Source organism: Schistocerca americana, chromosome 1 (genome assembly GCF_021461395.2).
Source record: "Schistocerca americana isolate TAMUIC-IGC-003095 chromosome 1, iqSchAmer2.1, whole genome shotgun sequence".
NCBI lineage: Eukaryota > Metazoa > Arthropoda > Insecta > Orthoptera > Acrididae > Schistocerca > Schistocerca americana.
This window is the reverse complement of record NC_060119.1, coordinates 450,132,752-450,271,033: the sequence shown is the minus strand read 5'-3', so window position 1 is coordinate 450,271,033 and position 138,282 is coordinate 450,132,752. Positions and strand designations below refer to the sequence as shown.

The 138,282-nt window shown below is 40.5% G+C and overlaps 1 protein-coding gene across 3 annotated transcripts; it reads left to right on the top strand.

The window, feature by feature from the left end:
- The first annotated feature begins 24,935 nt into the window (after positions 1 to 24,935).
- LOC124623633 lies at positions 24,936 to 85,536 on the top strand. 3 transcript variants are annotated; one of them, XM_047149050.1, is made up of 8 exons: positions 25,004 to 25,346; positions 35,221 to 35,272; positions 39,821 to 39,847; positions 60,087 to 60,118; positions 61,031 to 61,064; positions 63,768 to 63,865; positions 63,950 to 64,092; positions 85,044 to 85,536. In XM_047149050.1, exons 1-8 carry the CDS (start codon positions 25,300 to 25,302, stop codon positions 85,313 to 85,315), a joined length of 705 nt encoding a protein of 234 aa, XP_047005006.1. In that variant the 5' UTR covers positions 25,004 to 25,299; the 3' UTR covers positions 85,316 to 85,536. The 3 variants fall into 3 exon arrangements, 1 of the variants encoding a protein (XP_047005006.1); XR_006980699.1 differs by lacking the exons at positions 25,004 to 25,346; positions 39,821 to 39,847; positions 61,031 to 61,064; positions 85,044 to 85,536 and adding an exon at positions 24,936 to 24,987 and having other exon boundaries at positions 63,950 to 63,988; XR_006980701.1 differs by lacking the exons at positions 39,821 to 39,847; positions 61,031 to 61,064; positions 85,044 to 85,536 and having other exon boundaries at positions 25,291 to 25,346; positions 63,950 to 63,988.
- Positions 85,537 to 138,282: the final 52,746 nt, after the last annotated feature.

The window sequence follows — 138,282 nt, the reverse complement described above, 5'->3', positions numbered from 1 at the left end:
CTGTGTGTTGTGTTCATGCCCGTGCATGTCTCTATGCAGTTTTGGATGTTCTGTTGCCTCGCAGATTAATTCATATGGCAAGTTCTCATTTCCTATTGCAAGATTCTTTTCTCCAGCGCGCAGTCGAGCCACCATTGGCTTGTATAATACCATGTGCTGACAGTGTTTTTTAGAGGCACTGTAATGCTTGTGTAGATACTAGAGCTTCCAAATAGTATTTTAGGATTTCTGATGGTCAAAGCTGAGACCTACCAGGTGATGCATGTTGTGTAACCCCTTCAAACAGCACCAGGTGGAGTGGCATCTCCTAAAATGATTGTGAAGTCACCTGGAATCTGAGACCCAGACAATTTGGTAGTTGATCAGCTCCCTGGTTTAGATCCTGCAACTAGTGAGGTAAACAATATGAAGGTTATTCAGTCATGTATGATCTTTCCTTGATTTCAGAAGAGAAATCAAAACACCCTTATTTCCTGAGTCAAAAAACTTTCCTGTTCTACGGGTGTCATTCAGTAATTAAAGAGACGATTTGGTCTGGGGAAAAAGCTGTTAGCAGGGCAAGTTTGGCAATTTTATTGCTTTAAGTTGGCATCACTGGGATGAGCCCTGATCAGCTGATGTATCAACATTGTTCCGTTTATAACCTGAAAAATACATTTCAAGATGGTGAGTCCGCTTGAAACATCCATGTTAGTTGAACAATGTACTGTTATTTGTGTTTTACTTGCTGAAGGCGAGAAACCAGTGAATATTACTGTAGAAATGGTGAAGGTTGTAGAAATCGTGCAAATTTTTACAAGTGGGTAGAGCAGTTCAAAAATGGTCATGACTCAGTGAATGACAAACACTGTTCTGGCCAACCAGTTGCAGTTTCAACGCCCTTACTTGGAAGTCAAATTGATGACATTATTCATGCTGACTGCCATGTGACTGTGGAAATGATAGTTGATAAGGTTCATGTTAGTACTGGTACAGTTCATAACATTATCTGTAACAAGCTAAAGTACCGCAAAACATGTGCAAGATGGGTCCCAAGGGAGTTGATGCAGCTACACAAGGAAACAAGGTTGAGAGTGTGCACAGAGCTAAAGGAATGTTACAAAAGAGAAGGTGAAAACTTCCTCAACAAAATTTTAACTTGTGATGACACTTGGGTTCACTATTATGAGCCATAATCAAAAAGACAAAGCATGGAGTGGAAGCAAACCAACTCACCTGTCAAGAAAAAGTTCAAAACCCAAGTATCAGCAAGAAAAGTCTTGTTGATAGTGTCTTGGGATGCTGAAGGTCCAGTTTTTTTGTGATTATATCGAAGAGCGGGATACAATGAACAGCCAACACTACTCGGACTTGATTTTACACAAGGTGAAGACACCCATGAGAGAGAGATGTCGTGGACCTTGATTAGAGGTGTGATTCTCCAAGCAAGACAACACATGTCCTTATATTCCTCAACTAATCCATGAAACCATTGACAAAAGGGTTGGGAAGTACTGCCTCATCCTCCTTACAGTCTTGATTTAGTACCTAGTGATTTCCATTTGTTTGGTGCGCTGAAGGAGGCATTAGCTGGGGAGAGGTTCCAGGACAACGAGGATGTGAAAAAGTTTGTGTTAAATTGGTTCTAACATCAAGATAAAGAGTTCTTTGCAGCCGGCATAAAAAAGTTTGTAGCCTGTTGGAACAAGTGCCTAAATCTACAAGCAGATTATGTTAAAAAGTAGAAAAAGTATTATTTTGTAAAAAAAAAAAATGCTTTTTTCTCCATACCAATTTGTCTCTTTAATTATTGAATGACCCTCGTATATATGAAATAAAAAATTCAGGGAAGATTTTTTCAGCATTTCCAGTGGTATGTCACAGTATGCCATAGTGGTCTTATTGTGAGCTGGTGATGTGTCATGTGCCACAGACATTGACATGTCTAGCTCCAACATTGATAATGAACAACTGTATGTAACTCTTCAGGCTATCCCGGCAAGATCTTGACATGTGGACTAATCGGGTCTACTGCCGGATGTTTGTGTCTCTCTGGCACAATATTTCGGCCACGTAACTCGTTGCCTTCTTCTACCTGAGACTGCTGTGTTGGAGGATCTTGCCCAATATTTATGCCCAGAGGGCGCTGGGTGCTCTCTTTTCCGTCCACGCCCGCCTGGTGCTGCTTGTAATGTGTTGTCTCTTCCCCAGTGCTCCCTCAGACGTCCGCACCCGAGTTCTGCGCCATCTGTGGCAGCTCTCTGAGGCCTGTCCTGTGTCGGGCGTTCCATTAACGGTCCGCGCCCGCCAGGTGCTGCTCCTGAGGTTTTGGCCCCTCCCTGGTGCTCCCACAGACATCCGCACCCCGCTCGTCCACCATCTGTGGTCGTGGCAGCTGTCTGGGTCCGGACTCGCGTTTGGAGTTCCGTTCGTGGTCCGCGCCCACTTGGCGTTGCTCCTGAGGTGTTGGCATTTCCCTGGTGCTCCGACGGTCGTCCGTGCTCGGCTCGTCCATCATCTGTGGTCGTGGCAGCTGTCAGAGGCCCGTCCTGCATCAGGAGTTGCGTTTGCGGTCTGCACCCGCCTGGCGCTGCTCCTGCGGTGTTAATACTTCTTGAGGAGTTTCTTGGTTCATTTTGTTGGCCCCGATAAGCTCCAGAGCCGGAATCCGCTGTCTCGGTTTATTAGGTTGTCTGTGACCCTAAATCTTGATGGCCTCCTTTAAGACACTGTCCCAAAATCTTGGTGTCTGTGTCACAATTTTGGTGTTGTTTTAGTCCATTGAGTGGCCGAGCTCCAGACAGTGCTCTGCTATGACAGATTTTGTTGTCTGTCCAAGTCTGGTGTGCATCTGGTGTCCTTCGAACCTAGCGTCTACTGTCCTGGTTGTCTGGCCAATGTATGACTTTCCACATTGGCGCGGGATGTTGTAAATGCCTGGTTTACGTAGCTGAAGGTCGCCCTTCACACTCCCTAGCATTGTCCCAATTTTGGAGGGTGGACAGAAGATACTATTTATATCATATTTTGAAAGAATTCTGCTGATCTTTGCAGATATAGGTCCAGCATATGACAGGTATGCCACCTTCTTCGCCTCCTCTGGCTCCTCTTGTGTACCCTGTGGTTGGCTCTTAGTACGAAGTGCCCTTTGGATGTCTGTGGAGGAGCATCCATTTCTGCTAAACACCAGCTGTAGATGTTCTATCTCTGTGGCCAGACTTTCCGTATCCGACAGAGCTCAAGCCCTGTGAACTGATGTTTTCAAGACTCCATTCTTCTGTGCCGGGTGGTGGCAGCTACTGGCTTGAAGGTATAAGTCAGTGTGGGTGGGCTTTCGATACACACTGTGCCCCAGAGTGCCATCTGCCTTCCTCTTGACCAGGACATCCAAGAATGGGAGCTGTCCATCCTTCTCTAGCTCCATAGTAAATTTTATACTTGGGTGGCGTGAATTTAGATGTTCCAAAAAGTCATCTAGCTTCTCCCTACCATGGGGCCAAATGACAAAAGTGTCATCAACATACGTAAGAAAACACTTGGGTTGGTAAGTGGCTGACGCAAGTGCCTCCTCTTCGTACCTTTCCATGAAAAGGTTGGCTACCAGTGGTGATAAAGGGCTGCCCATTGCCACTCCTTCCATTTGCTCATAAAATTGACCTCCATAAAGAAAATACGTTGAGGTCAGTACATGCTTGAACAGGTCGAGCAGGGCACCATTGAACTTCTCTCCAATGATATTGAGTGAATCGGTGAGTGGCAGTTGTGTGTAGAGCAACATCACATCGAAACTGACCATGACGTCAGAGTCCACGATGTGTAGCTGCCTTAGCCGTTGTAGGAAGTCCTCCGAGTTCCGAATGTGGTGTGCACATTTGCCCACATATGGTGCCAATATCTTCTTCAGGTATTGTGGAGTGAGGTATGTTGCTGCACCGATGTTACTGACAATAGGTCGAAGAGGGACCCCCTCCTTTTGGACCTTGGGGAGTCCATAGAGTCTGGGTGGTACAGGTGCTTTTGGATAAAGCTTCTTGATGACCTGTTCAGGTAGACCTGCCTCTTTCAGCAACTTCCGGGTCTTCTTGTCCACCTTGTCAGTGGGATCACCATCTAGTGGTTTGTAAGCAGTGTCTTCCAGAAGTTGTTGCACCTTCCTATCATACTCCAACTTGTTTAAGATGACCGTGGAGTTACCCTTATCAGCTGGCAGAACTACAATGCTGCCATCCTCCCATAGCTGCCTGAGTGCCACCCTCTCCTCACTCGAGATGTTGGATTTGGGGGGCTTCATCCTGGTGAGTGCCTTGTAGGTCTCCCTGCGGATCTCTTCAGACACGTTGGAAGGTAGTGTGTTGACGACTTGCTCAACCGAACTGATGAAGGCTGTAACAGGTACGCTTCTGGGAGTCACTGCAAAGTTGAGGCCCTTGCTGAGTGCTTTTGAGGTGGCCTCATTGAGCTGCTTGTCGCTCAGGTTGACCACTGTCCGTGTGTCCCCATCCTGTTGTACATTCTTGTTAAGGTGCTCAAACTTGGCCTGTTGACATGCTGTTGATTTCCTCATGGTGCATTCAGCCAAGGACCAGGAGGCACCATCAGCCTGGTCCCAGTCTTCACGGGTCAGGGTGGCTGCTACGGAAAGGTGGAGATACAGCAAATCCCTGGACGTGACATCTAGGTGGTGGCGCATGTCATGCACTCTTTCTCTTACCAGCGCGAGGCTGGCTCGGTGTTTGATTCTGTTTGCCATTCTGGTGTTAACATGATGCTTGAACCTGGCAAAGACAGGAACTATGTCCCCCTCTCAGAATCTCAGAAGGAAACTGAGAGAACTCAGCATCCTCCTTTAACATTTTTTACATGATAAGGATAATAAGTTGCCGTCTCTTCATCAAAGAATAGATGATGAATGAAGCTAGCCGCTAACTTTGTGTAATGTGTTGTCTGTATAGACGTGTATCTGTTGCCTTTAAGTTCAAAAAAGGGTTCAAATGGCTCTGAGCACTATGGGACTCAACTACTAAGGTCATTAGTCCCCTAGAACTTAGAACTAGTTAAACCTAACTAACCTAAGGACATCACAAACATCCATGCCCGAGGCAAGATTCGAACCTGCGACCGTAGCGGTCTTGCGGTTCCAGACTGCAGCGCCTTTAACCGCACGGCCACTTCGGCCGGCGCCTTTAAGACCCCTTCACCTTTACACATAAATCTATAGTAAAGTAAGGACCTCCCATTTGTTGGCTGACTTGCTGTAAGAGATATTTACATTTATTATTACTGTTAAACACTGTATTCAGTCGGGAGAATCAATCGTGTGGACAATTTGTTCCTTTTACGAAAGATTGCGAATTCCAGATGTGTACGAAGCCTTTTTGGACGATTTAACACAGACTCAGTGATTGCAGGCTCTTTTCGACACAGCTGAAACTTCCCCACTAATTACAGGGCCAACGTGATCATCAAATGATTCAGTAAAAACTCATTCGTTCATTCACTCCAGGACAAAAAAGTCACAAACCTTATTTATGAAGGAAATTGTGTATTCAATCCATGTCCATTACATGTCCAGATCTCCGGTGATTCCACGTCTTAATTATTTTCCGTTTACAGTCTCTTTCTCTTCAAGCAAACCGCTAGCGGCACAAATGTTAATTGGCTCGCTTTAGCGAGAATAAAAGCAGAATATGTATCTCTCAGAAACACGTCAATCCCTCTACAGATACTCCAGAAGCTCACCTCGTTACCACTCTGACAACCATGGAGAAAGCATATATGCATCTCTGTTATTTCAAAGAATAAACGTACTAGAAAATACTTTGGTGTCGACGAGCTGTCGCCGCATATATTACGAGAAAATCAAATCAGATACTTTTCCAAAGTGAATGAATGTGGATGGTTTGATTGACAACGATTAATTGGTGCGTGGTAGAGGGTATTTTCTGTGGGGACATTACGCTCCACTTTCTCTGTTGAAGCTTATCCAGCTTCTTGATATTAAGGTACATCCCCTCCCCGTAGAGTCTTCTGATGTAACTCTTCCGGCTTTCCCGGCGATATCATGACATGTGGAATAATTGGGTCTACTGCCGGATGTTTGTGTTGCTCTGGCACAATATTTCGGCCACGTAACTCGTTGACTTCTGCAGGTGCTACCTGAGACTGCAGTGTTGGAGGATCTTGTCCAGTATTTATGCCCAGAGAGCGCTGGGTGCTCTCTTTGCCGTCTGCGCCCGCCTGGCGCTGCTTGTAATGTGTTGTCTCTTCCCCGGTGCTCATTCAGACGTCCGCGCCAGACTTCTGCGCCATCTCTCTGAGGCCCGTCCTGTGTCGAGCGTTCCGTTCGCGGTCCACGCTCACCAGGTGCTGCTGCTCAGGTTTTGGCCCCTCCCTGGTGCTCCCACAGACGTCCGCGCCCGGCACGCCCACCATCTCTGGTCGTGGCAGCTGTCTGGTTCCAGACCCGCGTTTGGCGTTCTGTTCGTGGTCCGCGACCGCCAGATGCTGCTCCTGAGGGTTTGGCCCCTCCCTGGTGCTCCCACGGACGTCCGCGCCCGGCTCGACCACCATCTGTGGTCGTGGCAGCTGTCTGGGGCCGGACCCGCATTTGGCGTTCCGTTCATGGTCTGCGCCCGTTTGACGCTGTTCCTGAGGCGTTGGCACTTCCCTGGTGCTCTGACGGTCGTCCGTGCTCGGCTCGTCCATCATCTGCGGTCATGGCGGCTGCGACGGGAGTTGCATTCGCAGTCTGCGCCCGCCTGGCGCTGTTCCTGTGGTGTTACTACTTCTTGAGGAGTTTCTTGGTTCATTTCGTTGGAGGTCACTTTTATGAGCAAACGGAAGGAGTGGCAATGGGCAGCCCTTTATCACCACTGGTAGCCAACCTTTTCATGGAAAGGTACGAAGAGGAGGCACTTGCATCAGCCACTTACCAACCCAAGTGTTTTCTTAGGTATGTTGATGACACTTTTGTCATTTTGCCCCGTGGTAGGGAGAAGCTAGATGACTTTTTGGAACATCTAAATTCACGCCACCCAAGTATAAAATTTACTATGGAGCTAGAGAAGGATGGACAGCTCCCATTCTTGGATGTCCTGGTCAAGAGGAAGGCAGATGGCACTCTGGGGCACAGTGTGTATCGAAAGCCCACCCACACTGACTTATACCTTCAAGCCAGTAGCTGCCACCACCCGGCACAGAAGAATGGAGTCTTGAAAACATCAGTTCACAGGACTTGAGCTCTGTCGGATACGGAAAGTCTGGCCACAGAGATAGAACTTCTACAGCTGGTGTTCAGCAGAAATGGAGACTCCTCCACAGACATCCAAAGGGCACTTCGTACTAAGAGCCAACCACAGGGTACACAAGAGGAGCCAGAGGAGGCGAAGAAGGTGGCATACCTGTCATATGCTGGACCTATATCTGCAAAGATCAGCAGAATTCTTTCAAAATATGATATAAATAGTATCTTCTGTCCACCCTCCAAAATTGGGACAATGCTAGGGAGTGTGAAGGGCGACCTTCAGCTACGTAAACCAGGCATTTACAACATCCCGCGCCAATGTGGAAAGTCATACATTGGCCAGACAACCAGGACAGTAGACGCTAGGTTCGAAGGACACCAGATGCACACCAGACTTGGACAGACAACAAAATCTGTCATAGCAGAGCACTGTCTGGAGCTCGGCCACTCAATGGACTAAAACAACACCAAAATTGTGACACAGACACCAAGATTTTGGGACAGTGTCTTAAAGGAGGCCATCAAGATTTAGGGTCACAGACAACCTAATAAACCGAGACAGCGGATTCCGGCTCTGGAGCTTATCGGGGCCAACAAAATGAACCAAGAAACTCCTCAAGAAGTATTAACACCGCAGGAGCAGCGCCAGGCGGGTGCAGACCGCAAACGCAACTCCTGATGCAGGACGGGCCTCTGACAGCTGCCACGACCACAGATGATGGACGAGCCGAGCACGGACGACCGTCGGAGCACCAGGGAAATGCCAACACCTCAGGAGCAACGCCAAGTGGGCGCGGACCACGAACGGAACTCCAAACGCGAGTCCGGACCCAGACAGCTGCCACGACCACAGATGGTGGACGAGCTGGGCGCGGACGTCTGTGGGAGCACCAGGGAGGGGCCAAAACCAGAGGAGCAGCACCTGGCGGGCACGGACTGCGAACGGAACGCCCAACACAGGACAGGCCTCAGAGAGCTGCCACAGATGGTGCAGAAGTCGGGCGCGGACGTCTGAGGGAGCACCGGGGAAGAGACAACACATTACAAGCAGCGCCAGGCGGGTGCGGAAGGCTAAGAGAGCACCCAGCGCCCTCTGGGCATAAATACTGGACACGATCCTCCAACAGGGCAGTCTCAGGTAGCACCTGAAGAAGGCAACGAGTTACATGGCCGAAATATTGTGCCAGAGCGACACAAACATCCGGCAGTAGATCAGATTATTCCACATGTCAACAACTGTGTGTTTTGTCACTGGTAGTAACAAAATACCAACTAATTCTCCCAGTAATTGCTCTCTGGCAGTGGAATGTTGTGAATAGCAATGGTTTGAGTAAGGTGACCTGACATGGTCTGAAGAATGTATCTTTTTTTCTGTTGTGCAGAATTCCACTCCTCACCTCACTATTAATACATCATCTTTTGGCCTTCCTTTAAATCCTGCTGATTGCCTTCTGATATATTGTAGTGGTGTCAGATGCCAGGAGGTGCCCGACACCAAATGTATCAGGATGACCAAATGTAGCGGGAAGAGGTAGAAGGCACCGTACTAAGTCTCGTCTGAGCTTTCCAAATGATTTATTTGTTTCCACTACAGTTCCCTGTTGACCTTGGTCCACGTCACAGGGTCTTGCAATGCTGAGGCCACCACCCCAGCCACCCAGTGCAATGCGCTGCTGTGTGTCAGCCTTGTAGGACCGCGCCATCAGAGCTTTACCAGCAGCCGGCTCAGTGGTCTCCTTCCCCATTGACTCAGCACTGCGCCGCTGGGAACTGCTGAGCGGCCCACTGCTTCCTTCCTTGCTGATGTAGCAGAGATCACGGCAACCTCAAGCGCCCACGATCCAGCATCCAAATCCGCGGCCCTCGCCTTGGGATGCCTCCGGCATGTGTTGGAAGCCAGGACGACTGCCCGCAGTAGCGAGCCGTGGAGTGGCCGGCTGCTTACTGGCTGGCTACGGACACTGCGTCGGCCTCAGAGGGTCGAACTAGCGATCCACCGTGGACTGAATGCTGGCGCCCCATCTGCTACTGCGTGTAGCTGGTGGTGTAACACGCCCCACCATCCAGGAGAGCTGCCACACTTGAATGACTCTCGTTAGAAAACGGCACCTATTTATACTCGGCTGTGCACCCCTGTTTTGCTAACTCATGGCTCCGAGTCACATACTCGGTTACGCCAGTGGGCCCCTTCTGCCTGTAGCCTGCGCCATGCAAACTGCTGCATTTATGCTTTTCAGTATTTTGACGGCCCTATGGCCTCCATTCTACTTCGCAACCGCTGGTATGCGTAACTCACTGCAATCCAGCCTGCACCTGGCTGTAACTTGTGCTCAGAATATTGCACAAAAACTAACTTTTCCTTTCCTATATGGTGGTGCTGCTACATTATTCCCCTCTTCGGGAAGACCTGGTTCCCGGGTCGACCCTAAACTAGCTCTTAACTTGTTTGGGTCAGCACCTATGGCATATTTCCTTACTATTAGAAAACTTAAATGTGCTCTAGTGCCCCTTAAAACCATTACCTGAAACAAAACTTAAAAATTCCTTACTGGACGACCACCGCTTGATCAACCCCTTACCTACTTATCTCATGTCCTCGGTATCCAATCCAATGGGACTTGACTATCCTTGGTTCCCTCTTGGAATTAGCTCTCTGCCTGATCAGAAAGAAAACAACACATAGACCGAGCGAGGTGGCGCAGTGGTTAGACACTGGACTCGCATTCGGGAGGACGACGGTTCAATCCCGCGTCCGGCCATCCTGATTTAGGTTTTCCACGATTTCCCTAAATCGCTCCAGGCAAATGCCAGGATGGTTCCTTTCAAAGGGCATGGCTGACTTCCTTCCCCGTCCTTCCCTAATCCGATGAGACAGATGACCTCGCTGTCTGGTCTCCTTCCCCAAAAACCAACCAACCAACCAAAACAACACATAACAAAGTTAAGGCTGTGATGACACTTGGCAGAGAGGTGCTCAAAATTATCATTATTTGCCGTTGCCTTTCCCAATCCTGAGGGACATTTTGCATGAGCTGTTCAGCTGATATGTGCCCCTCTTGCACTATAATGAACTGGTTTAAGGATCTCTACAGACCTGACTCCAGAGTTTTATTTAACAGGGATAGATTCTGTCTTGGCAAAAACTCTAAAGTGGCTTCTGGCCTCTACAGCTGTGGCTGTGTAACATTCAGTTGCTTGACTTCTGAAATTGATGCTGGCAGATCGAAGGTTGGTCCTATTATGTTATACTTAGTTCCAGTGATTAAAATTCCGCTCCCCTCGAGCTCTATACGTTTCGCTTCTGCAAATACTCCCCGCTCAAATCAACTTGCTACTACAACCAAATTCTCATAGGTGGAGAAAATCCAATGCATCCCAACCAATTGCAAGCTCAATTTTGGCTCCATGATGTCCCTTGGACAGTCTATTCCTTCACCCAAGCTAAAAATAACTGCACCGTGCATGTGTCCCATATGTGTAGCTTCACAGATTTTTCTCCAACATTTACTATTTTTGATCCAAACTCAACATTGATTGTATGACTACTTTCATCCTTAATTTTACATTATATGAAATGGTGCAATAAACACGACTTACCCGAGCCAGCGCAGTCGATAACTAAACATTTAAACAGGAAATCCTATGACTCTGACATCGTTCAACACAATTTATTACGGCTTTGCCGCAAAATTTACTCCAAAGCATTTATTTCTCCAGAAATGCATTTGATTTCTCCTCCAACAACACTCCACATACCCTTCTTCAGAAGGACTGCTGCCCCAGCAGGTTCACAATACTCGAAAACACATATAAAATACAATGCCTAATTAATCTATGCAAACCCAATGACACATCACCAGAAAAACTACAAATACTCTATTACTTTCTGGATCACAAAGCTTAAGGTACTTCATGCTGTATTCTATCTTCCTGGTTTTCTCTGCACTGAACACCTCTCTTCACTCTCTCTTTCTTCCTCTTTCCTTCCTGTGACACGCCTGGAATCACATCTGGGCAACCCTTAAATGGCCATAACTGCCCAATGTGTACTATCGTCATTCTAGTTGGCAGCTGAAGCTTAACATTAACGAGAAATGTGGTTTCAACAACTTGGTATGGCCCTTGATACCTCGTGAGGAACTTCTTCGTTTTCCCTTTTTGCGTGCAGGGGCTGGACAGCATTACCCATTGCCTCACTCTATACCGCAGTAAACTTCCTTTCCACTTCCCTGCATCTTCCTGCCTTTCCAAAGCCTTCATATTTGCCTTTTATACCCGTATCCAAACATCTCAAATTGTCCTTGCAAATTGACATACAGATTCACCAGTCCTTCCTTTCTGCAGTTTCACTAAATCAAACGGTGCTGGCATTTTTCACCTGTACACTATCTCATATGGAGACAAACTGGTATTTGTATAGACTTTTGCATTGTCTGCACATACAATATGCTTCAAATACTCGTTCTATTGATGGTGATGAGAATCCACTTAAAAACTCAGCATCTTCCCGATTGTTCTGTGTACTCGTTCTGTCCTTCCGTATGCCTGTGGATGCAACGCGCTCGTCCTCAACTTCTTTACATTCAACAATTTACACAGTTTCTTCATTAAATCCGACATGAAGTTGGTTCCTTGGTCAGTAATTATTGTCTCTGGTACACTAAACGTCAAAACCCAGTTGTTTACTAACGCTTGCACAACAATTGCTGCTTGTTGATTAGCATAGCCACCATCTCCACATACCTCGAAAAATGGTCTATTATTGTGAGAATGAATCTGTTCCCCAATGGTGTTCGCCTAAAAGGTCCTAAGACATTGATCCCCAGCAAAGAGAATGGACTTGTTGCTTCCTGTAATCATTGTAGCTGTATATGTTTCCGACTTGAATCTGCTCTCTGCGAACATGGTATACAATTCTTGACATACTGATCCACATCTACTTTCCTACTTCTCCACCAATACTTCTCCACCACTCTCCTATTTGTCGCTCTACACCCTTCATGACCAGATAACAGGTGATCATGTGCTTCCTTTAAAACCTCATCCCTCAACTTCTCTGGCACTACTACCCAGGACCCTAACTTCATTTCCCTGCACAGAAGACCATCGTACATATTAAATTGTGGCTGTGTCTGATACAATTTACAATAATTGTCTGCGGCCTGTAATTCTTGCCATACTGCTAGATCATAAACTACGCCTTCTACTTTTGCCACCTTCCTACTTAGTGCATCCACATTACTGTGCTTCTTCCCAGTCTTGTGCACCACATCGTAGTCGAATTCGCTAAGCCCAATAGCCCATCGAGCGAGTCTAGTGGATGGATCCTTCAAACCCAACAACCACTTCAATGCAGCATGATCTGTCACTACCCAAAATCTTCTCCCATATAAATAACATTTAAAATATGTGATTCCATAGATTATGCTAAGCGTCTCCCTGTCTGTTGTTGAGTCATTCCTCTCTGCTGCATTCAACTGCCTAGATGCATAGGCTACAGGATGTTCTTTCCCATCAAATTCCTGACTAAGAACACACCCCAATGCTTGATTTGATGCATCACATGCTAGTATAAACTCCTTTTCAAAATCCAGAAACACAAGAACTGAAATTGATGTTAACACTTCTTTCAGTTTGTCAAATGCTTTCTGACACTCTTCTGTCCACTCAAATTTCACACCCTTCCGTAACAATTGCGTCAATGGCTGTGCTAAATCTGCAATACCCTTCACGAACTTTCGATAGAAATTACAAATTCCAATGAACAACTGCACTTCCTTAACTGTTTTTGGTTCCCAAAAAACCCTTACAGCCTGTACCAACCTCAGATCTGTTCGCACTCCGACCTTACTGACAATATGACCCACATATTTTACTTCTTCTAATGCAAAATGACATGAGCTGCTCTTAACATTGTAAAGACCTCCCTTAACTGCTGTCTATGTTGCTCCATGCTACTCAAAAACACTATAATGTCATCCAAATAGACCAGACACTGCTGTGGTTTCAAACCCCTCAAGACACTGTCTAACAACCTCTGAAGTGTTGCCGGAGCGTTTTTCAAACTGAATGGCATTCTAATGTACTGGTAATGGCCTGCAGGAGTAGAGAAAGCAGTTTTTGGATGATCCTCTGGAGCCACCTCTAACTGATGATAACCACTTGCCAAATCCATCATAGAAAAGTACTGGCACTGTCCTAAGTGATCCAAAGTCTCCGATACATTTGGAATGGGGTGTGTGTCCATTACTGTCTTATATTGAGGTATCGGTAGTCACAATAGAACCCGTATTTCTTAGTTCCATTCATAGATTTTTTAGGCACAACGACAATGCCCGCTCCCCAGCAACTATTACTATGCTCTACAATACCGTCTGCAAGCTGTTGATCAATGAAATCCTCCGCAATCGGCTGCAAATACCTCGGTATTCTGTATGGTTTATGGTAAACAGGTGCTACATTTCCTGTTGGTATCCTATGTTGAACTAATTGAGTTGCTGGTAACAGCCCTTGTGGAAAAAACAAATCCTTAAATTCCCAAAATAATTTTTCCATATGCTCTCTTTCTCCTCCTTTCAAATGCTTAAATTTTATCACACAATGTAGTTTTATTGGCAGTTAGTGGTTGATCGCTTCACCTACCTTTCGAACGCCAGTCTTTATCATCTGGCACATCCAAATTTGCTACTAAAACTCCTTTCCGCAAATTCACATCTACAGCACTAAAATTATCCATGTTCACAGGAACTACTCGCCTGTCGTTCCCCTCCTGTACGCATACAACAGTATGTTTCACAAAACAATCCAGTGAATCCAAAGCTTCATTAGCCTCCAATGGTTCAATAACACATACTGTACCACATACAGGTAGATTCGATTCCACACTTACCCAAAGCGACTTCCTGGTGCCACTAGACACACACTCATTTGAATTAAGCATTAATGCTAATGCATGTGGTTCAATTGGTTTGTTCATTACGTTGAATGCCCCTCACAACAGCTCTGCATTGACAGAAGTTTGCCCTAGAGGAAATAACATTCCATCAAGTTCCACAGTTCGTTGTCCAAGGTCAATTTTGGCATGATGTTGATGCAAGAAATCTACTCCTAGGATCATGTCATTGCTCTCGCTTACCCATGGTACTATCTCCATGCATGCATGCATTACATCGGACTTTCTGTATTTGAAAGTCAACTGTCACACGACCCCAAAGGCATGACCTCCTTATCCCCCACTCCACACAACCTATAACGTGGTGGGTCTAACTTCCTTCGTCCCATTATATCCCTAGTAGCCACTGACACTTGCACCCCTGTGTCCAATTAAATCTTAAATGTTTTAGTTCTTATGGATCCTACCACTGAACATTCCACCTCTGCATACATATTTGTAGCACTGAAATTAAACGGGAGCTCTCTTAGGTGGGTCTTGGACCCCCACTGCAGTTTAATGCTTGTCCACCTCCCCTATCTCCACTTCTCCGTCCTCCCCACTGCTGATTTCCACCCATTCCTCTATTCTTTGGTGACTGGGTACGTAGCCTCTGCACACATCCCGTACAACCACACTTAAAACATTTCACACCCACTGAAACACTGTTTGCCTCTTGTATATCCCTGTTGCCACGTCTATCTCCTCACATTGAATTGCCAGCTGAATGGCCAAATACAAATCTTTCAGAGTCCCTTCATGCACTTTCCGTGACATATGCACCGGTAACCCTCTCAAAAATACATAAAGTGCCCTTTGCTCAGCCTCCTGCAACAGAACACTATTAGCTTCATTGCTCTGACCCAGCTCGTAAGTATACTCATTAAATTACCTTATCCTGCCCGCAAATTTCTCCATCATCTCCCCCTGTCTCTATGTCATTGTACTTAACCTCTCTCCAAAGTACCGAGCACTATTTTGTTTCTTGTACCTTTGTAAAAGCCCCTCCTTCAACTGCTTAAACAGTCCTGCCTTCCTTAAGGCCTCAGAACACCTTGAATATGTCCCCGCCTCACCCCTTAATATAATCTTGGCTACATGTAACAACTGTTCATCAGACCAACCATTCATCACCACTGAAGTCTCCAAGTCCTCCACAAATGAACACAAATCCTCAGATGCCTTGACAGAAAATGGAATAATCAAACTCGCGGCAGCTAGATCAGTCTCCTGCTGCAGCATCCCAGGCAACGATGACTGATCCGATGCAGTTTCCCACTCACTTCTAGATGTTAATTCACTTCTTAACTGCATATTGTCTGCTATCTTTTTCAGCAAAATCCGCACCGCTTCTGGTTCTGACACACCTTGCATCCCTGATCCTGCCTTTGTGTTGCTTTCATTCCCAGTTGGTCCCAAAAGAAAACATTTAAGTACAAGGATAACCCGACTCCCTACACCTCAGTATCATCCCAATCGGTAACATCATATACAAACCAATACAAAAGTAATTAAATGCCACAAAAAAAATAATAAACCTTACTGCCCCAAATACACTAACACTTATACAGGAAAAAAAAAAATTTATGCCTACGCAAAAAAAAACAAAAAAAAGGCAAGAAAACGTCCAATACTCATAAGAAAATGGTCAAAACTCACCACATCTAGTGGATGTAATGCAGGCAGTGGGCTTAAACGTCGTACTGGACAGACAACGTCTGCTATTCTGACACCAAATGTAGTGGAATGACGTAGAAGGCACCGTATTAAGACTCATCCGAGTTTTCCAAATGATTAATTTGTTTCCACTACAGTGCCCCTTTCACCTCGGTCCACATCACAGGGTCCTGCAATGCTGAGGCAACCCCCCAGCGACCCATTGCAACGCGCTGCTGTGTGTTGGCCTTGTAGGACTTCGGCATCAGGGCTGCGCCAGCAGCCAGCTCAGCGGTCTTTTTCCCTGTTGACTCAGCGCTGCTCCGCTGGGAGCCACCGAGCGGCCCGCTGCTTCCTTCCTCACTGGCGAAGCTGAGATTGCAGCGACCTCAAGCACATGCGATCTGGTGTCCAAATCTGCGGCCCTCGCCTCGGGATGCCTCCAGCGTGTGTTGGAAGCCAGGACATCTGTCCACAATAGTGAGCCATAGAGTGGCCCACCGCTGGCTGGCTGGCTATGGACCCTGCATCAGCCTCAGAAGGTCCAACCAGCGACCCGCCGTGGCCTGGAACGCTGGTGCCCCATCTGCTGCTTTGTGTAGCTGTGACATGCCCCACCATCCAGGAGAGCTGCCACACTTGAATGACTCTCGTTAGAAAACGGCACCTATTTATACTCGTCTGTGCGCCTCTGTTTTGCTAATGCGCCACTCCGAGTCATGTATTCAGTTGCGCCAGTGGGCCCCTCCTGCCTGTAGCTTGCACCATGCAAACTGCTGCATTTATGTTTTTCAGTGGTTCAATGGCCCTGTGGCCTCCATTCTACTTCACAACTGTTTGTATGCGTAACTCACTGCAATCCGGCCTGCACCTGGCTGTTACTTGTGCTTAGAATATTGCACAAAACTAACCTTCCCTATCCTAAATGGCGGTGCCACTACAATATAAATTGGTTTGATGGAACTACTAATTAAGTTTAGAAGCTGTTACCACCCAAAAGGACTACAAAGTACTAAAAAAATGCTGCTAGTATTTTCCTTGATCTAAGCAAAGCATTTGACATCTTGGACCTCAAAATCCTATTGGAAAGCTCCAAAAGTACAGCAGTAGAGGCACTGCATTAAAATGGTTCTCTTCATACTTAATAAATCAGAAACAGAAAGTAATAACAATACATGAACTGAATGATAGCACTAGAACATATTTTTCAGATCCAGGAAGAATAAGAAGTAGAGCTCTCAAGGATCAATTCTTGGGCCTATCCTTTTCCTTCTGTACATAAATGATCTAGATCTATGCACATAATATCAAATAAATACCTTGTTTGCAGATGACACTAGCATCCTTACAGGGAAAACACCAAGACCACTCCAAGAAAACATAAATAAAGCTACAGACCAGCTAAATGACTGGTTTGAAGGAAATGAACTAATAATAAATACATTAAAAACAACTTTTCTAAACTTCTGTTGAAAAGAGGAGGCCTCCAAACAACTCTGTGTCAATAAGCTCCAGTGGAATTATACCAACTCTGGAAACAAAATTTTTAAGCATATGCCTTCAACATTAATTTAAATGGTGCATGCATGCGACGCGCGCACGCGCCCACACACGCACACGCACACACACACACACACACACACACACACACACACACAACAAAAACGGAGCATTCTACAGTATGGGATTGTATTCTGGGGTAGCCCAAACTGCAGTGTGAGTCATTTTCTTAACTAAAAAAAAAAGGGCTATAAGAGCATTGCACCATACATGACAAAGAGGTACCTGTGGGGCCCCTCTTTCAAAGGATTTCAGTTCTCTTGTTTCCCTGCATTTTTATTCTAGAAACACACAAATGTGTGAGAGAGAATTTAAGAGAGATAAATAAAAACTAATGTACATGAACATGATAGCAGGCAAGAATGCAAACTCCATGTCCAGGCAGCAAGGATACCAGCCTTTAAAACTACTACTACAATAATGCTACACAAATGTAAAATGGTCTACCACATAAAATAAAAGTTGTTTCCTCATTTTCATTGTTTTATAAATCTGGGCTTTCTTATTAGATCACTCACTGCTTCTGCTCTGTGGCAGAATTTTTAGACATTGTGAAAATCAACAGACTTGAAGCAGGACTATGTAAAAACTGCTATTCCTCTTAAAGCAGGGCTAACAGTGTTAATTTATTGCACTATTGCAATATACTTTGATGTTACATGTAACTTGTGTGTGTGTGTGTGTGTGTGTGTGTGTGTGTGTGTGTGTAGCCGTGCATGTGTGTGGGTGCAAGCGTGTGTGTACACTCATGTGCAAATGGCTTCCTACAATCTGTAGAGATTTACTGGGTGAACAAAGAATATGAACACACATTATGCATTTAGGCCTCCTTCTCACTGGAGTGCAAATTATGTACCCTTCCACACTTCCCCCAGAGTTGATCATGGCCCTTTAGTTCTGTGTCGAGTGGAAGGGCTGAACCAGAGACTTTAAAGGTTCTGTGACTAGCTAGGCTGAGACTTCCTGAACATGTGCCATAGGGTTGAGATCCCTTAATGGGTCAGGTGTGTACTACACATCAGAGGCTGTTACTCAAGTAGCTGCTGACTGTGTGTGGCGTGCAAACAACTGTTTTTTAGATTAGGCAACTCTCCACCCAATCCAGATAATGATAGCTGTCAGAAACCCAGAAGTAACAGTGCAAGATCGAAACAAATGCCTCCCACAGGTGATAGTATTCAAATCCTAATGATAAACTGCTGAAGCATTCACAATAAAGTGCCAGAGTTTGAAGTGCTCATCAAGAGCAATGAAGCTCATATAATATTAGATAGAGAAAACTGGCTGCTGAAATTGATAGCAGTGAGGTTTTTGGGGAAAATTTAAGAGCATATTGAAAAGATAGGCAATTGGGAAATGGGAGGTGGTGTATTTGTTACAGCAGACAAGAGCTCAGATCCACTGAGATAGAAACTGAAGCTGCATGTGAGATTGTTTGGTTAGACTTGGTATCAGGGGTGGGCATAAAATAACTGGATTATTCAATTGCCCACGAGACTCATCTTTTGATGTAAGCAAAAACTTTAGAGAAAACCTCAGTTCCTTATTGCTAAGTTCCTCAATCATACTGTAATCATTGGTGAAGACTTAAATCATACAACAATTAATTGAGAAAATTGCTGTTTTGTTAGTGGCAGGCATGTAAGTCATTCTGAGAAGCTTTACTAAATGCCTTATATCAAAACTACCTATAAAAAATAGTTAGGAACACCACTCGTGATGGAAATATATTGAATCTAATGGCAACAAATAGACCTGACCTCTCTAAAGATGTCGACATCGAAACTGGTGTTGGTGACCATGACACAGCTGTGGCAACAGTGATTACCAAACTACAAAGGACAACTGAAATAAGCAGAAATACATTTGTATATGTTCAATAAACTAGATAAAAAAACCATTATTGTCATATCTCAGTGAGGAAGTTGAAACTTTCAGCACAGGGCAGGAGCATGTACAGGAACTATGCCTCAAGTTTAAAAGAATAGTTGCCCATGCAATGAATAGATATGTGCTCAGTAGAACAGTTAATAATAAGAAGGGACCTCTTTGGTATACAATCACTGTAAAGAAACTTTTAAAGAAATGGACACTATTACATATTAGGTATAAAATAAAGCATAGGACTGTAGACAGGGAGATGCTGAATGTAACAAATTTGGCTATCAAGAGAGCAATGCATGATGCCTTCAATGACTACCATAGCAGAATATTGTTGCGTGAACTTTCAGAGAAGCCAAAGAAATTCTGGTTGTATGTAAAGGCTGTTATTGGCACCAAAGTTAGTATCCAGTCCCTGGTGATTGAGAGAGGAATTGAAATTGAGGGTAGCAAAGCAAAAGCTGAAGTGCATACTCCATTTTTAAATATTCCTTTTCAAAAAGAAACTCCAGAGAATTGCCTCAATTTAATCCCTGTACCACTGACAAGATGAATGAAGTGAGTATTAGTATCAGTGGTGTTGAGGAAGAGCTGAAATTGTTAGAACTGAATGAAGCTCCAGGTAAGCTGATGGAATCCCTATACTGAATCTGCAACTGAGTTAGATCCTCTCTTAACTAGATTCTATTGTAGAGTGCTTGAAAAACTTTTCTAACTGTAATCGATCATAGACCCTTCGATCCAAAAATTGTGCCCAGTTCTTGGAAACAGGCTTAAGTCACATCATCTATCTACAAGAAGGGTAGTAGAACTGATCCACAAAACTTCGGTCCCATATCTCTGACATTGATTTGTTGTATGATCTAAAAACATATTCCGAGATCAAATATAATGAGGTATCTCAAACATAATGACCACCTCAATGCCAACCAGTGTGGATTTTGAAAACTCTCACTTTTCTCACATGACATACTGAAAGGTTTGGATCGAGGCAAACAGGAAATGCCATATTTCTTGATTTCTGAAAAGGATTTGTCTCAATACCACACCTATGCTTATTGTAAAAAGTAGTATCATATAGGGTGTCAAGTGAAATTTGTGATTGGACTGGGGACTTTTGGTAGGGAGGACACAGCATGTTATCTTGGGTGGAGAGTCATTGTCAGATGTAGAAGTAACTTCGACTGTGGCCAAGGAAGCGTATTGGGTCCGTTGCTTTTCATGTTGTGTATTAATGACCTTGCATACAGTATTAACAGAAAAATGCAGATTGTGCTTTTATCTATAATGAGGTACTGTCTGGCAGAAGCTCCATACATGTTCCTCAGAACTTGACAAGATTTCAATGTGGTACAGAGATTGAAAACTTGCTCTAAATGTTCAGAAATGTAAAATTTTGCACTTCACAAAACAAAAAAGGGTAGTGTCCTATGACTACAATATCAGTGAGTCACTGTTGAAATCATCCAAATGATAGAAATACGTGGGTGTAACACTTTTTAGGGATATGAAATGGAATGATCACATAGGTTCAGTCTTGGGTAAAGTAGGTGGTAAACTTGAAGTTATTGGCAGAACACTGGGGAAGTGCAACCAGTCTACAAAGGAAATTGCTAACAAAACACTCGTGACATCACTTCTAGAATACTGCTCAAGTGTGTGGGACCCGTACCAGATAGCATTAACAGAGAGTATTGAACATATACAGAAACAGGTAGCACATATGCTCACAGGCTTGTTTAATCTGTAGGAGATCGTCACAGAGATACTGAGGGAACAGAAATGGAAGACTCTTGAAGATAGATGTAAACTACTCTGAGACAGTTTATTAACAAAGTGTCAAGAGCCGGCTTTAAATGATTACTCTAGGAATATACTTCAGTCCCCTATGTATTGCTCACACAGGGATCATGAGGATAAGATTAGAAAAATTACTGCATGCACAGAGGCATTCAAACACTCTTTCTACCCGTGATCCATAGGTGAATGGAACAGGAAGAAACCCTCTGCCATGCACCTCACGATGGTTTGCAGAGTACAGATGTACATGTAGAGGAGAGAGTACTAGAGTAGGAGAACATAAAAAAATATTCATGCCATAAAACAATACCACAGCATACTTAAAAAGGATGCTCTACTTTATGTTTAGAAGACTTAAACCTGTCAACAATTTTATTATTATCCACTTGTTCTTTGATGGATTAGAGATTAGATTAGATTAGATTAATACTAGTTCCATGGATCATGAATACGATATTTCGTAATGATGTGGAAAGAGTCAAATTTTCCAATACATGACATAATTAAGTTAATTTAACAACATACTTAAGTTAATATAACAACTTTTTATTTTTTGTTTTTGTTTTATTTTATTTAAAAAAAAATTTTATCTTAATTTATATCTAAAGATTCCTCTATGGAGTAGAAGGAGTTGTCATTCAGAAATTCTTTTAATTTCTTCTTAAATACTTGTTGGTTATCTGCCAGACTTTTGATACTATTTGGTAAGTGACCAAAGACTTTAGTAGCAGTATATTTCACCCCTTTCTGTGCCAAAGTTAGATTTAATCTTGAATAGTGAAGATCATCCTTTCTCCTGGTATTGTAGTTATGAACACTGCTATTACTTTTGAATTGGGTTTGGTTGTTAATAACTAATTTCATAAGAGAGTATACATACTGAGAAGCTACTGTAAATATCCCTAGATCCTTAAATAAATGTCTGCAGGATGATCTTGGGTGGACTCCAGCTATTATTCTGATTACACGCTTTTGTGCAATAAACACTTTATTCCTCAGTGATGAATTACCCCAAAATCTGATACCATATGAAAGCAATGAATGGAAATAGGCGTAGTAAGCTAATTTACTAAGATGTTTATCACCAAAATTTGCAATGACCCTTATTGCATAAGTAGCTGAACTCAAACGTATCAGCAGATCATCTTCAATGTGTTTCTTCCAATTTAATCTCTCATCAATGGACACACCTAAGAATTTGGAATATTCTACCTTAGCCATATGCTTCTGATTAAGGTCTATATTTATTAATGGTGTCATACCATTTACTGTACGGAACTGTATGTACTGTGTCTTATCAAAATTCAGTGAGAGTCCGTTTACAAGGAACCACTTAGTAATTTTCTGAAAGACATTATTGACAATTTCATCAGTTAATTCTTGTTTGTCAGGTGTGATTACTATACTTGTATCATCAGCAAAGAGAACTAACTTTGCCTCTTCATGAATATAGAATGGCAAGTCATTAATATATATTAAGAACAACAAAGGACCCAAGACTGACTCTTGTGGAACCCCATTCTTGATAGTTCCCCAGTTTGTGGAATGTGCTGATCTTTGCATATTATGAGAACTGCTTATTTCAACTTTCTGCACTCGTCCAGTTAGGTACGAATTGAACCATCTGTGCACTGTCCCACTCATGCCACAATATTTGAGCTTGTCTAGCAGAATTTCATGATTTACACAATCAAAAGCCTTTGAGAGATCACAAAAAATCCCAATGGGTGGTGTTTGGTTATTCAGATCATTCAAAATTTGATTGGTGAAAGCATATATGGCATTTTATGTTGAAAAACATTTCTGGAAACCAAACCGACATTTTGTTAGTACTTCATTTTTACAGATATGTGAAGCTACTCTTGAATACATTACTTTCTCAAAAATTTTGGATAAAGCTGTTAGAAGGGAGATTGGACGGTAATTGTTGACATCAGATATATCCCCCTTTTTATGCAAAGGTATCACAATAGCATATTTCAGTCTATCAGGGAAAATGCCCTGTTCCAGAGAGCTGTTACACAGGTGGCTGAGAATCTTACTTATCTGTTGAGAACAAGCTTTTAGTATTTTGCTGGAAATGCCATCAATTCCATGTAAGTTTTTGCTTTTAAGCAAGTTTATTATTTTGCTAATTTCAGAGGGAGAAGTGGGTGAGATTTCAATTGTATCAAATTGCATAGGTATGGCCTCTTCCATCAACAGCCTAGCATCTTCTAATGAACACCTGGATCCTACTATATCCACAACATTTAGAAAATGATTATTAAAAATATTTTCAACTTCTGACTTTTTGTTCGTAAAGTTTTCATTCAATTTGATGGTAATACTGTCTTCCTGTGTTCTTGGTTGACCTGTTTCTCTTTTAATAATATTCCAAATTGTTTTAATTTTATTATCAGAGTTGCTGATTTCAGACGTGATACACATACTTCTGGATTTTTTAATAACTTTTCTTAATATAACACAGTAGTTTTTATAATGTTTGATAGTTTCTGGGTCACTACTCTTTCTTGCTGTCAGATACATTTCCCTTTTCCGGTTACAAGATATTTTTATACCCTTAGTAAGCCACGGTTTGTTACAAGGTTTCTTACGAGTATATTTAACTATTTTCTTGGGGAAGCAGTTTTCAAATGCATTTACAAAAATGTCATGAAATAAATTATATTTTAATTTGGCAGCAGGTTCACGGTACACCTCATCCCAGTCTAACTGCAGTAGGCTTTCCCTGAAAATTGCAATTGTTAAATCGTTGACTGAACGTACTACTTTGGAGGACTGTTTAGTATTGCTGAATGGAGCTATGTCATATATTGTAACTAGCTGTGCACCATGATCAGAAAGACCATTCTCAACAGGCTGAGCATTTATCTGGTTAAACTTATCTTGGTCTACAAAGAAGTTATCTATCAGTGAGCTGCTATCCTTTACCACCCAAGTAGGAAAATCAATAATGGGTGTCAAATTGAAAGAACCGAGTAATACTTCAAGGACATTTTTCCTATTACCCTCTTTCAGAGAATATACATTGAAGTCCCCACAAATAATAATTTGCTTCCCCCTGTCTGACAGATAGCACAACAAGGAGTCCAAATTTTTCAGAAATAGATGAAAATTTCCTAATGGGGACCTATATACAGTTACAATTATAAATGTGCCTTTATTTAATTTAAGCTCACAGGCACATGCTTCTATATGTTTCTCTACACAAAACTTTTTTGTTTATATACTTTTTGCACAATGATAACTTTTGACATGTATGGCAACTCCTCCTTTCTCCAATGGTTATAATGGGTTTTCCGAGTCATTCTCTGTGGGCCTAATTGAATGAACTTGTGATTTGAGGTGTGTGTACATTTGCCAGCAAATTACTTCTGTGCCGTTAGTGTTTGTCTGTGCCAGAGAGCAAGGTGCAATGTCTTTTGGACTCCACGTTAAACTGTACCCAGTAACCTGCTGGACGATTCTCTGGTCTGAAGAAGGCAATTAATACCATGTTTAGAGTAGCTCTACAGTTTTCTGTTGGATGACTTACTGTGTTTTTTTTGTGGTTTTTCCACAATATAATTGAGCACTATTCGTGAAGTATAAATGATATGTTCTGAGTCTTATTAAAAAGACTATATCAAGTAGGAGAAATTCCTTAAGCAGCAGTTGTTGAAACAAAAGTCCGCTTGTTTAATGTACCGGAACGCACTTTAAATTACACGATAAATTTGCACTAAAAGAGTTGTCACAGCTCTAGCGGCATGTAAAAATACTCTATCTTCGTATACGACACATGATTTTCTCATAACAATAAATTTAAAGACTCTGATACTATCCATGTAATTTTTTTTATAACGCTTTCTCGATGTATCAGCTGCTTTTGTCATCTGCGCGGTTACGTATGTCGGCTACGGAGAGAGGCAAGAAAATTTTCGCAGAATCAAAGGTAAAGTCTAGTTAAAACATAGAAGATGCGGAAGGCAAACAAATACAAAGGGTACAGCATGTAACAACAGGGTGGGAGATCCGCAAAGCGCAAACGTGAAGAAACGGGGAGAGTGGGAAGATAGAGTCGCTGGAACGGCTGGCCAAAACATTGGTTATGCTACGGGTAGCGATTGTCAACATGTCCAACATGTGTGCCTGGTTTCAGGTTATGTTTTGAGGAATAAAAGTTAATAAAAGGTTCCATGATTTCTTTTTCCATGTTGTTAAAAAGAACGGTTACGTCCAGCTGCATAAGTCAGCCTGGCGTATCATGGGAACTTGCTTCGGAAAATGCCCGATTACGGAAAGTTCGAAAAGGTATACAAACCTTCTTGAGTTTTTACCTTAGTATTATTATTAAATGTTGACGAGAAGTCATCAGTTGATTCTGTTGGTTTATTTTGGAGTATCAGTCGAACATTATATTTATCTTTAAGATTGTAAATGCCACTCTATTAACGGCATTATTGGGCAGTTATTACCCGCAAAGCGCAAACATTGAATAAGCATATTATAGATGTGTGGTTGTATTATGTCGAATTTTGGAAGAACTGTAGATAAAAATGGTGTATTGTCAGTGAAAGTGTGTTGTTGAACATTTGATACAGCCTTCAAACACATTTCGTTTTAGTAAGAATAGCTGTAACATCACAAGCCCAAACTGATGTGGATAGTCACTGAAGCATTTTGGATTAAGACAAAACATTCACCACCAACTAAAGAGAAAACAAATAACATAGAAGTGCAATAAATATACTGTCAAAATTACCATAGATAGACAGTTTCAACATTATACAGAGTTCACACTGCAAAAGACTGAGTATCATTAAATGTAGTCTGTCAAGCAGACTACAGTGTTTTCTTTTTCTCTACCAGTTGTCAAAACAATCTGCTTACAGTATACAGTCGTAGTACAACAATGAAGAAGTAAATATGATTTTGTTTGTTTTTGTGTTATTCGCAGGTATACTTAATACTTTGTTATTAAATGGTTTAAAGTGCTCAAGGACGTTTATCAAAACATGAATTTTACAGGTTGTGAATCAATTTTGTGAACTTTTGCTCGTTATCTCAAATATATGTATAGGACTACCCAGAATAACTCATGACACAAAGATTATCAAAATGTGACATATTTTAGATGTTCAATGGGTCATTGCTTTTGTGTGTTCGTTGTATCATTTAGAGCAAAAAGCTGTGTTCATTGAATCTTTTAGTAAATGCTATCAGCATGAAAAATGTGGCTGTGGACATAGCATTATTAAATGGAGATGTCATGGAAATTGAAGCAATAAAGAGGCCTTAGATAAGCAAGAATATGACAGATGTTCTGAAGGGACTGAGAAATACTGCGAGGCATCTCGGCTCATGTCAGAAATCAGTGAAAAGGCTGAAATAAAAGATAAAATTGTTGTGTATTTATTACAAGTTGTTCTTCACGCATATTCACATCCGCCATGCACACATGAATGGTAGGCATGATGGAGTCACTGTGAAAGGTGAAGTCTCCAATTAAGTTGTATTGATCTGGCTGCAAGTAACTTTTTATAAACTGCAACAAATTTATTTTATGGGTACTACCCTTAGCTGATTAGATATCTAGATGTGTCTTCATTCAAGAGCCACTGGCAGAACTGCATGTGTGCGATTTGATCTCGAACCTTTAGCTTGTGCACAACAAAAAATTTGTAGTGATGAAGATCTTTGGCCAATTTAGCAGTGTTGTTACATGACTATCTTTTCATTCCCACATGCACAACTAACCAGTGTTATTATTTTATCAAACTTTTCTGCAGGCTGTCTTTCACTTGAATAGTGGTTTCTGGTCTTTGAACTCTTTTTCAGATCGTTTACTAATGATCTCTCTAATGTTGAGGTTACATTGCCTTGAAATACCAAAAACAGGTAGTTCTTTATTTGTGCTTAAACCATTTACAAAATTATATCAGCTATGTCATCTTAACTGAAAAAGGAAACTTTTTAAAATTAACTAATTCTTGCATACAATAATATTATTTTGTGTAGATCTATGTGAACATGATACTTTTTTTTCTGACTAGTTTAGATATGTCAACCCAATATAATCGAGATGCTTTGGGATAAAATTCTAATTCCAGTTGAAGACTTGGGCAGAAGAAACTACTATGTGGGTTTGTGTGTACTGAGCAGAATTTTATATGTGTACTTCTGCCTTTGTGAAACACAAATCTGTGCAATTTTTTTTTTAGGGTGCCCAGAACTTGATTTAACATAGTTGTTTCATTCTCTTTGGGTGTTTTCTGTGTATTATTCTAATGGTTCTTGTGGTGGTGTGCATGTTAAAAAACAGGTATGGTTGAAGTCTAAATAATTTTATTTGTGTCCTTATGTTTCTTTAGAGCATGCAATTCTCTGATTGCACTTCCTTGCCTTTTCTCCGACCAATTTTAAGTAATAGGAGTCAGCTGTTACTGTTCGGCCAAGAATTACAACTGCAGTTGATGTATGTCACACACGATCAGTTTGTGAATAATTATGTGCTCCCTCCTCCCGCATTTGCTTTTAGCTGGGTGTTGAAGCATAAAGCTTAAGGTACTTCTATGTGAATATAATTACAATTTTGTAAATGTTGTTATGGTAGAAAACTCTGATTTTTCAGTATTGTGACCTTAAGTTTGATTATTGTGCTGTTGATTGTCAATAATTATCTTAGGTATTAAGAATATTGCAATTGTTCTTTGTTTACTGCTGTCTATCATATGCAATAGCTGCATTTATTGTAAACAATAACGTAGTTTAAAGACAATGAAAATGACTATGAGAAAAGAGCGAACACCCAAATAAGATTTTTTCCAAGTCTCGGTGAATCTTTGTCAGACATTGCTCCAGCCACACAATCACCTTTTTTCTTTGCTTCTTTTTTTTCTGGAAGGGATAACTACATTAGAAACAGTCTTTTTCTTTCAAACATCTTGAGTGCATTACACTAAACAAAGCTATAATATTGAAAACTATTTAATAAAATTGAGAAAACTTTACATTTGTTCAGCCAGATGAACAAACTCAAATGTATGGCAAATGGTGGTACCCCTTAGGGAAATAGCAGCAAGGGCCAGGAAAGGACACTAGATGCACTCTGTGTGTACGCCTGGAGGCCTCATTCAACGTGTTGAAGAGGCTATTGTAGTGGGTATTGATGGAGCAGGGTGCAGCCAGCTGTAGATTGTGGCACATTTTGGAACAAATGATGCCTCTCGTCTGGGCTCAGAGGTTATCCCAGTGGCTGGAAGAGAAGGTTGACAAGGCCAATCTTATAGACTGAGTTTCAACGAAGTGCACAATTTGCAGACTTGTTCCCAGAACTGATCGTTTACCTTTGGTTCTCAGTGGAGTGGAAAGATTGAACCAGAGACTGTGAAGGTAGTGTGACAAGCTAGGCTGAGATTTCCTGGACTTGGCCATTATGCTAGAAATCTTAATCGAGCACTATAATACGAATAACTCAATAGGAGATTTCCAACATGGCTTTAGAAGTGGTCGGAGCACCATATCTGCAGCAGTACAGTTTGTACACAGTCTGATGTAGAAAATAAATGAGGGTCACAAAACGGCAGGAATGTTTTTAGATCTTTCCAAAGAGTTTGACAGAGTCCCTCATGGCGCTCTTTTAAGTAAACTTGCTTGTAATGGTGTCGGTGGGAAACTATTGCTTTTAATAGAATCTTACTTTAAAGATAGACAACAATGCACAGAAGTTGTGTATGATAATGGAGAGGTAATCGAAAAAAGATGATCAAAGATAAGAAATATAAATTTTAGTGTGCCACAAGGCTCTATCTTGGGCCCCTTCTTGTTTATTTGCTACGTGAATGATTTCCCAAAAGTATTAGACACCAGTCATTGTATTACTATGTATGCTGATGACACCTCTGGGGTTTGCTGGGCACGTAGTAATGATGGCCTAAATTCAGTATGCAGAATGTTGTTGAAAAAGCCCAAACAAATTTTGAAAAAGAAAACCTGAGGGTCAATATTAACAAAACTAATTTAATTTATTTTAAGACAAGAGGCTCAAATAAAAATTCTGTTGTAAATGAGGACATTCAGGAAAATACCTGTTCCCCATCTATCTTATGGAATTGTATTGTAGGGTGGGTGTAGCCAATACAATGTAAGAAGGGTATTTGTATTGTAGAAAAGAGTAATAAGAACTATGGCAAAAGTAAGACCTAGAACTTCATGCAAAAACCTGTTTATCAATTTTAATATTATGACTATCGATGCAGTATATATGTTTAATCAATATTATTAAAGAAAAAGACAAAAAAGTGACAAACAGGAATATGTAAATCCATGATTACGATACAAGACACAAATCAGACTTTCATATCGTGAGCAGAAGATTGAATCTCACAACAAATACCCCATTCATTAAGGGAGCAATATTTTATAATTCTTTGCCAAACAACCTGAAACAGCTTTCTGGTAGAATTTAAAAATGAGTTAAAAAATGGCTTATATTGAAGTGCCCATACAGTATGGTGCTGACATGATTTGACCTCAGGAATGCTATGTTAAATATACTTAAATGATCTTTTACTTAAGAGCATGTAATCTATTGTGTATCAATAATCTAAATGAAGTTTCTGTAACATTGCCCATGCATGTTAAATACATGTTTTGAGCTGTAAGATAAATAAATAAATAAACAAAGGACATGTAAAACGAGCAGAAAGGTATATATGTTCAGTTAACTAGATGAAAAATTACTAGTGTCTTATTTCAGTGAGGGAGTTGAAACTTTCAGCACAGGGCAGGAGCTTGTAGAGGAACTCTGGCTCAAGTTTAAAAGAATAGTTGGCCATGCATTAGATATACAGGGTGTACATTTTAAGTTAACAAACCAGAATCACTCGAAAAATAAACTTTACACGAAAAAATGTGTAGAATCCAAAGTTGATTATTTTCGGGGGGGGGGGGGGGGGGGGGACGACGACACATCTGCTGGTGCTATAATTAGCCCGCCACCCCAACCCCCTGGGGGTGGGGTGGGAGGCAACTTTAAAATTTCAAATGGGAACCCCCATTTTTTATTGCAGAATCAGATTCTACATAAAAAACTACTTACGTTTTGTCTTAAACATTTGTTTTGATTCTTGGTAGTTGGCACTGTAATTCAAGAACATCCATGTTCTCATTTTTGCGTGGAAAATGGTTACGGATGAATAAAAAATACTTATTTACTTCGTAAATTTTGATTCACTAAAACTAAAACTCTCCGTCTCTCCCCATAGGGTGGGGTTTGACAGAGAGGAATTAGAGTTTTACAAATGTTGAGCCAAATATTAATTTTTTCCGCAGATTCGGATTGGGTCAACATTTGTAAAACTCTAATTCCTCTCTCTCAAACCCCACACTATGGGAGAGAGAGGGAGAGTTTTAGTTTTAGCGAATCAAAATTTACAAAGTAAATAACTATTTTTTGTTCATCCATAACCATTTTCCATGCAAAATTGAGAACATGGATTTTCTTAAATTACAGCGCCAACTACCAAGAATCAAAACAAATGTTTAAGACAAAATGTACATAGTTTTTTATGTAGAATCTGATTCTGCAATAAAAAATGGGGGTTCCCATTTTAAATTTTTAAGTTGCTTCCTGCCCCATCCCCCAAGGGGCTGGGGTGGCCGTCTAATTTTAGCACCAGCAGATGTCCCACTCGAAAATAATCAACTTTGGATTCTACACATTTTTTCGTGTGAAGCTTATTTTTCGAGTTATTCTGGTTTGTCAACTTAAAATTTACACCCTGTATATGTACCCAGTAGGAAAGTTCATAACGGTAGGGACCTCCATGGTATACAGTCACCGTAAAGAAACGGACACTACTGCATAATAGGTATAAAACAAATCATGAGAAAATATATATATATATATATATATATATATATATATATATATATATATATATATATATAGAGAGAGAGAGAGAGAGAGAGAGAGAGAGAGAGAGAGAGAGAGAGAGAGAGATACTGAATGAAATGAATTTGGCTGTCAAGAGAGTGATGCATCATGCCTTCAATGATTACCGTGGCAGAATTTTGTCACATGATATTTCACAAAATCCAAAGAAATTTTGGTCATTTTAAAAGGCTATTAGTGGAACCAGAGTTAATATCCAAAACCTGGTTAATGAGAGAGGAACTGAAATTGAGGGCAAAGCAAATGCTGAAATGCTTAACTTCATTTTCAAATGTTCCTTTACAAAGGAAAACCCAGGAGAATTGCCCCAATTTAATCCTTGTACCATTAACAAGATGAATGAAGTAAGTATTAGTATCAGTGGCATTGAGAAACAGCTGAAATTGTTAAAATTGAACAAAGCTCCAGGGTGTGATGGAATCCGTCAGATTCTTTACTGGATTTACAGCTGAATTAGTCCCTCTTTTAACTATAATCTATCGTTGATCCCCCAAAGAAAAAACTATGGCCAGTTCTTCGAAAAAAAGCACAGGTCACACCTGTCTTCAAGAAGGGTAGTAAAAGTGATCCTCAAAACTACCATCCAGTATCCTTGACATCAGTTTGTTGTCAAATTTTCGCCAGCCGGAGTGGCCGAGCGGTTCTAGGCGCTACAGTCTGGAACCGCGCGACCACTACAGTCATAGATTCGAAGGTTTGAATCCTGCCTCGGGAATGGATGTGTGTGATGTCCTTAGGTTAGTTAGTTTTAAGTAGTTCTAAGTTCTAGGGGACTCGTGACCTCAGAAGTTAAGTCCTATAGTGCTCGGAGCCATTTGAACCATTTTTTTTTTGTTGTCAAATTTTGTAACATATTCTGAGCTCAAACATAATGAGTTACCTTGAACAGAATGACTTTCTCATGTCAACCAGCATAGACTCTGAAACATCGATCATGTGAAACCCAACGTGCACTTTTCTCACATGACATACTGAAAGGTTTGGATCAAGGCAGTCAGGTACAGGCAGTAGTTCTTGATTTCCGAACAGCATTTGATACAATACCACACCTAGGCTTATTATCAAAATGAGGATTATATTAAGTAAAAGTGAAATTTGTGACTGGATTGAGAACATTTTGATAGGGAGCATACAGCCTGTTATTTTGGATGGAGGGATGTGTGTTGGGACCCTTGCTGTGCATGTTGTGTATTAATGACATTGCAGACAATATGCATAGTAACCCCAGACTTTTTGTAAATGATACAGTTGTGTATAATGAAGTACCAACTCAGAAATATTGTCGGATCTTGATAAGATTTCAAAGTGGTGCAAAGATTGAGGACTTGCTTTAAATGTTCTGAAATGTACAATTGTGCACTTCACAAAACGAAAAATCATAGTATCCTAAGACTACACTATCAATGAGTCACTGTTGGAATCGGCCACCTCAAACAAATATCTGGATTTAACACTTTGTAGGGATAAGAAATGGAGTTATCACATAGGCTCAGGCATGGGTAAAGCAGGTGGTAGACTATGGTTTATTGGTATAATACTGTGGAAGTGCAATCAGTCTACAGAGGAGATTGCTTACAGGTAACTTGTGTGACCAGTTCGAGAATATTGCTCAGGTGTGTGGGACCTGTAACAAATAGGAGCAACGGGGAATAGTGAACTTATACAGAGAAGGGCAGCACAAATGGTCACAGGTTTGCTTGATCCGTGAGAGGGTGACTCGTGAAGACAGATGTAAACTATCCCGAGAAAGTGTGTGAACAAAGTTTCAAGAACAGGCTTTAAATGATGACACTAGGATATATTACAATCCCCTACATGTCACTCAAATAAGGATTGTGAGGGTAAGATTAGAGTAATTACTGCACACACAAAGGCATTCAAACAATCATTCGTCCCTCGCTATATATATGAATGGAACAGGAATAAACCCAAAAAATTGATACAGTGGGATGTACCCTCTGCCATGCAGCTCATGGTGGTTTGTGGATTAAAGATGTAGATGTTAATGTTGACCACCAAATGGCTCCAAAGTGTTAACTTTATTGTGTATATAATGTACCAGTTTTCACTTATGATACAAGCAGCAATAACCTTGTAGGAGAAGACAGAAGAAAAATCAAGACAGGAGAGAAATAAATTCAACAACGCACTAAAATGAGAGGCAGAATAAAATTGCATTGTAGCTTCCCTAATCAGAGAAATTGTACATAATAGTCAAAGAACCATTTCATTCACTCTGCAGTGGAGTGTGCGCTAATATGAAACTTCCTGGCAGATTAAAACTGTGTGCCAGACTCGAACTCGGGACCTTTGCCTTTCATGGGCAAGTTCTCCATCATCGGAGCTCCCAAAGCACGACTCACGACCCATCCTCACACCTTTAATTCTGCCAGTACCTTGTCCCCTACCTTGCAAACTTTGCAGAAGCTCTCCTGCAAAAGTTGCAGAAGTAGCACTCGTGGAAGGAAGGATATTGCGGAAACATGGCTTTGCCACAGCCTGAGGGATGTTTCCAGAATGAAATTTTCACTCTGGACCGGAGTGTGTGCTGATATGAAACTTCCTGGAAGAGTCTTGATCCAGCACCCAGTTTTAATCTGCCGGGAACTTTTAGTCTACAATTTATTGCTTTTGTTTTTATACACTCCTGGAAATTGAAATAAGAACACCGTGAATTCATTGTCCCAGGAAGGGGAAACTTTATTGACACAGTCCTGTGGTCAGATACATCACATGATCACACTGACAGAACCACAGGCACATAGACACAGGCAACAGAGCATGCACAATGTCGGCACTAGTACAGTGTATATCCACCTTTCGCAGCAATGCAGGCTGCTATTCTCCCATGGAGACGATCGTAGAGATGCTGGATGTAGTCCTGTGGAACGGCTTGCCATGCCATTTCCACCTGGCGCCTCAGTTGGACCAGCGTTCGTGCTGGACGTGCAGACCGCGTGAGACGACGCTTCATCCAGTCCCAAACATGCTCAGTGGGGGACAGATCCGGAGATCTTGCTGGCCAGGGTAGTTGACTTACACCTTCTAGAGCACGTTGGGTGGCACGGGATACATGCGGACGTGCATTGTCCTGTTGGAACAGCAAGTTCCCTTGCCGGTCTAGGAATGGTAGAACGATGGGTTCGATGACGGTTTGGATGTACCGTGCACTATTCAGTGTCCCCTCGACGATCACCAGTGGTGTACGGCCAGTGTAGGAGATCGCTCCCCACACCATGATGCCGGGTGTTGGCCCTGTGTGCCTCGGTCGTATGCAGTCCTGATTGTGGCGCTCACCTGCACGGCGCCAAACACGCATACGACCATCATTGGCACCAAGGCAGAAGCGACTCTCATCGCTGAAGACGACACGTCTCCATTCGTCCCTCCATTCACGCCTGTCGCGACACCACTGGAGGCGGGCTGCACGATGTTGGGGCGTGAGCGAAAGACGGCCTAACGGTGTGCGGGACCGTAGCCCAGCTTCATGGAGATGGTTGCGAATGGTCCTCGCCGATACCCCCGGGGCAACAGTGTCCCTAATTTGCTGGGAAGTGGCGGTGCGGTCCCCTACGGCACTGCGTAGGATCCTACGGTCTTGGCGTGCATCCGTGCGTCGCTGCGGTCCGGTCCCAGGTCGACGGGCACGTGCACCTTCCGCCGACCACTGGCGACAACATCGATGTACTGTGGAGACCTCACGCCCCACGTGTTGAGCAATTCGGCGGTACGTCCACCCGGCCTCCCGCATGCCCACTATACGCCCTCGCTCAAAGTCCGTCAACTGCACATACGGTTCACGTCGCGGCATGCTACCAGTGTTAAAGACTGCGATGGAGCTCCGTATGCCACGGCAAACTGGCTGACACTGACGGCGGCGGTGCACAAATGCTGCGCAGCTAGCGCCATTCGACGGCCAACACCGCGGTTCCTGGTGTGTCCGCTGTGCCGTGCGTGTGATCATTGCTTGTACAGCCCTCTCGCAGTGTCCGGAGCAAGTATGGTGGGTCTGACACACCGGTGTCAATGTGTTCTTTTTTCCATTTCCAGGAGTGTATATACCCTAAAAAGTCTAATTTATTAAATAAAATATTGTGCTTCATTCTTCTACCTTAGATATTAGTGAAACTGAAAATGTTGCACATACATTTCTTTGCAGATTTAAGATGATAAACCACACATTTTTGTTTTTATGTAATATCAGATGTTTAATGTGATATTTTTTTCCAGAGCATATCAGATTGAAAGGTCAAAATACAGCAAGGCAGAAGGGAATGTTGAGGTGAGTATATACTTCAAGCTAACGTAACAGTTGTCACAGTGTATTTGTTTTGCCATACAGGCACTCCTCTGTTTTATATTATCCTCTTTCATAGAAGCAGTTGTGTTACGGTCATGTGATTACCTACACTACAGATAACTTTTTGTGGAAAGCGATAAGTTGCAAACATTTGAAATTTATCATTTGTTGATTTCTATTTAACTGGAAAATATTGCACCTGGAATTTGTGGTAGTTGTTCGTTGGACTTCAGTGTGGAGACGGATTTGATGTTCCTCTCCACATTAACACATCCTACGTAACCCTCTTCATCTCTGCATTACTACCATGACGTGCACCCATTTGAACCTGTTTATTGTAATCAAGCCTTGGCCCCCTCTACAATTTTACACCACACACTTTCCTCCAATACCAAACTGATGATTCTTTGACGTGTCCTTCAACTGAGCCCTTCTTTTTGTGAAATTGTGCCATAAATTTATTTTATCTTCAGTTCGGCTCTGTAGGTTACCACCTCTTTAGTTATCCTATCTACCCATCTTCAGCATGCACCAGTAGAGCCACATTTCAAAAGCTTCTACTCTCCTTGTGTAGACTGTTTGTTGTCCACCCAAATACATTCACAATAGACTTCCTAATGTTTAAATTTATTTTTGCAATTTTATCTTTCTCATGAATGCTTGTCTTACTACTTACAGTCTGCCTTTTTATCCTCTCTACTTCACTTATTGTCTCTTATTTTGCTACCTAGATAGCAAAACTCATCTACTACTTTTACTGTCTCATTTCCTGATCTAATTATGTCAGCTTTTCCTGATTTAATTTGGGTACAGTCCATTATGCCTGTTTAACTTTTGATGTTAATCTTATAACCTCTTTTAGGACACTATCCATCCATTCCATTGCTCCTCGAAATCCTTTGCTATGTTTAACAGAATGACAGTATAATTGGCAGACCCATTATATATATATTTTCTCTCTGTACTTTAATTCCATTTCCAAATTTGTCATTGATTTCCTTCACTGCTTGCTCAGTGTACAGATTGAATTACATCAGTGATATGCTACAAATTCTTTCCCAAGTACTGCTTCCCTCTTTCATGTCCTTTGGCTCTTCACATTGCATCTGGCTTCTGTAAAAGTTGTAGAAAACCTTTCACTCCCACATATTTTATCCCTACTCTCTTCAGAGAGAGTATTCCAGTCAGCATTGTCAAAAACTTTCTCTGAATTTACGAATACCATAAACTTGGATTTGTAATGTAATTGGACAGATAAAAAAATCTACGTACCAAGTGGCAGCAGGCGAACACACATATACAATATTATGTGTGCAAGCTTTCAGAGCATGTGGCTTCTTCTTCTGACAGAATGGTTGAAGATGAAGGAGGAGTTGTAAAGGGAAAGGATTGGTGAGCTTCAGGAAAATGGGTTGAGTTCGGAAATGTCACCCAGAACCCAAGGTCAGGGGACACTTAATGCCCAGGAAGAGAAGGAAAGACTGATTGTTGGGGACTGCACCAGACAAGATGTGAAAACCTGAGAGCTTAAAGGTGGAAGATTGGGTAATATGCAAGAGTGAGATTACTGCTAAAACATTGTGCATGAGTTAGTAAGAGTGAAAAGCTAAGTGCGTTGTATGTGATAGAGTTGGGAGAGGGACAGTGAAAAATAGACAGTACTAGTCATCAAGATGTTGAATATTGTTTTCCATATTGACTTTTTCTTGCTTCATGTCATTGCTTCAAACTTGGAGATATGAATCTTTTGTGCATAGTTCACAGTTTTTACCTTGATGATGTAATGTTACATGCAATATTACATGCAGTGAGTGACTCCTGAATTCTTGCTTTTAATACGGCTGTCTCTTTGTGGTAGAAAATACTCTGATCCCAGATGTTAGCCATCTTTCTCTTTTAGTTACACTGTACGTATGTTATTTGGGGCTCGCAGTATCTAGGTTATTAGTGCCCATACGTAAACTGTGTGTGTATCTTAAACATTGTAGCAAGTACTGAATTCACTGTATTGTAAGAATATTTTAGGAAAAACTTAAATTTCTTATCTACTGTATCTCATTGATAAAATTTTCCCCATTGTTCATATTGCGAATTCTCTCTGAATACTGTAATTGAGTTAGCATTTATGATTCGGCAATTAGTATGTCTTCCTTTTTAATTATAAGTGATTGCTGGAGATGCTTTGCTGTTATTACTTGATTATCGGTGTCAGATAAACCATTTATTATGAGGTTCATACACTATGTGATCAAAAGTATGTGGACACCCCAAAAACATAAGTTTTTCATATTAGGTGCATTGTGCTGCCACCTATTGCCAGGTACTCCATATCAGTGACATCAGTAGTCATTAGACACTGTGAGTGAGCAGAATGGGGCACTCCGCGAAACTCACGGACTTTGAATGTGGTCAGGTGACTGGATGTCACTTCTGTCATAAGTCTGTCTGCGAGATTTCCACACTCCTAAACATCCCTAGGTCTACTGTTTCCGAAGTGATAGTGAAGTGGAAATGTGAAGGGATACATACAGCACAAAAGCATTCAGGGCAATCTTGTCTGTTGACTGACACAGACTGCTGACAGTTGAAGAGGGTTGTAATGTGTAATGGGCAGACATCTATCCAGACCATCACACAGGAATTCCAAACTGCATCAGGATCCACTGCAAGTACTATGACAGGCGGACAGTGAGAAAACTTGGATTTCACTGTCGAGCGGCTGCTCATAAGCCACACATCGTGCCGGTAAATGCCAAATGACGCCTCACTTGGCGTAAGGAGTGTAAACATTGGACGACTGAACAGTGGAAAAACATTGTATGGAGTGACAAATCACAGTGTGTCGATCTGATGGCAGGGTGTGGGTATGCCGAACGCCATTTGCCAGTATGTGTAGTGCCAGCAGTAAAATTCGGAGGTGGTGGTGGTATGGTCTGGTCGTGTTTTTCATGGAGGGAGCTTGCGCCCTTTGCTGTTTTGTGTCTCACTATCACAACACAGACCTACATTGATGTTTTAAGCACCTTCTTGCTTCCCACTGTTAAAGAGCAATTCGGGGATGGCGATTGCATCTTTCAACACGATCGAGCACCTGTTCATAATGCACGGCCTGTGGTGGTGTGGTTACACAACAGTAACATCCCTGTAATGGACTGGCCTGCACAGAGACCTGACCTGAATTCTATACGACACCTTTAGGATGTTTTGGAACGTCAACTTTGTGCCAGGCCTCACTCATCGCCATCGAAACCTCTCCTCAGTGTAGAACTCCGTGAAGAATGGGCTGCCATTCCCCAAGAAACCTTTCAGCACTCGACTGAATGTATACCTGCGAGAGTGGAAGCTGTCATCTGCCAACACCATATTGAATTCCAGCATTACAGTGGAGGGTGCCACGAACTTGTAAGTCATTTTCAGCTAGGTGGCTGGATACTTTTGATCACATAGTGTATCTATTTGAGGAAAACAGTTGGCATTATAAATAAACTGTCAGTTGCTGGTGCTGTAATTGTTACTGTGGGGGTCAGATCAAAGCTGGACATTAGCAACTCTTAAAGTGCCATTGATCAGAAGTAACCTAGATGAAATTGATTTTTGAATCTCTGTGTACAATCACTTCCTAGTTATTTTTACTAAATTTGATTAGCACCCTCTCTAATTGCTTGGTCAAATTTAAAACATTTGCTGTTGTGGGCATGTCGAGGGAAAATTGTTGATGCTCACTATGGAGCATTTAAAAACTTTGTTTCATGATTACTTTTTTACAGTTAGAAGTCATCTTCCTATATTGTAAACAATATTTGTCGTATGAATATGAAATAGATTAGTTACTTTTGCCTTTCAAATTTGAATTTCAACTGTAAGCTTCTCCAGACTAGTGGAATAATATAATTCTCTGCAGTTTCTCTTACCCTCATTTTCCTGTAATGTCTCAATACATTTTTATATATCGATTTGAAGACTCAATATTTGGTCTTCTCATTACATAAGTTCTTAATATCAGTCAAGCACTGATTGCTTCTGTTGCTATCCTCTCTTTTTATTTTCATGAGTTAGAGTTTGAAAGGTTTTTGTTTCTAACCTTGCTGTGAGTTGCAAGATTGCACAACTGTTGTGAGAAACACAAGTTGAAGAATCAGAAACTTAAGCAGTATTGCAGTAGGCAAATGTTCCATTCCTTAAACATTTGTGTGTTAATAATTTTCTAGTCATGTCTCAGTAGACATTTTTGTTAGGCTCTGTAAAAATCCAAATAGCTGGTGCATTTCTAGAGATGATGTTATTTTTAGATTGTAATATTGCAGTTAACTTTAAAGGGAAGAAAAATCTCTCTTACCAGACAATAATTTGTATTCCTGTTGAGCTCATTATAATTTGTAGTTTCTCCTAGAAACACAGGTTCATAAATTTTGTAGTTAATCATACGCAGTACAAGCCATGTCATGTTGTGCCATAATACTTTATCTCTGTTACATGTAATGGGTATTTTTATGCCATAGGAAATAAATTAATATTTCTTTTATCTCGTAGTTTGACTTTCTTGTGGATGAGAGAAAGGTAAGAACCAGTGCCTCACTTTGGAAGGCATTACTGAGAAATTTTTTACTAATTAGTCTTTCATATAATAATGTGGAAATAAAGTTGCTATTTAATTTCTTCTTTTATATAACTTGCTTCAATATACAACCACATTTTGCAACAAAATTTAGTTATGACATATAAATCGAGGTCTAATATTAAATACAGCATATTTTATACTATGTTTTGATTCAGTAATTGTTTCCTTGATTTTGTTTGATTTTCTTGTTTCATGTGTATCCTACATTTCTCAAATTGGGAAAGATATTGAATTTGTGTCTGGTTGCTGACAAAATATAAAATATTCCACAAAGTATTCGCTTTTATACATATACTGAATAGTGTATGAATACACAATATTCATAGATTTTAACTCTTGTGACTGTTCATCTTTATTTAAAAATCTTCTCTTTTAATTTGACAATGTGTGCATCATACTACTGAAGCAACTAGAATTTAAAATATGATTATATATTCAGTTGTCATTGGAAAAGTGGTTCTCTCCATGTTTCCCATTACTTATTATTTTTGAATTTTACAGTGTCATATTGTGATACTTTTGAATTTTATTGCTTTCCATGCTGATTTCTATAGATTTCTTGCACTACATGTTTTGATTCCAGATGACATGTGAGATTTCAATGATTTCTTAAAATCTGTTTCAAATAATGTAGGGAATAAAGGTAACTATGCACAGTATGGATGAGGCATTGAGCAGTTGTCAGGCACATTGATGAGATTGGTACACTGATAAGCCAAAACATTATGATCACTGTCCACCATGACATTGGATGCCATGTGGTGGCATTGTGGGCAAGTGAATTGGTTGCAATAGAATGTAAGCAGAGCAGACACACACGGGGGATCACCATAGCGAAGATATGGGTCGCAAATCCATCGAGATAAGCGACTTTGACAAAGGGTAGATTATTATTACTATGCAGAGCCTGTTAACAAGTTCTCAAAAGCAGCCGAGCTGGTTGAATTTTCATGTGCTACTATCATCAGTGTCTATGGAAAGAGGCAGGAGGGCATCCAAACTACCACTAGGCACTAAATGGTTGGACATTGATGAGTCTTCACAGAACATGGGGATTGGAGGCTTGTCTGCTCAAAAGAGCAGAGCACAAGAGAGCCAAAAGACCACAATACTGGTGCAAGCACAAGGGTCTTGGAGCACACTATCCATTGTACATTGTTGAACATGGAGCTTCGCACCAGACCAAACCTACACGTTCACTTGTTGAGTCTACGACATTGTCAATTATGATTGCAGTGGGCATGGGACCATTGGGAATTGATCATAGCTCAATGGCAACGTGTTGGCTTTTTTTGAGTGAATCACATTTTTGCTACACTAGATCAGTGGTCATCTCCACAAATGCTGTAATTGAGGTACAAGGTGACTCAAAACATGCCCTGCACCATGGTTGGAGGCTGATGGGAGCAGTAGTATGCTATGGGAAATGTTCTCCAGTGCTTGCATGGGACTTATGGTAGTAATCGAAGACGTGGTGACAGCTGTGAACCACCTGCATCCCTTCAGGCTTGATGTCTTCCCCACTGGCGATATTTTCTTTCAGAAGTACAATTGTCCATGTCTTGGAGCCAGAACTGTGCTACGGTAGTTTGAGGAGCATTATAGAGATCTCATGTTGATGTCTCGGTGACCAAATTCACCTGATATAAATCCTGTGGAGCCCATATTGGTCGCTATCAGGCGTCATCAGCACATAAGCAAATCAGTAGCCCATTATTTACGATGTATTTCGTTTCAAATATGGACACATATGCTATTAAGCAACTGCTCACAGTGTTTTGGTTCATCAGTGTATAAACAAAAAGTAAATAATGTGTATAGTCTACAGAATTAATCTATTTAGTTGAGTGGTTTTCGGCTTACAGAGCTATCATCAAATAGTAACTGACTAGGAGTAAAATAAAATTAGTACTTGCCAAGAGCACTGAACATTAGCATGAAGAGGTATTATGTATGGAAAGTGATACAGAAACAGACTAAAATATAGAATTGACAGTTGTAACAACAGAATATATGGAATACATAGACATTTGAAATGAAATAAATAAATACAGAAAATAAAAGGGGAAATAGAATGCAACACAGCATGGAAAGCATTGGAAAACCATTAGGATTAAGGGAAATTAAGAAGAGGGGGATTATTGACTTGTGCTAGGTCATTTAATAATAAATCTGGACTGTGGGTCGGATGTTTGTGCTTCCGAAAGGTCAAGTTTTTGGCTTTTCATTGCTAAGTGAAGGCCAAGGGACTGTGACTGGTAGCTGTGGGCCTTACTCACTATAAGCACAGCAAATGTGAATTCATAATTCTAGAACCTCCAGCTGCCTTTGTTTCCAGTCATTAAGTTTTTGGATGGATGCATGCATAAGTGTGTGTATGCCTTCATGTCAGTGAATTTGCTCTGGTGCAGACAGGAGAAATTATGTATGGTATGTAATGAAATTGGAGGCATGGTTTGCAGGGCTGGGACAATGAGGCTGCTTGTGTGTGTGGGGGGGGGGGGGGGGACCTGAGAAAGGACAGTGTTGAAAATGTCAATCTTGCTTAAAACCCTTTTTGGCTGTTAAGCTGCATAATTATGTAACATTAAAGTAACTAGTTATTTTAGTGTTTCATAATGATGCAGTATAACACCCAAAATGATTTTATTCAAATTGGTGCTGGCCTTGGAAGGCTTTGAACTTTGAATCTTGTTTATGTGGTTGTTGCCTTTCCACATGCTCACTGGCCTTTGTTGTTATTAGGCTTGTTACATCTTTGATCTGTAATGATTTAGCAACCTTCTACGACAGGTTAGTAAGTAAAAAAGTATGTGGTAATTGGAGTCACATTCATGAAATATATCCAGATGTATCGACTAGTTCTTAAAACACTTGTAACATTGTTGCAGAAGGTTATTGTTATGTTATGGAGACATTTTATTTTTCTTTTGCATTTTCAAGTTATGTTGGAAGTGCAAACTGCTTTAATTTTTATTAAGTGCACAGAATTTATAACTGAAAATACATATTCAATAATTGCGTACTCCTTTTTGTTGCACCATATACACTCCTGGAAATGGAAAAAAGAACACATTGACACCGGTGTGTCAGACCCACCATACTTGCTCCGGACACTGCGAGAGGGCTGTACAAGCAATGATCACACGCACGGCACAGCGGACACACCAGGAACCGCGGTGTTGGCCGTCGAATGGCGCTAGCTGCGCAGCATTTGTGCACCGACGCCGTCAGTGTCAGCCAGTTTGCCATGGCATACGGAGCTCCATCGCAGTCTTTAACACTGGTAGCATGCCGCGACAGCGTGGACGTGAACCGTATGTGCAGTTGACGGACTTTGAGCGAGGGCGTATAGTGGGCATGCGGGAGGCCGGGTGGACGTACCGCCGAATTGCTCAACACGTGGGGCGTGAGGTCTCCACAGTACATCGATGTTGTCGCCAGTGGTCGGCGGAAGGTGCACGTGCCCGTCGACCTGGGACCGGACTGCAGCGACGCACGGATGCACGCCAAGACCGTAGGATCCTATGCAGTGCCGTAGGGGACCGCACCGCCACTTCCCAGCAAATTAGGGACACTGTTGCTCCTGGGGTATCGGCGAGGACCATTCGCAACCGTCTCCATGAAGCTGGGCTACGGTCCCGCACACAGTTAGGCCGTCTTCCGCTCACGCCCCAACATCGTGCAGCCCGCCTCCAGTGGTGTCGCGACAGGCGTGAATGGAGGGACGAATGGAGACGTGTCGTCTTCAGCGATGAGAGTCGCTTCTGCCTTGGTGCCAATGATGGTCGTATGTGTGTTTGGCGCCGTGCAGGTGAGCGCCACAATCAGGACTGCATACGACCGAGGCACACAGGGCCAACACCCGGCATCATGGTGTGGGGAGCGATCTCCTACACTGGCTGTACACCACTGGTGATCGTCGAGGGGACACTGAATAGTGCACGGTACATCCAAACCGTCATCGAACCCATCGTTCTACCATTCCTAGACCGGCAAGGGAACTTGCTGTTCCAACAGGACAATGCACGTCCGCATGTATCCTGTGCCACCCAACGTGCTCTAGAAGGTGTAAGTCAACTACCCTGGCCAGCAAGATCTCTGGATCTGTCCCCCATTGAGCATGTTTGGGACTGGATGAAGCGTCGTCTCACGCGGTCTGCACGTCCAGCACGAACGCTGGTCCAACTGAGGCGCCAGGTGGAAATGGCATGGCAAGCCGTTCCACAGGACTACATCCAGCATCTCTACGATCGTCTCCATGGGAGAATAGCAGCCTGCATTGCTGCGAAAGGTGGATATACACTGTACTAGTGCTGACATTGTGCATGCTCTGTTGCCTGTGTCTATGTGCCTGTGGTTCTGTCAGTGTGATCATGTGATGTATCTGACCCCAGGAATGTGTCAATAAAGTTTCCCCTTCCTGGGACAATGAATTCACGGTGTTCTTATTTCAATTTCCAGGAGTGTATTAAGATTTCCTTCAGTATGTTTGCATAATCATGAACTGCCATTAGCCTGATCTTATTTCGCAATCCTCTTGGAAGTATTTCCTAGGTGACTTAAGAATAATGCTAAGTCTTACTTCCTTACTAATAACAACAGTATAAGGAAGAGAGAGATTGCCACTTACCATAAAGATGACACATTAAGTTGCAGACAGGTGTAACTAAAAGAAACGTACACATCGGATTTTGGCCACGACCATTTTCAATAAAAGAAACACACACACACACACACACACACACACACACACACACACACACACACACATATTTATTCACAGAAGCAGGCACTCCTCACAAGAAAAGGAAGGGGTGACAGGACAGGGGGTGGAGACTGTTGGAGGGAGGTTGTGGGTACTGTATGTTACCTTAAGTTGAGGCTGGAATAAGTTCGGGAGTGGAGAATAGCTTCTGAGGATAACTCCTGTCTGCACTGTACAGTAAAGCTGGTGGTGGAGAGGAGGATCCAGATGGCTTTGGTAGTGAAGCAGCCATTGAAACAATCTGTTATGTTCAGCCGCATGTTGTACCGCAGGGTGGCCTACTTAGCTCTTGGCCCCATTTGCTTGTGGCCATTCATCCTGATGAATGAATGAATACAGCAGAGCTGGTATACGACATAGCTGCTTTTCCAGGCAGTCCGGCCTCTGATGGGGGTAGGATAAGCCTCTGACAGGACTGGAATAGGAAGTGCTGGCTGAGTGAATGGTCAAGTCTTGCACCTAGGTCTTCCACAAGGATATGATCCTTGTGACAAGGAGCTAAGATTGGGAATAATGTAGGGATGGACTAGGATGTTGTGAGGGTTGGGTGAGAGATGGAACACCACTATATATGGGGTGGGTAGCATCTTGGGTAGGATGTCCCTCATTTCAGGGCATGATGATAGGTAATGAAAGCCCTGGCGAATGGTATGGTTCAGTTGTTCCGGTATGGGATGATACTGGGTGACGAAGGGGGCACTACTTTGTGTTGTACTTTTTGGCTGGTTCTTGGGTGGAGGTGGGGAATGGCATGTGAGATACGTTTGCGGTTACAAAACAGTTGGTCCAGTAATTATCGGTACTGATAAACCTACATGTACATTGGTATTTTACAATCAATCCATCGTGCTGTATTTGACAGAGAATACTTCTTGTACTGCCATCATTTCTCCCTTGTTTTGTTCCATTTGCAAATCATATACACGCTGAACAACTGCTAGTAAACCTCCAAAGAAGTTCAAATTTGTCCGATTTTATGGTTGAACTCTTTTTGTAACATGCATTCTCAGAATTTTAAGAGTAAAACTTTCCATGACATGCACCCAGCACCTGTCTTGTAGTGTCTGCCACTGGAGTTGGTTGAGTATTTCTGAGATGTTTGTGGGTTTACGAAACAAGTCCACATTTTGCCCTTCTATCAGTTTTCTGTATCTTCTCTGTTACTTATACTTGATAAGAATCAGAGTTTGACAAACAAAAATTATAAGTCAAACTAGTGTTTTGTGAGCAACATCTTTCTTGAATTAACACATTTCTTGGCATCTCTCTTTCCTGCAACTAGTGTTCTGTGGCTGTTTCTCTTTAAATTGTTTTGGATAAATATTCCATTTGATGGTTTTCATTGTTTCCAGTGATTGATTATCATTATATATCAAACATTAGTGGTTTTTATGCTCATTTATATGCAGTATGTTGCATTTATTTGTGCTTGAGGTCAACTGTTAGCTATCACACGAAGTGTTGATGTTCTTCAGATATTCTTTCATTTTGCTATAATTTTGTCATGTTATGACGTCCGTATATGCAACAGCATCTTCCATGAACAGCTTCATGGAGTTTCCAACATGAGATCATTTATATGCACTGATGACCCATTATATCCATTGCCCATTATGAGATTAAATGCTGTTGTTGATGTTGCCAGCACCTGTTTTGGTAAGGTCAGGAACAAGAGCATAAAAAGGAAGCCGGGACAAAGGGAGAGTTGTTCTAGTGATGATATGGGCTGCAAATGGAGAAATCCACCAGCATAAGTGGCATTAAATAATTTACTCATGCCTAAATCACCAAAATTCTTTTATTTTTACTCATGAAATGTTCCACTGCACAGCATCTTCAGATCTTAATGGAATTATAGTATCTGGTTCACACTGGACATCCTTACTTAACCTTAGCAGTCAAACTGGCTCATACTGCCCAGCATGTTATGAAGTAATGTGAAATAAATGGTTTTGAGAAAGAGTAGTTTGTAATGGCCCATTGCCTGGAACTAGGATCTTGAAAATGGCAAAACTGGTTAGCTACTGACATGCCACCATCATGAGCATTTACGGAAAGTGGTTGAAGGACAGTGAAATGACAAGTAGGTAATAAGATGTTGGATGTTGATGCCTCATCACAGAATGTGGAGGTCAGAGGTTACCCTGCTCAGTATAGCAGGATGGGTGGTTATCTGTGGCAGATCTGACAAAGACTAAAATTATGGTGCAGGTACAAGTGTTTCAAAGCACATCTTTCATTACATATTGATAAACTTTGGGCTCTGTGGTAGATGACCCCCGTGTGTATCTATGTTGACCCAATGACATTGTCAATTACAATTTCAGTGAGGATGAAATCATTGAAACTGGACCGTGGATCTATGGAATTGTGTTGCCTGGTCGGATGAATCTTGTATGTATTTTGCCAGAATACATTGACATCCAAGAAAATGGCTGCACGAAATATGCTCTGTGCTGTGGATGCAACCTGGTGGGCTGCAAAATAAATGACATTTGGCAATTGCAGACTGATAAAAGCAAGAAAAGTATATCTGAAAAAGATGAGTTTCCTAACATCAAATGTAAATTTAAGTGTTGCAGAGTCTTTCCGAAGGTATTTTTGTAGAGTATAGCCTTGTACAGAAATGAATGAGAAACAGTTCAGACAGGAAGAGAATAGTAGTTTTCAAATGTGACATAACTGAAGAATGCTTAAGATTAAATAGAATAACTAATGAGGTGCTCACATTGGAGAAATTTATTGCAAAGCTTGACTAAATGAAGGCATCAATTAGTAGGACATATTCTAAGGCATCAAGGAATAGTTAATTTGGTGATGGAAGGAAATGAAGAGAGAAAACATTGTAGGGGGAGACCAAGAATTGACTATAGTAAGCAGATGCAAATAGATGTAGGCTGCAGCGTCTATGCAGGGAAGGAGAGACTTTCTGAGGATAGAGTAGAATGGAGAGCTTCATCAAATCAGTCTTTGGACTGAAAACAGTATTAATAACAACAACAACCATCCTACAACACCCTCTTGTGGTATTCCTCAAATTTCTTTCCATCTGACAATTTCTCCCTGTTTAGAATAACATGTTGAGTCAGTCTCCCAGGAAGTCTCCAAGACAATTGCAATTGTGGTCCAGTTATTTTAGAAGCTTGTATTTTGTTCAGTAGGTGACATTCAGAACTGTACCAGATGCTTCCGGAAGTAAGGAACATGGCATCAACATAGGCCATTGCCATCTGCTGCCTTCAGGATCTCACAAATATACTGAACAAAGGCAATTTTTGGTCCTAAGAAGTTCAGAATATGCAAGCAGTTATATAACAAATTGGCAACAGTGATACAGGCATATAGTTATACACTTCCATCTGTTGACCCTCCAGTACCTTTGTCGAGTCACTTCAAATGCTTCATTGTTCTAATGACCAACAATAAACTGCTGCTAGTTCCTTCAGACAATGTGAACACATTGGGTTGGTGCATAAGCTTGTAGCGTTTTTGCACAAGTGTAAACGAAACAAAAGTACACATAACAGAGATGTTAGTCATCAATAATATATTCTCCTTCACTTTTTACAACAGTCTGCCAATGCTGGGGTAGCATTTTGATTCTGTGATTGTAGAAATCTCTCGATTTTAAGGAAAGAACTTGCTGAGCCATGTTCTGAGTGCATTTTTATCTAGAGAGGAAGTTCCTTGAAGATTATTCGATAGAGTGGAAAAAGTGAAAATCTGAGGGCACAAAATCAGGTGAGTAAGGTGGGTGTGGAATGACTTTCCAACCCAACCCCTATATAGTGTTTTTTGTCAGTCTAGCAGACTGCAGACATGTGTTATCACTTCACACGGTCTTCCTGATTGTTTTTCTTGGATTGTGTCTTCAAGACACCTCAATTGTTGACAGTAAATTAAGGCAGTGATGGTTACACCTCAAGGAAGCAGTTCATAGTACACTACACCATTGCTGTTCCACCAGTGCGTAATATCATCTTTCAATGGATGTGCCCAGGTCTTTGTATGCGGAGTTGCTGCTTTGTTTGGACTCAACCACTCCTTTGTTTTCCTTACCTTAGCCTAAAGACACCATTTCTGTTCACCAGTAATGATACAAGATAGGAATGGTCAGTGTTGTCTACGTACGGTCATCTGCTGACCTTTGTGATTTTGGCTTAGGGCATGCTGTACCCATACACCCAATTTTTGATCTTCCCCATTGCATGCAAATGTCACACGATTGTGGAATGATCATTATTCATCACTTATGCCAGTTGTCAAGCACAATGATGTGGATCATTGAAGATTGTTGCACTTAAATGATTGTCATCCCCAATCACAAATCCTGTCCAAGTCATCTTGTATCTTCCTACAGTCACTCAATGACGACACCTTCCGGTACACCACAGCATCATCAGCAAACAGCCACACATTGCTATCCACCCTATCCAAAAGATCATTTGTGTAGATAGAAAACAACAGCGGAATTACCACACTTCCCTGGGGCACTCCAGATGATACCCTCACCTCCAATGAACACTCACCATCGAGGACAACGTACTGGGTTCTATTACCTAAGAAGTCAGGAATGGTCGGTGTTGTCTACGTATGGTCATCTGCTGATCTTTGTGATTTTGGCTTAGGGCATGCTGTACCCATACACCAGGATCCATACATCAGGATCCCAAAAGCTTTCCTGAACATGGAGAGACCCTAATGTTAAAACGATCCTCCTCAAAACAAGAAAACCATTTTCTTACTGTGCTCTGTCTAGTGCCATTATCTCCATATAAGGTGCAAATGTCTCTCACTGCCTCCAATGCTCTCAACCCTCTGTTGAACTCAGACACAAGAATAGCTCAGAAATGTTCTGGTTTCTCCAATTGCCACTCGGTTTTCTAGCATTCAAATCCCACTCACTGTCCCCGAATGACAAAATGACAATGTGTAAATTCAAATAGCAACAATGAACTACAAATAAAAAAATGACTATCTATAAATAAACCCATAGTAACCAGAATATCAAAATACAAAACACGGCATTCACGTGACAATTAATATAAAAAAGAGCTATAATTTCTCATCATCTGAGTCATCTTCTGCTTCAGTTTCTTATGCTTTTTTTTTTTTTGGGCTATGTTCAGCTCGAGTTTGACACAAAGCCTTCACCGTATTTAAATACACTATACGATCGAAAGTATCCAGGCACCCCCAAAAACATGTTTTTCATATTAGGTGCATTGTGCTGCCCCCTACTGCCAGGTACTCCAAATCAGCAACCCCAGTAGTCATTAGACATCATGACATAGTGGAATGGGGCACTCTGCACAACTCACGGACTTCGAACATGGTCAGGTGATTGAGTGTCACTTGTGTCATACGCCTGTACGCGAGATTTCCACACACCTAAACATCCCTAGGTCCACTGTTCCTGATGTGATAGTGAAGTGGAAATGTGAAGGGCACGTACAGCACAAAAGTGTACAGGCTGATCTCCTCTGTTGACTGAAACAGACCACCGACAGTTGTAGAGGGTTGTAATGTGTAATAGGCAGACATCTATCAAGACCATCACACAGGAATTCCAAACTGCATCAGGATCCACTGCAAGTACTGTGACATTTAGGTGAGAGGTGAGGAAACTTGGATTTCATAGTCGAGTGGCTAATCGTTAGCCACACATCACGCCGGTAAATGCCAAATGACGCCTCGCTTGGTGTAAGGAGGGTAAACATTGGGTGATTGAACAGTGGAAAAACATTGTATGGAGTGATGCATCCTGGTACACAGTGTGGCAATCCGATGGCAGGGTGTGGCTATGGCAAATGCCCAGTGAACGACATCTGCCAGTATGTGTAGTGCCAACAGTAAAATTCGGAGGCGGTGGTGTTATGGAGTAGTCATGTTTTCCACGGAGGGCACTTGCACCCCTTGTTGTTTTGGTTGGCGCTATCATAGCACAGGCCTACATTGATGTTTTAAGCATCTTCTTGCTTTCCACTGTTGAAGAGCAATTCGGGGATGGCGACTGCGTCTTTCAACACAGTTGAGCACCTATTCATAATGCACAGCCTGTGGCAGAGTGGTTACATGACAATAATATCCCTGTAATGGACTGGCCTGCACAGAGTCTTGACCTGAATCCTATTGAGCACCTTTAGGATGTTTTGGAATGCCGACTTCGTGCCAGGCCTCACCGACCGCCATTGTTACCTCTCCTCAGTGCAGCACGTCGTGAAGAATGGGCTGTCATTCCCCAAGAAACCTTCCAGCACCTGACTGAACGTATGACTGTGAGAGTGGAAGCTGTCATCAGGGTTAAGGGTGGGCCAACACCGTATTGAATTCCATTGTTACCAATGGAGGCACCACGAATTTGTAAGGCAGTTTCAGCCAGGTGTCCAGATACATTGATCATATAGTGCGTATGACAAAGCTTTCTTTGCTTTGTAGAAATTTCCTAACAAGAATATTGAACCTCAACAGATCTTTTGCATCCCTCATAATCTTGCATGGCACATACATACCTCAGTCAAATTGTACTGTTGAATTTGATCAAATAATACTTTCCATATTCAGCCTAGGTAATTTGTTGTCTGTGTCTTGTCATATTTGCTTCAGCAGAAATATTTTCTCTCATTTCTTTACATTTATTTCAACACCTGCAGTAACTGATGCTGTAACATGAGTCCTGTGACCACCAATATCCTCCTTTATATTAACTGAATCAAAAAGTTAGGGATTGTTAGTCAGCTTCACAGGCTGGTTGTCTAACTGTCCAAGATAATTTTCAAAAAAATATTTAAAGCAGCCTCACATGATTCCCTGACTCTGGCATCTGTTTTAAGCATGAGAGCCTCCCAGCTGATAAGTTGGAATCCCCCCCCCCCCCCTAAATTACTGCAGCATGATCAGGAAATGTATCTACTGTAATCTTACACATTTTCTATGAAGCATGCTGCCACTGCACATTGAAGCAGATTATCTTTACATAGATTATTTCACATTCAGAATATGTAAAACCTTGTTAGATCATAATGCAGGTTTTCTCAGTTTATCAGCTGAGTTGTGGCATTGTATTGTCATTGTTACTGTGGGAATACAGACAATAGCATGACACGATGACTTGGCTGATAATCCGAGAAGACTTTATCGACCTCATTAGGTGGTATTGAGTTCTTTGTGATGATAAATTTGCCACCATCATTAACATCCAATCTATTATTGTTGGAAATATACCAATTAGAATTTATATTTAACTGCTATTCAGTGCTGATTTCAGCTGGCTTTCTGTTCTAAGTGTTATATTCGCATTTAATATCAGTAACGAGTGAGATTAATTATGATACTTCACCCTGGATGCTTATGCAGTTAACTAACAGCACATTAATTCTTTCCTGTTCTGCCAAAAAAGTGTGAGCGGTTTCTCTGTACATAATGTGCCCAAAATACTCCCCTTTGTGAATATCAAGTGAAATTGATAGACCTAAGATTTGTTGGATCTGCACCTTAAACTTCTTTGAGTGGTTGTAAATGACTTCTCACTCAAAGAAAACATGAAATAAGCTCACCTAATTGTTATAAGTTTACCCAACATTATCATGTCTCACATCTTTTTTCAGCATCTGTGCTTTCTGTAAACTTGTTTTCCTTCCTACTACGCCTTTAAATTGTTTGTGGCATCTTTTGTTTACCCTATATTTGAGACCCCACTTCTGAATGTTTGTGTTTCAGATTGAAAGAGTTTCTGATGAAAGACATGTATTCAAAAGGTTGCCCAGCATTTCAATTTTTGAAAAATAGTAAGAGAGGCAGATATGTTCCACTGGACATCAAATGGTCCGTTATATGTAAGAGTTTTCTGGAAATTTGTATTAGCTGATTGACAGTAAATATTTAAATGAAATCATTTCCACTTTTGGCTGTTTAAACTTTTTAGTATGATTGCAATTTTGACATGTTGTCATTTTAAGCATTGTGGGAAACTGAACCCACTCAGTAGTATATAGCTGTGCTACAACATTTGCATGAAGTGTTGTAAATTTATCAGCTGTTCTATATACAACATAGAGATGGTGAAATGATGATGTAAACACTGAAGTTTAATTTTATTCCCTTTCTGCCAAAAAGTGTGAATGGTTTCCTCTGTACGTAATGTGTCCGAGATGCTCCTCCTTCACCGGATCTATAACATATATGGTATATGGAACAGCCGATAAATTTACAACACCTCATGGAAATTTTCTTGCATAGCATGGCACAGCTTTTTATTTTTGAATGGGTTACAACATTAAACAATAGTTGAAAATGATGACATGTCAAAATTGAAATTGCAGAAAATAATGTTTTACAGCCTAAAGCAGAAATTATTTCGTTTCAAAATTTCACAAAGTTTATGAACCCAATTATCATCAAACTTCTGACGGTAAATAATTTTTAATCATTGCTGGTAATCTGTAAATATAAACAATACTTCATTGACAAAATTTGTTTACTGTTTTGACAATATTGTAAAGTGCCCATTAATTGCCTCAGTTGCTTTCCAGTTGAGTACCATCCCCCATCATTATATCCTCAAAGTAAGTGAAACCTTGCCTTCATGCATTTCAGCCAACTTCTTTTGCCATTGAGGCAAGTTTTTACTTTGTAGCTTCTGCCTTTGAAATGCTAATACTTCTTTACTAGCAGTCTTCAGCCTCATTGTAAGCCTAAAACCTCGTCTGATGTTTGTTTATTGCTCTCGTCCTTAACTTGTGTTCATTTCCAGAAAGAGAGGAAAGATACTCAGGAATATTATTATCTCTCTGGTGATTCATTTGTATTGGAAATCTTAACTGCTTATAGAATGAAATTTTCATTCTACAGCGGAGTGTGCGCTGATATGAAACTTCCTGGCAGATTAAAACTGTGTGCCAGACCGAGTTTGAGTCTCGGTCCGGCACACAGTTTTAATCTGCCAGGAAGTTTCATATCAGCGCACACTCTGCTGTAGAGTGAAAATTTCATTCTAGAAACATCCCCTAGGCCGTGGCTAAGCCGTGTCTCTGCAATATCCTTTCTTCCAGGAGTGCTAGTTCTGCAAGGTTCGCAGGAGAGCTTCTTTGAAGTTTGGAAGGTAGGAGACGAGGTACTGGCGGAATGAAAGCTGTGAGGACGGGGTGTGAGTCATGCTTGCGTAGCTCAGTTGGTAGAGCACTTGCCCGCAGGAAAGGCAAAGGTCCCGAGTTCAAGTCTCGGTCCGGCACACAGTTTTAACCTGCCAAGAAGTTTCTTAACTGCTTACTTATGTGGTGTTGATCTGACAGAAGTAGACATATACCATAATAGTTTGTACAGAAATATTTTAACAGTTTACACATAGACATAGTGAAGAACAAAATTTTGTTTGATACTGTAAGACGCTATTTTCAAATTATTATATTAAAAAATTAAAAAAGAACTATGAGTAAATCAGTCACAAAAAATAATCAAATGAAACACCAATATATGTTCATCTCTGTTATTTCATGAAAAAATTATGAAAACTCATCGTAAGGAGCACTGTTTAAGTATGTCAGTTCAAACCAGTCCTCTGGCACAAGCAGTTGAGGTCCAGTTGTAACTCACAATGATGAGATGCTTTGTGTGATTTGTGGTCCAACTTTGATAGTTTAATTTTTCTGTATCCAAGATCCCAAAATCCAGAATGAATGCTAGCAGAATGTGGGACATTGTTTAGAAGTGGCAGTGTTCAGGGTGACGGATCTACTGTAAGGTGCAACATTTGTAAAATTTCAATCATAATTGATGAAAAGCACCAACATCTTCAGATGACATGTGGAAAGCACACCAACAATAAGAAACAGTAATGTGGCAACATTATGGTGAGTCAGTGATTTATTTGTGAGACTCTAGCATGTACAAGTTGAGACAGAAGAAACTAATGTTTTTGTGACAGTGGCGGCATTTCTACCAGACTCATCTCCTGATGTAACCGAAAACTTCAGAGAAAACCTCAAATCACTTGTACATAAGTTCCCCAATCATACTGTAATCATTGATGGAGACTTTAATAATCCAACAATCAGTTGGGAAAAATACAATTTTGTTAGTGGTTGATGTGATAAGACATCCTGTGAAACATTACTAAATGCTTTATCTAAAAACTGCCTAGAACAGATAGTTAGGAATCCCACTCATGATCGAAATATATTGGATTTAATGGCAACAAATAGACCTGATGTCTTGAGGATGTCCACGTTGAAAATGGTATCAGCAACTATGATGTCTTTGTGGCAACACCAAATACCAGAGTACTAAAGGCAAGTAAAAAAAAGTAGAAAGATATATGTGTTCAGTATAAGCAGAAAGATATATATGATCTGTAAATTAGATTAAAAAAAATAGTGTTATATCTCAGTGAGGAACTTGAAACTTTCAACACAGGAAAGTAGCATGTAGAGGTACTATGGCTCACGTTTAAAAGAATAGTTGACCAGGCACTGGATAGATATGTACCCAGTAGAACACTTCCTAATGAGAGGGAACCTCGATGGTATACAGTCACTGTAAATAAACTTCTAAAGAAATGGAGACTATTACAAAATAGGTATAATAGAAAGCATAGAACTATAGGTAGATAGATGCTGAATGAAACGCATTTGGCTGCTGAGAGAGTGATGCATGATGCCTTCAATGACTACCATAGCAGAATATAGTCAAGTGACATTTCACAAAATCCAAAGAAATTCTGGTTGTTTGTAAAGGCTGTTAGAGGCACCGAGGGTAGTGTCCAGTCCCTAGTGAACGAGGCAGGAACTTAAATTGAGGAAAACCCAGGAGAATTGCCCCAGTTTAATCTTTGTACCACTGAAAAGATGAATGAAGTAAGTGTTAGTGTCAGTGGTGTTGAGAAACAGATGCAGTCATTAAAATTGAACAAAACTCGAGGGCTTGATGGAATCCCTGTCACATTCTATACTGAATTTACAGCTGAGTTAGTTCCTCTTTTAACTATAATATATCGTAGGTCCCCAAAAAAAAAAAAAAAAAAACTGTTACCATTTCTTGGAAAAAAGCACAGTTAACACTTGTCTACAAGAAGGTTATTACAAGTGATCCACAAACTACTGACCGATTTCCTTGACATCAATTTGTTGTCGAATCTTAGAACGTACTCTGAGCTCAAACATAATGAGTTTCCTTAAACAGAATGATCTCCTCATGGCATCGATCATACGAAACCCAACTTTCATTTTTCTCACGACACATATTGAAAGGTTTGGATCAAGGCAGTCAGGTAGATGCAGTATTTCTTGATTTTCTAAAAGCATTTGACTCAGTATGACACCTAAGCTTAGTGTCAAAAGTAAGTGAAATTTGTGATTTGGTTCAGGGCTTTTTGGTAGGGACGACACAGCATGTTATCTTGGATGAAGGGTCATTGTCAGATGTTGAAGTAACTTCAGCTGTACCCCAGGGAAGTGTGTTGGGACCCTTGCTATTCATGTTGTATATTAATTACCTAGCAGAAATACTCTTCTCCACAATTGAGACACAGCACCCAATGCCATTTGCACTTCCAGAAGCTGTCTTGGTACACCTCTTGCAGGATCGCATGAAGCGCCATCTGCAAATGTTCTTTTATCTCATTGGGGTTTTCAACACTGGAAATAAAAAAAAAGTCCGCAGGAGACAGGTCTGGAGAGTACAGAGGGTGAGGCAGCACAGTGATTTCATTTTTTGTGCAATAGTCACGCACCAAAGGGATGAATGTGCGGTTGCATTATCATGATGCTAGAGCCATGAATTGTCTTGCCACATTTCAGGCCATTTCCTTCCCACATTTTCATGACATGATCCAATTGGAATGTTACCTTCTTCTGCAATCTCAGAGTGTCAGTCTTCAATTGGAATGCACAGTTTAATTTCCGTTTCTGATGTGAGTGACATCAGTAGACGTCAAAAGGCATCGTGAATGAGGATCATCTTTAACTTCTGTCTGGCAATTTTTAAACCACATGAACCATTCATAACACCGAGTACAGCTTAAGCATTCATCACCGTAGGCTTCCTGCATCATTTGTTGTGTCTCTGTAAAGATTTTCTTGATTTTCATGTAAAATTTAATTCAGGCGCATTGCTCCTCTAACTCTGCCATCTCGAAATTCGCAAACTGTGTGACATAATGTTCTCCTCAATACAGCACTGAATAATAACTAACAGACGTACAACAATGAAACTTCTGGCAGTTACACATTAAACAAAGATGTGTGCAGGGATGCCAACTGCATTTGCTCCAACACACCATCGGTGAGAAATTATGAATGCTCTGGAATTTTTTGAAAAGTCTCTGTATACCCATCGTTCTCCTTCCGTGGAGTACCTCCTGGATTAGTCTGCATTCTAGTAAGGATTTTATGAAGTCTAACACAACCAGCTGTACCTTCCAATTCCTCACGGAATACTTTCCAGGAAGATAGCTTCACTTGTTTGATTGCAAGGTTGTGTTTGACAAGGGCCTCCTGATATTTCAACCATTGTTCTTTCTTCTTTGCAAGGTTGAACAATCTTTTTACTTGCTTCCTTTGCACTTCCAAATTGTTGTTCCACCCAGGTGTATTTCTGATTATGCACTTCTTTGTGATTGGACAGTTTTCTAAATATGAGGTTGGAAAATTCCTTTTGTAACATAATGGCATATTATGGAGTTCTTTAGATTTCTGGCATGAACCAACTTACCTCCAGTTCCTCTGAGGCCTGAAATGCCCACTTTATGTGAATAGAGTTCCTGGGTGGTGGCCACATACACCTACTGTCTTCCTAGAAGATTAACTCAAGATAGCAGTTGCCCCATTGCTGTGTTGTGGGTTTACCTGAAACACTTGCAGCCTCTGGCTTGCGCCATGGTCTTTTCTGATGTCTTTGATTATCCTGATGGCACACTTTGAAAACCCTAAGTCAATTTCAGGTCGTATTCTCTCACATTGCCATCAGGGATTTTTCACCAGTTTCCACCAAAATATTTGACTGTCTGGTACAACATTTTGGTTGATTACTCTCCAATCCACTGTTGAGATCTTCTGCCCCCTTATTTTCTTGAACAGAGTCTTTGGAGGTCATCCGTAAGAAGTATTGGTACCCAAATTGATATCTTTGAAGTCTTGAAGAGCCCACCTGCTGCCATGAGCAGCAGCTTTATCTCATTCCACAGAGATGCCTTGGACACCATCTCCTGAGCCACTCCCCTTTTCCCATCGCCTCACAGCCAAAGATAACAGCACCTTTGTCCATATAGACTTTCTTGAATTTGGATCAGATCCTGCACTTGTGTCTCTCCCCTCCCCCTCCTTCCCCACTGCCCTTCTTCTGTAAAGTTATTTTGACCGCAGTGTATATCCCTGTTGCGTAACCGAGAGTGCCGTACTACACTTATGTTTCCCTATTTCCTGCCTTGGCTTTTTGTGGGACCGTTTGTCCTGAGAAGTGGGAGTATTAGACTCTTCTCTTGCTCCCTCTTTTCTTGTCCTAGAGGTAGAAGGGGCCTGATTATCCTTCTTACCGCATTCACCCTGAGTCAGTCTTCTCTCTCTCTCTCTCTCTCTCTCTCTCTCTCTCTTTCTTTCTTTCTTTAAAAAGAAAAAAGGTTCAAGACCTTTCAGTTACCTCCATTTGTGTTTAGGAAGCCATTCTTTACCTTCCTTTTATTTTTGTTCTTTGAGATGTTTCCTTCACTGAAACACAGACAAGAATTTGATCGTGACTTGATCCAACTTCTCATTAACAGTTTCCATTTCTTGGATTGTTCTATTGCCAGATCCAATTACAGAAACAGCTCCCCTTGGTTCCAACCCCGATTCTTAGATGTTTGAGCTCACTTCCGTCTCTCAGTTTTTGTTTTCTTTTCTGTGTTCTCCATTTTGGTCCCATGAGAGTTGGGAACCTATTCAGTTGATACCATGGAACCCCACATGGTGCAAGGCTAATTATTCAGGGTGATCACCATGTATCCCTGAAGCTAAATTAAAGACATACATTCCCACTTGCCGCGTGCCCCTTTTGCATGTATTGCACCACATCTTGGGTTGTGTATCTCGGGAATTGGGAAAGGAATATGGGATTGGTTATGGGAGAGATGGGCTGTTGTGAGACACTCTTCATGTGGTTCACTCGCTGAGGCCTGTCCAGTTTGGAAGACCCTGCCAGTAACTGCACTACAGCTTGCATAGCCCTCAGATTCATGGAAACACACAAGCCTCTTCTTCTACGCAGCACATATTTTGACAAGATGGTGTCTGATGGAGAGGTGACATATGCTTAAAAAGAATACAGCTGTTACAGAGAAGAGCAAGAAGACTTGCACGTGGGATGGGGCATAGAGATTCATGTCTGAAGTGTTTGTGCTGCACAAATACCTTACAATATATTCTCTATACATATTTAAATTAGTTACATTTTTATGAATCGGTCAATAGAAGTTATCAAGTGCAGTGACGTACATGTTCTCAACACTAGGACAAAATCTAACTATTTCCAGAAAACAACATCAGAAAATGACAGCTAGAAGCCCATAGGCTACATCAGTGATTTGATTTGGCTTAACAAACACTCTAGGAACATATATGGGGAATAATTTTAAAACAAAATTAAAATATTTTCTAATAAAAAAGTGTTTATATTCCCTCAACAAATTTTGAAGTACTGATGGTTACATGAACCAGTGGAACATCAGCTGTAATGTAATAAATATATAAAATAGGTATAAGATGCAACAATTTCTGTATTTAACATACTCATATTTTGTGAGTTTAATTATTGTCATACTATCATTTCTGACATTTGCGAAGGTCATCATTATGATTGCTTCATGCAAAGAAAAAGTAAATAAAAATATATAGAACATTAGTTAAAGAAACCTTGGGAAGACCTTTAGAGGTGGTGAGATCCATTGTGAAGAGACTAAATTGATGTAAAAGGCCTGAGCCACAATTTATATGACTGTAATTAAACTAACTACTGAGCCCTTTAATCTAATTTTGGAGCAGTGCTTGCGAAAGATATACAAACCTATGAGATAAAAAAAGATCATCTTCATGTGATATTGCTGCAATCTGTGGGCTTCGTTTCTGATCAGTATCTTCTCACCACAAGTCTTCCCCTTCCTTATACCATCTTCAGCATTGACATTGCCCTTCTTTTGGTCTGTGCATGCCTTTTTGAACATTTGGTTAGTGATGGTTATATCTTTGTGGTTATGGATTTATTTAATTTGTTTATCTTTTTGTAGTTGATTACTGATTGACACTTGCTTGCCAAAACTTGATCACAAGTTTCCTTTTGGTAGTAGGGAATCCATTTCCCTCTATTTTGATGTTTGGGTTTTCCCTCTTTCTTTTTTAGAAATTTACTGCTTCATATTAAGAATGTCATTGCTTTTTATGTTTCAGGATCACCGAGAGGAAGCTAAGTGGCCACACTGGTAAGTGTAGCCATTTTAATTGTTATTAACTTGTTGCCAATTGAATGTTTGTGTTAACGCTGTTAAACTACTAACAGTTCCTGTAACCTGTGCCCAGTGAATCCTAAACATTGTTTCATGCACTGTGTAAAGAAACGTGAATGTCTGAGATAGTGAATTTGGGAATGAAAAGAGAATGTAGTAGGAAGGTGAAGCATTAAATGAAAATGTGGCAGAACAGGTGTTGAGAAATAGAAACTAATAAAATTATATAAGAAAGACTGTGCAAAGAGAGAATAAAATAACACTGCACAAAGAGAGAATAAAATGACAAAGAGAATTAGTCCTTTTACTGTTTTTTGGCGAATAGTACCATACTCGTGTGTAATAGGAGGCAGAATCTGGAAAGGATAATGACTGTAGCATATTTTGTAAATTCATACAGCCCACTGGTAGTGTGGGATCCATGTATGATCGTTGAATGTACTGTCTTAATCTAATGGAACCAAAGTCAGGATTACAGTTGTCCATAGGTGTATATAACTGACTGAACTTCAGGGATCATTCTAATAAGTGATCGTATGATGAAGTGGAGGAATGTTTTATATGGCACGTAATCAGAAGATAAGTGCAAAATACAGTCTGTAATATTCTGCTGCACATTTTTTTTTTTTTTAAAGGGGATGGAATGGCAGCTGTTTAAATAACTGATACTGTGTACTAAAAAACAGTGAATGGTAGCTACTACTCAATAAAAATGTTTGTATAATGCCCTTTACTGGACACTGGTCCCAAAATTAGATTTGGCATCAAAATCTTAATATCAATATTTTGTCGGGTGCTTGAACAGTTGATTGATTTTCAGATTTTATTTCTCTGCTATTATCTCACAACATTTTAAGTTTCCTTTCTTTCATGCTAACATGGATGCAGTATTTCCTGCTTACTTCCTCTAAGAAGAAAGAAGGTTTGTATTTATTAAACTTTTGAGTATGTGAAGATGTACTTGAACCAGAGACCTTATTTGAATACGCAAAACTGGTTCTGTTTCAGTACTACTATGACTTGTTAGTTTATGTTGAGTATTAATTAGCAGTTCAGTAATTAAATTACTTTTTCTCCACACACTGCATATTTGTAGTAAAATATAAGCTCATTTTTTCTTTATAAATCTTAACATAGGGAAATAAATCTGGCTTCAGCTGCCAGATACTGTGGTCATGTGTGTGCAAGTTGCATTTACACATGTGTGTGTGTGTGTGTGTGTGTGTGTGTGTGTGTGTGTAGGCGCGCGGTCGTGTGATTGTGTGTTGTCTTTGACAAAGGCCTTGTTGACCAAAAGCTCTTTTTGTGACAGTCTTTTTGTTGTACCTATCTGCGACTTAGCATCTCCACTATATGGTGAGTAGCAACTATCCTTTTCATAATGTTGTTAACATATGGAAATGATTATTCCTTTTAGACTGAAACATGTAAATATTAGGTTGCTGCATAAGTTCATAGCATTTTTATTTTGCATATCAGTATTCCAATTGCTATATTTTATCAATTGTCATTTGTTGTTTGTAGTTTACTGTTGCTATTTGAGTTTACATATTGTCATTTTGTCATTTGAAGTTGTTAGCTGAGCTGTGGACACTAAAAAACGGAGAAATTGGTACATTTCTGACATGTTCATCTGTTTGAGTTCAATAGAGCGGTGACAGCAGTTGAGGCAGCCAGAAACATGTACTGTGTATGAGGACAATGCCATTGGACAGAGATTGTTTTAAGGGAGATCATTTCGATGTTAGTGACTCTCCACATCCAGGTAGCCCTTTGGGGTTTGATGAAGATCATTTAAACACATTAATCTACAATGATCCATGTCATTGTACTCAACAACTGGCAGATTTGATGAACTGTGAGCATTCAACCATCATGTGACATTTCCATTTAGGGGGAAGATTCAAAAATTAGGTGTATGGGTACCGCATGCTCTAAATCAAAATCACAGAAATCAGCAGGTGTTCCATCCTGTATCGTAACTGGTGAACGAAATGGTGTCTTTACACTAACATAAGGAAAAGAAAGGAAAGGCTGAGCCCAAACAAAGCAGCAACTCCCCATAAACAGAATTGCGCACATCTGCAAAAGATAATCTTATGCACCTGGTGGAACAAAGACAGTGTGGTATACTATAAAATTGCTTCCCCAAGGTGTAACTATCACTGCTGACATTTATTGTCAACAACTGAGATGTCTTGCAGACACAATTCAAGAATGATGACCAGAAAGACTGCGTGATGTAATGCTGCTCAATGATAACACCCACTTGCATTCTGCTAGACTGACTACACAGGAGTTAGGTTAGGAAGTCATTCCGCAACCACCTTATTCACTTATCCTGCACCCTCACATTTACGCCTTTTCCACACTCTATGGAACAACCTTCAAGGAACTTCCTTTCCGGACATGGCTTGGCGAGTGCTCCGCCTCAAAACCACGTGATTGGTACAATCACAGAGACAAAAAGTTACTCCAACATTTTATTTTCACTCTGTTGTGAATAATGAAGGAGAAAATATTATTGTTGACCGAAGTCTCTGTTATATGTATCTGTTGTGTTTATCAAACTTATAGAAAAACACTTCAAACTTATGCACCAAGCTAATAATTCATCAATGTGACAGAAAGGCATAAATATGCTATTGTGTTTGAACATTCCTGTGAGCCCACTATGAATTAGATTGCTTGATTTGTTGACGTATCAGTGGGAACTGTCCACTGTGTCTACAACGAATGGTGTACTGCTTGCAGCCGTGTAATATGTTGTAATTACTCTGGTATTAAAAATATTCTGACAGGGACCTGTTAGTGACTGCAAATCCATCTCAATCGTTTTCCAAGCAAGCATTACAAAGGGAACTGCATGTAATGGACATTTGGGGTCGAGTACATCACAAAAGAGGATTGCTCACAGCAACACATAATGTTGCACACCTTCAATGGACCAAAAAGCACACAAATTGAATGGCACAGACTGGAAATGTGCATCTTTTCTAATGATGCAAGGTGTCAGATTCACTCATGGCCCAATTGGACATTTAACCTTTTGTGGGTGTGGTGGGTGTTTAGGCTGGAAGTTGTTCTGTTATATTTTGGGGATGGTTTTGTTCCATGACTTGTGCCCACTCATTCAAGTTACCGTGAACATGAACCAGTATCTTAATTTCAATATTCTCAGTGAGCAAGTGTTATCCTTCCTTTTACACCTTCATTATGAGTATCCTGTGAAAACTTCCATGTTCCAAGGGCAAAAGAACCATGTTCACAGGGTTTCATGTACACACTTCTGGTCCGATGAACACTTACATGCCCTGTTACATTATTGCACCTCAACTGCTGAAATAACGCCTGATCTTTATTCTACAGAAAAGTATTAGAAACAGCAGGTAAAACATTATCTATGCCCTGCTATTTGGTAGCTTATTGTGACCTGATCATTGGGTACTCCAGCTGGATATGGTATACCTGAGAAATCTTGACACACTTCTTTGATGAATTGAAGTCATTCTCAAGGCTAGGTGCAATGTTACAAAATGTTAGTGTGGTGTCCCCAGAGGGTGATAAATTTTTGTTCTATGTTTATTTGCCAAATAGTATTAGAAAGATTTTTCTTTGTTTTTAGGTCAGCAAGCAGGTTATTCTTGAGTTAACTGATGATACATGGACAAGAGCAGATGAATATCAGAGAAGTGAAGAATCTGGACGAACAAGTGGTGTAAGGTTAGTGTACAGAGGGAACTATATTGTTAAAATTACTCCGTTTTTTTGTTGTTTCTGTCTTTTATTTCTTGTTTTCATGTACAGAACAGGGCCAAATGCGCAAGCGCAACCGTTGGATGCCAGATCTCTTTTAATGCACAAAAGCGTACACCAAATGGCAACACGAGATCGTAGTATTACCTCGTCTACACCTCCTAGCTCACTAGATTTGGAGTGGGAACATGAAGGTAAATTGTTTATCACATTCACTTTCTTGTGTATTATGGTCAGCGTAAAGTGCAGCTAATTGTAAACATTGAATTAGTATCTGTATTGTTGGTGAATGAAGTTGTAATGGCAGTCAGCAGAAAAGATCAATTTATTAATACCCTAGTTTTTTTCTGATGGTCGATGGAACAGCAGTGGAAATGCAATCTTTGACATGAAATTTTATGTCACTGGGTCTAGTTAACAAAATCCAAATAATTGATTTAGAGTTTGGTGAAATTCTCAAATAGTCTTCTGAAGAATTGGAAATGAAGAAGTAGATATTAAAAACTGTGTCCAGCACTTGGGTACCATTTCTTCTTCGCATAATATCATATATCAAAATAGTGCATTATTGTTATTTAATTATTTATTCATTGCAGTTTTCACTTATGACTTGAACCATAGAAGTTACTCTATGCTGAGTTTCACAATCATTAATATGATCCACAATACATTAAGATTTTTTTTATTTTATCAGTAGTTAACATTCTCCAGAAATCCAAAATAATTTTACACTGTTACACTATTACTAAGGTGTTTATGAAGAAAAGGGATCTAGAAAGGCAAGAAAAGGAGTATAGAAGAAGGAAAATTAAAAATGAGCCTGGATGATGGTAATGTCCACCCACTCAAAAGTCCGCCCCGGTAGCTGAGTGGTCAGTGTGACAGACTGTCAATCCTAAGGGCCCGGGTTCGATTCCCGGCTGGGTCGGAAATTTTCTCCGCTCGGGGACTGGGTGTTGTGTTGTCTTAATCATCATCATTTCATCCGCATCGACGCGCAGGTCGCCGACGTGGCGTCAAATCGAAAGACCTGCACCAGGCGAACGGTCTACCCGATGGGAGGCCCTAGCCACACGACATTTCCATTTCCATACCCACTCAAAAAATAAAAACGTATTAAATAATTAAAAGAAGTTGTCAATAAAAATGAATAGAAAGCAAGAGGCCTAGTTGTTGTTTGTACTTTTGATATAATGCTGTCTGTATATTTTGAAGAACAATCCACCAACCACATTCCGTAGGTTTATATCCAGTGTGCCACATCACCCCGAGCACTTAAGTGTCAGGCTCAGAAAATATGGTTTTCTTTGTTCTGGCAAATTTCCCATCAATCTCCACATTGTATGCCACTTAAATTGTCATCCACTAAATGCGTCTATGATCCTCTCTGTCTTCTGGAACTTCAGAACCTGATGATACGCTGTCTGCCTTTCCTCTGTTGGTGGAAAACAGTGCACAGACTCAGGTTTTGGAATGTGCACCAATACATAACCGCTCGCACTCTTCAGAAACTAAGAAGACGAGCACCCTAGTACAAACTGATAACACCATGCTCCCAAGTCAGAATTGGAGAATCTGCTGAATTTCCTTACACCTCCTACTGTGTTGATGGGTCTCCAGTGATTGTGTTGTATTGCATTTTTATTGGCCCTTTTGTTTACAAAATGTGTACAGGTGAAAGTAATTTCTATTCATATACATTTAAAATTACAAAATGTACACTTCATATATTTAAATGTTCTTGAATGAAGTAAAAGCAGTATTGCTGTAAATATGACTTTAAAGAATTTCCTAAGGTTTTGAAGTCAGTATTTGCTGTCATGTTTTTGGAAAGTTTGTTTTTTTAACTTCTATGTGAAAAGTACTATTTTGACGCGGGGATGTTTTGATTTGGGCCATATGTAAATTTTTCTTTTGTGTGGTAAAATAATCATTAATGTCACAGGTTTTTTTACAGTCTATTTACCCTGTTGTTATTATTGTTGTGGTGGTGGTGGTCTTCAGTCCTGAGACTGGTTTGATACAGCTCTCCATGCTACTCTATCCTGTGCAAGCTTCTTCATCTCCCAGTACCTATTGCAGCCTACATCCTTCTGAATCTGCTTAGTGTATTCATCTCTTAGTCTCCCTCTACGATTTTTACCCTCCACGCTGCCCTCCAATATTAAATTGGTGATCCCACCATATCTCAGAACATGTCCTACCAACCGATCCATTCTTCTAGTCAAGTTGTGCCACAAGCTCCTCTTCTCCCCAATTCTATTCAATACCTCCTCATTAGTTATGTGATCTACCCATCTAATCTTCAGCATTCTTCTATAGCACCACATTTTGAAAGCTTCTATTCTCTTCTTGTCTAAGCTATTTATCGTCCACGTTTCACTTCCATACATGGCTACACTCCATACAAATACTTTCAGAAATGACTTCCTGACATTTAAATCTATACTCGATGTTAACAAATTTTTCTTCTTCAAAAACGCTTTCCTTGCAATTGCCAGTCTACATTTTATATCCTCTCTACTTCGATCATCATCAGTTATTTTCCTCCCCAAATAGCAAAACTCCTTTACTACTTTAAGTGTCTCATTTCCTAATCTAATTCCCTCAGCATCACCCGACTTAATTTGACTACATTCCATTATCCTTGTTTTGCTTTTGTTGATGTTCATCTTATATCCTCCTTTCAAGACACTGTCCATTCCGTTCAACTGCTCTTCCATGTCCTTTGCTGTCTCTGACAGAATTACAATGTCATCGGGGATCCTCAAAGTTTTTATTTCTTCTCCGTGGATTTTAATACCTACTCCGAACTTTTTTTTTTTTTATTTCCTTTTTTGCTTGCTCAATATACAGATTGAATAACATTGGGGATAGGCTACAACCCTGTCTCACTCCCTTCCCAACCACTGCTTCCCTTTCATACCCCTTGACTCTTATAACTGCCATTTTGTTTCTGTACAAATTGTAAATAGCCTTTCGCTCTCTGTATTTTACCCCTGCCACTTTCAGAATTTGAAAGAGAGTATTCCAATCAACATTGTCAAAAGCTTTTTTAAGTCTACAGATGCTAGAAACGTAGGTTTGCCTTTCCTTAATCTTTTTTCTAAGATAAGTCGTAGGGGTCAGTATTGCCTCACGTGTTCCAACATTTCTACGGAATCCAAACTGATCTTACCCGAGGTCGGCTACTATCAGTTTTTCCAATCGTCTGTAAAGAATTCGCATTAGTATTTTGCAGCTGTGACTTATTTAACTGATAGTTCGGTAATTTTCACATCTGTCAACACCTGCTTTCTTTGGGATTGGAATTATTATATTCTTCTTGAAGTCTGAGGGTGTTTCGCCTGTCTCATACATCTTGCTCACCAGATGGTAGAGTTTTGTCAGGACTGGCTCTCCCAAGGCTGTCAGTAGTTCTAATGGAATGTTGTCTACTCTGGGGGCCTTGTTTTGACTCAGGATGTTTCAGTGCTCTGTCAAACTTTCACACAATATCATATCTCCCATTTCATCTTCATCCTCTTCCATTGCCATAATATTGTCCTCAAGTACATCACCCTTGTATAGACCCTCTATATACTCCTTCCACCTTTCTGCTTTCCCTTCTTTGCTTAGAACTGGGTTTCCATCAAAGCTCTTGATATTCATGCAAGTGGTTCACCTTTCTCCAAAGGTCTCTTTAATTTTCCTGTAGGCAGTATCTATCTTACCCCTAGTGAGATAAGCCTCTACACCCTTACATTTGCCCTCTAGCCATCTCTGCTTAGCCATTTTGCACTTCCTGTCGATCTCATTTTTCAGATGTTACTGCATTTTTATATTTTCTCCTTTCATCAATTAAATTCAATATTTCTGCTGTTACCCAAGGGTTTCTACTAGCCCTCGTCTTTTTACCTATTTGATCTTCTGCTGCCTTCACTATTTAATCCCTCAAAGCTACCCATTCTTCTTCTACTGTATTTCTTTCCCCCATTCCTGTCAGTTGTTCCCTTATGTTCTCCCTGAAACTCTGTACAACATCTGGTTCTTTCAGTTTATCCAGGTCCCATCTCCTTAAATTCCCACCTTTTTGCAGTTTCTTCAGTTTTAATCTACAGTTCATAACCAATAGATTGTGGTCAGAGTCCACATCTGCCCCTGGAAATGTCTTACAATTTAAAACCTGGTTCCTAAGTATCTGTCTTACCATTATATAATCTATCTGATACCTACTAGTATCTCCAGGGTTCTTCCATGTATACAACTGTCTTTCGTGATTCTTAAACCAAGTGTTAGCTATGATTAAGTTATGCTCTGCGTAAAATTCTACTAGGCGGCTTCCTGTTTCATTTCTTAGCCCCAAGCCATATCACCTACTATGTTTCCTTCTCTCCCTTTTCCAACTCTTGAATTCCAGTCACCCATGACTATTAAATTTTTGTCTCCCTTCACTACCTGAATAATTTCTTTTATCTCATCATACATTTCATCAATTTCTTCGTCATCTGCAGAGCTAGTTGCCATATTAACTTGTACTACTGTGGTAGGCATGGGCTTCATGTCTGTCTTGGCCACAATAATGCGTTCACTATGCTGTTTGTTGTAGCTTACCTGCACTCCTATTTTTTTATTCATTATTAAACCTACTCCTGCATTACCCCTATTTGATTTTGTATTTATAACCCTGTATTCACCTGACCAAAAGTCTTGTTCCTCCCGCCACCAAACTTCACTAATTCCCACTATATCTAACTTTAACCTGTCCATTTCCCTTTTTAAATTTTCTAACCTACCTGCCCGATTAAGGGATCTGACATTCTACGCTCCGATCCGTCGAACGCCAGTTTTCTTTCTCCTGATAACAACGTCCTCTTGAGTAGTCCCCGCCCGGAGATCCGAATGGGGGACTATTTTACCTCCGGAATATTTTACCCAAGAGGACGCCATCATCATTTAATCATACAGTAAAGCTGCGTGCCCTCGGGAAAAATTACGGCTGTAGTTTCCCCTTGCTTTCAGCCGTTCGCAGTACCAGAACAGCAAGGCCATTTTGGTTAGTGTTACAAGGCCAGATCAGTCAATCAACTAGACTGTTGTCCCTGCAACTACCGAAAAGGCTGCTGCCCCTCTTCAGGAACCACACGTTTGTCTGGCCTCTCAACAGATACCCCTCCGTTGTGGTTGCACCTATGGTACGGCTATCTATATCGTTGAGGCACACAAGCCTCCCCACCAACAGCAAGGTCCATGGTTCATTGTCCCTTCCTAATACATTTATTTTGAAGGATGAGTTTCATAATGTGGATACATGGTAAAGAAGGAATACCAGAGATCTTAAACATTGCTCTACATGAGTCTCTAGGTTTGCACCTAAACATTATTGTTATGATTTTCCCCCCTTGGAAGTGCTGTTAGCTGTTTTAGACTTCCCCAAAATGTGACTCCATGTTTAAGGTGAGAACAAAAGTAGGCTTGACATGCATTCTTTACTGTTTTCTCACTACAGAAGGGTTTTAGTGAACAAAGAAGTTAGTTGGTCTTGTGTCTTGCTCAGTCTTACATTAACGCATTTAATATACGTATTCCATTTTACTTTACTTTGCTGCCATAATCACCCTTGTTCAGAACTTTGTGAAATTTTAGTGTGATATTTTCTTTTATTGTTTATGAAAAGCTGGTTGCTCTGTGTCCAGTTGCTAAATTGTTTTTCAACAGCGTTTGCTGATTGCTGTAATGGGTCCTTACTTTCCCCTTTTGGAAGAATTGTGGTGTCAGCTGCAAATATGATTGTGTTATGGGCATCCACATTTAAGCTTAGATTGTTAATATACAAACGGCACAGAAATGATTCCTTTACTGAACCTGATGCAGAGCTGTTAGTCATAACTGAGTTTCATATTCTCCTCCTGTCTGAAGATACTGTGGATCTCTTTTTTTTTTTTTTTTTTCCTGGTGTAACGATCTCTTCAGATCTTTAACACTTAACTTAAATTTGCATTTGCCTGGTTCATTGATGATTGATAAGAGCATCAGGGAAGTTTCAGACATCATTGTCCCTCCTACAGAAAGCTATTAGCAACAGAATCCCAGAGTTATCTTTACCTCCAGTTACCGTAAGTGAAGTCATAAGAGAAATTAGATCATTAAAAAATAAAAATTCTGCTGGTGTGGACAATATTTCTAGTAAAATACTGAAATACTATTATAAATTTGTTAGTCCCGTCTTACGCAACATATACAATACATCCCTACAAGAAGGGATTGTCCCTGACAGACTAAAGTTGGCTGTAGTGATTCCTCTCTTTAAAAAAGGTGATAAAAGCATTGTTACAAATTATCGCCCAATATCCCTATTAACTACCTTCTCGAAAATTCTAGAAAAACTCTTGCACAGGAGGATTGTAGACCATCTCAACTTCCAGAGTATCTTACGCAAAAATCAGTTTGGTTTTCATGCCGGTCTTTGTACTGAACAGGCAATATTCTCTTTCAGCAACCAAGTTTTGAAGCCATTAACAAAAAAATATCTCCAGTGGGTATTTTTTGTGATCTTAACGAAAGCCTTTGACTGTGTAAACCACCAAATTCTTTTGAAAAAGGCAGAATACGATGGTTTAGGTGGTACTGTTGGCTTGTGGCTACAATCATATCTGCAGGATCGGAAGCAGACTGTAATGCTAAATGGCTCTTCTGGAGAACCTGCCTCATCTGAATGGGGCACGATAACGTGTGGTGTGCCTCAAGGCTCTGCTTTTCCTCATCTTTATGAATGATCTTCCTCTTTGTTCTGAGACAAACAGCAAATTTACTCTGTTTGCCGATGATACCACTATTCTAATCGACGATTTGGTTGATCATGAACAAACTACAAATACTGTTTTTAATGACATCTTAAATTTGTTCTCCTCAAATGGTCTCTCACTCAATGCAGATAAAACTCATTATATGAGGTTCCATACATCACAAAATAATCTCGATGAAATTAACATAAAATGTAGAGATCAACCAATACAGGAAGTTGAAGATACAAAATTCCTGGGTGCTTACATAGACAGTAAATGTAATTGGTCAGTTCACATTCTTCATCTATGTAAAAAACTTAGCTCGGCAACATTTGCATTACGGGTTATTTCTTCAGTGACTGAAGTTGACACCATTAAGGTTGCCTACTTTGACTACTTCCACTCATTGATGTCATATGCCATCATATTCTGGGGGAACCAACCACTTGCCACTTGCAAAAAAAGTTTTCACCATAAAAAAAAAAGCAATCAGAATAATGTGTGGGGTCCATCAAAGACACTCATGCAGGCACTTGTTTCGGAAGATAGGTATCCTAACAACTGCCTCACGGTATATTTTTTCCTTGCTGACCTTTGTGTGCAAAAATTATTCTATCTACCAAGGCAACAGTAAATTCCATGGCTATAACACCAGAAACAAAAACAATCTACATTTCGAAATGAAACGTCTCAATCTGGTACAGAAAGGAGTTTACTACTCCAGCATTAAGCTGTTCAATGCTCTACCACTACATATCAAATGTGTTCATTCAGAACTGCCAAAATTTAAACAAGTTCTCAAAGATTACCTGACAGAGAAATCTTTTTATACTGTGGGTGAATATCTGAAAGAAAATGTATACCATCACTAAACTTATTGTGTCTAGAAGCAGTTTTATTGTGCATTTGAGCATTAGCACACTTTCTGTGACAACAAATTGGCTGTACCTGTATTTACTCTTGTAGGCCTAATATCTAATTTAACTTTGTGCTCTTATCTTTAACCTTTATTTGAAACTCCTTTTTCTGTTAAATGGTTGTTATGCTATCTAGCTGACATTGTATCTATTACTGTATTTATAGTGTGTCTTACTTAAACTATGTACAATTTGGCATTGAATTGCACTTGTCTTTATTGTAAGTTTAAATTGAAACCTGTACAATTTGACACGTTCCATATCCTTGTGATTGACTCACTAACTGGATCTACGGAAGCAGAAATAAATAAATAAATAAATAAAATACAAAATTATTTATTAACATTAGTTGTCAACCGAACTGCACAGACTCCTGAGGTAAACAAAACACTGACTGACTGACTGACCGACTGACCCTCTCTCGCAGCCTCGCTCAAATTTAACAATTGTTACCGTTGTTAATTTATTACAAAATGTAACTTACAATTAAAAACTATTTCATCTAAACTAATTATTTTACATTATTACAGGTTAAACATAAAATGTAAAATAACATATTACAATTATTGTCATCTTTGGTTTTAATTAATTCACAATCTGATTTCAACAATTATTTTGATTTTACTTTAATTTTGTAATTAGTTACTGTATGGATTTTATTTCTAACATTTGTTTGAAGTATACACATCCTACTTTGCCAGATTACATAAATTAAACACACACACGTTTTCTTAGATATCGGAATTTTGTAAACTAGGGTGGTGTAACTAACAAGAGGTAATTATCTGCGTAATTTACAAGCACCATTAATTGCAATGAATTACATATAAATGAATAATGAATCAAATTACATCACTGGATAATAATTGTTATTTTCTTTTGAATTGTAATGAGGTTTTTTGTGTTAGGTAATTTACCAAATGCAGTTATGGTAATTAGAGGCATTAGTTATTTATGCCAACATTTCCACAGCCTCTTAATATTTGTTGCTAAACATTTATTATTTCGATTTAACTATTTGATATTCAATTTGGAATGTGTGTATATATTTTTGTTAATGACGACAATCTATTAACAATCCTGAGAATTTATGTCATTCCAGTATATTTATATGTGTTTACAAAGAAGAAGAGGTTTTTTGGGCAAACTGAAATGAACGATACGTATAAAAATACACATAAAAGGCCCTAGGAAGCACTGAATTGGAACGATAAATACATGGATGCATATAAAACGGGCAGTATCAGACACTTCATAATGATCTTGGGGGAGGCTGTAGCATTATACACCCCCCCCCCCCCCCCCCCAGCCCCTCTTCCAAGTATTACTTGTAAGAATGGCTGCTAAATACATATACACAATCTGGTACTTTCAAATCACATATTTTCAATACACTTAAATTTTCATAGTATTTGTTTTAATAGAAAAAACAAAGTTTTTTTAACTGTCACTCCAGTCACTGGTTCACATCACACATCTTAAGGAATTGGCAGCTCACAATCATCAGTCCTTTTGTGCTGGCCATCTTGTGTCTGCAACCCCTCTATTTCTGGCAGTCTCTACATTGCAATAACGCAGTCCAGTTTCACAGTTTTCTGGTTGTTTACTTCCAGGTCAGATAAGGATCTTGCATACGGTTCTCTAGCTAGGAACAGGGATGAATTCGTTACTGAAGTTACTCATGTAGGTCACAATTAAGGTCACACTAGGTATAAATATATCAAAATCATTCACATATTATTCTATACTATTAGTGTATTTATAAAAAAAAAATCACACAAAGATAAGCATATATAAACTATAAAGATTTAACTATATACAGATTAAAGTCAGTGAACAAAATTAAATTATATAAGTATCTTTCCTTTTTTATTAGTATTTCAGTATATTCCACTATACAGTATATTTGACCCCTCATATCTCATTTAACTCTTTATCATATCAGACATAAACTCACAGACTGTTCATCATCACACAATATTGTAATGACATACTTTTCACAAAACGTCTTTTGTCACAGTGCAACTTGTCCATTTAATAACACATGTGCATCTTTAAAATTGTTCATTTGTACAGCTCATTATCAAATTCATAAAATCATGACCATGCCTGTAATTCTCATAGAACCACCTTTGAACTACTTCATGCTATCATTTCCCACAAATCAAATACATGCTCTACAGAGTATAACTACAATAATCTCCATTATCTTGTATACTCCCAGATTCTATTCTGTCATGAAAATGATAACACTAACTTATCTAAAACTTTTATATACTGTACAGTACACACTCATATGGCTCTAGAAAATTGTCTATTACTCCCAGAACTGTACATTGTCCCACCAATTACTTCCTGAACATCATCACAGGTTCACAAAGCCAACAACATGCACAGAAAAAGTAAACATTATTTACTAATACAGATTGCCCACAGGGTGTGATGGCAAGAAAGTGGTTTCTTAACAACACCTACAATACTTATTATATACATAGTACACATTTTAACCTATTATCATCCTCATCTCTACAAAGCTGTCGTAACTCATTTACACAACTCATTTCTCATGAACTAGTTTTAAAATGTCCTTTTCACTTATGTTTCTGCTATAGTGGTAACTACTGTCTGAAATGCTTAAAGAATCAGTATTTACACATCTTAAGAGTTACAAAATAATTATAAATTATTGGTCAATCATTACTGTAAGAAAGTCAATTTTAGTACACAGTTTACATTTTCAAATTATTCCTCGGATGATGTCATTCTATATTTATATTACATACAGAAAACTTATGCTGCAGGGAATGGCTAGTATTTATAGTAAGAGATAACTTCATTACAGGTTTATAGATGAATAAAAGACGTAGTTCCCGAAAACGGAAAGAAGAAAATAGAATGCTACATAGCTCAGAGGCGTAATGCTTGCCACGCACCTGACACAAAAATGTGGTGTCTTCCTGAGGTCTTTTACATCATCCTATTTTTTCTTTGTGCTTAATACTTGCTTATAGGGTTTTGGTTCAGTTATATTATGTAAACCAAATAACCTTCCAGATTTTGGATACACTAACCTGTATGCATTTGGGTGTGGCATAGACTGAATTTTGAATGGACCAATATAGATGTCAAAGAATTTCTTTAATTCTAAAAACAAAGAAGATGTGACTTACCAAACGAAAGTGCTGGCAGGTTGATAGACACACAAACAAACACAAACATACACACAAAATTCACACACACACAAAATTTCTGGACTTGGATAATTCATGTGTCTTCACCAGAGCCAGATCATCGATTTCAAAATTTGTAGGTTTCAACTTTTTATTATGTTTGTTTTTCCTCCATTTTCCTTGTTGTTCCATTACTTTTTGACCACTTCTTCTCTTTCCTGTGGACTCATAGCCTTACATGCTAGGAATTCAATTAATTCATTGATCAGATTCGTTGGTTTCTTGTGATACATTATTTCATATGGGCAAAAACCAGTAGACAAATGCTGTAAGCTGTTCAGTAAGTCTTCAAAGCTATCTACGTACTCTATCCAACTTACGTGATTTTTGTTGCAATAAGTTCTAAATAATCTCCCTATTTCTCTCATGTAACATTCAGCCAGATTGCTTGACAGGTGGTAAGCAGATATCAGAATATTCTTTATGTTCTTATCCTCAACAAATGCTTTCCAAAGTTTGGAAGTAAATTGTGCTCCATTGTCAGAAAGTTTTCTCTTCAGTTTTCCTACCTTTGTGAAATAGTCTCTTCTAATTTTCAAAATGATGTTCTTACTTGTTGCTTTCTTTTCTGGATAATGTTCAATGAATTTTGAAAAAGATCCACCATGACAAGTATGTAACAAAATACTCCTTTAGCCTTGGGCAATGATCCATAAAAATCGACTGCTACAAGTTGTAGTTGTTCTTTTGCAACATGTTTTGCATATTTCCTTTGCAGGTTTGATTACTAACTTTTGCCCTCTCCTCACTCTCCTGGCAATGTTGTAAAAGTTTACATTTTCTTGGACCTTTTGGATACATTTCTGTGTCCCACAATGTCCGAAACTCTCATGTACATACTTTATCAATACTTCAATATACTGCTCTGGCCAACACAATCTCCAAGCATCACTGTCTGCACTGTATCTTCTGAAAAGTATACCCTTGTGCACGTTATAATGCTGCTCTACTTTCTTGTATCCTCTCTTACCCAGATCACTTTTAACTAACTTTCAGTTGGAATCATGGTTCTGATATCTACATATGTCATTCAAATTTTCCTGATTTCGTTCTCATCTTTCACCCTTTTTAGATACATAATTCGAAATTCCCTTTCACACTCATCACTGTTATTTTCACCTTCTCCTCCCACTGGTAATCTTGATAGAGCATCAGCAATTAGATTTTCTTCACTTTTTATATGTTGTTGTTGTTGTGGTCTTCAGTCCTGAGACTGGTTAGATGCAGCTCTCCATGCTACCCTATTCTATGCAAGTTTCTTCATCTCCCAGTACCTACTTCAACCTACATCCTTCTGAATCTGCTTAGTGTATTCATCTCTTGGTCTCCCTCTACGATTTTTACCCTCCACGCTGCCCTCCAATGCTAAATTTGTGATCTCGTGATGCCTCAGAACATGTCCTACCAACCAGTCCCTTCTTCTCGTCATAACGGTTCCGTTATGATAAATTAATATACTTGGCTTGAAAAAGTTTTTTGCCTTTATCTTTGAATTTTTTTATTTCTTTGTTGGTTTAAAGATTTTATTTATCTCATTTATTTAGTGAAATTTTTTAAGAAAAGTTAATAGAAGAGTTAAACTTTTTATATACTTTACTGTATAGTTGAACTGCTGGAGGAATAGTGACCACCTGGTTATCCTGCTGTGATGCAAAGTACACTCCTGTATATAGATTAAAGCCTTATGGTCTGTGTATATGACTGCTTGATGTCCTAATAAGTAATTCTTGAATTTGGTGAAAGCCCAATAGACTGCTAACAATTCTTTTTCAACGCCCGGGTTCCCGGGTTCGATTCCCGGCAGGGTCAGGGATTTTCTCTGCCTCGTGATGGCTGGGTGTTGTGTGCTGTCCTTAGGTTAGATAGGTTTAAGTAGTTCTAAGTTCTAGGGGACTGATGACCATCGCTGTTAAGTCCCCTAGTGCTCAGAGCCAATTCTTTTTCAGTGACAGTATATGACTTCTCATGTTCTTGTGAAGTTACACTGGCAAAAACTATTGATCCATGCTCTATCACACCATCTACAATCTTTTCTTGGGACAAATAAGCTCCCAGTCCGTAGTCACTGCTGTCAGTCACGATGCAAAATGGCTCTGTGAGATCAGGTCTGCATAACATTTTACTATTGCTCATCTGTTTCTTGATGTTGTCAAATGCCTCTTGACAATCCTTGTCTCATACCCAAATGGTGTTCTTCTTCAACAAGTTGTTCAAACATGGTGCATTTAAAGCTTGAGTGCTGACAAACTTACGGTAGTAGCCACAAATTCCATAGAACAATTTAAGTTGTTTCTTAGTCTTGGGTGCAGGAAGTTGTGCAATGGCTTCAAGTTTTTCTTCATCTTCTGAGATGGTATGGCCTAAAAATTTGAGTTGTTTAAACCCGGATTTTGCACTTCTCTAGTTTTAATGACATACCTCCCTGTCTCAATCTGTAACACACTTCACCCAACAAACGTATATGTTCTTCCCAACTCTTTCCTGTTACAAGTATGTCATCAACATAAAGGAGTAGTTTGCTTAACAATTCTTTTCCTAGAACCAAATCTAATGCTCGGATATATTCTGCAACTGATTCATTAAGACCAAATGGTACATCACAATAGCAATAGCATCTTCTTCCATAGAAAAATGCAGTACATTTCCTAGACTGTGTGTCCAATGGTACCTGATGGAAACCTGCTGTTAAGTCTAAACTACACATGTACTTCATATGTTCAAATTTATGTAATAACTCGTCTATGTTCTCAGGGTGATCAGTTTGCCTCTCAAGGTATTTGTTTAAATGTCTCGAATCGAGCACAAGTCTTACTCCACCGCCACGTTTGGAAACTACCACCAGCAGGTTATTTATTGTATTCTCTATTGAACCTTTCAATTACCTACCACTCTTCCATCTTTAGTAGTTCTTTCTCCACACCTTTTCTTTTTGAGATGGGTACTCCATATGGTTTGATAAAAAATGGTACGTGAGGTTTTAGATTAAGTCTACATTAATAGTTTTTCACTTTACCAGCTTTCTCACTAAACACATCTTTGTACTCCCACAACAAACTACCTAATTGATTTGTCTCTTCTTTACCTAGACTCCCAGCTTCCTTTAGTTTGGTGGCCACTAATTCAGCATACTTGTCTTCACTGCATTCTTCTTCATTGTCTTCCTCGTTAAAGTCAATCTTTTCATTTACACAAATCACTCTTCTAATTTGAAAATTGTTCTCTACGCAATTTTGGATGATTAGTTCAGTCACATGTCTTTGGGTTGGTAAGTTTTAACTTTTTGTTATTCGAGTCAAAATCTGCATTTACCCCTTGTATCCAATTCATTCTGAACAAAATATTTTCATTGACGTCAGGTACTACAAAACGTCCTTGTTTATACTGTACATCATTAATGGTGAAAGATATTATGGCTTGCCTGTTTACAACTTTGCTGTGCGTACCAGTTACTCCCTTAATTTTGATTCCAATAACAGGATATTCTTCGAAGTCAGCACTACGTCTTATCTGGTCTCTAAATTTTTCAGAAATGGCACAAACAAGACTACCCGTGTCTAAGAGGCAAACTCCCTTATAATTTGCAACTTTTATACGTATATACAGGCAACCTAAAACTTTTTCCTTCCTGCTTTCCTCATCTTCATGCAACAAATCATCCTCAATCTCTCTAAAGTCCAAGTCATTTATAACATTTTTGTTTGCACAATTTCTCTTACTTGTCTGTATTTTACTTAAAGCTGCATCAGATGATTTCTTGATGTCATATTCCTCTTTTACACACTGTCTTCTTTTCCTGGAACTGATCTCACTGTAAGCCTGCTGATTGGTTCTACCTTCCCAGTTGGAATTCAATTCTTCACAAATAATATTGATGACCATTTTTACTCTGTCACTGTAACCCTTGTAAGTATCTCACAAAGTTTCTAGCATCACATCTAAATTATGATGGCTGTCCACATGTTCCTTATCTGATGATACCTTCCCAGTTTCCAATGGTACAATCTGGTTCTTGTATACTTCACAAATACTACTGGCATCATCTTCTTCATCATTAATTAAATCTTCTTTAACTTCCATATATACCATGCTGTCTAATTTTTCCTCCCAGTCATTATTACTACTGACACTTTCGCTATCAACGTTACCACAAATGCTATCATCTCCAATACTAGACACTTCTACAACATCTTTACAATGATCATCAGAATTGTTGACAAGTACACCAATACAAGTATCATCGCTTAAGTGCTTAACAGGGATAGATTCTTCCTCCATTAATTTACCTAATCCAAACTCATCAAGATTACTATCAGAACCAATATTTTCTTTGCAAACTTCTTCACCACATTGATTATATAGACTTGAAATAGTATCATCCTCTAACAGAACCTCTTGAACATTCTTACAGATGCTAGTACTTCTATCTTCAACACTTTCATTCATACTTTTCTGGAAGTTACTGTCAAACTGTAATTTGGTAATCTGATGTGCTCTTCTTACATTAGTTCTGTCATTTCTACTCCAATATCTTCGATTACTCTGTCGTACGTAATTATTTTCGATGTCTCTAAGCCGGTGGTGTTTAGCCTGATTTTGGTACTTATTTCTTGCCCCAAACTGACAGGCTGTCAATGAGGCATCTGTCAGTTTAAATTGCCTCATCTTGATTGGTGATTATCTAATTGTGTTTTACTATTCTCCCAAGGTCTCTCCCTGTTGTCGTGTCCTCTGTCTCCATTCCCATTACTATGGTTGATCCATCTATTATCACTTCTATTGTAACCACTATTATTATTCTGATTTTAATTATCACTCCTGCCTTGATTCCTGCTCTGATTCCACCCCCCAGATGGTTGATTGCCAAATCTGCCATTATTTAACCTCTCATTTCTCTCAAAGGCTGTATCCAAGTTATCTACGTATCTCAAGAACTGATCCACAGAGTCATCTGATCCATAAACCACCCTCCACTGTGCTTTTTTTGGTAATCTCCTTGTTAAGGCATCTATTTGTATTAATTCATCAAAAGGTTTATCTAAGTATACTAATTTCCTCGATTGGTTTTCACAAAAACACTTCAAGCTACCATCACTTTCCCTATACATTCGACCATTCAAGAACACACTTTTAATCCTAGCTTGCTCAGATCCTGACCAAAACTTATTCAAGAACTTTCTTTCAAATTCATCAAATGACATGGTAGAATTAACATTCTGATTGGCCCATGAGATTGCTTCTCCAGCCAAAAATTGCTTAACAAACTTAATTTTAACATTGTCTGTCATGTCATTACAAAAGTTATCCTGACAGTGCTGTAAAAAATCAACAGGATGCAATTTCCCATCTCCTGGAAAGTGTTTTAAAGGTATGCCACCCCCATACACAGTTGATATGCTAACAGAATTTTCTTGAGCTACACCCTCTTGTAATTCTACAACTTTCTTACTTAAATCTATAACATTATTTTTACACAAATCTACTTTTTCATCACACCTCAGTTCTACATTACTTATTTGATTGGTAATGTCTGTAAGTTTTAGCTGAGAGTTCCTTTTGTAAGCTTCTACTTTTTCTTCTAAACTTCTCCTAGTCTGAACAACCTCTACCTTAAGTTTAAAATTTTCTGCTTCTACATGTTTATCTAGTGTTTTGAATCTCTCCTGGTTTTTGGACCACTCTTGTGTGAAATTAGTTTCTAATACATCTACCTGTTCTTCTACCACTCCCACGCGAGTACTGAGTTCACCCTTCCCTGTCTCAGCAGTAGTTCTTAGTGCTGCCAAACCATCCTGGATTTCCCTTATCTGATTAGTATTTTCGGTAACAGTATTCTGTAATCCCGACATTTGTTCACTGAATTACTGTCTTAACTGTGGATTTTGCTGACTTAACTGTTGACTTTGCTGACCAATATCCTGACTAATTTGTCCCATCTGTTCTTTCGCTTCTTGCCTAATCTTTCCCATCTGTTCCTTCGCTTCTTTCATATGCTGCATTAATAACATTAACAAATTATCTCCACCTACTCTTCTCTGTGTAATTTGAGTACTCGTGGCGACGTTTTCACTGGAACCCTCTTCACTAAAACTTGATCTACACTTGGATTACTGTTGGATGATAGTTCACGATACTCGATCCTAGGTCCGAAGTGTTTTCTACAGATTCACAGCCTACACCAGGGCCGGCCAGAAATTCTGCACGCGTGCGGTGCTCCTGCACATGTGCAACTTCCGGGTCACAGCGTGCACGCCGCAGCCGTCAGTGTTCATGTAGTGCATGTTTCTACCCACAGATGTCGCTTTGTCCACTTGCTGGGATACTGTGTACCGGCGCATTCTAGTGCTCTTTCCACAGCTTGCAAGCCAACCATGGGAAGGTATTTCGCGTATTAAACATTTAAAATACTGTCACAGTCTACTCATTGAGACGTCTACTTTTATGTTAACACTTTAACCCAGTAAGACAAGTAATACAGTTAACAACCGTGGGCTTTTATTAAGGCAGCTTGACTGACGGCACGTAAATACGAGTAATGTTTTTGATCTAGTATTTAAGAAAGAGAGCACTTAGCGACTTCCAACGAACCTTATTCATGATTTCAAATAACATTAAACTAATGCAAGGTTTCCTATAACTAATTCTCGGTGCCCTCAGTTACACCCACATAATTTCTCTCTCACTGACCTCTGAACAGAATGATAACCGCAGACCTCTCGATGATCACCTGTTATTTCAATACCATTATTGCTACATCTTTCATCAGCTTTGTCTGAAATCTACACAATAACCGACAATTAGATGAATGTTACGTTTTATCGACTTCAGCTGAGTGTAGCGCTTCACACATTAAAAAAAACCGCAAATGTAAGTATACATTGGAACAATCGGTTTAATGATCAACTTTCCTGATAATAATGTAACATGGAGCAGAATGAGGCACTAAGGCACAGTTAGTAAACAATAATTTTTAATAATGAAAGGAATAAATCCAAACACGTTTATCACTGGTCATGAGAAATGATAATAGAGTTGATGTGTCTCATCCATTTTCTTAAGGACATTTAATTTTGCTTGCTGTTCTTCACTCTTGAGTACACTAAACTCGTCTTTGTGATATGTATTGTAGTGTCTTTCAATTGAAAACTTACGCTGGCCGCCTGTTATTCGGCGGCATAGCAAACACTGTGAATTTTCACCAACGGCTACAAAAAAGAATTGCAGTTCCCGGTCATATTTAAACCACTGAGAACATAGAGCTCCCGTCCATTGCTTTTTCACAGTACCTGCCATTTCTCAGTACTTCTCTGTTAAGGTTACGGTTACCAGGGGTAAACGAGACTGGGTATGTTGCGCTCTTGCTTGTACCACGTAAACAGGGAAGTGGAGCCGCCGCCGTTCATTTAGGACACATGTCTAATAACAGATGTCGCTGTCGCACACGTGCGCACATGTGCAGCACTTCCGCACGTCTGCACACTGTGCAGCGTTTGACCGGCCCTGGCCTACACGCTTCTCTTCATTCATTTTCATGTTCTCGTCATGCAGCACTATTTAAAATTAGAAAATTAAAAGAACAGTTATTCGTCTGAATTCCAGCGGCGCAGGCCAAGACTTTGGTCCATTATCATCAGGTAATGATATCCAAAACAGATGATTTGTGATCCTCCCATAGCAGGTAATGATTTTTTTTATCTTTCCATAAACTGTCACCACAAATAATTCTCTGGGCAAAAGTTGTCTTGCATTCATGTTTTTTACGTAGCCTGAAACAGTCACTCATTAAACACAGTTCCAATTTCAAACATCAATCCCAGGTCAACTCCACCAGATGTAACGATCTCTTCGGATCGTTAACGCTTAACTTAAATTTGTGTTTGCTTGGTTCATTGAAGATTGATAAGTACATCACGAAAGTTTCAATCTTTACAGAATTGTATACTGACATTAGTTGACAACCGAACTGCACAGACTCCTGAGGTAAACAAAACACTGACTGACTGACCCTCTCTTGCAGCCTCGCTGTGTCACTATACATACAAATTTAACAATTGTTACCGTTGTTAATTTATTACAAAATGTAACTTACAACTAAAAACAATTTCATCTGAACTAACTGTTGTTACATTTGTACAGGTTAAACATATAATGTAAAATAACATATTATATTTATCATCATCTTTGGTTTTTGTGTGTGAAAATTAATTAACAACCTGATTTCAACAATTATTTTGATTTTACTTTAATTTTGTAGTTAGTGACTGTATGGATTTTATTGCTAATATTTGTTTGAGGTATACACATCCTGCTTCGGCAGATTACATAAATTAAATACACACGTGTTTTCTAAGGTACCGGAATTTTGTTAAACTAGGGTGGTGTAACTAACAAGAGGTAATTATCTGCATAATTTACAAGCACCATTAATTACAATGAATTACATAAAAATGAATAACAAATCAAATTACATCACTGGATAATAATTATTTTCTTTTGAATCATTTTGTGTTAGGTAATGTACCAGTTGCAATTATGGTAATTAGAGGCATTAGTTATTTATGCCAACATTTCCATAGCCTCTTTAATATTTGTTGCTAAACATTTATTATGTCAGTTTCACGATTTGATATTCAATTTGGAGTGTATATATATTTTTGTTAATGACAACAATCTATTAACAATCACAAGAATTTACCTCATTCCACAATATTCTGTACGTGTTTGCAAAGAAGAATAGGTTTTTTGGGCAAACTGAACTGAACGATACGTGTAAAAATACGCATAAAAGGCCCTAAGAAGCACTGAATTGGAACGATAAATACATGATGCGTATAAAAATAGGTGGTATCAGACACTTCATAATGATCTGGGGAGAGGCTGTAGCATTATACTGTCATACATTTCTGCTAACCAATGATATCTTAACTAGACTATCAAACAATGGAAAATCCAGGATGGAATGGAACAATACCAGAGAAGGAAAGTTGCCACTCACCATATAGCGAAAATGCTGAGTTGCAATAGGCACAACCAAAAGATACACAAAATTAAAGCTTTCGGCCATTGAGGCCTCTGTCAGCAGTAGACACACACACATACACACGCGCGTGCGCGCGCGCACACACACACACACACACACACACACACACACACACACACACACACACACACACGTAAACGCAACTTGCACACACATCTGCAGTCTCAGAGAGCGGAAACCACACTGCCAACAGCAGCACCAGTGCTTGATGGGAAGTGGCGACTGGGTGGTGGTAAGGAGGAGGCTGTGGCGGGGAGGGAGAGGGATGGTATGGTGGTAGTGGCGGACAGTGAAGTGTTGCAGTTTAGACGAAGGGCAGGAGAGAAGGTTCAGAGGGGGGAGGGGGTAAGTAGCGGAAAGGAAAGAAATAAAAGAAATAAAAAGACATTGAAAGACTGGGTGTGGCGATGAAATGACAGCTGTGTAGTGCTGGAATGGGAACAGGGAGGAGGCTGGATGGGTGAGGACAGTGACTAACGAAGGTTGAGGTAGGAGGGTTACGGGAACGTAGGATGTATTGCAGGGAAAGTTCCCATCTGCGCAATTCAGAAAAGCTGGTGTTGGTGGGTAGGATCCATATGGCACAGGCTGTGAAGCAGTCATTGAGATGAGGGATACCATGTTTGGCAGCTTGTTCAGCAACAGGGTGGTCCACTGGTTTTTTGGTCACAGTTTGTCGGTGGCTGTTCATGAACGTGTGTGTATGTGTGTCTACTGCTGACAAAGGCCTTAATGGCCGAAAGCTTTAATTGTGTGTATCTTTTTGTTGTGCCTATTGTGACTCAACGTCTTAACTAGACTATCCTTTCATTGACTTTGACCATTTGTTCGAGGTACTGTACCATTATATGTTTAGTATGTTCCACTTTCTTCGCAAGTGCATCTGTCATTGATCATTTAATCAAATGTGCAAGGGTTATCCACATACAGTTTTTTACTCATCATCGCCTTTCAAGGAATTAGGTGACTGATTTTTACATGTTCTCTGATGGAATGAAGAATACTATAAAATTCTCTTCCTGTACTGGTACTATCCCATTTGTGTAGCCATTCATATTTCATCAGCCTTTTTAGCCCTTTGCTGTCAATGATGCTCTCTTTATAATCATTGCTAGAATGTTTATTTTTGTTTGAGATATTACAGTAACTGCAAATTTGCTTATTCATGGACATATATTTTATCTTTCTATTTTTAAGGTGTTCTGCCCATACATGCTATGCATTATGCTGGAGTTCCAGAGGAAGATGTTTGTGACTCAAGTGCAACTAATGGGAAGAATGGTGCTAGCAGTACAGGGTGGTCCCGTATATCTACTCCAGATTCACTTGAATGGGACCCTGTTGAGGCTCCCTTGGCTGCCATGTCTGAAGCTCAGGCAGAACTAGATGCTGAAACAGAACAACTGCTCACTGAAATTGAGCGTCTAACTTCAAGAGCCCTCAGGGAAACTGGAGACTGGAGTAGCTGATTAACCCTTTAACATGTCAGAGTCTTGTAAGATTTATAGAACTGTTATGACTGATTATGTGTGCATTTTTGTAGACAGATTTTGTGGTTAACATGTACCACATGTTCAACTAATTACTTGGGTGCTGTTCGAAGAATATGCAAAGTATTTTGTCATTTTCCTGACATCATAGGATAGCTTTAATTTTGTCACAATTCTATTGTGATCAGTTGATAGAAAAAGATCACACCTTATTTTTTTGTAGAATTATTTAACTTCTTAGAACACATGCATGTCGTTGCAGTAATAATTTTTGCTTTTTTTAAAAAAAGATTTTTATATTGTAAATTGTTTCTTTACTATATCACCTTAAATATTGTTGCAAAACTGCCTCCTTTTTTTAATTGTACCTTGTGAAATTTTGATCCAAAGCTGAAAAATCTTTGAACATTTGGTCTCTTTTCTGCTTTTTGCCAGTGTTTCTTTTTCCCCTCCTGAATGTTATCATTTTGTGGTTTAGGTGTCTTTATGTAATAACATGTTCCTTATCAAACTAAATTCTTGTAATATAACAGTGTTTTAGTGCATTTTAAGATGTCAGATCTTGTGTGCTTTCACAGTGTTTGGCAGAAATTATCCAGTTTTGAAATGATCTCTGTGAGAGGTTACATTTTTATATGTGATTATACATAATGGACCTATGAACTGAAACATGTTGTTTTCTTTTTCTGCTTGTTGACCACACTCTGCCAAGAGATGGTATTTATACACACACACACACACACACACACACACACACACACACACACATACATATACATGCATTATTTCTTTTAGTATTTTCAGTATAGTAATGTTGTGTGTATGTGTGTGTGTGTGTGTGTGTGTGTGTGTGTGTGTGTGTGTGTTTTTTTTTTTTTTTAAGAATATGTGAGTTATTTTCTATTTGATATACATGTTACTATTTTTTTCTGTCGTAGTTTTTCAGAACATCACATTGGCAGTTTTATTTTTTGTAAGTTTAATATTAAATGCTTAGTTACATTTACTGTTGTGATGGTGATTTTGTCTTTATTTATTCACAGTTTTAGGACTGTCTTTTGCAAATGATATAGATCCAGATCATAACAGATATTTAAATTGTATTACTTATGGTTTGCTGGAGGTTATGTGGATGAAATTGCCCTTATTGTACCTATCCAGAGTAGCATGGGGGAACATACAAAAGTATTGAACATCTGTTTTTACAGCAATTTCAGTAAGATGTATATATTGTTACAACATCTCATTTGTGTATTTTTTTGCCATTGTGATCTTAAACTGAAAATATTGTACTGTAAAATAAATAGTTTGGCCTTTCCTTCAATGCTGAAGTATCTTTGGGCTGAAAGAACTGTAGAAAGAATGTTATGTCCTGTTGTAGTTATTGTTTGTGCCTTATCATCTTAATGGTGATTCTCAAGTTCATAGACTGTATCTACATTAGTTTATCAGAAAGAGAATGGTGAGTAGTATAACTACTGAGTAGCACAAGATACAGACATGCAGTTTATGCCTTCATTGTTGTATCATTATCATTTGTTGTTTCCAAACAAATTCCAAAAGTTAATGTATTTCCTAAATACTTTCATGAATTGCCAGTTTATCTACTATTAAATAGAACATGCACTTGCAATCAAAAGAAGGTATCTTCATTACTTATTCCACAACTACTTCTTTTCCACAATTGTTTACTCTGTTGTCAGTAATATATGTCAATCTGTTGTCTGTTCCCACATTACTAGTCCAAACCACCAATTCTTTTATAAAAATGGATGAGATTTGTCTATTACATGTTAGTCTTTTGTCTCGCTTGACCACACTGAGTTACTAATAAGTTATTTGAAATCTTGTTGTTTTCTTAGATTCTTTATTTATTTATATTATATATTCAAGTTGAGTGTACATATATCTGAAAGCATGGAATTCCTGTTTTTGCACTAAGTATTTACGATTTACTGATTTTTTGGAAATCTTTGCTACCATAAGAATTTTACATTCAAGAATAAAAATACGTATTACACCTGGTCCTCAGACTAAGGAAGCAACCTGTCTTCAGACTAGTTTGTTGTGTCTGTGTCAGCTGTGCTACAGCTGTTGCAAATTTCGTGTCTAGAATAAGGGTGCTCTTGTGTTGTTGAACATACCAAAACAATAGCTGTTTTATTTTATATTTCTCTTTATCTTGTCTATGGCTGGAAAACAGTGTATATTACACTTGATTCATTGCTTGGCAATGTACTAAACAGGAATGTATCAATCTGCAGTCATTACAAATTAATGATGGAGAAAATTGTAATATTGTGTAGCAGGGTATGCTAAATCAATCCTTAACTGTTTTAAAATCATCTAATGTGTCTGTGTGATACTGGGTTCTGTCGTTTTCAGCATGGTCTTCACAACTATGCAAACCCTCCTGCATGAGTTTCTACATTATTTAAAGGGGAGAGAGGGGGAGAGAGAGAGAGAGAGAGAGAGAGAGAGAGAGAGAGAGAGAGAGAGCCATCTGTTTTCTCAACAATGTCTAGCATATGGCTTAACTAGCGAGTGTTCTAGGCCACAGGTCCTCTCTTGTGGTATATGGTCTTCAATTGTCATGTTGCAAAATGACATCCTTAAACAATAGTCCATTTTCTGTGATTTTGTATCAGGAGTTTTTAAGTAATTTTTCAGTGATACACTATTGCCTTAATGTTAACTTTACAGTATCCATATTGTTTTGCAATGAGTAAATTCAATTAATGTTGCACCAAACATGTTTTGATCATTCTGGAAAATTGTAGTTGATGGCAGATTATTTTGGCCTTTCTCCATATAGGTTTATTTTGCATTGTGCATTGATTTAATTGCATCATTGTAAGTAGTACTGCCAGAACACGCAGTGATTTTGTTCATTCTTGCATACACACACATCAGTTTGCTGTAATTTATTTATTTATTCCTCCAGGGCATCTCGCAGTGATATAGCATTTGTCATCATAATACAATGAAAATAAATAGCTCAAAATATAAACACACACAGATTATATAAGTATGCTTTTACGAGGGTAGGACAAGTGGTCCAGCTATGATCTTGATGAAGGGGCCATCCTGGCATTTGCCTGAAATGATTAAGGAAAACTATAGGAACCAAAATCAGGTGGTCAGGCATTGCAAATTACATCTAGCCAGATGTGAGATCACTGTCTTAATGACTGCCTCATTCAGCTGATCCCTATTGTACAATGTTCTTCGACTTACACGCAGTCGATTTACACACAGTTTGCCCCCATTTAACGTAGCATATATAACATAGTTTAGCAGTTTATTGTGGCACAAACTACTGACATCCGCAGGTGACTCCTTGACCATGAATGTGCTACTATGCCTCTTACCCTAACTCCAGTCCCATAAAAATGCAACTAAGTCCCATTCACATCTTCGTATCATTCCCCCAGTAGTTTGCGTGAAAAAATGAGTCAGGATTCCCCCCCCCCCATGATATATATTGAGCTCGGAAGACTGATAACACATTATGGTCTTGCACTGTATATCTTGGCACATGATTTTCCTTTACAGCATTGCATTATGATCATATATTGTTGTATGACAGAGTAAAAATTACTGTTCCTCTAAGTAATCTTTAATTATGTAATATGCATTACTTATAAATTACTTAGCTGCCTTTTTTAAATAGATGTATTTTAATAATCGTTTTTAATCCCAAAGTGGTAAACATGAGCCAGTAACTGTGCTGTTAATGCAAAGCAAGACCAATACAAAGGATTAGTAAAGGATCTCCCCTGTCCACTTTTTCAGAGTAAAAACTAGATTCCATATGTTGCAACATGAAGTTTGTTTATTTGCTCCATAAAAGCATATTAGAGAGGAGCAGTGTTCAGATAGCTGCCAGGCCATTAAAATTCGAGGTTTAGATTTTTCATGGTTTCCACAGGTTACTTGATGTGAGTACCAGTATGGCTTCTCAGACAAGGCCACATTTAATTTTCTTTCCTTACCCTTGTTAAATTTGAGCTTGTGCACTGTCTGTAATGTGCGTGGTATTTGTTGGATGTCTCTTTCTTTTGACCTGGTTAGGGAGTGAAGCGAAAGTTTTAGAGTTATTATTCCATTTCTAGACTTTCTTTTATGACAGATATGCATCACCATATTGAATCTTTATTACTGCATGAATTTCAGCAACATTATTTCCATCTCTACTCAAAAATCACATAATAAAGCACTCCATCTTCAGGCCACAAGTGGCCCATTGGGACCATCCGACCGCTGTGACATTCTCAGACGAGGATGCAGATAGGAGGAGCATGTGGTCAGCACACCACTCTCCCAGTCATTATGATGGTTTTCTGTGACCGGAGCCGCTACTATTTGGTTGAGTAGCTCCTCAATTGGCATCACGAGGCTGAAAAAAATCATATAATAGATAGTCTTTTTCTTGTAACTCACATTTCAAAAGCAAAATACTACACTGGTACGTAACAGTGTTTGAACATCTGTACTATCTTAACATTAACAGGAATTTCAATGTACCATATCCAGTAATATTGACAGCTTATCCTGGCAATACAGCTTGACCAAATGAAGTGTGCACCTCCAGTGTAAAAGCCAAGTTTTGAACTGATTGTTGCTTCTTGGCTAGTCTAATCAGTTGCACTAAGCAATTGAAACTGTGTGCACACAACAGAAGAGTCATGTGAAGCAACCACAATGAAACAGCTCATTTTAATTTATATTTATGTCTTTCTGTGTCAATACCTGGCTTTTTTTTCCTTTCTTTGCAAAAAAGACGAAAAATACTAACTGAAATGTGATTTCTATTGCTATATTTTATATTGTTACTTGGTAACCTAATAGTTCCATCATCCTCACACATTAGAGCATGACAAAATCCAGCAATCCCTTACTCCCATGCAAATATTTTGTTTGGCCATGCTATAGTACAATATTATGAATTTTTTTTACACTTCATATGATTCTTGTAAGCAGTTTTTTTTTATAAATTGAGTAATCAGGTAGACACCTTCATTAATATTTATTTTATATTTAACATTATTATTTATGGGTTCACATTGTTCCTAGTGTGATTGCTGCATTTGGAGGCTCTTTATGGAGGTTATAATCTAAAGGTAAAGTGGCTAGTAATAGTAATGTTGGTTTGAGAATGCAGTGCCTTTCTACGTACAGTCCTACTTAGTGTGGTAAGCTCTTGGCTTGCTTGGGCGCTGATGACCACGCTGTTCAGCACCCGAAAACCTCAAACCACACACACACACGCTCTTGGCTTGCTCCTTTGATGAGACTTACTCAGCCACTGGATCTTTACTTTGTTGTGAGACCCTATCCTATTACTAGTAGATATGATTATAATAGAGGGAAACATTCCACGTAGGAAAAATATATCTAAAAACAAAGATGATGTGACTTACCAAATGAAAGTGCTGGCAGGTCGACAGACACACAAACATACACACAAAATTCTAGCTTTCACAACCAATGGTTGCTTCGTCAGGAAAGAGGGAAGGAGAGGGAAAGACGAAAGGATGTGGGTTTTAAGGGAGAGGGTAAGGAGTCATTCCAATCCCGGGAGCGGAAAGACTTACCTTAGGGGGAAAAAAGGACAGGTATACACTCTCGCGCGCGCGCACACACACATATCCATCCGCACCTACACAGACACAAGCAGACATTTGTAAAGGCAAAGAGTTTGGGCAGAGATGTCAGTCTAGGCGGAAGTAAAGAGGCAAAGATGTTGTTGAAAGACAGGTGAGGTATGAGCGGCGGCAACTTTAAATTAGCGGAGGTTGAGGCCTGGCGGATAACGAGAAGAGAGGATAAACTGAAGGGCAACCATCTCCGGAGTTCTGACAGGTTGGTGTTAGTGGGAAGTATCCAGATAACCCGCATGGTGTAACACTGTGCCAAGATGTGCTGGCCGTGCACTAAGGCATGTTTAGCCACAGGGTGATCCTCATTACCAACAAACACTGTCTGCCTGTGTCCATTCATGCGAATGGACAGTTTGTTGCTGGTCATTCCCACATAGAAAGCTTCACAGTGTAGGCAGGTCAGTTGGTAAATCACGTGGGTGCTTTCACACGTGGCTCTGCCTTTGATCGTGTACACCTTCCGGGTTACAGGACTGGAGGAGGTGGTGGTGGGAGGGTGCATGGGACAGGTTTTACACCGGGGGCGGTTACAAGGATAGGAGCCAGAGGGTAGGGAAGGTGGTTTGGGGATTTCATAGGGATGAACTAACAGGTTACGAAGGTTAGGTGGACGGTGGAAAGACACTCTTGGTGGAGTGGAGAGGATTTCATGAAGGATGGATCTCATTTCAGGGCAGGATTTGAGGAAGTCGTATCGCTGCTGGAGAGCCACATTCAGAGTCTGGTCCAGTCCCGGAAAGTATCCTGTCACAAGTGGGGCACTTTAGTGGTTCTTCTGTGGGAGGTTCTGGGTTTGAGGGGATGAGGAAGTGGCTCTGGTTATTTGCTTCTGTACCAGGTCGGGAGGGTAGTTGCGAAAGCTGTTTTCAGGTTGTTGGTGTAATGGTTCAGGGATTCCGGACTGGAGCAGATTCGTTTGCCACGAAGACCTAGGCTGTAGGGAACGGACCGTTTGATGTGGAATGGGTGGCAGCTGTCGTAATGGAGGTATTGTTGCTTGTTGGTGGGTTTGATGTGGACGGACGTCTGCCCAATGGCCAGCTTCACACGTCCGTCCACATCAAACCCACCAACAAGCAACAGTACCTCCATTACGACAGCTGCCACCCATTCCACATCAAACGGTCCGTTCCCTACAGCCTAGGTCTTCATGGCAAACGAATCTGCTCCAGTCCGGAATCCCTGAACCATTACACCAACAACCTGACAACAGCTTTCGCATCCCGTAACTACCCTCACGACCTGGTACAGAAGCAAATAACCAGAGCCACTTCCTCATCCCCTCAAACCCAGAACCTCCCACAGAAGAACCACAAAAGTGCCCCACTTGTGACAGGATACTTTCCGGGACTGGACCAGACTCTGAATGTGGCTCTCCAGCAGGGATACGACTTCCTCAAATCCTGCCCTGAAATGAGATCCATCCTTCATGAAATCCTCCCCACTCCACCAAGAGTGCCTTTCCGCCGCCCACCTAACCTTCGTAACCTGTTAGTTCATCCCTATGAAATCCCCAAACCACCTTCCCTACCCTCTGGCTCCTATCCTTGTAACCGCCCCCGGTGTAAAACCTGTCCCATGCACCCTCCCACTGCCACCTACTCCAGTCCTGTAACCCGGAAGGTGTACACGATCAAAGGCAGAGCCACGTGTGAAAGCACCCACGTGATTTACCAACTGACCTGCCTACACTGTGAAGCTTTCTATGTGTGAATGACCAGCAACAAACTGTCCATTCGCATGAATGGACACAGGCAGACAGTGTTTGTTGGTAATGAGGATCACCCTGTGGCTAAACATGCCTTGGTGCACGGCCAGCACATCTTGGCACAGTGTTACACCGTGCGGGTTATCTGGATACTTCCCACTAACACCAACCTGTCAGAACTCCGGAGATGGGAACTTGCCCTTCAGTATATCCTCTCTTCTCGTTATCCGCTAATTTAAAGTTGCCGCCGCTCATACCTCACCTGTCTTTCAACAACATCTTTGCCTCTTTACTTCCGCCTCGACTGACATCTCTGCCCAAACTCTTTGCCTTTACAAATGTCTGCTTGTGTCTGTGTAGGTGCGGATGGATATGTGTGTGTGCGCGCGCGCGAGAGTGTATACCTGTCCTTTTTTCCCCCTAAGGTAAGTCTTTCCGCTCCCGGGATTGGAATGACTCCTTACCCTCTCCCTTAAAACCCACATCCTTTCGTCTTTCCCTCTCCTTCCCTCTTTCCTGACGAAGCAACCATTAGTTGCGAAAGCTAGAATTTTGTGTGTATGTTTGTGTTTATTTGTGTGTCTGTCGACCTGCCAGCACTTTCATTTGGTAAGTCACATCATCTTTGTTTTTAGATATGTTTTTACTAGTAGATATTTTTTCACAGACCAAAACTGTTGCCATAAGTGAATGCAACATTAAGAGGCAATTTTTTGCTCTGAAAAAGCAGTTTTCAGGTTGGTGGCCTACTAACCTTCTCCTCATACCCTCCATGGAAGAAGGTTTTGCTTTTTGTCAGGATTTGGTCACTTAGACTGATCACCTTCCTGTGCTAAACAAACTGTCCCACAGCTTCCTGGGTGTTGAGCTGTTTCTACATATCCTTGTCCATCTTGGAAGCTGTTGGCCAGTTTTCAGCTGTAGTCTAGGTGGTGGCCCTAACAAGGTACTGTTAGCAGGATCATCTTTTTAATAAGGTTGGTACACTTCTCACTTCTCCTCCCTCAAAACGTTTGAGATGAGGCTCCAGGCTTTTGACCGGCCAAGCAGAATTCAGCTGTAAGAGACAGAAGAAATCCTAAGATTGAGCTGGCGTAGACTCTGCACGTATTTGTATTTTTATCCTGGCAATGAGGCTTTCAGTCACTGAAAAACACCATTATAAAAGCATATTTTCGTGTAATTTATGCTATCTAGGGCAGCAAACCATGAATCTACATATACATAATTAAAAAGTCACCTTTGTCACTTCACTGGTCTTTTATACAATGATATAAAGTGTTGGTAACAAATTCTCCACTTTGCTCTTTCACAGTGTAAGATTTTTGTTGTAGCAGTACTATGAACAGTTTGTTTGTTGTAATGCTTCCAGATGATCAGCATAAAATATTTGCTCTAACAAAAAATTTACCATAAAAATGAACAAGCTAAATGCTTCAATAATGCAATATTAAGGAGTATAATGTGATGAGACCAGCTGAGAATATATAAACAAAAAGCAACATTAATTATTAATTGTATTAATGGGCCTCATTTGGAAAGAAACAACATTGTCAAACCACATATCCCAGAAATCATCCTTTGCCATAACACACTATACAGGGCTTAGTGTTTGTCTTGCCATGTCTTTACAGCCAATTTTCCCTGCTGTCCCCTTTTCCAATCTCTTATCAACATTCCCCTATCCTATCCTGTGAAGTGCAGCATTACAAACGCTTTTGACCTTCTTTTAATCTCCATTCTTCAGCATGGGGTTTCAGAGGTGTGTTATTTAGATTAGATTTGCTAATCGAATGATAGTAAATCTAACTTCATAGTTGGATGTTAGTTTTTTTATTTACTTAATGGTGCATTCCTTACACTCACATCTGGTGGAGACTAAACAGCAATATTTAGACAATCGAAAAGATCTGTTAGCATGATAAAAGTGAAAATTATGGACGTTTAATTCGTCGTGATGTCCTTTATTTACTAATGCTTTTCTTCTCCCCACCCCATCCCCACTCTTCCTCCCTACCCTGCCCCTGACCAGACTGTTCTGTTAACTCAGTGTTTTGTAGTGATGAAATGTATAATTATTAAAAATAATGGTGGCTGAATTTCAGTCAGCTGAAAAAGTATAGCCATCAGGCCAAGCCTCCTCACACCAGTCTACACATAGATGAAAAAAGGCATAAGCAATATTGTACTTCATCATTCCATAGTTATCATATTTACCTAACATGAATTAGATATTTTTTTATTTTTTAGCTTCCAGAATATCTGAATGTTGTACATATCATTGTTTGATTAGGTGCCTATTATTTACAAAAGTGAAGCATACTGACTGACTAAGAAATGTTTAACAACCTGAAAAATATCGGAATGTACATTGAAAGTTAATTCTAGGATATGTGCAGACAAATGCATTAATTTTTGTAAATTATTCAGTTAATAATTTCTATTTTCTTGCCTCAATTATAAATTTGTTTCTGTCTTATTAAGATATAATCTGTGAAACACATGCAAGTTATCTCAAAACATGTATTTATGTATGATCTATTCTTATTATGTAGCAGTAAAATTTTATTTGACCATAGACATGTATATTTTTTCTTTCTTATATATTTCATCTGGTTTTGTAATTGCAGCATCATTACTTCACTTATTGAAAATAATTCTTTCTGAACATAGCTTTAATTCTGCAACTGGAGGTACTAAAATCGCATCACTGGAGACATTTAATATAGACAGAAATTTATGAGACACTTTTTAAAAAAATGGAATTTTTCCTATAGCTAATATATTAACAAAAGTTTTTCTCTTTATATGAGAAGGGTACGTTATCATATAGCTAAATTTTATTGTATTAGTTGTGATGTTTGCAATAGTCTTTGAGGAATAATTTACAGATAATTAGAAAAAGTATGTGACATGTTATTCCTTGACAATATGAATGAAGCTGAATCATTAATTTTAAAACTATAGTTTGATATAATGTTGGGATAATGTAGGTTTCAGAACATCTTTGAAGTTTTTTAATTATAGAAATGTTGAAAATAGAAATAAAATATAAATGTGAGCCCCAAATAATAAATTGTATTGAAATATTGGTTCTGCAGGCACAGAAAATACATTGCAAATTTGTACTGAAATTGTACTGGGACCAAATATTTAAACCTGTTAAAATGTGCCGGAAATATTTATTAAACTTTTCAGTCTCTGTGAATTTATATATTATGTGAACACACAAAATACGAAGCGCCTTATCATATGAGTTACATTATCTCAAGTTATTTGCCAGCTAAAAAAGAGTTTGGGCAGAATTAAAAGCATTACCTAATTGAACTATTTTATTTTATAATCTACAAAAAATTTGTTTCTTAAAGGCCTTCGTATTGTTCAAGCAAAATAAACTGATGAATTTTAACTGGGCAGTGATACTAATGAAATATTTTGAGACTGTATTCAGTGAGTAATAAAAACTTGAGAAATTGTTAGTTTGATTCCATGAAAGAGACAGAGAAAAGATGTCACTACCAAAGCTTTTATGTTGTTTTTTTTTTCCTCACTATATTTTTTTGTATTACTTATTAATTTCTGCCACATTTGTAGTATATGTGTGTGTGTGTGTGTGTGTGTGTGTGTGTGTGTGTGTGTGTGTGTGTGTGGGCGCATGCGCTAACTGTTTAACCCAAATATTTTATTTAATTTCATTGCTATTAGAATTTCATTAAAACAGTACAGACTTTCTGAATCAGTTAACTTTTATTTATTATATAAATTGCATGATATATTTCAGCAGTACACTGCCATCTTACGGTGCCTACAAAAGTGTGTTTCATTGTGTTAAATGTTGCCGTCTTATATGATTATGTAATATTATTTCTGACTGTAGGAAATTTATTTTACGTTCATGTGAAGAACCATGCCTGTTCAGATAATTTGTGTTCATTAAGAATCATTACCTTCATGTGGTACAAATTTGTTTGCGCATGAAATAAAGCTACAGCACTTGCCACTTGCCACTTGGCTTTAATTGGTAACAAAAACAATTGAGCTGGAAAGCATGGCTTGTATCTTTAACAAAGAAATATTGCTGATTTAGTATGATAAGCATTGACGTTTAGTGTCGAGTTTATGAAAATCTCTTTGTGTCTAACCTCTGTAAGCTTTGCATGTACCAAAAACAATTTTGTATATGCCTGAGTGGGTGTACTTACTGCCTGTGTGTCTGAATGACATCTGAATGATTCTTGTTTACTAAATGTATTGCTTTGTGGTCTAATTGTGTTTTTATCTTTGTTGAAGAGCTTTTCATACATGGTAAACAGGCAATTCTTCGTTGTACTGTTACTCTTTATTTTGTGTATTAAAGTATCCACAAATGTATCATTATGTACATTTGACTAATTTTTCTAAGGTCTTTGTCACTACGGGGGACATTATTATCCCTGTTAACAAGGAGTTCTATTTGTAACATGGAAAGAATAAAATAATTATCAATTTTCATTGTTCTTTCTGTATTTTCTGAGAGTTTCTTTGTCCTGTTCTTCTCATAGGCTTTTTTAATTCTTAACTTCTATGTTTGGTAAAAGTTGAGAAAGAGAGTAATGTGATTACGTACACTTTTTTACTTTCGAAGATTGGCAGTGCTTACTTTGGGTTGTAATGGGAACACACAGAGGGGTGTTTACAATTGGTTTTAAGAAGCAAATGAAAAAATTGGAGGCAGGTGTTTCATAGCAATGAACTGAAGGCAGGTTGGAAGAGGTTCAAAATTTTGCACCAGATCTGTGAATCGACCACTGTGGTGGCTACAGTTCAACGTAACCATCTCGGGATATGCAGTTTATTTGAAAAAAAGTGATCAACAGCTACTGTAATAAAGTTCTGGCCCCTTTGTTGTATTTTCAAAAAAGATAAGAAATAGCATCATGTTGTCTAGTACAATGTCACTGTAAGGAATAGCAACCAGTCATCTATAGCAGACCTGTGTGGCACATGTAAAAGAAAACAGTATTCACTAGCTTTTGAGGTCTGGTTCTTTTTCTAACAAAAGTACTCACATTTAGACATCGAGATGCACACTATTGCTGCTGTGTTCCGTCGAGGAATTTCTGTTATTATTATTATTAGAATTCATCAAAGATCCTTCAATGTCATACTCTCTTTGGTATTTTACGATTTCACTGTGGGTTTCAGTCCAATGAGTGGTTGTATTTGCTGCAGAAGCTTCTTCACTTTCCATCTAAAAACAAATAGTTTTTTGTCAGTAGACACTATACTATTAAAGACAGAAGCAGAAGGTTCAGATTCCTGTCTGTAGTTGCTGTAAGAGTTTAAATTCTGGATGTCAACATTGATTTCTGTGTTGTAACTGGTGACCGGGCTAATTTGAGCCAGAAAGGAAACAATAGTCATGCACCCAGTTTTTTCTGACACTTGTAAGATAGATGTGAAGAGAATGAGGAGTGTGGGCAGAATAAATGTGCGTGCTTCCTTTGTTGTCAGTTGACACGTAACAACAAATGTGAAGAAGATTAGTATGCCAGGGATGACTGCCTGGGCTGTTGTACAGAATCCTGGATAACCAGCAGAATACAGGCATACTACAATTGTTGGTCCATCATGTCAATGCACACATTTGTAAATAAAGCAAAACGCAAGTATTTCTTGAATCCAGATAGTTCTATAATCATATTAAAGCTCAGATATTGTCCCATCTGGTTTTTCCCTTCACCTAAAAGTGCAAGAAAATTTTGTACCTCATTTTTGAGGCCTTTGAAGTAGATATATGTACCTAAAACCAATTCTTTGCACAAATTTCCCAGGGATTCACATTATAGAGCCTTTGTTGAGTGGTCTGAGATACTGGAATTTCTTAAAAGGAGAAGATGTGAAAGTAAATTTTTGATGGAACTGGAACTCTTACTTCCTCAGAAAATTTTACACTAATATATTTACATTGGCAAACTAATGTATGTGGATTTCCAACATTCACTTCATACATCTAATTGCTCTCATTTATAATGACCAACACCATTCAGGGCATGAAATAGTTGGTGATACTCCTGGGCCTGCTACTTGATTGATATGGGATATAGTAAAGGAGAGTGGTAGTACCAGACATAAAGAAGGGCTACCACAGGGCCCCAGCCTTTGGAGCATTTTTTTTCCTTCCGTGCTGCTTGTCTATCTTCTTGATATTCTTTTTCCCCTCACTTGGAGAACATGTCTGGGATGTTACTGGGAATGTTCTGCATTGTCTGTCACTGACGTAAGAACAGTCTCACCTTTGTTTTTCGCTCCCTTTCCCTTTCTTTGTTTCCCTTCTCCTCTCATTCCTCTGCTTCTGCGTTTGAGGTTCCTCTTTTTCTTCTTCCTCCCTGTGCACTCCTGACGGCTGGCCCATGCATCTGATGCGTAACAGGTGACTGAGTAACGCATAATTCCCAGCCCCAAATCAACAGGTAAGATTCACATGTACTCCCTGTACAGGCCAGACCCAGGGAGGGGTGATTGCCTGAGCTGCAACCTTCCCAAATTACGGATTAGTCCATCTGTCAGGTGTTCGGGAGGTGTGAACAATCCCCTAAGGCGGGTGTGGCTCCTTTTGAAGGGAGCCCCCAGTTGGAAGGAGTATGCCATCGGAGATGGTAGCAGTCATGGGAGATTTTCTTGCAATGAGTCAATCATATTCCCAATCAGTGTCTACAAAACAGAAATGTAATGAGGCTAATAATTCAAAGACCCTTCCTGCTGCACCACGGTTCTTCGTGGTCTCATGTACTGAAGACGATCAGTCCTTCGCCACAGTAATTCCATTTATTATTCAGAAAGACATTGATGCAATTGCTGGCCATGTGAAATCGTGCTCTCGTTTACAGAATGGCACTTTGCTTTTAGAGACTACTTCTGATTCTCAAGTGCAAAAACTGCTTGCTGCCTCACTTCTCCACAGCTAACCTGTTCATTTCAAGGCACAAAGAACTTTGAATTCTTGCCATGGTGTAATTTACACCAGGCTGCTCAACAGTCTAACCAAGGCTGAAATCCAATCTTACCTCTCTGATCAGGATGTCATTACCGTCCATCATGTAATGAAAAAGGTAGATTCCTCCTTAGTACCCACCTGCACTCTTTTCCTCACCTTTGATAGAGTGGTCGTGCCATCCAAGATCAAAGCAGGCTATGAAATTATCACAGTCCAGCTATACATTCCAAACCTGATGCGCTGCTACCAGTGTCATCGTTTCAACCACACTGTAAAATCTTGACACCCAGCCAAATGTGTAACCTGTGGTAGGGACACATACGAGGGCCATTGTCTGCCTCCTCCTCCCTGCTGTATCAACTGCAATGGTGGCCATGCTGCTCACTCTCAGGATTGTCCTTTGTATCTTGTTGTGCAGGCTGTCCAAGAGATCTGGGTAAAGGAAAGAGTGCCGTACCCAGTCACTCGCAAGTTACTGGCTAGTTGCAAACCCAGTGTTCTCCTGTCTGGCACCTATAGTTCTGTTCTTTGAATATCTGCGTATTATTAGACACAGTTCCTGTGTTTTCATCAGGGTCTACAGTAGAGTGCATGTCCCAATAGTCCATTTATCTGAATAGTTTAGTTTTCCATGTTAGTATGAACAGGGACTGCGATTGTTGTGTGTGGATGCGAGGCGAGTTGGTGACACTTCGCTCTCAGCTTCAGACTGTGATGGCTTCGGTTACACAGCTTGAGGCTGCAGTGAATGGGCACCACTGTTGTGGGCCAGCTGTGGGTATCCAACAGATGTCCAGCAAGTCCAAGTCTTCCAATCGGTCCTCACCACTGGCCAACCCAGTTACTGCTCGCACTGAGGTTGACCCCTCACCTGTGGTCAAGTGGGAGGTCGCCCTGGGGCGAAGCAGGGGGCAAAAGACTTTTCAGGCAGCCACACGTAAGGACTCCCCGGTTTGTCTGATAAACAGGTTCCAGGTGCTGTCTGTGGCTGAGATTGTCACTGAGCCAGATGCTGTCGCCTGTCCTGTTTCGGAGGAAACCACTCAGTCTGCAAGATCCAGGCAATCACAGAGGGTGGGACTATTGGTAGTTGGGAGCTCCAACATTAGGCACGTTACGGGGCCCCTTCGGGACTTGGCTAACAAGAAGGGTAAGAAAATCAATGTGCACTCCGTGTGCATACTGGGTGGAGTCATTCCAGATGTGGAAAGGACCCTCCCGGATGCCATGAAGAGCACTGGGTGCAGCCAACTGCATGTGGTTGCTCACGTCGGTACCAATGAAGTGTGTCACTTTGGATCTGAAGAGATTTTCTCTGGTTTCGAGCGGCTAACAGAAGTGGTAAAGGCTGTTAGTCTTGCTTGCAAGATGAAAGCAGATCTGACCATTTGCATCATAGTCAACAGGACTGATTGCGGACCTCAGGTACAGAGCCAAGTGGAGGGTCTGAATCAGGGGCTCAGACGTTTCTGCAACCATGTAGGCTGTAGATTCCTCGACTTGCACCAGAGGGTAGTTGGGTTTCAGGTTCCACTGAGTAGGTCAGGTATCCACTATATGCAGGATGTGGCTACACGGGTAGCAGGGGCTCTGTGACGTGGACTGGGCGGTTTTTTAGGTTAGAGGGTCTCGGGAAAACATAAGAAGGGCTTCAGCCACAAAGGGTGCAGGCTGAACACTGGAACAACGTAGATACAGGAACCATTGGTATAACAGTTGTAAATAGTCATAGCTGTGTTGGTAAAGTACAAGAGCTCCAAGCGCTAATAGAAAGCACTGATGCTCAAATCATTATAGGCACTGAAAGCTGGCTAAAGCCGAATATAAGCTCAGCCGAAATTTTTGCGAAGAACCTAACTGTTCCGAAAGGATAGGCTAAACACAGTTGGCAGTGGCATGTTTGTTGCTGTTAGAAGTAGTTTCACTTGTCGCGAAATTGAATTAGATACTTCCTGTGAGTTAGTATGGGTAGAGGTCATTCTTGGCAACCGGAATAAAATAATAATTGGATCCTTTTACCGACCTCCCAATTCAGATGATACAGTTGCTGAAAGGTTCAAAGAAAACTTGTGTGTGATTTCAAACACGTACCTGACTCATATAATAATAGTTGGTGGTGACTTTAATTTGCGCTCGATATGTTGGCGAAAATACATGTTTAATTCTGGAGGTACACCTAAAATATCATCCGAAATTGTACTAAACGCATTCTCTGAAAATTATTTTGAGCAGTTAGTTCATGAGCCCATGCGAATGGTAAACAGTTGTGAAAACACACTTGCCCTCTCAGCAACAATTAATCCTGAGTTAATAACGAGCATCAAAACTGATACAGGGAATAGTGAAAACAGGGTTGCCATAGCAATTGTAATCCCCAAATCCTCAAAAAATAAGCAAAGAAATTCACTTGACGCCTTCCTGAGAGAGAATCTACACTCATTCCAAATTAATAATATAAGTGTAGACCAGATGTGGTCTGAATTCAAAGAAATAGTATCAGCAGCAATTGAGAGATTTATACCAAATAAATTAACAAATGATGGAGCTGATTATCCTTGGTAAACAAATGGGTTAGAACACTGTTGCAGAAACAACGAAACAAACATGCCAAATTTAAACAGACACAAAATCCCCAAGATTGGCGATCTTTTACAGAAGCTCCAGATTTAGTGCGGACTTCAGTGCAAGATGCTTATAACAGTTCCACAACGAAACTTTGTCTTGAAACCTGGCAGAAAATCCAAAGAGATCCTGGTCATATGTGAAGTATGTTGGCGGCAAGAAACAATCAACGCCTCCTCTGTGCAATAGCAATGGAGATACTATTGAAGACAGTGCTACCAAAGCAGAGTTACTAAACACAGCCTTCCAAAATACCTTCACAAAAGAAGACGAAGTAAATATTCCAGAATTTGAATCAAGGGCAGTTGCCTACATGAGTAAAGTAGAATTAAATATCCTTGGAGTAGTGAATCAACTTAATAAAGGCAAGTCTTCTGATCCAGACTGTACACCAACTAGGTTCCTTTCAGAGTATGCTGATGCATTAACTCCATACTTAACACTCATATACAACCATTCGTTCAATGAAGGATCCATACCCAAAGACTGGAAAGTTGCACATGTCACACCAATATTCGAGAAAGGTAGTAGGAGTAATCTACTAAATTACAGGCCCATGTCATTAACATTGATATGCAGCAGGATTTTGGAACATATATTGTGTTCAAACATCATGAATTACCTTTAAGAAAACTGTCTATTGACACACAGTCAACATGGGTTTAGGAAACATCGTTCCTGCGAAACATAAGTAGCTCTTTATTCACATGAAGTGTTGAGTGCTATTGACAAGGGATTTCAGATCAATTCCATATTTCTGGAAGGCTTTTGACACTGTACCACACAAATGGCTTGTAGTGAAATTGTATGCTTATGGAATACCATCTCAGTTAAGCGACTGGATTTGTGATTTCCTGTCAGAGAGGTCACAGTTCATAGTAATTGATGGAAAGTCATCAAATGAAACAGAAGCAATTTCTGGCATTCTTCAAAGTAGTGTTATAGACCTTTTGCTGTTCCTTATCTACATAAACGATTTGGGAGACAATCTGAGCAGCCGTCTTAGGTTGTTTGCAGATGACGCTGTCGTTTATCAACTAATAAAGTCATCAGAAGATCAAAACAAATTACAAAATGACTTAGAAAAGATATCTGAATGGTGCAAAAATTGGCAGTTGACCCTAAATAATGAAAAGTGTGAGGTCATCCACATGAGTACTAAAACAAATTCATTAAGCTTTGGTTACACGATAAATCAGTCTAATCTAAAAGCCATAAATTCAACTAAATACCTAGGTGTTTCAATTACGAACAACTTAAATTGGAAGAAACACACAGAAAATGTTGTGGGGAAGGCTAACCAGAGACTGCGTTTTATTGGCAGGACACTTAGAAAATGTAACAGGTCTACTAAGGAGACTGCCTGCACTACATTTGTCCATCCTCTTTTTAGAATACTGCTGCGCGGTGTGTGTTCCTTACCAGATAGGACTGGTGGAGTACATCAAAAAAGTTCAAAGAAGGGCAGCACGTTTCGTATTACCGCGAAATACGGGAGAGAGTGTCACAGAAATGATACAGGGTTTGGGCTGGACATCATTAAAAGAAAGGCATTCTTAGGTGCGACGGAATCATCTCACGAAATTCTAATCACCAACTTTCTCCTCTGAATGCGAAAATAATTTGTTGACACTGACCTATATAGGGAGAAATGATCAACACGATAAAATAAGGGAAATCAGAGCTCGTACGGAAAGATATAGGTATTCGTTCTTTCTGTGCGCGATACGAGATTGGGATAATAGAGAATTGTGACGGTAGTATGATGAACCCTTTGCCAGGCTCTTAAATGTGATTTGCAGAGTATCCATGTAGATGTAAATGTAGATGTTGCTACCCCTCGCTCCATGAAGGACATGGCCACACAACATCAGATTCAGCTCTGAGGTTGTGAAGTCACCCAGTGTTGAGACAGCCTCACCATCCCCCCATCCAGCTGTGCAACAAACCATCAAACTCTCGCCTCAAGGGCCAAAGCCACCACCTACGCAACCGGTAGGCCGGACAGGACGGGAGAACTCCCATGTAGACTTCCTCGATCCCTTCAGCCAAACAACACCCCAGTCTTCCTCTAACTGGAAAGGCTCGAAGAAGTCCACCAAAGGCAAATGATCTTCTCCATCGCCAACTTGACGGTCCTCTTTGACATTGTCGCCACATGGTACCTTAGCCCGGCCAGCCTCCATATCGCCAGTGCACACCACCAACCATTTTTCAGCGTTGGACTCTACGGACCGACCGCACAAGCAAGCCAATGCTTCTGTGGACCCCACATAGCATGATCATCCTGCTTCTGTGCCCTGTTGTAGTGACTCTATACTGGCTGTCACTCTCCAGACGGCGAGTTGCCACCCTTACATCTCTTCCTCGTCAAGACTGTCCTCCAATGGAACATTCATGGCCTTTGGTCCCACAAAGAGGATTTACGGTTGCTTTTAGCATTGCCGCATCCCCTTGTACTCTACCTTCGGGAAATGAAATTGTGCCCTCACAACTGCTTTGAGCTTTCACATTACTTGCTGATTTATTTTGACCTTCCCGCTGAAATTGGCCTTCCATCTCATGAGGGCATCATGCTGCTCATACAGGATGACATTCATAGTCAATCCATCTCCCTGACTGCCCATCTTCAAGCTGTTGCAGTTCGCCTTTTCCTTCCCCACCTGACTTTTCCCCTCTGTACCACTTATGTCCCTCCGTCATTCAATGTCATGAGGGCAGACTTCCTTCAGCTTATTGGGCAGCTACCTCCCCCACTTTTGCTACTCGATAACATAATCTGCTTTGGGGTTCTCCAAGGACCTGTCAGAAAGGTGCCCTTTTGGCTGACCTTCTTAATCAACTTAACCCTTTCTGCCTTAACACTGGAGCACCCACTCTCCTTTCCGACTCCTTGTACAACTATTCCCATTTGCACCTATCCTTCTGCACTGCCAGGTTGCCCATGATATTGAGTGGTCTGTTCTTTATGACACCTACTCGAGCAACCATTTCCCGTGTTCTATCCGTTTGCTGACTCCTACCTCATCCCCGTACACACCCAAATGGCAGCTTACTAGGTTTGACTGGCAGCTTTACTCCTCCCTGGCGACCTTAGAAGAACAAGATTTCCTCAGTTGTGATGACCAGATGGAATATCTCACAAATATTATTCTTACTGCTGCAGAATGTTCCATTCCTCACGCTGCCTCTTTACTACATTGTGTCCCAGTCTTTTGGTGGACTGAGGCATGCCGTGACACAATTTGTGCACAGAGACGTGCTCTCCTCATTTTTAACCTTCATCCTCTGATGGAAAACTGCATTCATTATAAACAGATGCATGCAAAGTGTCGTCATGTTCTTCGGGATAGCAAAAGAACTAGCTGGATTTCATTCACTAGTTCTTTTAACAGTTCCACCCCTTCCTCTGTTGTGTAGGCCAACCTCCGACGGCTCTCTGGGACAAAGATCCATTTCCCAATTTTTGGCCTGACAGTAGCAGACTATGTTATTGTGGACATTATTGCTATCACCAACACCTCAGGCCACCATTTTGTGGAAGTTTTGAGCTCTTCCCACTATCACCCTGCCTTACTCCATCGGAAATGAGCAGAGGAGGCTCAGGCGATACCCTTCTCTTCTCCGAATCATGAGTGCTACAATGCCGCCTTTACTATGAAGGAGCTAGATCGTGCTCCCAGTATATCCTGATCCTCCATCCCAGGGCCAGATGCCGTCCACATTCAGATGTTGCAGCACCTTTCTCTTGTGGGCAAGCACTCTCTGCTTAACATGTACAACCGCACCTGGGCAGAGGGCGCATTTCCCGGATGCTGGCATACCTAAGCCTGGTAAGGACAGAAACCTTCCTTCTAGCTACCACCCCACCTCTTTTACCAGTTGTGTTTGCAAGGTGATGGAACGTATGATTCATTTCCAGCTGGTATGGTGGCTCTAGTCTTGCAATTAACTGAAGAATGCACAGTGTGGATTTTGAGCACGGCATTCTGCAGTTGACCATCTTGTTACTTTGTCCACTCATGTCATGAATGGTTTTCTGTGGAATCTGCTGGAGAACTGGTATCCTCCGTACTCTTTACATGTGGGGCTTGTGTGGCCGCCTGCCCTTTTTCCTTCAGGCATTTTTAAAAGATCAAGTTTTCAAGGTGCATGTGGGTTCTGCCTTGTCGGACACCTTTATGCATGAAAACAGTGTGCCTCAGGGTTTCGTCCTGAGTGTCATCCTCTTTGCTATCACCATTAACCCTATCATGGCCTGTCTCCTGCCGGGCATCTCCGGCTCCCTTTTATTGCCTTACTCCTGAGGCATCGACAGTGGCTTTCACTTTTCGATTGACAGAACCGTTTGTATGAATTTCTGGTGACACAAGTGGTTTCTCCCACCATCTTTACATCTTGGGCCTGTTGCTCTTCTGTTCGTGGAAACTACAAAATTCCTGGGGCTCATGCTCAATAGGAAACTCTCTTGGTCTTCCCATGTGTCTTACCTGGCAGCCTGCTGTACGCGTTTCCTCAATGTCCTATCTGTCCTCAATGGTACTTCCTGGGGTGCCGTTCAGCTCATGTTAACTTTGGTCTTCATTTGCTTCCTGAGAACGCTACTCCAGCCTCGGTCTATCGCCTTCAGTTTCGCGACCTTCGCTTGGAACTTTGCAATAGTACCTTTGTATACACAGATGGCTCTTGGACTGACAGTGGGGTTGAGTGTGACTTTGTCATTGGCACTCGTGTCTTTCGATATTGGCTTCCAGCACACTGCTCAGTATTTACAACTGAGCTCTTCCCTCTGTATCATGTCACAGAGTACATCCGGCAACACAGCCTTTTCAATTGTGTCCTCTGTTCAGACTCACTCAGCGCCCTTCAAAGTCTATGTGCGTTGTACATCACCCATCCCTTAGTGCAGCGGGTCCAGGAAAACAGTCACTTGCTCACTCTTGGTGGAACCAGTGTGATGTTTCTGTGGGTTCCTGGTCATGTCGGTCTGCCATGAAACAAGGCTGCTAACGTTGCTGCCGAGGCTGCTGTCCTCGTATCTCAGCCCCTCAAGTACCTATATTCACTTCGATGATCTCTGTGTTGCTGTCTGTCAGGAGGTGGTGTCCCTTTGGTATTGCCAATGGTCCTCCCTTCACAGGAATAAGCTCTGGCTTATTAAGCCTCTCCCAACAGCTTGGATGACCTCCTCTCGGCCCTCCCACCGGGAGGAGGTCATTATAACTAGGCTGGTTATTGGGCAATGCCTTTTTAGCCATCATCATTTGCTAAGTGGCACTACCCCACCACTTTGTACATATTGCACCCAAGTTTTAACTGTCCGCCACTTCCTGATGGAATGCCCACTTTTTTAAACCATTTATGTTCCCACTTGGGTTTACCGTCTGAGTTATTGGCTGTTTTAGCAAACGACACGCGGGCAGCCGACTGCATTTTACTTTTTATCCTCCAAAGCAATATGGCGAAGGCCATTTAATTTTTAGTTGTGGACCTCTGTTTCTGTATGGTGTCTTTTTAGTGACTTTTCCCTGTGCTTTTTTTTTAGCTGTCTTCTGTTCTGTCAATTGGGACTGACGTATAGTGTCTTTTAACTCCTCTCTGTCTTCGTGTTCTACAGTTTTGACATGGATGTGTATGATCCCAGTTGTTTTTTTGCTCCCTAAAGCAAAAGAAAACCAAAATGAAGAAGGGCAGATAGCATGAAGAGTAAATGATGCAACGGTAACTGGTGTGTGCTGTGTTTCAAAACTTTTTAATAAGCATTTCATAGCTGTTACTGAGAATATGGGAATGTCATGTTCAGTAGATGCTGCCCCGAAATACCTCACACCAGTCATTGCAAGTACCTGCACAAACATGTACATGATGCTCACTCTATCTGTACAAGTAATGTCCATTATAAAATCTTAAAATAATAATTCAAGTGCTTATGATAAAATGTCAACAAAGTTAATTAAAGAGTGTGCTTCTGATTCTGGTAACACATTACATTATCTATGTAACCAGTCATTTATCAGCGGAACATTTCCTGGATGGTTGAAATATGCTGAAGTTAAGCCTTCGATTAAGACACAAAACAAAGAAATACCATCAAATTTCACTCCTGTCAGAATTCTCAAAAATTATAGGAAAGGTAATATACAACTGGCTTTTTAACCACCTCACAGTAAATAATATATTGTCAAAGCCTCAGTTATAATGGAAAATCCAGTATGGAATAATGACAATATTATGAAAATGATAGTTGCTACTCACCATGTAGTGGAGATGCTGAATCACAGATAGGCACAACAAAGGACTGTTAGCAAGTAGCTTTCAGCAAAAAAGGCCTTCATTAGAAATAGACAAAAAGCACACACACACAAACACATGCAAATGCAACTCACACAGTCATAAACACAGTCTCTGGTTGCTAGACTGTGGTCATTGTGTGTGTGTGTGTGTGTGCGTGTGTGTGTGTTTCTTTTGAAGGCCTTTTTGGTCGAAAGCTTCTCGCTGATAGTCTTTTTGTTGCGCCTATCTGTGACTCAGCATCTCCACTATTCATTTCATAATATTGTCAGTCACAGTTTGGATATCGAAAGGGTTCTAAAGTTGAGAAGGCTATCCACTCATACTGTGAAAATGTACTTCATTCATTATACAGTACTGCTGATATAAGTAGGCTGCTGGTATATTTTTTGATGTGTCAAAGGCATTTAACTGTATAAATCACAATATCAGAATAATACAGTCTAACAGGAAATGCTGCAAAATGGTTTGAATCCTATATCTCTGACAGGAAACAAAGGTTGTCATTTGGAAAGGGAGATGTATTAAACTGTTGGGCATCATCCAACGGGCAACTAACTACATGTGATGCCCTAGGAGGTACCATCTTAGAACCCTTACTTTTTTGTGTTTATTATGGCCTTTCATCTGTAGCATTACCAGATGCCAAATTTGTTTTATTTGCATATGATACTAACATTATAATAAATGGCAAATCAAGTATGGAGATTAAATAATTTGTCCTTAGCTAATTCTTTGTCACTAAACTTTGAGAAAAATACACTACATGCAGTTCAGAACTTGCAGGGCGTTTCCTACCAGTATATGCCTAAGTATGATGACAAACAGATAGAAGAAGTGGACAGTGTTAAATTCTTGGGATTACAGCTTTATAATAAATTCAACTGGGAGGAGCACACCTCGGAAATACTGAAGTGCTTAAACAAATCTCTATTTGCAATGCTGATGTTGTCACACATAGATGATATAAAAATAAAAATGCTGACATAAAATGTTTATTTTTATTCCATAATGTCATACAGCATTATTTTGTCTCATAGTTGATCAAACCAAGCTAAAGTTTTCAGAGTCCAAAACCCTGTAATGAGAATTATTTGTGGTTTGAACTCAAGAATATCCAGCAGTGGCCTGTTTAGCGAACTAGGGATACTGACTGTGACTTCCCAATATGTTTATTCCTTAATGAAATTTGTCGTTAAAATACATATCTATTTCAAACCAACATCTCAGTTGTTGTAATCAATACTAGAAATAAGAATGATCTTCACAAAGGATTAGTCACTTGCTTTGGTCCAGAAAAATGTCCATTATTCAGGAACACACATTTTTAATAGCTTGCCAGCAGTTATAAAAAGTTTAACTACTAATAAAGTTCTGTTTAAGAGGAGCCTAAAGGATTTGTTGGTGACCAGCTCCTACTTCATTGATGACTTTCTTAGTAGAACCAACTCATGGGCAAATTTTACTAGTAATATCAAATAATGTGAATGATTGTGCTATCTGACTTCTGTAGAAATTCAGTACAGTGATGCAGTCAATGTAAATAAGTGCAATAAAGATTTCTTCTATTTGATGAGGTATGGCTACCATAGCCTAAGCATTGTCATAGTCATCTGAGTGTATTGAACATTTACATATTTTGTAACAAGTTATTTTTTACCTTTTAAAAGAAAATATGATTAAGATTTTTCTTACTTATATCACATCCATGATGACTGTTTCACTTGGGATCTGTGGCAGGTACATTAACATATTTCTTTTTCTTTGTAAATATTTATTGTGTATCCTTCTTTTTCTGACACATTCTACATCCTGGAAGATGTATCGGTATCAACGGTACATCTAATCTAGTCTAACCTAATGTGTACATTGACATTGGTATCACACCTTAGACACTTCAAAATAATCTCCGTTAAGGCCCTACACATACTGAATTGGTTTAGCCATTGATTCAAGAGGGAAGAGAGAGTTCATTTATTCCAGGTTTATAAAACTTTCGCCCAGTTCCATTTTATTATTGGTGCAAGTGTATGGATCAGCAAGCCTTGTGTGTCTGGAAATGTTCACTGTTCACCATCTACATCTACGTAAATATTCCGCAATCCACCATGTGGTGCAGGGCGGAGGGTACCTCATACCACAACTAGCATCTTCTCTCCCTGTTCCACTCCCAAACAGAACGAGGGAAAAATGACTGCCTATATGCCTCTGTACGAGCCCTAATCTCTCTTATCTTATCTTTGTGGTCATTCCGCGAAATATAAGTTGGCGGCAATAAAATTGTACTGCAGTCAGCCTTAAATGCTGGTTCTCTAAATTTCCTCAGTAGCGATTCACGAAAAGAATGCCTCCTTTCCTCTAGAGGCTCCCACCCGAGTTCCTGAAGCATTTCCGTAACACCCGCATGATGATCAAACCTACCAGTAACAAATCTAGTAGCCTGACTCTGAATTGCTTCTATGTCCTCCCTCAATCCGACCTGATTGGGATCCCAAATGCCTGAGCAGTACTCAAGAATAGGTCGTATTAGTGTTTATAAGCGATCTCTTTTACAGATGAACCACATCTTCCCAAAATTCTACCAATGAACCGAAGATGACTATCCGCCTTCCCCACAACTGCCATTACATGCTTGTCCCACTTCATATTGCTCTGCAATGCTACGCCAAAATATTTAATCGACGTGACTGTGTCAAGTGCTACACTACTAATGGAGTATTCAAACATTACGGGATTCTTTTTCCTATTCATCTGCATTAATTTACATTTATCTATATTTAGAGTTAGCTGCCGTTCTTTACACCAATCACAAATCCTGTCCAAGTCATCTTGTATCCTCCTACAGTCACTCAATGACGACACCTTCCCGTACACCACAGCATCATCAGCAAACAGCCCCACATTGCTATCCACCCTATCCAAAAGATTATTTATGTAGATAGAAAACAACAGTGGACCCACCACACTTCCCTGGGGCACTCCGGATGATACCCTCACCTCCGATGAACACTCACCATCGAGGACAACGTACTGGGTTCTGTTACTTAAGAAGTCTTCGAGCCACTCACATATTTGGGAACCAATCCCATATGCTCGTACCTTAGTTAGGAGTCTGCAGTGGAGCACTGAGTCAAACGCTTTCCAGAAGTCAAGGAATATGGCATCTGTCTGATACCCTTCACCCATGGTTTCCAAGATATCATTGAAAAAAGGGCAAGTTGCATTTTGCAGGAGCGATGCTTTCTAAAGCCGTGCTGATGCGTGGACAGCAACTTCTCTGTCTCAAGGAAATTCATTATATTCGAACTGAGAATGTGTTCAAGAATCCTGCAACAAACCGATGTTAAGGATATTGGTCTGTAATTTTGAGGATCCGTCCTTCTACCCTTCTTATATACAGGTGTCACCTGCACTATTTTCTAGTCGCTCAGGACTTTACGTTGGGCAAGAGATTCACGATAAATGCAAGCTAAGTAAGGAGCCAATGCAGTAGAGTACGCTCTGTAAAACCTAATTGGAATACCATCAGGACCTGGCAATTTATTTATTTTCAACCCATTCAGCTGCTTCACAACCCCAGGGATGTCTATCACTATGTCCTCTATACCATGGGGAGATAAGACTGGCCACAGATGCCTAGGACCAGCCCTATATGAAGTCTCTTGGTTGACGAGCTACCAATGTCCCTTTTATCCCTTTTGATATTGTACTACTCCTAATGACATAACTTCTGTTTAATTGTAAATGGAGTGTTGAATGATTTAACTGCATAATGGTACCAAGGACCATATTTTGCACTCCTAAGAACAGCAGTATATAGATATTTATTTCAGCAACATTTTCCTGGATGAGCAAATGAAGTAGCTCTTTCCCCGATCTCACCTCACCTCATGTGCTGGCATTGGCTAGGTCCTAGTGATATAAGTGTATTGTCTTTCTTTGCCTTCCTCTGACCATTTATGGAATGTCAAGTCTATATGGATGAATGTGATAAGTGCTTGTGTAGTGTTACGTTTGTCTTGTTATGGATAAGTATGGAATGATTGGACAGAAGGGAGAGGGGAGGGAGAAGCTTGGTATCACTACTCAATTTGTTCCTCTAGAATAATATCAAACAGCCTGCCAAGCTTAAAGGCTGTATCAGCAATCTCGTTCCATGGAGCACTGTGGAGAGGTTTGGTATTTAAGTCAAGATAATGGTGCAAGAATTTGTTGTGTCCCTATGTCTCCCATGTTGGTGACCAAAATTATTAAATTTGGTATATCACTGATTATCCTCATTTTTGCTTGGCTTTTAAATCATTTTCTCATATGATCAAGGTTGCTGTATTCCACCAGTGATACAGGAAACTGCCTGGCTTTGTTACATCACAGGTCACAAAGAGATGGAATACAAATGATGATATTTGTTCTTGCTTCAGTATTGATAGAGGAAATTACCAAAACTGTGAATTAAAAATGGTGAGTACTATAAAATAAATCTGTTGAACACACAAACTGCTCAAAAAAATTTTATGCCAACTGCATATCTTCAAGCATATATGGGGATAGGTTTGAGGAGAGCAGGAAATGAAAGAAAAAGTCTTTCAAAAATTAAAAAAAATCTACTGCAAATTAAAAACAAAACAATAACCAGAATGAAAGTAGCCTGTTCGAAACTAAACATCTTTATTTGTCTGTAAAACTGAAAGCTGTTGCTGGTTAACATTCAATAATGTGTTGGTTCACCCTGTGCATTATATGGACAGGGATGTGAATAGAGAATTGTGTGCTACATTATTCATGTGTATAGTATAAACTCTTTGATTCTCAGTGCTGCCTCTGAACTAAAAAAATGGTTCAAATGGCTCTGAGCACTATGGGACTCAACACCTGAGGTCATCAGTCCCCTAGAACTTAGAACTACTTAAATCTAACTAACCTAAGGACATCACACACATCCATGCGCGAGGCAGGATTCGAACCTGTGACCGTAGCGGTCGCGCAGTTCCAGACTGAAGCGCATAGAACCGCTCGGCCACACCGGCCGGCTCTGAACCCTGAGTTCACAAATCGTGTCAGAACAATCCCCTCACACACAAAAAACTGAGTCTTATACCAGAATAATAAAATGTGCCATGCAGAATCTCTCGTGAACAACTATGTCATGTAACCAGTGCCCACAAACACTAACTTATCTGCAACAAATGTGGTCCTTAGTCTGATTGCAATGAATTCCCCACCATTCTGTTTGGATAATGAGCAACTGTAACCACAACCTTCATCTGTGAGTGGGTCCTATGGTTTGACATTCCTCTCCCCATCACTACTGATCACGGGAAGCAATTCGAGTCATATGTTTTTAAAGCACTCTCAGCATTGCGCGGCATACTGTATTCAAACTTTTGTCTACCATCCCACTGCTAATGGTCTTGTGGACTGGCTTAATCAGCAATTAAAGAGCCCCCTCGGATGCCATGCCACAGGGCAGGGCTTCCCAGCCTTTTTAGCTGGTGGACCCCTTCTTCAGTCGAAAATCCATGGCGGACCCCTAGTCTGTTCCCAATGAACCCCCCCCCCCCCCCCCCCCCCGCCCCGCATTCTCCGGCACTAAACTGTGTATGCGTTCTCACTTAGGAACCGCAAAGGCTGCTTGAAAATATGACCTGAAGTAAAAGTACACATTTTTTTCACACACAAAAAAAGTGATGAATTTGATTTTCACATTTTTATTCAATAATTTTACTCATTATTTTACACGATTTGCTGAAGGGTGGCCGTGGACCCCCTAGAACAGGGGCGGGCAGGAATCCTGCATGTGTGCGGTGCACTTGCACGCGTGCAGTTAACAGGTGTTCTGCGTGCACATAGGGGCAAGCTGGCCACCCGCTTATCTCCCTTCCCCACCATACCTTCTGTCCGCTCCTTCCTCTGTAAAGCATTGTTTCCTAGCTTGCTTTATTGAATGAAGGAATAAGGTTAGTAGGAGTGCTTGAAAGAAATCATGGTTTGAAAGAGTATCTATTACCTACGATACATTTTATTTAATTATCACAGGCGGAGTTTACAATACATTTAATATCTGGAACAAAATTTCTACATACAGACAAACACAAAGAGTTACATAAATTTTCATCACTGATGTTTGCTCTTAACCAAAACTTATTAATTCAGCAAATGGTTTTCCAGCTCTCGCTATATTAAGCGTAATGTTATAACTAGCACGTATCGCTGGGCTATTATTGTTGTCGTCCTGAAAAATTGAAAACAGTGCTCCATAAAATGTTAAATCAGTTAGATGAGAGACATGATGAAAGAAAGTCGCAGATCTCTCGTGACAACAGCAACTATGACAGATTCATCTAGTATCTTCAAATCGCTCTTCTTAAGCTCAGTCAACTTCCTCATCCGCTCAGAATCCGACAATAAATTATACTCGTCCTTGTGAAATTTATTACAATGGCCTTCAATACTAAACTTCCGCTGACCAGCGAGAATACTGCCACAATATTAAACATTTAGAATTTTCACGTTTTTGCACAAAGAAAAAATAATTCTCCCATTCCATTTTAAAAGAAAGCATATCTTCACTTCTCAGTTTCCTTGTTTCACTCTGCATTTTCCGGTTCTTGAAATACAATGCTCACTACGTAGTGGTCGCTTCGCATCAATGTCCGCAGCTGAGCCTGGTACTATACTGCTGCAACCTGCCAGCTGTCGCCACTGCTCCGGTCGACGATTGCACGCAAGCAGCGCATGTGCAGCGCTGTGCGCTCATGAGCCGCGTGCAACGTTTGCCCGCACCTGCCCTAAAAAGAGCCAGCAGACCACTAAGGGGTCCGAGGACCACAGGTTGGGAAGCCCTGCCACAGAGTATTAGACTGACAGCCTACCTATTGTTCTACTAGGCCTTGAGAGAGCTTTCAGAGACGATCTCAATGCAACAATGGCTGAATATATGTACGGGCGGACACTTTGACTACCAGGAGAGTTGTTTACTGACTCATCAAACAGTATTACTGAAGCCTCGAATTTTGCACATCATCTTTGTAGCTCTGTCATACAATTTCCAAAGAACGTTCTATCCAGTGACCATTTGTTTTCTGTGACTTAAAATTGTGCAAACAGGTTTTTGTCCAATATGATGCTATTCAAAAACCACTCCAACCACCACATAATGGTCCATACATACACTCCTGGAAATTGAAATAAGAACACCGTGAATTCATTGTCCCAGGAAGGGGAAACTTTATTGACACATTCCTGGGGTCAGATACATCACATGATCACACTGACAGAACCACAGGCACATAGACACAGGCAACAGAGCATGCACAATGTCGGCACTAGTACAGTGTATATCCACCTTTCGCAGCAATGCAGGCTGCTATTCTCCCATGGAGATGATCGTAGAGATGCTGGATGTAGTCCTGTGGAACGGCTTGCCATGCCATTTCCACCTGGCGCCTCAGTTGGACCAGCGTTCGTGCTGGACGTGCAGACCGCGTGAGACGACGCTTCATCCAGTCCCAAACATGCTCAATGGGGGACAGATCCGGAGATCTTGCTGGCCAGCGTAGTTGACTTACACCTTCTAGAGCACGTTGGGTGGCACGGGATACATGCGGACGTGCATTGTCCTGTTGGAACAGCAAGTTCCCTTGCCGGTCTAGGAATGGTAGAACGATGGGTTCGATGACGGTTTGGATGTACCGTGCACTATTCAGTGTCCCCTCGACGATCACCAGTGGTGTACGGTCAGTGTAGGAGATCGCTCCCCACACCATGATGCCGGGTGTTGGCCCTGTGTGCCTCGGTCGTATGCAGTACTGATTGTGGCGCTCACCTGCACGGCGCCAAACACGCATACGACCATCATTGGCACCAAGGCAGAAGCGACTCTCATCGCTGAAGACGACACGTCTCCATTCGTCCCTCCATTCACGCCTGTCGCGACACCACTGGAGGCGGGCTGCACGATGTTGGGGCGTGAGCGGAAGACGGCCTAACGGTGTGCGGGACCGTAGCCCTGCTTCATGGAGACGGTTGCGAATGGTCCTCGCCGATACCCCAGGAGCAACAGTGTCCCTAATTTGCTGGGAAGTGGCGGTGCGGTCCCCTACAGCACTGCGTAGGATCCTACGGTCTTGGCGTGCATCCGTGCGTCGCTGCGGTCCGGTCCCAGGTCGACGGGCACGTGCACCTTCCGCCGACCACTGGCGACAACATCGATGTACTGTGGAGACCTCACGCCCCACGTGTTGAGCAATTCGGCGGTATGTCCACCCGGCCTCCCGCATGCCCACTATACGCCCTCGCTCAAAGTCCGTCAACTGCACATACGGTTCACGTCCACGCTGTCGCGGCATGCTACCAGTGTTAAAGACTGCGATGGAGCTCCGTATGCCACGGCAAACTGGCTGACACTGACGGCGGCGGTGCACAAATGCTGCGCAGCTAGCGCCATTCGACGGCCAACACCGCGGTTCCTGGTGTGTCCGCTGTGCCGTGCGTGTGATCATTGCTTGTACAGCCCTCTCGCAGTGTCCGGAGCAAGTATGGTGGGTCTGACACACCGGTGTCAATGTGTTCTTTTTTCCATTTCCAGGAGTGTAGTATTAGCATGCTACAATAATATGTCCGATGTCGATATCAATGGCTCTTCCACCCAAATATCTGTTGACAGACTCAAGTCAGCTTTCACCCAGCTAACACCAAGACACTACCTACATGTAGTTCTATGAGGCCACTGAACATATCTAGTCTTTCACCACCACCACTTGTGCCTCAAGGTGAGCTGCAAGTCACAATTTGCTGCAGGTGCCACATATGTTTCAGCTTCAAATACCATTGACACTTGCGGGGAAGTCAAGTGGACAATGATATTGACTGTTGCATGGTTCATCTCTGCAGGGTAAACTGTGATTCTTCAGGCCGCCTCTGAACTAAAAAGAAAGTACTGATATAGAGGTTCTTAGCAGTCTTAAGATTATGATTACTCATTGTAGTTAACTGTTATGTTGTGTATTTTCACTCGACAATTGTAGCATGCTTGGATCCTCAAAGATATGCCGTTCACAGAGTGGTCAAGATGTTGCTGCTTTATCCTGTCCCGTTATTCAAAGGCAGTCCTCATGAGGTCATATAGCATGTTTCAAGATATCTTACAACAACACACTACAAGTTTCAGCTGGTCTCCAGGATGCTTAGGCAAGCTCATGTGAGCAGATGGTGCAAGCCATTCCATTATTTTGAGTCCTGCCTTCTAGAATAAAATAGAAAATGTGTTGTCACATTACATGTGATTGAAATGATTTGAGTGAAACCGTGGTGACTCATCAGTGAAAACAATTGTGTGTCTATATATCTATATACAGGGTGTTTCCATAAGAGCATGCAAAAATTTAAGACATAGAGAATGCCCCGCTGAAAAATTTGGGGTAGGGAACCTGGGGTTGGAGAAGCCAGTTCAACCCATGAGCGGGCACATTGTTGTAAAAAGTACAACACCAGTGGTTTTTACGCCTAATCGATGCCTTTTTCTTGAGCCGTTGTGATAAATGAATTTATTGAAAAAATTACCTCATCACTAGATAGGAAAGCTAACATAAAAGGAATATTCTGTGATCTTACAAAAGCATTCAACTCTGGAAACCATGTCCTGATGCTTTTCAAACTCAACAGGTATGGAAAAAGGGATATTGCTTTGAAATGGTTTGAATCATATCTATTGGAGAGAGGAAACAAAGGGTAGTAATCAACTCAAATGAAACAGATTACTTCTCAGAGTGGAAAAACCTCACACACAAGGTGTTCCTCAAGGCTCAGTCCTTGGACCAATTTTATTCCTGTTCTAAGTACAAGACTTGCCTCTCAATATAAATACTTATTTAACTTTGTTTGCAGACAATACTTCTGCCCTAATTGAAAATGAAAATTCTGATGATATACCACAGAGTGTCACACATACGTTAAGTAACTTGTAAACTTGGTTTAGTCTAAATAGCTTAAGGCTAAACATTTCAAAAACCCACATGATGAGTTTTAAAACCAAACTGTCAAAAACTGAAGAACTCATAACAATCAAAAGAATGGAAGAACTTGACTCAGTCAGGTTCTTGGGAATAAACTTAGACAAAACTTTGAGTTGGAATTCTCATATAGAATATCTAGCAAATAAATTAAACAGCCTTGCATTTTCAATGGAAATTTTAGCCGGTGCCACTGATATGGCCACCAGGAAAATAGCATACAAAAGCTACTTTGCATCTTTTATCTGATATGGCATAATTTTTTGGGAAACTCAGGAAAATATTAGACGAATTTTAAAGTTCCAAAAAAGAATCATTAGCAACACGTGCTCTGAACAGCTGAGGGCATCATGTCGAACAATATTTAAAGACCAAAAAATATTAACTTTCCCCTCTTTATACATCTTTGAGGTTGCTCTTTTCCTATGCAGCAGATCTGATCTGTTAAAAAAATCATTTTGAACACTTATACAATACAAGGCATAAAGAAAACCTTATGCCCACCTCACATTGCTTAAAACTGCATGCTCAGACTCCTCAATACATAGCCATGAAGATTCACAACACTATAAAAGGGTGTGACATAATGAATATGAAGATAAATATTTTAAAAAGCAAGTTGCATGATTTTCTAATTGAAAAATGCTACTACTCTGTGGAAAATTTCGTGAAGGATGAAATGATACTTTTAACTGGATCCCTAAAATGGAATACAGAATTACTGTAAGTTTGACAAATTTTAAATAAGTAAATTCTCCACAAAGTATTACTGTAAGTGTGACGTAATTTCAAATAAGCTAATTGTAATCTCAACATGTCTCCTGTACATCAGACATATGTTCTGAAATTGTGTACTTTATGAATAAAACACATTTCACCACTTCCATGTATTCCACTGCTGATGTTTTCTCGATAATGTTAAGAAGGCTTCAGTTCATGAGGTTGGCTTTCTCAATTTGTTTTCTGAATTGTAAGCAACGAGGTGTCGAATGTTGTAAAAAGTACAATGTGTGCCTACTGGTGTGATAGTTGCAAGGTTTGTTTCAGCAGTCAATATATAGAGGTAAGTGTAAAAATAAAAAGTTAACTGTACTTATGCACTGTTTTTTATTTTTTTTATAGCTGCACATTAAATGTTAATTTGGTTATACTGCATCTGAATTTATTTATTTCATTTATTTTGATGTTTTATTTCAGTTCAGAAATTGTATCAGATGAGGAAATTCACAAAATACTCAAAGAAAGTGATGATGGAGTCGATACAGAATTTTGAGATTTGGAGGAAAGTGAGGTGGATTTGAATGATGAAAACATTGAATATGGTGACTAATGCTATGAATCTGAATGTGACGATGGTAATGATCTAGAAGAAATGGCAGATATGCAGGAGCTTTTCATTGGGAAAGAAACAGTTGTTGTAAAAGCAAATGTGCTAAACGTCAAAAAGCAAGAGAAAAACATTGTGAAAATTCGAGCAGATCCAAAGAGAAATGTGATGGATATAATTAATGAAGTTAGTGCTTTTCTGAAAATGATTGTCCTTCACATTACTGATGAAATTGTAAACCATACAAACACTTATTAAATAGACAGTGAAAAACTAATCAATTGTTGCGCAAAAGAGATAATAAAGTGACATCAAGACATGAAATACTGTCTGTATTTGAGATTCTTTTTTTGAATGGTACAAGAAAAGGTCATCATCCTAATTTACTGGTATTCTGGGCAGCATATGGAATAGGAATGCAACTGCTTAGGGGCTGCAATGAGTTACAAATGTTTTTGTTTCTCCTACGTTGTAAGCGGTTTGATGACATGGAAACTAGGAACAACAGGAGAAGAACTGATAAGAGGCTGCAGTTTGTACAGTATTGGATGCTTTTGTTGCTAACTGTCAAAGTATTTCAGCCTGAGTGAATTCACCACAATAGATTAAATGTTTCACCCTTTCAGAGACTGCTGTGGATGTATTCAGAGTGTACCCATCAAACTAGCTAAATATTGGATAACAATGTTTGCATTATGTGAAGCAAAAACATTTTATTGCAGTAATCTGGAGGTTTACTGCATCATGCAACCAGAAGGGCAATATTGGGTATCACCCAATAGTACTGAAGATATAGTAAAGAGACTTATGGTGCTGTACCGGAACCTCATAAGTGTCAACTAGTACACAAGCTATGTTCTATCTCAATATTTGCTGCAGAAGGAATTGGTATAATGAGGAAGAAGAGACATGAAATTCCTCCAGAAATTCTCCCAAACAAGACAAGGAACTAGATGTGGAGCATTTTGATTTCAACATGATAACACCATTAGTTCCTCGTAAAAACTGTGTTGTCATACTTTGTCTGCTTTAAATAACACAGTGGAATTAACAAAGAAACAAACTTGAAATAACATCTGACTACAATGTGACAAAAGGTGGAGCTGATGTTTTTGATAAAATGTGTGCCTGTTACTCAGTTTCAAGAATTACATGTTGCTGGAATTAATTCACAAATATTGCTTTCCTTCGAACAGTGAGAAATAACTTCAGGAAGACATATTTATCTCAAGAAGCTAGCAGAAGGTCTTATGAAGGAACAACTCATATCCAGAGTTCAACTCAAATCATAGCCAGCTGGTCTCAACGTATTTGTTATGCAGTTTCGTGTTGAAGCATCGACTTTTGAAGATCAGCATCCTGAAGCTCGAGCAAAAATACACAGGATGTGTACCCGTTGTGGATGTCAAAGCAATTGGCCCACATCAATTAAATATGATAGATGTGAGAAGTGTTATGAAATGAAATGATCGTATGGCATTGTTGGCCGGGAGGCCCCATGCGGGGGAGCTCAGCCGCCATATTGCAAGTCCTCTTTAGTTGATACCACATTGGTGACTTGCAAGTCAATTATGTTAAAAATGATCACGAAGGACACACAACACCCAGTCCCCTGCTGGGAATCGAACCCGGGCCCCCTGCATGGTAGGCAGTAACGCTACTGCTACGCTACGGATGGGGACAATAAGTGTTATGAAAGTAAATATTTGTCAGAGTAACTAGCTAAATTGTTACTGAAAGAACTAAAAGAGCAAAAGCTTTTGTTATAAATGTTGAAGATAGTAAATGTGAAATGCTTTCCTCAGTAAATACTATAATTTGTTCAACACATGCTTGTTTTTATTGACAAATGTCGATGTTGTAAATTTTACAATGCGCACCTGTTAGTGTGACAAGAACAGGTGTTTCTGCTGCAAGGTTAAGGAGATAATAGGAATAAAATCATATTACTGTGCACTTTTTTATTTACATTAATTACAGTTAACTGCAAATACCATCATTGACACAATGAACATGCCATTTTTACTGCATCTTACAAAATGTGCTGAAACTGATGGCCATCAACCACAATGCAAGCATAACATCGGTGAACAAGATTCTGATGCACCCTGACAAATATCCTTGGTGTGTTTCAAATCACATCACAGACAGCTACAATTCTGGTAACTAATTCTATTTCTGTATTCAGTGGGGCCTTTTACGTAAATGATTTTAGATATCCCCATAGGGAATAATCAAGGGAATTCAGGTTAGGTGACCTCACAGGCCATGGGATAGGAACTTCTCTTCCAATGCAGCAACCAGGAAATACAGCATTGAGATGGTTGCGGATATCCACATTGAAGTAAGGTGGTGCACTGTCATGTTGAATCCACATCCTCTCATGAACAGCCAAGGTACATTCTCCAGCAACTCAGTAGAACTCTTTGCACAAACTTCAAGTACAGGTGGCCATTCAGATGGTCAGGTAGAAGATAAGGCCTCATGAGATTGTTATTCACACTGCTGGCCCCGATATTCACTGCAAAATGTACTTGATAGTGTGACTCTACTACAACGCAATGAATATTCCTGCTGTTCAAAATACTGTCACAATCAGATGAGGTCTCATCAATAAACAGCATGATTTGGAGGAAATCTGGTTGATCAATCCATTGTTGAAGCAATCATTGACACAATACAACCATCAGTGCAAAGTCAGTCATAAGCATCGCATGGACTTGTTGTGGGTGATATAGGTGTAATTGTTGTTCATGGAGTACCTGTATGTGCATCAACCATTTCATGTGCAATACTTGTAGTGGGGTCCGCTGCAACACATTCCAGCACCTCCACTTCAAAATCAATTGTGTCAGTGGTCCTCATGTTGCCAGGTCCCTCGTTTCTTCTTTCCAATGACCCAGTCTCCCACATTCATCAATCGAGAGAAATAAACACTTGTCATGATGGATAATGCCTGTTCCCTGTACAACCTTTCAGCTGCAAGCATTACGATGTACTTCCCCATACACAGGGTGCATGTCAGTGAGTTCTGCAAAACTGTACCAGTACTGTTCCATCATACTGTACAGTACATCTCTGAATAGAACTGAGTAATGAATGGGTCTGTCGTTCATTCAAAGCATGTTCTGTCATGGAACTATGTGAATACAATGCAAAAGAGCCACCTTATGGACAAGTAAAGTAAACAAACCCTGCATCATAACTTCCTAGAAATCAGGCTCATCCTCCTTGTTTCCTTGCAGGAAATAAATAATGTACATGTAAATAAACAGCACATACATGTAAACTTGTATGCATTTTAGTTGTAAATAATAATAGTAATGCTAGACAAAGTGATCTACAAGTTTACTTCCATATCTCCTTAAGCTGGCTTCTCCGACCTCAGATTCCCTGCCTCTAATTGTTCAGTGGAGCATTCTGTGTGTCCTGTTACGTTTTTGCACACTCTTACCTTAACACCTGTATAAAAACAATACACACATATGTTAAAAGAAAGAATATGCACACACAAGCAGGCACATTTCTACATAAAAAGGTGTGGCGCCGATGAAATCGACACCAACATTGATGCGTCCATCTATGAACTAAGCTAAGATTATCTTTGGCCTCTTCCATCATGTTCAGTTCTTTGTGAGCCTTGCTTGTTTTTAGGTGAATAAATGAACTACTGCAAAATGGGAGTGTTGTTTGGTGTAACCGACCCGAACTTCCCCCTCACTGGCGACCCCAAGTTGTAACATTTTCCATCTTATCTTTGGCCTCTTCCGCCATGTTCAGTTCTTTGTGAGTGTTGCTTGTGTTTAGGTGAATAAATGAACTACTGCAAAATGGGAGTGTTGTTTGGTGTAACCGAACCGAACTTCCCCCTCACTGGTGATCCTGAGTTGTAACGTTTTCCATTTTCGCCGTTTTACTGTGTCCGAAACCTCCGCGTTGGTTATTTTCGCATGTATTACATTGACACAGCATTCAAACAATGACTTTGTGATCGACATGCATCATGTTGCGGGCGATGTACATGCGCCAGGACTGCAACACAATGCCTCTCACTTGCCGATTACGCTGACTTCGCCGGACATTTTCGAGCCTGCACCAATAAGTGAGGTTAGGAGTGTGCATGACTCCGGCTATCAAATGCCTTTGGTCCCACCACATGTGCCCTCCCTCATAGACTGTGCAGTTACCTCTTACGGATCTCCTTGCAGTGCAGGACCAATGCCGATTTCTGCAAATGCTTCGTTGGACAACCTACCACCGCCAGGACAACGATTTGCCACACCGCAATCCATGCAGTACCACGAAGATACCTGCGAAGTGGCCGGAACTGCTTCGTTCTCCGGTCAACCTCCTCAGGATCTGACCACACCTGCACCTGCCTCGGTTCAGCATCAGCACTTGCCTTCCTGCTTTGATAACTTGGCCTGCAACAGGAACAATAACTTGTTATCTGTGCCTGACCTCCACCTCCATCCCACTGATACGCCTCAGTGTTTTGCGCCATGACATTCACCTTATCTGCACACCATTTTGAGTGGAGTGACTATGAACAGTGAACATTCACACATTCCGTCCCATGTTCGACATCATTTCCCACACTGTGCTTCCGGACAGCCCGCACCTCCGCAGCCTCCCTGCAACACAGGTGGCCCCGGCTCTGATCATACATCGAGCTTTCCGCGGACTAATATGCATTCTCAAACTTTGAACTTTTTCTCACCTGTCGTCCCCGCGCTGGCTCCAGTCGAGCTTCCGCTACCATTCTCGGCACATCTCGGTGCCTCATCCATGTCGGTCTTCCATGACGCGTCAATCCGGACACACCCATGTGTTGAGCTTCTGCAACTGCAATCGACACATTATGGTGTCTCACCCATGTCGGCCTTCCGCTTCATGACAGATCGCACTCAACCACAATGTGTCACCTTCACACTGCCACCCGAACAGCTGGCGTTGCCTCATCCTCTGGAGGAGCACTCTCCTGGAATACTACAGCAACAACAGCTCGATTCAGACTGTGCCCCGACAAACTCAACTCAATCTGTTCTTCCGAACATTCTACAATGCTTACCGACGCTGCCGCCATTTAATCCCGACAGAGCAACAACCTTATTCAAAATTGTGGATGAAGTGTTCGACCATTACAAACTTGACGAGTCAACCAGGTTTCTGTGCCCCATCACCCACCTGCATGACCAAGAGGACTTGATTGCTGACCTGGCAACGTCCCAGACTCATCTACTCGGTACACTCTAGCCAAAAAGACAGTTCTACGTCAGCTTGCATGCTCAACTGAGGCAGCAATATGGCAAGTGCTCCACATTGAGCAACTAAGCAACGACAAACCTTCCCAGCTCTGGAGATGGCTACGTGCCCAGGTCACCGCCGATCTATTCTCTGACACAGCTCTGCTCGCCATCTGATCAGATAAACTATCTCCTCACATCCGCTTTGCTCTGGCTCAAAAGGTCTCCTGAACCTGTCGAGCAAAGAATGACAATTGCTGACAAGCTACACGATGCATTACTGCTCTATTTCGCCAGCCACTGCCTACCTGACAAGACTCAGGTTCAGGCTCATCGCCCTACAGCCAGACGCGGTCAGGGCAGTACTGTGCCGACTGTTCTGCTCGCTCCGGGAAGCAGCAAACAAGCAACTGGGACGTCACCGGCTCCGCCCATGGTCACGCCCCCTCCTGCAACCAAAACTGCTGTGGCCACCGGACCTCGGCCACCACCACTGGCAACGAACTTTCCGCAGGAAATGCAACCGCACTACCCATACTGTTACTTCCACACACGGTTTGGCGAGGCAGCACGGAAATGCAGACCACCCTGCTACTTCACAAACGCCAATCACAGGTAGGTCCGGGTGCCGCTTTCTGCGCACAACATTACAGGCACCCCCTCCCCCCCCCCAGTGCTCCATTCTGTCTGGGAACGACCGGATAATGGCGGACGACTTTACATTAAAGACATTTCATCAGGATATCGTTTCCTAGTGGATGCAGGTGCCAGCCAATGTTTCGCTGCTGCCTGCGTCCTTAGCATCATTGTACATCCGCCCTCATCATACGTCACTGCAGGCCGTGAATTCAACTAAACTACAATGTTCGGGTTCAACTTCCCACGTTGTATCACTCACTGCAAACTCGAGTGGACTCTTTTAGTGTGTGAAATTCACGAACCTATACTAGGCATTGACTTCTTGCGACACCACAAAGTTTCACTGGACCTAGTGCGAAACACCGTGTTTCATCAGCCTTCCAAGACTCACTTCCCCTGTGCTCTGTCAAGCAAACATCGGTCCGGGTTCATCTCATCCGTACATGCTCGTCTCTGTCGACGAAGTTACAAGAAACAATGCACAATGGGTTATTTCAGTTTCGATTCATGCCCTTCGGTCTGAAAAACGCAACTCAGACTTGGCAACGTTTCATCAACGAAGTGCTATTCGACCTAAAATTCTGCTTTGCATATCTTGATGACATTCTTGTGTTCAGCTCCTCTGTCGAGGACAACATTCGACACGTGAAAACTGTTATGAACACTCGTGGCAGCAGGTATCGAGACCAACAAGGACAAATTGCAGCTACATCAATGCGCTGTCACTTTTCTTGGTTTTTGGGTCTCTGCCAATGGTATTTCACCACCCCCTGAGAAAGTACAAACAATACGAAACCTACCCAGACCTTCATCACTCAAAGAGCTCTGGCTCTTTCTGGGGATGGTTAATTATTATCGCCGACATCTACCCTGGGCTGCGGAGATTCAGGCTCCACTGACAGACGCCTTGGCAGGCATCAACACTTCTGGATCTCGGCCCGTTCCATGGACCCCTGCTATGACTGACTCTTTCACTGCCCTCAAAAATCTCCTCGCCAAGGCCTGCACCATTGCACATCTTCATCCCAATGCGCAGCTTTTCATCACCATAGACGTGAGTGATACTGCCATTGGCGCTGTCCTTAGCCAGACAATTGACAGCCAAACTTCGCCTCTGCAATTCTTTTCACACAAGCTCACCAATGCACAACGGAAATATTCCATGTTTGACAAGGAGTTGCTCACGATCTATGAAGCGATCAAGCATTTTAAGACTGATGTTGAGGGATGCCCTTTCTATGTTTTAACGGACTACAAACCCCTGGCTGCGGCTATTACAAACCCGCCAGCTGACCCACCTCCTTGCCGCTTCAGATACATGGACTTCATATCTCAGTTCACCACCGATGTCAGACACATAAAGGGTGCTGACAATATAGTTGCTGATTTCCTTTCACGGGTCAATGCCGTCCATTCGCTGTTAGACCTCTCTGAACTGCCTAACCTCCAACCCTCCGACGAGGAAACACAAAAACCTGATTTTAGACTCTACCTCATCACTACACTTCGTCGGCACCACCTCCCTGTCATTTCTGGTGAGATGACAGTACAGGCACGTTAAGCCCCCTCATCCTAACCATGCTCCATCGAGCTGTCTTCAATGCATTGCATAATTTAGCCCACCCCGGTGTTCGTGTGTCTGCCCGCCTTGTAGCAGAGCGCTTTGTGTGGAGAAATATCAACAAGGAGTGCCAGCAATAGGTACGCTCCTGCGTCATGTGCCAACGCTGCAAAGTACACAAGCACACTTCACCCCCCTCAGCTTTTCGATCTCTCCTGGGCATTTCCAGCATATTCATATTGACATATCAGCCCTCTCCCCCCCTCTAACGGCTTTTGTTATCTTTTCTCGTCTATCAACCAAACAACTTGCTGGGTCGAGACTGTCCCCCTCCCCAATATTACAGCAGAAACTGTTGCTTGAGCTTTCATCGAGTCATGGGTATCGCGTTTCGGATGTTCACCTATCATCACGACTGACCAGGGCAGACAATTTGAGTCGACCCTGTTCAGCGAGATTTGTAACATTTGCGACATCCGGCACATCCATACCACAGCATATCACCCGCAAAGTAATGGGCTAGTTGGGGCTGGCACCGCACTTTCAAAGCGACTCTTCGATGCCAAGACTCTCAATGGACAGAGGCCCTTCCCCTTGTGCTACTCGGCATTCGTGCGATCTATAAGGAAGACCTCAAAGGCACAATAGCCGAGTTCGTATACGGCCAGAACATTGTTCTCCCTGGTGAACTTGTGAGCCCTTCCGCTTCTCTCCCTCAGTCTGACTTACCTTCCTTTGTGGACCGTGTCAGATGTCACTTCGTCAACCTCCATATCCCTCCGCCCACCAGCCACTCCCAACCTAAGGTTCACGTCCCGAAATCCCTGGACAAATGCTCCGAGATGACACTGTCCCTGCTCCCCTCCAACCACCATATACGGGCCCATACCGAGTTCTCTGGCGCTCAGCCAACACCTATGACATCCAGATGAAAGATTCAGCTGTCATAGTCTCTCTTAACAGACTTAAGCATGCTCCTGTTGAGCCTTCTTGTACCCCCGTTCAGGCCATGTGACGCTCCGACCATTCCCTCCATGTCAGACTTACACACTCGGTCGAGTGACTTCCACCTCCAAACGTCAACCTCTCCTTTGACCTTGCCCTCTATTCCAGTCTCACACACTCCGTCAAGTGACCACATGCTCCCTATGTTGAGCTTACCTACGATCACACCCTCGCCGCCGGGCCTTTCGCCGGTCCCTTCGACCTCTCCACTGTCGCCTGCCTCATCCTGTCGGGGTTTCTCATGGCCCCCCCCCCCCCCCCCCATCTTGAACGTGCCCTCGCTCAAGGTGTTTGTGCTTGTCCCCCCAAACATAATCCATGACATCTCAATAATACTGCGTGATGATACACTGTTTTTCGTGTGTTTCTCTTCATCCAGTGCTCATGACACAACCTCTGCCATTCCCTGCCACCTGGTGAAATGTGTTTCCCTCCTGCCCGACGTCGAACTGGAAATGCTTCGTGTGTTCGCCACGCCCACCGGAGACATCGTCGTCGTCACTCCGTTCCACCCGCAAACCGCCGGCCTACCTGTTGCTGCATGACCAGCACGCCCAGTCAAGCCCGGCTCGCTTCAATGACTTCCAGGTTTGGTGGCCAAACCTTTCTACACGACATCTACCTACACAGCTCCCCGAAGACGCTGTTGAGCTGACCGTGGTCCAGCTCCTGCGGACCACTTCTGCCGACGCCACAGTCACGCCCCCCCCCCCCCCCCCGGCCTCTCAAGAGTACTCCGTACTGCAGGGAGGGGGGGGGGGGGGGGGCGGCTATGTGGCGACAATGAAATCAACACCAACATCGATGCATCCATCTTTGAACTAAGCCAAGATTATCTTTGGCCTCTTCCACCATGTTCAGTTCTTTGTGAGCCTTGCTTGAGTTTAGGTGAATAAATGAACTACTGCAAAATGGGAGTGTTGTTTGGTGTAACCTACCCGAACTTCCCCCTCAAAGGTAGTAGGTTCATATTCTTTCCTCTTTCTTAGATTTTTACATGCCATCATAATATTTACTTTTTATTGTTGTTTAGTGTTTGTTTCTACAGTTTATAAATATGGACATATATGAAAAGAATGCACACGTCCATTAAAAGAGAAAATACACACACACACACACACACACACACACAGAGAGAGAGAGAGAGAGAGAGAGAGAGAGAGAGAGATCATAATGTAGAAAAGAATTAATATCTTCTTGTCTTCTTCATTTATAAAATCTTCCACACTGTAATAACATTTGCTTTGTAAGTATTTTTCAACATTTGCTTCTGAGGTTTCTTACTTTCAGTCATTGCAGTCATTGAACTTGTATTATATTTTATTGCTGAGCTTAAAAGCCAAGTAAACAGGGTATTTTGAAATAAACTAAGTCTATGACAAGGTAACATGTAGTCTGAACTATGTCTTGTTTCATAAGGCTGTATAAAAGAATTTTGTTTGAAAAGATTTGGGTTTTTTAGCTCAAATAGGAGTATTTCATGTATAAAAATAGAAGGAATTGTCATTAAGTCAAGTCTTATGAACAAAGGATGCACAATTTCCTATTGTTCCCATCATAGCTCTGATTTTTTTTCTGTAGCTTTAACACGATGAGGAAAGCTCACTTTTTCAACATCCCCAAAAAATTATGTCACATATTACAGGTGACATAAAGTATGCATGATAAACAATTTTTTTAACAGATAAGTCACTTTATTTACAACCATCACTGCATAAACAAAACTATTTAATTCCTTTATTAAGCAATCCACATGATCAGACCACGACTAGTTTTTGTTAACAGTAATGCCAAGAAATTTAACAGAATCTTAGTTGATCAGTACTCTGCACTCTTAATTTACCAGTGATATTCATTCAGCAGTTTGTTCAGTCCTGAAATGTAAATTTTCATATTCTTGAAGGGTTTGTTTTGAATTATATGCTAGATTTTCATTGTTTTTACAGTAAATTACTGCTGTTGAGTCATCTGCAGAATTGTTTCTGAAGTTACCTTAAATGTTGTCGTTTATTTAATACAGAAACAGTAATTGAGCTAGTTTGGATCCTTGGGTAAGCCTGCTTGTATTCACTTCCAACCAGAGCATGCTTTCTCACTTTTTTATTCTATAACTACCGTATGTTTTGAATATTATGAAAGTTGCTACCATATAGTGGAGTTGCTGTGTGTGTGTGTGTGTGTGTGTGTGTGTGTGTGTGTGTGTGTGTCTGTCTGTTTTTGTTCCTTTCATCCTCTTGTGTGCTGCTAGAAACATTGCTATAGGATCTGTATTGAGTCAAATGCAATATGACAAACAAAGGCCAATTGGTTATGCATTCATCAGCCAAATACAGCTGATCAAAATTGGAGAACCACAGAAAAGGAACTTCTGGCACTCGTTTTTGGCACTCTCCTTTTGTTGTTATCTATATGGATGTTAGCTCAAAGTAATTATTGATTGTACAGCTTTACAATGATTGTTGTGACTTGTTAGATGGGCCTCAAAAGTCAGTACATATGACTACACAGTCAAATACAAGCTTGTCAAGTTAAATGACAATGCAAATGCTTTGTGTAGGAAAATTAAGATCCTGCAAGTAGAAAACATGCTTATTGAGGAATTAAAAGGACACAAGAATCCAATACAGAGTGTAAGAAATTGGCTACCTTGCCAGATTTTATAACAAGAAACATCATTTTATATAAGAAAATGCCTTTTCAAGAATTGATAGTTGTCCAAATGCTACCCAGCAATGTCATGATAGCAATCAGGCAAGTCATACTCATAATGGGAAAAGCTCTATGGAAGTGCACATGGCCACAGTGAAAGAAAGATGTAGAAGATTACATTCAAAATTTTCTCCCTTATGCTAAGAGAGTGCAAGGATGGAAGACAAAATATCTCTCTTCAAACTTTACCTGAGGCAGCAGGGTCTTTTGTAATCATAGCACTCGATATCATGAGACTGTTCCCCGTAATGGCTCAGAGCAACAGATATGGTTTTGTCTATCACTGACCAATTCCTATTTTATTATAATACTGATTGAAGACATGACTACTGAGATGGTAGTAAAACCATTTGTCACTCATCTAATACTACCACTTGGGAGCCCAGAGGACCAAGGGACAAACTTTATGCCCAGCAACAATATGGGGGCCATGAAGTAACACTAGCATGTGGAAGAAAAGACATTCGGATTCTACACCCATAAAAGACTATTACATTACATGTCAGACCTGTCACTGTTATTGCCCATGACATAAGGTTTATAATCTGAAATGGGTAAATAATCCTTAATCACATACTGATTGACTGAAATGTTTTGGCAAAGTTCATCATGGTGGATGATGCAAAGCACAGAAATGAACAGGGATGCTACAATTCTATACTCAGAGATCATATTGTGTGTCAATGTAGTATAAATATTACCGGTGGTTCCTTATGACTGGTAGGCATCTGTGCTACTAATGCGTCATTACTTTTACATTTGTATGTTACACACTCTCCTTTATCCTAAAATTAACAAGTATGCAGTTAATGCAGCATATAGTTTGTTATGTTGTTTTACTAACTCCTCTATATTTCATCAGCCACTCTACTATTGAATGGTTTTTTGTTGTTTGCTTAATTAGCTAAGTTGAGGCTTTGTCACTACACAGTTTTTATCATTGTCTGGTATGGCGAAGTTATGTTCAAAGTTTATGAAATTTTGAAAACTTGTGCTACAATAACATAGATCTCAAGGTACCATCATGGAGAAGACTGCTGCATTGTTTGGAAGGAATCTGCAGAAATAAGGGTCCACTCTCTGGTGGACTGGACCACCTTCGTTCAACCACCACTGAATAAGCATAACCCAGCACCGCTCCATGTGATTAGTTTTCAAGTAGACATTGATGATGCAATTCAGGCTCTTTATTTACATGTGAGTGATAAGATTCATTGTCTTTTGCAAACATCGTTTCTCCATGGAACATAACTGTGCAGGGTAGGTGCACGATCTGAGGTACCTTGCCACAGTTCGCATGGCTCCCACCATCGGAGGATTGAGTCCTCCCTTGGGTATGGGTGTGCTGTTGGCCTTAGCATAAGTTAGTTTAAATAGTATGTAAACCTAGGGACTGATGACCCCAGCAGTTTGGTCTCATAGGTATTCACCACAAATTTCCAAAATTTCCATGGAACGTAATGAAAGGATTTTATTGTCTCATACACAACAAATTTGACTAGATGCCTCCCAGTTGCTACCTCATTACAGAATCCTTCATGGCATAACAAACCAAGGTATGGATGCTATTCAAAACTAACTTAGTAACACAATTAAGCAGCAGCAGGAAACACACACACACACACACACACACACACACACACACACACACACACACAAAGATTTAACTTGTGCAAGCTTTTGGAGCCATGGCTCCTTCTTCCAGCAGAAGAATTGAAGGTGAAGGAAGAGGGATGAAGGAAAAGTACTGGAGAGGTTTAGAACAATCCTTTCCCTTCACCCCTCTTCCTTCCCCTTCAACTTTCTGCCAGAAGAAGGAGCCACTGGCTCTGAAAACTTGCATAAGTTAAACCTTTTTGTGTGTGCACATTCTCCTGCCACTGCTTGGTGAGTAGATCTTTTTATCTGTGTTATATTAGTAACATAATTGTGATTTTAGCACAACAACGTGTACTGTAAACTGTATTTTAAAACACAAACTTTGTTCATGCCCAAGGAAGTATATTAGGTTGACCATACATTGTTACACCTGCTAGCTATGTATTAGAATGCGTATAGCCACTCGAGCTGATCACGTCTTTTTCCTATGTTCTAGTAGGTTATACTGAGGTGTAGTGCAGCATTAACATCAACTGTTATTTTTCTATTGTCATGAACAGTAATTTTGTAATCCCACCTAAGATTACTTTCTTTAGTTAAAACTATTATTTTGTATTTGTCTTATGAATTGCTTATTTTGTGACTGTTTCGAACAGTGGTCCTGAATTATTTTGCTTGTATGTTAATGTCATGTTTTATTGTCATGATTTATTTTTACAATATTTCTGTTCAGTTTAACTGAACTTCATTATTTTGCTGTTGTGATCATATAAATTTGGGTCAAAGAAATCACTCTTCTGGTGTATGTTGTAAATGATTTATTATTTGTTTATTAGTTAGATGCATCAATGCAATGAGAAGAGTCATCTTTTACACATGTGTAATTTTATACTTTTGTTAATTAAATCTGTTTAATTTTGTAGGCCATTCTGGTTGATGCTAAGAAAGATTTGATCAAGTAGTAGATTTGGCGATTCGTGCACATTAATACGTTTTCAGTTTTGCAACATTTCTTTGGTCAACATTTCTTTGGTCAATTAAATAGTAACTATGTTACTTAGAGTATATAATCAGCAGTGCTAATGAACTCTAAGTTAATTTGCTTACAGTGCTTCATTCCTCCTTGATTACAGATAACACACACTTTTGTGTTTCAAAATTCAGTTCCATGATTTCAATATGCCTATGATCATGTAAGAATACAAGAGTCTCACAGCAGTAACGTTAATGAAAAGTTCTCAGACTTTAAGCCACATCAAGCTCTCCTTAGCGTTTGTCAAGTGGTATGATTGCCAGTGGGCTGCTGGACTGCCCTTACATACTCTATCTAGCTGATAGCTGTGATGTTTATTCATTTACATTTTCTTTGCATGGAGCCATCATAATGATGGCTTTTGCAAACGTCAGACTTAATACTATGGTTATATTTACACTTATAAAATACACTATATTCTGTAGCTGTCGCTTCTTATGTCTATTTTTTACATTTATCACACTACAACTGATATGCTAATGCCTCATGTTACAATCACTATCTTAAAATTCGTTGAAAGAATATAACCATTTTTCTATTAGTAAAGATTTTAATTTTGTTTTAAAAACATTTCCTGTGTACATTTTTAGAGCATTTGGTAGCTTGTTTTACCAAACCAAACCACTGATATATGGACTTCTATCTTTCATTTTTAATGTTGTTCTGTTACGGAAATAGTTACGCTTTGTTCTAGTGTTGTGATCATGTACATCACTGCCCTTGATAGCTTCTGTTGGATGACTTATGAAAAATACAACTATTTTGAAGATATACAGAGAATATATTGTCAGATATTTGTGCTGCACAAACACTTCACGACATGAATCTCTATGTCCCATCACATGTATATGTCTTATTGCTCTTTTCTGTAGTAGTAGTATTCTTTTTAAATGTACATCAGCTGCACAGCCCCATAGTTCAATTCCATAATTGAGAAAAGGGTAAAGTGTTCCATAATATACTAATTTCAGTGCTTGGCTAGGAACTATCTTTGACACTCACCAAATAAATAATGTGATCTCAAGCAAGAATCACAATAGGGCCACTGACAAGGAGCAGGAAAAGAAACTAGCTTATTTGCTATTCTGCGGCTTTGTAATGTGCGAGATAAGCCACCTGATAAAATCGATCTTCAGGCCTCTGAGAAAAATCTGGCACTTACTGAGACCAGTTAAAGATGTAGCAGGTATCAAAGTCCTGTGGTCTACAAGATACCTTGTGAGTGTGGCCATTCTTTCACTGGACAAATGGTACACACTGCAGAAAAATGCAAGAAGGGAGTGTGAGAGGTTTTATCATTTATGCTACCCCAAAAAATCTGCTTTAGCTGAGTATGTTTCAGAAAATGGTCACTGGATCAAATTTGACAAAACTTCTTTTGTGGCTCACACTAATGGCTTCTGGGGCTCTGCAATAAAAGAGGCCATAAAAATAAAAAGTGTGGGATCCAGTGACCCTGAAGTTAAAGCAGAATGTGAAAAAAAATCTTACTGTAGACTGGCGAGGCACTTTTCAATGTTATGTGGTACCTACTCTACTGCAAATCACACCATGTCCATTGCCTCTACTTATGGAGCTAGAAGTCAATCATTCACTTGCTCCATTAATTTTAAATCTGATCTGTAAACGTGTGTAGATTATTCTCGCATTATATTCTAACCCTTATCATCCAAGTGTTTTGTTTTACTCCTTAAAACTGTCTCTGAAACCAGCTTCGGCTACTTTTATAATGCCACTGCTGCAATAGTCCTGTGTTGCCAACTGTAGTCACTAAACAATGACATAACAATTGCTCGAATTGTTAAATGAATTTAAAATGTTGTTACTGTTAGATATGAGGCCCCATTGAGGTTTCTGAATTCACCTGTGATGAATTCTTTCATGGAGAGGAGAGGTGTAGAAGGTGTCTCCAGGCCCTGGACATGATAATTTTTTTTTTATTTAAATTGTACAAAGGGGCTGCCTTCTTCATGTGCAGCCTTCCTGCTGATGCAACAACGACTGACTGATTAATGTTGCAACAGGCCAAATCATCATCAGCAAAGGTGACATGACAATCAGATTATGTCACATGATCAGTTGACTCGTGAGACGAAGGATTCACAGAACCACAGCAGAAAAACATCTCTCTCTTCAGTTCCAAGCTGCCACCAGAGCAGATGCTAAATGACTTACTGTTCTTTACTTTCACATTTCCCCACTCCTCAAAAATAAGCCTGGTGCTAGTGGAGCTACCTTCTATCATCCCCCCCCCCCCTCCAAAACATGCCGATCCACACCATGTAATCCCCCCCCCCCCCCCCCCCCCCCTCCCAAGAGAAATTAAACTGATAGGGTTTATTTTTCTGAACACGAGTACCATATATGAAATACAAGCCTAGACCATTTTACAGTTCTAATTACACCCTAAAGTAGATGTACAGTGCTGCAAGTTAGAAGACAACCGACACCACTTCAGTTCTCTGCTGCAAATGGCTCAGCAATTAAGATGTTTGGTGAGAAAACTCTGCAACTATACTTCAGACAAAACAAGGAGATCAATGGATATGTGTTGTAGCAGATGTATAAGAGCAAATAATAGGAGCAGGTTTCCTGTCCCATTTCAGTTTGTTACTTGATGTCAAGAACAGTTGTCTAATTGATGACATTTCAGGCAGCATCACTAAAGGGTCCCAGCTATATTTCCTGACAAGAAAGGTACAAGAATCATCAGCTACAAACGTTTTTATCCAGCTGCTTCAATGTTTTCATCAATCACTACACCATATAGTGAGAAGAAAACATTGAAACATGATGTGAAATATTTTGTGAAGACTGTTCCAGATGGCCTAGCAGTAACCAAAGAGGTGTTTGATAAGTTACTGAAAGATGGCATAATTCATCTCTATAGCAGGTCTTGGGCGCATCCATTGCATTTGGTACCCAAGAAAGATAAAATATGGAGACCAAGTGGTGACTTCCAGGCACTAAATGTAATGACAATACTAGATAAGTACCCAATGCTGAATCTGCAAGAGCTGAATGGCATATTACATTAGCAGCAGAAGACATACCCAAGACTGCCATAATTAGCCTTTTTTATCTTTTTGAACATGTTTACATGTTTTTGGACTTACAGTTGTTGTTCAGAAGTGGCAACAATGTATTGATGAAGTTTTAAGTGGGCTAAATTTCTGTTTTGCATACATTGATAATTTTTTTTTCCAAAACAGTAAATGAACATAGAGAGCATTTGAGGCAGGTTTTCCAATGCCTCAGTGACTATGGTGTGAACATCAATAACAAGAAGTACATGGTAAGAAAAAACAAGCTACTTTTTCGAGATATTTGTGCCACAGCATTAAGTATTTCTGCATTATCAGAAAAGATACAAATTGTATGGCAAATGCAACTTCCTACTGCATACCAAGAATTATGGAGATTCTTGAGAATGGTAAACTTTTATTGCCAACACCTACTACAGACAGTGGAACTATAGGAACCTCTCACAGCAGCACTCGCAGACACCAATGCCATAAGTAAGCGCATCACCATTTTGTCAACAGAAACACAACAGGCTTTCAGCACCGTGTAAAACTGTGTAGTCAGTTTGACACTTTTAGCACACCTTACTGCCTAATTCAAATCTGAAAGTCTGGTGTGACATTTCTACATGCAGACACTGCCGTTTTATATTGGTGACCCACCTCAGGCAATCATTTCATAGTGTTCATGCATGTGTGACAAAGCAGGTGTATTATTGTCCATCTGTTGTGTTTTTCTCCCTCAACTGTTTTTTAAATCTTTGGTGTTGTCATTTATGTAACATGAGTGCAGTACCTAAAAATCTCAAATTTTGACCCAGGCCAAATTCAGTTAGAATTTACTATCTTTTACCTTCTTTTTATAATTCTGAATCCATTATTATAATTAGTATGGCTGAAAATCTTGCTAATTACAAAACATCAGTAATTTAAAGTTTTTTATCATTGTCTGTCTGTAAACATATACACAGTGACTGGCTTCCTGATAAAGCAGATAAAAAAAGCTGTAGAAGTAAGTAAAGTATTCAGGCAATCAAAGGCAAGTTTGTTAGCAACACCTACATTTAATTAATTCTGAAATAATCAATAATTTTAGGTAAAGCATTGTTACTGAAATATAATCACATATTTGCACAAACTAACCACTAAAAATGGATAAGATAATTACTGTATCTGAAAGTTCATGTTCAAATGAATATCCATCCACTATTCAATTACTTAGGAATGTAAATCCTTAATTGTAATTTGTGAAAATCTGGTCAACAACAATATACAGATTCAGTTGTAATTGAAACTTCCTGGCAGATTAAAACTGTGTGCCTGACTGAGACTCGAACTCGGGACCTTTGCCTTTCGTGGGCAAGTGCTCTACCATCTGAGCTACCGAAGCATGATTCACGCCCGGTACTCACAGCTTTACTTCTGCCAGTATCTCGTCTCCTACCTTCCAAACTTTACAGAAGCTCTCCTGCGAACCTTAAGCCATGTCTCCACAGTATCCTTTCTTTCAAGAGTGCTAGTTCTGCAAGGTTTG

What these genes read in the sequence shown, in the direction of transcription:
- LOC124623633 (XM_047149050.1), top strand. Translation starts at nt 25,300, where the DNA reads ATGGGAACTTGCTTCGGAAAATGCCCGATTACGGAAAGTTCGAAAAG. An exon ending in TTCTTGTGGATGAGAGAAAG is followed by an intron (nt 39,848 to 60,086) that starts GTAAGAACCAGT and finishes TTTATGTTTCAG; the next exon opens with GATCACCGAGAGGAAGCTAA. An exon ending in GAAGCTAAGTGGCCACACTG is followed by an intron (nt 60,119 to 61,030) that starts GTAAGTGTAGCC and finishes ACATGGATGCAG; the next exon opens with TATTTCCTGCTTACTTCCTC.